The following is a 144,179-nucleotide window of genomic DNA, read 5'->3' as shown; positions in this document are numbered from 1 at the left end:
TAGGACGCGATAAACAAGGGACCACTGTACTCCTATATTTATTTTTATATTTTTGTATTCAATGCACTTATCTCTCTGTCACAAGAGCTAGACCTCCAATGTGTCAAAAAAGGTGATCCTTCAACCTGATCTTTTATTTTCAGGTAGAGGATGAAGTTACAGGATGGGACATCTTACAAACAAATAAATAAATAAATATAAAAAAATAAATGATGAACATGCCTCTGGTTTGGCTTCATCTTTGCCCTTGGACATTCATCATTATTTAATTGGAACCAGTTGGTTGCAGCTTAGTTTTCAAAAGCCTGAGACAGTCAGTTTTACACTCTGTGCAAGTTTAGCATCTGTGGTGAAATCGCATGCATGCTAAAGGATGGGATTTCTACAGATGACCTAAAAAGAGCAGAAGTGCTCCCTGTGGTCCGCTGGTTCACGAGAAATCGATTTTAAATGAGAAATAAGTCAGGCATGACTGTAACTTTGAAATTCACGTTTAATGATTCTTATCATACATTAGGTCACCGTGTTTCGAGTAACAACCTTTCTTTGAAACAAACAGTCTTCCAATTGGCTAGAGCCCCACATTGTGGCCAACATTTTATAAAACAGAGGCAAGTAAAGGTTTATAGATCTAGTTTTCTGTCAGACTACTAGGACTACAATATACTGAAAGGTTATTAGGAATTTCTACTGATCTACTGTTAGAGTTCAGTGGTCTGCAGGGAGTACAGTATTGATTTTTCAAAAAGAAATCTGACATCTAAGTCGTACACATCAAACATTCTTTCTGAAGATTTAATTTTTATGCTTGATCTTTCAAGCATCCTGCATTCCTGCAACAACAATCAATGTGTCCTGCCATTTTTTACTCTGTCGCTTTGAGTCAGCCTCTCAAGGTAATGCGGTTAGAGTAAGCATAAAAAAAAAATCAAATCCTGAGATGGAAGATGGATGACTCTCAATGGTAAACCTGCATGTGTGCTTGATTTTATTTCCATGTACATGTCTGAATTTTATTGTATTGCACTGACGTGAAGTACTGTCTGCATTTAAGGTTTAGAAAATACCATGGTATGTTGTAAGGATGTGTCTTTTATTATTTGTCTGTGTTTCTACGTGTGTGTGTGTTTGCCAGCTGGCTCTGCATGTCTGGGCTCGTATCAGTGTCCTAATCCCCAACTCAGCATTAGATGCTAACTGGAAAACTCCCTGCTCATTAGTCACACCAGGATAAGCTGATTGAAACAACGTGCACGCACGCTGTTCTTACACAGCACCTTCTTCCTGTATTTACTGTTGTTGCTCCCGCCACACACACACACACACACACACACACACACACACCTGGCCAATGAGCGAACAGTCTCACATGGTTTTTTGAGTGATGCATTTTGGTTCGCTTGGCGTTTACTTGAATGTTTCTCTGTCTGAAAACAAACCAAATAATGGGGAAAGCTACAAGTTTACAAACTCATCAACTGATTTCAACCACAGTAAACAAACTATAGGTGCGAAATCACAGTAAGACTTGGCCTTTACACTCAGCGCAGCTCAGAGTAATGTGCAATGAAATGATGTGTGTTTTTTAACCCACCTCCGACAGTGCTGAGGAGAAGTGGTTGCAGTTCTTGTGCATGAGGTGGTAGGCGTTGCCTTTGTACTCCTTCCCCATCTCTTCCACGATCCGCTCCACATCCTCTTCTGTGAAGTCTGTGCTTCCTAGGACAATAGCTTCTCTGCAGAGACAAACAGGCAGAAGGTACTGATGTTACTGAAAGAGCATCTTCTGGGAAAGAAATGTTTCTAATCCAATTCTACTTTTTACCATTTTCATTTACTGATATATTCTTTACTGTTTCTGTCAGTGAGTCTGGCTGAGGGCGACTATTTCACTTCGTGTTGGAAAAAGCTGTCTGACAGCAGATAAAATAGTGAAAAATGTTCAACACTGTGTGCATTTAAAACACACTGATTTTTTAAACATTCTATCCGGTACAACCATGTTGCACATTTTTTGAAGAAAACGTTGACATATTTTGGGATTTGCCTTCAGCCAAAAAATAAGTAGTTAACTTTGAGAACATTTTAAAGGTGATCTGAGTTTTTGGCTTTAACATCAAATGAAATTAAAATGAAATTATTATGATTTTAGTATGAGAGAGTGCTTTATTCACTGGGATAGGCCTCAGCTTTGTGGATAATAAGCAGGCATTTGTCACAGATGATCCATATTTGGTTTAGTGGCCTGCTTGGAGACAGTTACTGTGTGTGCATGTGTGTGACAGGCGGAGTCTGTCTAAAGCCACAGGGCAAATCAACTAGAGCAGAAGTAATACTCAGCAGAGTAGGTCTGAGTAGACAAGCACACAAACATACTGAACTGATTTGCTGAAATCAGTTGTCGTGTTTTGTACATTTGGATTCCACATTCCTAAAGTGCATCATGTTGATCTTTTGCAGGATGGAAAAAAAACAAAAACAAATCAGAAACACTACACATTTTGCTGCAGTCCACTACAAAAACAGCTTTTAAAAGACAGCTGGTAATATGGTAAAAAGCTGCACTGGTTTGCAGTGTATTTGCAAAACTCAAATTATTAGACTATACTTGAAAAGTACATCAACAATTATGAATTTTATTTAATTTTATTACAGCCAAACACTGTGTTCAAGCCTAAACGCAATTTAGCCTGGTGAGTTAAATAAAATATTATTGCCCCCCCCCCCTCAGATGTCATTAAAGTATAAATGATCCATAAAGAAAAATGTCCAACTTTCCAGCAGTAATATTTATTTTTTTCTTGAGTGACCATAAAAGGAACTGCAGCCTGCAGTTTGTTAGTGTTACTTTTTCAGCTTCAGCTCGTTCCTCAAAATAAAGTAAAGGAGAAAACTTGCAGTTTCAGTTCAAGATAAATTGAGCTTTTTTCAAATCTCAATCTTCTGTTTTATTCAGTCTTTGACCAAGACCATAGGCCATGAACTGTTACAAAAAGGAATTAAAATGTTTGACACATCATGTACAGGAGCTCGCTTTACTGTAGGAGAAATACCAAAATTCATTAAACAGCTCAACTAACAGCTGACCAACTGATCAAATGGGTATAAAGAACATGCACATGAAGCTCTAACTTATCTAGGGAACAAATCAGTGCTTTCTAACTTGGCCGATGGCTGATTGACCAAAACAGTCACTATACACGCGTACTGTATGCGCTACCCAGAACCTACCAGCATCTCCACCTAAACCAAACTACTATCAGTAGTCAAAAGACATTTGACACATTGTCTGACTTTCCAAACTGATCACTCTGCTCTACACATAATCTTATTGGGGAAGAATGACCTGAACAATCGGGCATCTAATGAGCAGAATGGACTGAACTGATATTGTCCTTGCACAGCAAACAACCTAAAAGGCTGTTAACGGTTATTAAAACCTACACCAAGTAAGTAATGTTAAGTGACTTCTAATAGCTGTTTAGATAGGTGCCTGCATCATGCCTTTGGGGCAGAACCTGGCACTCTTAACTAGAAAATGTTCTAGCATAAACTTCAAAGTGGTCTCAGTTGTGCCTTGAAGTTCAGCCCCATAGGAACAAAGGATGGCTGTGTTTGTCTTTGTTGTTGTGGGTTGCTGGAACATCTTGCAGCACAGATTTTCTATTTTTCCATGTTTAGAACCATTTCTACAGATTCCCAATAACTTCCCCTCCCTTGTGTGCCAGCTGGCAACCCTTGCAGTTACTCATTTTTCCAAAGATCCTGTGTTGCTTCAACCTACTGAGGTAACTGCGCAGATAAGGGTGGACCCAGATAGATTTATGATACATTCCTCATTGCCATTATTTTACTACCCAGCCCTTGGCGCGTGAACGACTGTCCTCTCGTCACTACTGAGTTTAATAGCTAATAGACTAACAAACTTTTGAGCGGTAACCTGACTGACTCGCCATTTGATTAACATTCTACATTAAACAGGCCAACTCTTTCACCGTAAAAACTCCATCAAGCATGTTGCGAGCTGCCTAGGCTGTTGCGAAAGATATTTAGCAAAACAGAACACATGCATATCTGTACTTGTATGTCTCATATAAACACCAATTATCCCACACTTACTTGAACTTAAAGGTCTCGCCAAGCTCAGTTGCATCACCTGGTGTAATCTCAAAGATCCCTGAGAATGGGTACGGGTGTCCGCCATAGGCAAACTCTAAACACACAAGAACAAATTTGAGCTGCTGATGTAACAAAAGCCATTAGCAGATAACATACAGTTTTATATATACACTATATATAAGTATGTTTAGACATGCCCGGAATGGAAAACAGTGGTGTGTGTATATATCCTGAGCTATAAAAAAAGCATCCTCTCTGTAACACTATCCTTAGGCAAATGACTTGATGTAGGCGGAGTCTTATTTCTGGGCAACCTTACCTCTTCCATAGATCTCAATCCCTGAGTGAAAGACTCCGATGCCCAGAGAGCTGGTGAACTCATTGATCCAGTACTGAAGGCAGAAGGAGAAACACAGAATAACACGTTTGTTAAATTACAGTAAAATAATAATGCATGTTTTCTACACCTATTGATTTAATATATTTAAATTTTTAGTCTACAAAATGTCAACAAAAACAATCCATCACAACTTCCCAACATGAAAGCTTTTCTTGTTAAACTGTTCAAAATGTAAACATATCATAGTAAAGTGAAAGAAAAAGCAACAAGAATCAAATTAAAATATGTGATAAAACAATGTAATATCAAATTTATATGGATATTCTTCAGGAAGAAGACAAAACCTCCCCCTCACTGAGGTAGAAAGAAGGAATGAGGAGTATGCACAGACAGCTCCAGGGCATCTCTAAATCCTTGCTGTTACAGACAGACAGTGAATCATTGCATAACTACAAGTGATAGTTCAATTTTTTTGACCTCTGAAAGACGGGAAATTCCTTCAAAATGTAGCCCCCACTGCAATAAACCCACAAACGGCAGCTGAAAAGGCAATATGTTTGACATCCTGCAGCTATGCAAACCTTATTACTGAATTGTCATTGTCCTATTGTACCTTGGCATTTATCCAGTCTTCATATCAGAATAATCAAATTCAGCTACAGAACACATTTACAGACTTTTCTGTGGGAATTTATGACCACAGTGCAGATGTTATCCCTGATGCTTACACAAGATTTCTTTGCATGCAGACAATGACAGTCAAGCTGCACAGAAATAAATCAATAACTGCTGCACTAATCTTTGAAACTGCTATCCATCTTTTCTGTAGTATGTCTGCTAAACATTGTGTCTACAAGGTGATTGGGCAGACTGTTGCTAGGCAGAATTTTCACTCAAAAACATTATTTTATCACAAAAGATGGAGCAGAGAAGAGTGTTGGTGAAGCATCTCAGGAAGCTGAATAATAATCTCTAAATCTAATATTTGTTCATACCTCAAACATCTTCCTACTGCTTCACTGTGCCACGTCATCAGTTAATTGATTATTGTCTTGGACCTGATCAATTTTAAAGTTTGATGCTGTTGACGTTTCTTCAAACCAAATCAAGTGCTGATCAGCATGATTAAAACATGCCAAATTTACCAAGAGCAGTTCCTTTCTGCCAGTGCACTGTAACAAAGGTGACAGATTTCTTACCATGCAAATCTGAGACAATTTTTTTTGTAGACAAAGTCTACAAAAAATATACACCTACATAGTCCTGTGAAAAACTAATTCTGATTCTTTTTTTCAGCCATTATGTTGCAGATTTGCTGTTGTGTTTGGGATCGTTGTCCTGTTGTAGGGCCGCCACAAACGATTATTTTGATAGTCGACTAGTCACAGATTATTTTTGCGACTAGTCGACTAATCAGATCATGCATCAATTGGACGTACAACGTACAGCTTATTGCACCAGCATGCATCTGCTCTTGTATAACTATCATTAGCTTACAGCCTTAAGTGTTTAAGGTATGTGCTAACTAAAAAAAAAAAGACAAGATGATAGTTTATTAAATTTTAATGAAATTTGCAGATTGTTTCGGTGAAGTTTAAGAAACTCAGCCATCTGCTCCTTGCTATCTAAAATATAACAGCACACCGGAGTATATTCTCCAGCAAAATAATTTCCCCTAGGGATCAATAAAGTATTCTGATTCTGATCTCACACTTCTGATGATCAGTTGTCTGCTTGACGTTTATTCAGCTGTGTAAAAACTATAACTTTAATCTCAGCCAAACCGATTTACTCAGGAACAAATAAAATACTGAAAAAAGCCAAACAATAATATTTTAAGTTATTTAAGTGACTTATATATCATGTTTAACCTGAGTAGCGAAAGACGGCGGTGGGTTTGCCGGGAGTCCGGTGTTCTCACCGGCTCTAGTGAGCCTTGAACCCGGGCTAGATATTGAGCTGGTGCGTAACAGACATATCCGAAAACGTCGGAGCGCTTTTGAAAATATGTGGTGTCTTGATAAACTGAGCAGATATTTGAGGTTTACACAGCTACATTCTCGCCTGAAAATATGTTAAACGTTTATTTTGTGACCCAGAAAGAATAATAAGAGTAATATTAAAACTAACTAGCTGCCGCCATTGTTGGAAACTTAGCTGGGCCGCGCTATGAATTCTGGGACACAGCTTCTTCTTCTTCGGGGTTTAAGGGCAGCTGGCATCCTTGTACATGCAGTGCTGTCATCTACTGTTTCAGTCCGTTATTACACGCTTAAATCCTGCTACTTATTCCTGCGTGTTTTGGATGTTACAAAGCTTCAAACGACGCATCGACTATTAAATTGGTAGTCGACGATTTTGATAGTCGACGTAATCGTGACTAGTCAACTAATCGTGGCAGCCCTATCCTGTTGCATGACTTAGTTTTGGCTGAGCTTTAGCTGCTGGACAAATGGGCTCACATTTGATTCTAGAATACTTTGGTATACAGAGGAATTTGTGGTCAACTCGCTGATTCCCAGATCTTACAGCTGCCAAATAAGCCCAAATAATCACCCCTGTGACACCATGCTTGGCAGCTTGCTCCTGGTAACACTTCCAAAAAAGCCATACATGTCTTTTTTCTAACTGTACTGCCATGACCTTTAACAGTTAACTGAGGCCTGCAGAGTCTGAGATGTAGCACTTGGAGTTTTTACAGTTTCTTTGAGCTCTGTGTTATGCTGACCATTTAAAGACATTAATTCTGACATTAGGAATCTGTTTAAATTGATTTTAAGTATTATTTGGATTTGTATATTATATTAGAGCTTTCCATCTTACATATTTGAGGCATTAAATGTGTTTAACCAGAGTGACAATAAACAACTTAATTACTTGAAAATGAGCCCTTTCCCTGGCGGGGCCCCCTTTCCCTGGCGGGTCGCGGAGTATGGGGGTGCCTACTGGGGTCAGCGGGGGAGCTGGCCCCAGGGAGGGGTCACTTGCCCCTCCCTTCCTTCCCTCCCCATCTCCAGCTGCCTCCCTCTTCCCGCTCCACCACAACCACCCACACATGCAGGGCCTTGGAGTAGGGGTATGTCACCAGGGTGCAGAGGAGGCTACCCCCCCCTCTGTCCCCTTCTGTCTGCCTCTGCCTCAATTTTATCCCACAACTTAGACATTCACATTACTCACACTCTCATTACACATACATATAGGATCTTGGGGGTGGGCACGATACACGGAGTCCAAAGTACCATCAGGGTATACACCCCACCCCTGGCATCGTTGCCCACCTCTCAATTTTAAATACACGTAGACATTGAGGGCTAGCAGGAGGGACCATGCGCTTACCTGCTGCTCTCTGGCAGGTAGCTCCAAGCCCTCCTGGGTTTTAAATGCACCTTAGAACACACATGCATCAACACTACAATGAGCGGGTGGAGGGAGGTTTGGAGTCTTCTCTCACCCCCATTCTCTGCGACCTGCTGGAGCAGGGGGGCTAGGACTAGGAGGAGGAGTTGGCCGTCCGACTGCGGTCTGGAGTGTGGGGCCTTCCTCCTGCTGCGGAGTCGGGGCGGTCTGCCTCCCCCCACCGCAGGGAAAAGGGAAACCACCTGGGTCTGGGTGCAGTTCCCCCCTCCAGGGGCAAGGGCACCTAGACCCGGTTTGTAGAGTACGCTTGGGGAGTGTGATCGTGTGTACAACGTCTCTTTATGTCTGTCTCCACGTTGGTTGAGTGTGGAGTAAGTGCATATGAGAGCATGAGGGTGGGAATGGATGTTGTATCTGTGTGTGCCTGTATGTCTGTGTCTATATGTCAGGTTGGGTGTCAGGCGCCACCTCTCTGGGGACATCTCAGGCCCTCCAAGGTTTGGAGGCCTATCTCCCCCTACCACCACTTCCCCTGCCAGTGGCGGACTCCCTCAGACATCGGTGCGTTGGTGGTTCTTTGTGTCCGGGGATGGGCATCCAGGTACACACCGGCTCACTCCTTGGCGGCCGCTTATCGGGGCCTGGAGCCTGGGGCTCGCTCGGGCCACTTCGGAGGTCACTCAGGCGCAGCTGGCTGCCGGCGGAGCTCACGGGCGCGTCACTGCAACTCCCCCTGGCTTCTGCTCCGCGGCTGCTGAGTGAGCCCTCATCTGGGACTCTCCTCAGCTCTTTCCGGGACAGTGGCGCAGCTGCCCCTCTGGTGGTCTTCCTTGGTCTCTTGTGTTCTGGGGGCCTCTGGATGTCTGGAGTTTTGATCTCCTCCATACCTGCTTCATGCCCTGGAGGACGGGGCTGTGGCCCCCCCACACCCTCTAGCAGATTATTACATGAAGGAACCTTTTAAAAAACAAGCGCGTCCATGCTCACAGGTGTACACACGGGTGATCACACCCACAAACTACACCCTTTTTGGCTCCTACCTCAAAGCACACTGTGTTCTGTTGATCTTATGTGCTGCACAATAATGTTTAACATTTAGTATTTACTGTCATATTCCCATATATCATTGTGATGTTGTTTATTCTATTACTCTTGTTCTCTTCTGCTTGCTTTCTTTTTTCTTTCTCAGCAGGTGATCCAGGTGATCGATATGCATTTTTTTTTTTCTCTGCCCGTTCTGTTGGTTTTTGTCTTTTGCCCTTCTCCCCCGTCCCTCTTCTCAGCTGTTTCTCTTTCCCTCTTTCTTTCTCCCCTTCTTTCCCCCAGTCAAGTCTGTCCCGTATTCAGTAAGTGAAAATAAAATAAACAATAAAAGGTGAATCAAATGGACCATTACGGCAAGGCTGGGATGGTCAGTTTGGTAAAGTAAATCCGTTGGGCATCTTTCTTTGCCTTTAGACAACAATTCTGATGGCAAAAGAGCCAAACAGGACAGGCCAAAAAAAAAAAAAAGAAAAAAGAAAAAAAAGAATCTGTTTAAATTGATTTTAAGTATTATTTGGATTTGTATATTATATTAGAGCTTTCCATCTTACATATTTGAGGCATTAAATGTGTTTAACCAGAGTGACAATAAACAACTTAATTACTTGAAAATGACATATTTTATTAGTGTGTACACACAGAGGCTTTCCTTCTTGACATAAAAACAGCTTCCAATGCAAACTACAGTTATCAGGTATCACAGAAGACAGCTTGCTATTTAAAACAGTTATCACATTTCCCGTCTGTCATTATGCAAATACATTATGTAGCTGCTTAAAGTCACTTGTGGCAGAGCTGCTGGTCTCCGCCACATCTGCAATGCAAAATATAACCTCTGTGGAATGTAAGAGTTTAAACACCAACTGATCACAAAGGCTTTGCGGATGCTACCTGCTGGATGCCCTTCCAAATGCAATGCTCCCTGTTTTTCCAGTCTTGGGAATGGAAAAAAAGAACTAGGAGTAAACTGGATGTATTCTTCAACTCTACTAGAATATCTAAAACAGTTACAGTGCACCTTAAACGCTTTATCCACTATCTGATGTGCTTCTTTCAATTTTTCCTTATTTGAATTCAGATGGTTGGGGCTGCGTGTTCACAGCCAGAGCTCTGTGATTGAGATGACCATACTAGGATATCCTCTCACTGACATCATACCGAGCCAAGAGCATCCAAATGCATGAAACCAAGCTGAAACCTAAGCTTTAGGCTTATAGGATAACTTGCACAGAGCCAGCCATGTTAAATATGCACACCCACCATTGTAACAGTATATGCGGGAAAAAATATACAGTGGAACCCCGACTTATGAATACCCCATTTAACGAAAAATTCAAGTTACGAAGGCACTTAACGGCAATATTTCTGCTCGTGTTATGGCAAAATGCCCGCGTAACGAAATTCGCTGGCTCTGATTGGCTGAGCCCAGAATGCCTACAATGCCCATAATGCCTTCCGAATCCTGTGACAACCCCCTTGGCTTTCGTACTTGCGCTTCGCTGTTCCACTTGGACGTATTGTAGTTGTAGTTAGCCTATCATTCACTCAAAAGGCGCAATGGGTGCTTCGACTTACGAAAGACCCTTTGGAACGAATTAATTTTGTAAGTTGGGTTCCACTGTACACACACACACACACACACACACACACACACACACACACACAATTTTACACCCTTAAACTTTATTGAGGGAACTGACTTTAAAACAGAATCTGCATTCTGATCAAATACAACATTTACTGAGGCTTTGGCACAACTTTTGTTTTTTCAAACCCACATTTCAAACTTGTCATGCTGCTGGGTTTCTGTTTCCTGAACTATATATGGGGCAAATGTTGCACAAAGAAAGCCACAGCATGCGTGTCAGTAGTTTTGTTTGAAGAAGCAAAAATGCCACTGCATATCCCCATTTTATCAGAGTCCAGCTACAGCTTGTGCATTTAGAGCTTGTAGACGTATCTCTCACTATAGAGACCTTTTTGATTTTGTTAAAGGTCAGTAATAAAGGACCAACATTGAGTCCAAAAACTAACACAATAAAGCATCTCATTTTTCCATTTCCTAACATTACTTCTGGTAGGGTTTTTCCCACCAAAGAGTTTCTCACATCAGCTGATCTCCTACGGATATGAAATCATGTCTGTATCAGTTCTGAAGTGGTTTCTTTGAGCCCAGGAACAGCAGCCATCTGTGTGTGCACCAGCTGGTTCTCACTGACTAAGAAGCCTTGGCTGCTGGCTCCTTTTTAAAACATTATCTACATTTCTGTTACAGTAATGGTGACAGAAGCCAGTCTAGAAAACGTGAACACACATCAGCATTTGAGCTGCTAAAAATAAACAGACACCCCCCCAAAAAAACTTCCTTAACTGACTTTATATAAGGCGAAACATAAATAGCAGGTTGGTGAACTAACACCCAATGGCAGCGTAGTATGTGCCAATATGTCCTTGTAGAACGTGTGTAGGAGTTATGTTAAGAAAACTAATCTGCATCGAAATGCAAAATGACTGTCTCCCACTCCGTTAACAGGAGTAACAAAGACAAATAGTCTGTTACGCTGCTACTCCTCGCCCCTGTCGGTGGTGAAATAAGACTCTTATCTCAGACCTCATTACTTCAAAGCTTGTTAAAAGCTGTGTGCTGTAGAGAACAGGCTGAGCGTTTATGAATGAATTAAAAGATAATGAAAGGAACAGGAGACAGAGAGGTGGATGAATGCTTGCTGTAGTTTGCTCTGTAGTTTTCTTCTGTTTTTAAGTTAAGATGTACACCGCTGATTTGAAAGTGTAGCGGAAACAAGCTGACTGAAACTAAGCTCAAAACAGAAATCGATGGAAGGAAGCTACTACCAGCCACAAGATGGGTTCTGGTGAATTTTACCTTCATCTGCAACAATAGTTTGCTCTAGTTTTACCCACAAAGTTATCTTAAATCTCCCATGCAAAGTGTGTTACATTTTTATTTATTTTTTTAAACACTCAGCAAGTTTACACTGAACTAGGCAATTGAATAACAAAAAAATTATAATAATAAGATCACTGCTGATTCGAGTTACTGATTCCTGTGAGCTCTTTGTACTGCTGTCTGTTGATCTGATTAACACAAATGAGCAATTTTGACATTCCCATAACCTGTGGTGCAGCATTAAGACATTTGCCTTACACACAAAGGATTTCAGAGTTCAGATATTGTTTCCATTACTGATAGCTTTAGATTGCATTGTATTAGTTTTTATGTTTGTATATAATAAAGTGAATACTGAGTGAGTGAATCAAATGTGAGGAACTTGTATTAAGAGACTGTTTATTATGGAAATAAAATCTCCAGTTTTATATCAGCTGTTAGCTCTAATTAAAAAGACTGAGAAGTACAGTAAATTAGGTCTGGTTCCAAACTCGGATTGTCTACAATTACATAATAAAACAGAGGTGAAAGCTGCCATCATTGCAATGTTTAATGAATGATAACCTTGACCACACACCCAAGCTATAGTACTATTTTAATTGTTTTAGATTTCTTCCATTAGAAATGCTGCACTATATTCCACTAGCAGAGATTTATGTGGCTGTAGCAACACAGTACACTCCCAACTTCTTTTGTTTTGGGCCACGTTACCTTGTAAACTAGGTGGCAAAAAAGAAAAGGAGGAATCATGACTGCTGCATGTCCTTAATTGATCCACACAAAGACACTGCAGCCAACACATAGCCTGCTCGGCTGAGTATCAGGCTCCATTACACAGTTAAACCTAATATCCTAACATGTCCTCTTACACGCTCTGAGACAAAGAAACCCGTGGTGCTGGCTGGCAGGCAGACAGGTGGTGTGCAGATAATGCTGTCTCATTAGAGCAGTGCACTAAACCACTCAGAGCTGTCCAGGAAATCCACTTAGCTGAGATGTGAGCAGGACTGTGGGGAGGACCTGACAGAATGGGAATTGGGAAAAAGCAGTGGTTTGGGGCTGAGGGGGCGCCTGTAATCATGTCTGTACATACACTCTTGACAGTCACGTGACATTATCGATCCTCAATGGGGACTTGTTATCAATCTTTTTGAGTAGATGCTCAGTTGTGCTCCAAGAAGAACAACAGAGCAGGCAGACTCACACACACTGCATAAATGGTGATGCTCTTGAGATTGAGGTAAGGATCCTGAGTTGTTACCCAACTGTCTTGACCTCGGCAATCATCTGATCTTTGCTGTTTTCTCACCTTCTTTTACATTAAATGTTAGCCCTAAGCTTACACCTCCCAATAAAACAGGCCCCATTGAGACCATCAAATAAACTGCATGACAAAACAGCCTCCTTATTCACTTCTATGAGAACATAATCGCAGGAAATTAGAGCTGTTTGCTCAAGTGGATGACTAAGAAGAAACAACCTATAAATTAGGAAACTGGTTTAAAGTGACAAATTAATCAAAGTCATCTAAATATTTCCTGATTTACAACTGCTGTTCAGACTTTTTTTTTTAATCTGATACCACTTTGGGGGTTTAAAAACTTTAAAAAAATGAAACTGTTTTGTTGTCCCACTGACATTTTAATGTTGTTAAGGTTTAATGAATGCAGACATTATTCCCGAGGTGACGTATAACATTTTCTGAGAAGCCTTTAGAATTTCTACAGTTGTAAAGTGGCCTCACAAGTAGGGATGGGTACCGGTATCCAGTGCCATGATGGCACCGGGTCTGACATAAACGGTAGTAACCAGACCGAAAAGCAGCGCAGATTTCAGTGCTTTATTTCGGTGCTTTTTTTCCCTGAGATGTCATACACTTTGGATTCCAGCCAATCATTTTAACTTTGCAAGCGTAGTAGGCGGGCCCAGGTACGTACGTTCTTTTAGAGCAGAGCTACAGATTAAAAACGCCCAAGGCGAAGCGGTCAAAGTCTGGCTGTATTTCACAGCAAAAGATGCAAACTCAGCAGCCTGCAACAAGTGCTTTAAGCTGATACTGTGCAAAGGAGGTAACACCTCAAATCTGATGAAACACCTGGCGACGCATAGCGTTTTTTTAAAAGCCGAGAAATTCACCGTATTTGATAGCTTGCTGCAAGACCTCACATCGAGCACATCTACTGCGGGTGTGGTGCCTGTTATCGGTCTTGGAGTTAGCAACATCCCCCCCAAAACCCGAAGAGTAGAGTCCTGGCCCCTAGCCCTGCCAGTGTAGCAGAAATGATGACGGATGATGATGGCAGCAACAGCCGTTCTTCTCTGGGTCAGTAGCTTAATGTTGTTCGTGTGTAATTTACGCTGAATAGGCTAACCACATTATTAAATTAACGCATGTAAGGTGAACTAGCAAACACCATCGTAGTTACATGCAGCTGTCTTCTTGTTTGATGGCAGATACTCCCTTCACCCTGGCCAAAAAGGCTAAAATGACCAGAGAAAAAGTGGGAAACAGCTAAACATGAGAGGTTTTTGGACAAAGTTGGTGTTTTTTTCCCCCTCATTGATAAAGCACTGCTTCCAGCCAAGAGTGATACCATAAATTCCCCTATAGCTGCAGAAAAGGCTAACATTGTTATCTTTTTAGAAAAAAAAAAAAAAAAAAAAAAAAAAAAAAACAGCTAAACATGAGAGGTTTTTGGACAAAGTTGGTGTTTTTTTCCCCCTCATTGATAAAGCACTGCTTCCAGCCAAGAGTGATACCATAAATTCCCCTATAGCTGCAGAAAAGGCTAACATTGTTATCTTCTTAGAAAAGAAAGGAAAAAAAAAAAAAAAAAAAAAACAGCTAAACATGAGAGGTTTTTGGACAAAGGTTGTGTTTTCCATTCTTTAAGCACCGTTTAAGCACTGGCACCATTTCTGGTATCGAATAAAACCTAAACGATACCCATCCCTACTCACAAGAGCAAAACAACAGAGCCATCTCTTCTGTCTTTAAAGTGTTTTGACTTTTTTTTTGGTCCTTAAAGAATATTTTGGATGGTAAAATATTCCAACTGGAATTTGGGAACATCAGAAAAAAAAAAAAAAAAAAAAAAAAAAAAAAACAGTACAACATGAGTCCAAGTTAGTAAAAGAAGCATGTCCTCATCTATCAGTGCTCTGTTATTCTCCAGTTTCCTTAAATCCAAGATTATATTTTGTAAGCTAAAACGATAGCCTCATAGAAATCCAATTTTTATTTTTTTATTTAACTAAAATATTAACATTTTATTCCAGCTCAAAGAGAGTTATTGTGGAAATACAATGGACTGGTATGTGATGAGTCAATCCGCTGTCCGATCCACTCACTTCAGTTCATGTTGTTCTCTTTTTACTTAATGCAACATCAGTGGCAGACAAGCTAGCATATAATGGAGGGGAAAAAGCTCCACAGATAACTTCTACTTGTATCTTTCCAATGTGGACTGGTACTTGGTACTGGTAAAGATTCATGGCTAAAATATGCATAGAACACAAGTAAAAGAAAACCCTGTTACTGGTGCCCCAGTAACAGTGACTCAATCTATAAACTGATGGTCCCCCACCAAGTGACTCAACCAGCCTCCAAGCAAATCAGTCAAACAACACTCACTGGAATTGATCTACGGTGCAGTAGAGCAAAATTGATGTTTTTTCCTTGAATGCAAAACACATTTACACAGAACTTCCATACAAGTGAAGTATTATGCACAGTTTTAGGCAGGTGTGAAAAAATGGTGGTAGACAAAGAATGGTTCCAGAAATATAATAATATATTTTTTTAAATCAATATTTGGTGTTACTACCAGCATCGATTCCTATAGGTACACTTGCACAAAGTCAGGGATTTTGTAGGATCATAGTCAGAGGTATGATCAACCAATTATACCAAACAGGTGCTAATTATCATCAATGTCGCACGTAGGTTGAAACAGTCATTAACTGAAACAGAAGCAGCTGTGTCGGAGGCTTAAAACTGGGTGAGGAACAGCCTCTGCTACAAAGGTGAGGTGAAAGAGTTTCTTTCATTTCATGGCAAGATTGAGCACATCAACAAGCACAAGGTAGTTTACTGCATCAGTAAGGTCTCTCCCAGACAAAGATTTCAAAGCAGACTGGGGTTTCAAGATGTTCTGTTCAAGCTCTTTTGAAGAAGCACAAAGAAACTGGCAACGCTGAGGATCATAGACGCAGTGGTTGGTGCAGCAGATGAAAGAACATCAAGCTTGTTACCTTTCAAAATTAGATGTCGTCCAGTAGTGCCATCAGCTCAGAGCTGGCAGAAACCAGTGGGACCCAAGTACACTTAGCTATTGTCCGGAGAAGACTAGCCAGAAGTGGTCTTCATGGAAGAGCTACAACCAAAAAGCGATACCTCCGACGTGGAAACGAGGCCAAGCGACTCAAGTATGCACAAAAACATAGAAATTGGAGTACAGAAAAATGGCAGCAGGTGCTCTGGACTGATGAGTCAAAATTTGAAATATTTGGCAGTAGCACAAGGCAGTTTGTTCATCGAAGGGCTGGAAAGCGGTACCATAATGGTTGTGTGCAGGCAACAGTGAAGCATGGTGGAGGTTCCTTGAATGTTTGGGGCTGCATTCCTGCAAATGGAGTTGGAGATTCAGTCAGGATTAATGGTGTTCTCAATGCTGAGAAATATAGAAAGATACTCATCCATTACGCAATACCATCAGAGAGGCATACGATTGGGCCCAAATTTATTATATTATATACAGCCAAAGTCATTAAGAACTAGCTTCCACGTAAAGAAGAACAAGTAGTACTGGAAGTCGAGTGTGTCTGAGATTACATGAAGAGACAAAAGGATGTGAGGAAGCCTACGTCCACAGAAGATCTGTGGTTAGTTCTCCAAGATGTTTGGAACAACCTACCAGACGAGTTCCTTCAAAAACTGTGTGCAAGTGTGCCTAGAAGAATTGATGCCGTTTTGAAGGCAAAGGGTGGTCACACTAAATATTGATTTGATTCAGATTTCTCTTTTGTTTATTCACTCCATTTTGTTGCTTGATGAAAATAAATGATTAGCACTTCTGTTTTTGAAAGCATTCTTTGTTTACAGCATTTTTTCACACCTGCCAAAAACTTTTGCACAGTACTGTATACTTACACTCAAACCGAGGTGCAAAACCATTAGTTCTGCTGTACTGTTATTATCATCGTGGGGGTCAATGCATGTACAAAGCAAAACTGATTTTTAGTTAGGTCAACTGTCAAAAGTGAAGGAAAGGAAGCCAATTAACAACCAGCAGACAGCAAAATGTACCCACCAGTTAGTGATCATGCCACTAGCAGGTCACCCCTCCTACAGTACTTAGGTCTGAACTGGCTGATTAAAAGAAAGAGGAAGCCTTTAAAAAGTGCTGGAATGAAGGACTGGACTCCTGCCACAGTGAATGTTTGCCGCGGCACCAGTTTCCACACAAACATCGCAAATATGCATGGTTCAGAGCGGATCGTTAGGCAGAAGCAAAAAACACACAGTTTCTTCTGTATGGAAAATATGTCCTTCCGTCTCTACTGTCGATTCTCAAATATACTCTAAAGATCTTACACATGTGTCTTTTAGATGTGTATGAGTAGCTTCTTAAAGCAACGGCCCCTGCAGCTATTCACATGAATGGAAGCAAGACAGAAATAAAAGCTCTTCAGACTTTACAGAGAATGCAAGTCATGTGGAAAGCAAGAGAAAGTGAAAGAAAGTAATGAAGAGAACAGGAAGAGAGAAAAAGGGGAATAAAGAATAAGAAACTAAGGAAGAAAGGAATGAATACATACCAATTAGAGCTGGGCGATAGAACGATAACGATATGTATCGCGATATAACTTTTACTCGATAGAGAAATTAAGCTATCGCGATAGACTTCGCCGCTCTTGTCCTCTTTTAAAAAAAAAAAAAAAAAAAAAAAAAAAAAAGGTCAGCCAATCCAAATTAAGTAGCGCAGAGCCGAACCAATCACAGCCGCAGCGTCACGTCGCGTGACTTGTTACGTACAGCACAAGTGCCAAGCCACACGTGTTTGTGTTTGGGAAGCAGCCAGCGGGTAATGGAGCCAGCGCGTAATGGAGGAAATGAGTGTGCCGACTAGAAAAATCAACCGAGCGTGACCGAAGAGAAAACAGATGATGGTTCCAATGCCGGAGAGATTGTCGAACGGAAGAGCCATAGAAGTTCCGTAGTGTGAAGGTATTTCGGCTATTTCAAGTCTGACAAAAAACAGAGTAGCGTGCACTGTAAATGTGCCGAAAGCAAGTCTGGAAATACAATAAACTGGTGCATGCGTCACACTGTGCGCCACGTTATTGTTTCGGTGAAATGAATTTCTACAATACTGTTACTGTTAATTCTACTCTCTGCAGTGTTTAAATGCTTACATATACACACAGTTACTGTCCCTCCACACATACGACTCGGTTCTGCTTCTGTGCCCCAGCTTTGTTTACTTTTTCCCACCGAGGCTTCTAGACTTCTGATTGGCCAACATTTCTGCACGGTTAGGAATCTAGCGCCACCTGCTGCTTTGGCATGTTCATAGCAGCGTTTTCCTTCATTTCTGCCTTTATGTGTGGACGGGATTATTTTTAAAACGAAAAATCTCCGTTTTCAAAAATACCCGTGTACGTGTGGACGTAGCCTCAGTCTCTGACTGGAAGCGCTAATTCGTCATTCGGCTTTTGTCAGACGAAAGTAACTGTTAAAACTGTTTGAAAAGCTAAGCTATACAACAAGGAGAGATTGAGAATTTCCTTTTAGTTCTCAGTTTATTTGATATTGACAAAAGTTAGTCAGTTTTGTCTGTTCTTCTGTAAAACAAACTAAGATTTATTTTTAGAATTAATATTTTGTTTCTAAGTGGAATTGACAATTTAGTCTGTTTCGTTTGTTCTATTTTGAAACTTAAACGCTTTAGCGGCTGCCTTTTGTGTAGTTTGCAATATTTGCCTTTATCTATCTGAAAAAGTCTCATGTTCCTTAAGTACATCTACCCTGTTGAACTTATTATGGGAAATAAATATTTAAATAAAAACAAGCTGCTGATTATTTCACATTTTACTTGTGAGCAACGGCACATTTAAATCTTACAAATATAGTTATTTGGCTTATATCGTGATAGATATCGTTATCGCCTGAAATGAAAAAAACATATCGTGATATGAAAAAATCTCATATCGCCCAGCTCTAATACCAATGTATATAATTTGTAATCGTGCAACACACTACTCTTTCTACTGACTCTCAAAGGTCTGTTTAATGACTCTCTGGCTTTCAGTGTTAATCCATTTCAACCCATGTGACCCCAAACCTCTGCAGATATATTGACCAGCAGCTGCAGAGGGACGTCAATAAATAGAACAAAAGCAGGACCAAGAAGAAAAGAATCGAGTCCTAAAAAAGGCCATTTATATTTTACCAGGGAGTAACATGTTCAAGTAAGGAAGACCGTCATGATTTACGATGCACAGGTCACAAAGCCAAGTGTACACACAAAGGATGTTGTGGTTTTCCAGCCAGGAGTTCATGCACACTGTCCCAGAGCACTACCCCGATCTGTTTTATAACCTCAAGCAAGACCCACTTTAAATGTAATCTTCAGCCATATTAATCAATGATTCATCAATACATCAATTTCCAGAACCCATCCCCACTGACTCATCCCAGCATGGTGACAACATAGTGACTCAAATTACTGAACCTCAGACTAATGCTATAACAAAGAGTCGATAGCACGTTCTATGCAGTAGAAATTACCATGCGACTTTCACATCTGCTTTTGGTTTGGTGTTTAGAGTGAACTGAAATCCTTAAGATGCAAAACTAGGCTTAGTTAAATAGTGACTTCCTGTAAAGCCTAAACTTTTACTAGTTTTTTTTGCTTTGTTTTTTGTCTGTAGTCCACAGTGGACCAGTTTTCTGGCAGTCCTATCATGGAAGATACATAAAAGATAGCCAGAACAAACGGAGATTTAATATATGGACTAGCAAATCAGCTGTGGGTTCCAAGTTGCTTAATTTTCGTTCTTGATTCTTTTCACACTGCTTTTCCTGTCGCCATTTGCAAACCGGCTTATTTTGTTTGCACTGAACAGACACCAAAACAATGTTGGATCTAATACAAATAGACAAAAACCTTTCGAAAAGGATCATACGACAATAAAGCGTACATGAATTGGTTCAACCGCTTGCAACCCTGACTCACTGTGTTTTGCAAGAAAACAACTGAGGGGGAATAAGCAAACTAATTACTAAAGATGGAACTGCATTAAACGGCAATTGCTTTGGTGTTGTGTGAGTATGCCGAATTGAAGAGTGGTTCGTAATTAGGCGAAAATGCTTTTGAGTGTTTTTCTTCCATTATTGTACAAGTGCTGATAACCAACGAGGAATTAAAATCGCATTTTTATAACGCGCTTCAGCGTTGTGTCCTGGATAAATAATACTCCTCTCAAACATACTTCTTAGATCAAGTGATAACAAATAAGCAAGAAAACGTTCACGTTTCCGCTTCTACTTACCATATCATAGACATTTAGGATAATCGGCTCGTTTGCCATCACTGGGCATCAGGATTTTCTTCCCCTAGCGTCCCTTCTTCTCTCCGGGTTCTCTTCCTTCGGTGCGAGATCCAAACTCTCGCTCTCCTCCTCTTATTATTATTATTGCTGGCTCTTTCTCGAAAGATGTTCACCTTGGTAATTCAACTTCGCAACTCGGTGTAAAAATGTTAGAGTTCCGATGATGTTTTCACCGTCCAACATCTGACTGATTTTGTCCCCCGACAGAGCAGCAGCAGAGGCGGACAGATGAATCTATCGGTTACCAAAACTGACTTGCTAAACCCGGTCGGCTACCGAGGTCGCCGCGAAAAAACACTGACTTTACAGGGAGAATTTTCTCTTCCAGAAGACGCCGCGCCGCGGAAAAAAGTCAAATTCATTTTCCCAAACAAACTGCTTAGTTAAATAACATAATGTAGGTACATGAAAATGAAATTCCCTGTGTAAAAAACGACTTGCTACTCCCTTATTAGCCCCGGCTAACGGTAGCAATGGAGCTGCAGGCAGGATGCGACTGCTGGGAGAAATTGGACGATGTTGAGGAGTAGACCGATGAGCCCATCACTCTATTAAGCTCCCTTAGCGCACTGAGCATTATGGGTGATGTAGTTCATAAGGAAAACGAGCGCCCAACCAAACTACACTGCTAATAAATAAATAAATAAGTAAAGGGAACACTTAAACAACACAATGTAACTCCAAGTCATGCGCACTTCTGTGAAATCAAACTATCCACTTAGGAAGCAACACTGACTGACAATCAATTTCACTTGCTGTTGTGAAAATGAAATAGACAACTGGTGGAAATTATGGGCAATTAGCAAGACATCCCCAATAAAGGAAGGGTTTTTCATTTGGTGACCACAGATCTCAATACCTATGCTTTCTGGATGATTTTTTGGTCACTTTTGAATGCTGGCAGTGATTTAGAATAGAATAGAATAGAATAGAATAATCCTTTAATTGTCACACAAGGGGAAATTTGGTTGTAACAGCAGCCAAAAAGACACATATACAAACAAACAGGACACAGGACACAGAACAGAAACATACACAAGTTTTCTTACATATTTAGATTAAGGACCGTGGTTACTATATACAGAGAGTACTGTACAGTTATTAAATTAAATAAAAATAACTACAGATAAGAGGCAAACCAGCTTGTAGTGCGAATCGGTTAATTAACTTATTGCAGTTACAGCGCAGATGTAAACGTCTATGTTTGTTGGGAGCAGTTCTGATTGTACAGTCTGACAGCTGCAGGGAGGAAGGACCTGCGGAAACGCTCCTTCATGCATCTAGGATGGAGCAGTCTGTCACTGAAGGAGCTCTGCAGTTCAGCAACATTTACATGCATGGGGTGGGAGACTCTGTCCATCAGAGATGTTATTTTGGCCAGAGTCCTTCTGTCTCCCACCACCTGCACTGGGTCCAGGGTGCATCCCAGAACAGAGCTGGCCTTCCTGATGAGCTTATCCAACCTCTTCCTCTCAGCTGCCGATAAACCGCTGCTCCAACATACAACACTGTAAAAAATGACAGATGCCACCACAGAGTCATAGAAGGTCTTTAAAAGCGCTCCCTGTACTCCAAATGACCTCAGCCGCCTCAGCAGGTAGAGTCTGCTCTGACCCTTCCTGTAAAGAGCATCAGTGTTGTGGCTCCAGTCCAGTTTATTATTCAGGTGAACACCCAGGTAGCTATAAGAGTCCACTATCTCAATGTCCACTCCCTGGATGTTCACCGGTGTCAGTGTGGTGGGTCTGCGTCTCCGGAAGTCCACCACCAACTCCTTGGTTTTCCCAGCGTTGATCAACAGGTGGTTCTGCTGACACCAGTCAACAAAGTCCAGAGTCCACTGTCTGTACTCTGAGTTGTCCTCACCTGTGATGAGGCCGACTATGGCAGAGTCATCAGAGAACTTCTGTAGGTGGCAGCGTGGGGAGTTGATGGAGAAAATTTCACTCTAGTGGTAGCATGAGACGGAGTCTACAACCCACACAATTTGCTCATGTAGTGCAGCTCATCCAGGATGGCACATCAATGCAAGTTGTGGCAAGAAGATTTTTTTTGTGTCTGTCAGCGTAGTGTCCAGAGCATGGGGGAGACAGGTCAGTACATCAGGAGACGTGGAGGAGGCCATAGGAGGGCAACAACCAAGCAGCAGGACCGCTACCTCCGCCTTTGTGCAAGGAGGAACAGGAGGAGCACTGCCAGAGCCCTGCAAAATGACCTCCAGCAGGCCATAAATGTGCATGTGTCTGCTCAAACGGTCAGAAACAGACTCCATGAGGGTGGCACGAGAGCCCGACATCTACAGGTGGGGGTTGTGCTTACAGCCCAACATCGTGCAGGACGTTTGGCATTTGCCAGATAACACCAAGATTGGCAACTTCGCCACTGGTGCCCTGTGCTCTTCACAGATGAAAGCAGGTTGACACTGAGCACATGTGACAGACGTGACAGAGTCTGGAGATGCCGTGGAGACTGCTGCCTGCAACATCCTCCAGCATGACCGGTTTGGCAGTGGGTCAGTAATGGTGTGGGGTGGCATTTCTTTCGGGGCTGCACAGCCACATGTGCTTGCCAGAGGTAGCCTGACTGCCATTAGGTACCGAGATGAGATCCTCAGACCCCTTGTGAGACCATATGCTGATGCGGTTGGCCCTGGATTCCTCCTAATGCAAGACAGTGCTAGACCTCATATTGCTGGAGTTTATCAGCAGTTCCTGCAAGATTCCCCCGACCTGAAATCCAATTGAGCACATCTGGAACATCTTGTCTCGCTCAATCAGCCTGTAGTGTGTTTTTCCACTTTAATTTTGAGTGTGACTCCAAATCCAGATCTTCATGGTTGCTAAATTTGATTTCTATTAATAATTTTTGTGTAATGTTATTTTCAGTACATTCATCTATGTAAAAAACAAAGTATTTAATAAGAATATTTCATTCATTCAGATCTGGGATGTCTTATTTTTGTGTTCCCTGTATTTTCTTTTTGAGCAGTGTATCTTCTAAATAAACAAAGTAGAGTTTACACTATTTAATACAGAAAGTGCAAATGTGGTTTAGGGTGGTTCTTTTAATGTATTTTCCATCCATATAAAAATAAAGCACAATACCCCATATCTTAAAAACAAAGAGAGACAGAGAGAGAACAGTAATTAGGTCATTTTGGTTGAATTAGAGCAAGATCCCACAAGAAACAGGGTGACTCAAAGACTTAAAAATAAATAAATAAAATTAGGTTGCTAAGGGGGTCCACTGGAAATTTAAATTCAGAATATCTGATCAGATTCAGTTCAACAAGAATGGTATATACCGGTACAGTTCTTAACAAATGTATTATACTACCATTCAATCTAAAGTTTATGCCACAGCTGCCTTAAATTACCAGTATTGGTAGTTACCAAAATAATTTTATGTGCTTCTGTAATGGTTAATTCACCAGTATGTGCAAGCTCTTTAATCAAAATTGTATTTTTAATGCTAAAATCTAATTATTGTTCTGGTCCACGAATCTACTATTTTTTCTGTTTTTTTGTAAAACAGTAAAGCATGTTATTTTTTTATTAAGATGCCAAATTAAAGTAATCCACTTGCATTCCTGAGCAGAAAAATTAGTTATGCTTGATTCATTTGTAACCAGTGAGTGACCTCAAATTGAGGTATACAAACGTGAATTCAGTTTGCTATTTAAATAATAAATAAAAATATAACTTTTAAACAAGTTTTTAAAAGATTTCTAAAATATTCGTGTTTCCTTGGTTTTAGGACAGATGGTCTGATAAATTTATTAAGCACTGTAAATCACTGGGCTTGATTTTCAGACTTTTTTTTCCCCACCCCCATGCTCCAATATAGATGACAGTATATGATTAATAGCACTGTGCAAGAGATTAAATAGCATGTTGTACTGAATAACTGTTTTGCATTTTGGTGGAACAAGTTTTTAAAGTTTTTACTGAAGTGTTTCCATAGTCTAGTGGTTAACATGTTTGCCTAAAAACATCCCTAGTTTGAGACCAGAGGTTATAACCCTGAATAAACAGGAGGGTTGTAGAAAGGCATCTGGTGTCACATCTGTGCCAAATCAAATATATAGATCCATCTGCTGTGATGACCTCTTGGGTAGTAAGGAAGCAGAGAAAATTTATAATCCTGCTTAAGCAGTATGAACATTTAACATAAAAAAATCACCTAAAGTTTTTTTCAGCTCCTCCCTTGGTCACAGTGAGTCACCACAGTGAGTGGGTAGCTTCACATGTGTGATTCGGTGATTTGGCTTATTGGGGTTGGGTAATAGATCAGGAGAGGCTAGGGCCACTTTGCCCTCCATCTCAACACACCCCCTGCAGAAAAGCTCAGACTTTCCTGGCAGCAGATTCCTGCCTTGTCCTGTCCAGTTAATACTTGTTACACATCTGGCAGCATTTTTTGAAGGCTGCCCACCATGAGACAATCACTGGAGAATCCATCTGCTATTATAATGAAAACAGATGAAGAATCTGCTGTGTTCATTTTCATTTCTGTTGCATGAAACGTGTTAGAATCAAATTTTTGAATTTCTCTTTCTTCAACTCACGAGTTACCAAAACATACGACTTTGTGATCACTGTGCAGCTCATACATTTTATTTACCACTTTTTTTTGTTTGTTGTGACGCTGCTTATCACCTTCAGATACGCATCTCGTATCAGGCACTGCTGAGATTTGTGCCCACTTTCAATGCATCATCTTCTTCTTCCCCACACAGTTTTTACAGTCTAGGAATGACCAGCATTACATTACTATTTGAAATAAATGCACATTCTGTAAGAGACAAAGTCATGAGCTGTCCTGACTGTTTTCTCCCAGCAGTTCCATGAGAATCTCCTGGTTGGAAAACTCCTTAAGTGAAGAGTTCATTTCATCCAGAAGATCCTCTCCCAGCAGGAAGCTTTTTAAATCGTGCAGAGTCAAGCTGATCCGGTGGTCTGTTATGCGATCTTGGGAAAAGTTGTAGGTCCGAATCTTCTCTGATCGTCCTTTAGTGCCGATCTGGAGGACAAGGAAGAGGAGAAGCACTGAATTTAGCAATGTTTGTTACTTCTAGCAACAAAACCACTAATATCTTACCTGTGTTTTCATTATATTTTCACACCAGTCAAATTCAACATCATGTCAGAGTTTTAGAGACAAAGCATCACATCTGTATTTTATGTTGTATTTTATGGTTTCCACCTGTGGTTTACCTTTAACTGTCCTTTGTATCTCACTGTGTCCCACCTGTATTTTCCGCTGGTTGTAGCGTTTGCTGGTCTCCTCTTCCAGCTTCATGCTGTACAGTTTTGCTCTCAGGGACTTCATGGCTTTCTCCCTGTTCTTCAGTTGGGATCGCTCCTGCTGGCATTCCGCGACCACACCTGCCCAACAAACACACAATAAAGATCTACTTTACTGCATTTATCCATCCTTACATTTTCTTCCCCTTATCTAATTCAGGGTCGTGGGGGATCTGGAGGCTATCTACTGGATAAGATACAGGGTACAGCCTGGATAGGTTGCCAGTCTGTCGCAGTGCTAATACATATGCACAAACAACCATTCACGCTCACTATCACACCTACAGTCAGCTTACAATCACCAATTAACCTAGCTCTTTTCAACCACTTTAAACAGCACTGTCATCTCCTTTCATTAATAATCTATGAAAAACAGTCCATTTTCCCCATTAGTGGAAAGAATAAAAGATGCCCGAAACTTGTTTGCCATGTATTGCATTCAGTTTGTACAGTTTTTACCTGTAGGAAGATGAACTATCCTGACAGCGCTGTCTGTGGTGTTGACATGTTGACCTCCAGCTCCACTCGCCCTCTTAGTGTCTATCCTGAGATCCTTTGGGTTTATTGTGAAAGAGATCTGACAAGAACACACACAAACACTACAAATTACACATACTACATATATTTAGATAAGCAGCAGCTAAACAGAACAAAACACTCTGGAAACTTTGTAAGTTTATTGAGGATTCATTTAAGCAAACTGAGCTGTTTTAACAGCATCCTTGTTATTTGGATACATCCATCTATCGTGTGCAGCTGTACCTCAGTGGGCTGGGGCAGCACAGCCACAGTCATGGTGCTGGTGTGCATCCGGCCCTGTTTTTCAGTCTTGGGAACCCTCTGAACGCGATGAACTCCTGCCTCAAACTTCATCCTTTTGTAGCTCTGAGGGCCGCTGATACTAGCTGAGGCGTGACGTAGTCCACCTGTTCATATGTGAGCAGTGAAAAAAATGTGAATTCAGTTTTTTATTTGGCAAATAATTAACATAGATTAACATAAATAAATTTAATATTTGTGTATTCTTATTTTTGTTTTGTTTTTGTTTTTTTACAATAGGTGGTCTAAGGAATTTGTTAAGCACTGTAGCATAAAAAAGCTGATTTCCCTGATGTTGTTTTATTATAACAACCGCTAAAATGTCACTACTCTAATACAAAAACAGATGGAAAAAATTAGGTATGAATTGAGTCTTTTAATGTGACCATGAATAAAGTATTTGTTTTGGTGCATGTTTTTAGATTACAAGTTTAAAAATGAACCTTTGCCCACTGTTTACTGGCACTATTTGAATCCATGCTGCCAAACATTCAGCATTTCTGTGACACAAGGGCTCCCTCTTGTGCTTGATATAAGTTATTACAATTTTACCAAATCAAAGCTTCAGGCCTTTGCTGTTTTTTGTAAACACATATTTTACGAATCTACTTTTTCTTCTTTTTTTAATTAGACATCACCTCAAAACCTAAATTTCAGTCACTAGCTCAAAAATTGCCAAACACTGTCTTTTCCATGTGGAAAGGACACATAAAATTGAGTTCACTCTGATTCTGATACTAAACGAGAAAATCCGTAAAAGCGTAAGAGTGACCACGTGACTGAGACCACCGAAAACTAATCAAGAATAATTCTTGATTAGTTTTGATTCTTCTCTCAAATTTGTTAAACAAGCATTTCTGTTTTCTGTGAAGTTTTCTTAGTGCATGGCATTATTTTTGTTTGTGCTTTCTTTTGTCTTTTAGGATTATTACTTTGCTATGAGTAAATATAGTAATTCGAAATTTGGCTTCTGTAAACTACATGATTTCATATATATGATGCTGAGCTTGTGTCTTTAACTGAACAGATCTATTTTAATTTCTTTCCTTCATTTGGAAATCCAATAAATAAATTAAGGGAATCTATTTTTTAAAAACAACAACTGTAATGATAGTTTTCTTAAAAGGTGTAACAATGATATGATGGCAAAAATACATTTGTGGAAGATTTTGTAATAGAAATGTATGTGTCGACTGACCTAGCTCACTGGTTGTGTGCTCCAGGATGTCAAAGGACCAGCTGTGGTGATGAGCAAAACTCTGGTACATGTCAAACACCTTAAGGGGAGAGGAAGTTGGCATGTAAATACAGAAAAAAAACCTTTCGCTTAATTCTTTATTTTTTTTTTATTCTTTCTTTATTCTTTATTGCAGATGGCAATTGTGTCTGTGAGCATCCCGTTTTTGGCCTGCTGCAATGGCAATATTCAATTTAAAATAACTAATACACATATGTACTTCCTGACCTCAGCAGTGAACAGCATGGCTTCTTGACCACCAACGCCAGCGGTGACCTCCAGGACGAGGTCACTCAGATCAGTCTCCTCCTCTGGAATCAATAGATCCAGAATCTGATTTGATGATGCATGTTGATTAACAAGAGAAATGTGATAATGTGTCAGCTGTGCGACAAGTATAACAACACTGAAAATGCCAAGAGAAACGCTGTCAGCGCGCTCAATAAGATTTACCAACAGCTCGGTTGAGACCTTGATATCACAAAGTGAAAAAATCAAGTTTCTACCTTTTGTCTAAGAGTTTGAATATCTTCCAAACAGCCTGCTCTCTCCACCTCTGCCAGTTCCCGCAAAGATGGGTCTTCATCTTTGAGGAAAAACAGACACAAATACAATTTTTACCATAATCTGAGAGTGATTCTACTCTCACAAAGTGAGAGCCAAATGTGGCTTATTAATTAGAGATCTTTCTCCACAAACCTTTCAGAAGCGTCTCAGTCTCTGTAATCTCTTTTTGCTTGGTGTCCAGCTCTCTGATGGTCTGGATAAGAGGAGCCAGAAGGGACACTTTGGTCCTCTTGGCCTTCAGTTCATCCTCACTGCACTGCTCCTCTCCCAAATTACCACTGATGGCTTGTAAACATTCGCTGTACTGTGCCTCAGTCTTCCTCAGGTGCTCCTGCAGAGACTTCCTGGCAAAAATCTCATCCACTGACAGCAACTTCACCATCAGTGGTGTGCTGGTGTAAAGAGTTCTTTTAGCTCGATTTTCAACACTTTGGTTTAAGACATATGGTGGTTTTTGAAAGTAAGGTATCCATAGGTTATAGGCAGACTCTTTTACTCTGGGCAGAAGGTTTACAAGTCTTCTGTAAGCCATTTTACATGTAGATGTGGCTGAAATATTCACTGCGTAGTAAACAGACTTGATTTTTGCCGGTCTCTAGTCCATTTAGCCAAATCTCATTCAAAAATACAAAAGTTGGTATTTATTTATGTTTTAACACAAATAAATTACTCCCAGATACTAGGGACCATTTTTGACCCGAGCACAACACAAGGGTTACGATACAGCCTATATAGTGAAGAAAAATTCTTCAACTTGGCGTAAATATAACACGGTAGTGATAATTTTACTTTTTTAAAATTTTGTAACAGGTTCAAGTCAGTGGTGAGCAGCTATAATGCGGAATACTACAACCAACAACAGATTATTCTTTTGGATTTAGAAAATCTTTGACAAAACATGGCTGATGGGCGGGGGTTTTACTATTAAGCCTGAACTAATCTACAAAAACATGATATGAATATCTGAGGAGGTAAACAACTCACTGAAGGTTCCCTGCTAGCTCAACGTGATCATGAAATCAAATGTCAAGCTGCCGAATGCTTTACTCCATTTTTCCAGTTAGCGGTGTCTATATCGGAACAGGCTCCAGTCATTAATTCTTTAAACATTGTCTAGAAACGTCCTATTAACATCATTTACAAACAGCTTGCGTCGTTACCACCTTGCTAAAGGGCGCAGACATATTGAACATTTTCTTCTTTTTTTCATATTTCTTGCGGTTGGGAAACAGCTTTACAGTTCACTGCTGCCACCTCCTGGATGGTGCTGTGTACTGCACCTGGCCACAATGAGAAACTAAAGAATGGGTTACCACACATGGGTCCGTTCTTCGTACCTCGCTTACTACATCCAAGATCAAATCATCGCTATTCCGGTTCTCCGAACACACCTGTTGTTGACGATTAGTATAGCTGGATGAAGTAATGTGAGATCACTGGGTGGCTTAACAGGGGCTACGCATCGATAGTAGAAACATTGATCGGCAACCCTTTGATTGGTCGGCGAAAATGTCGAAGGAGCGCGCTCGGTATTTTTCGGCAGCAGAGCAAGAACTCTTGATTGAGGGATTTCAGGAGTTTCAGAGTTTAATTAAAACGCAAGGGAACACTGCAAAGGCTGCAAAAGCAAGGAGAGAGGGCTGGCAGAAAGTTGCTGACAAATTAAACTCGTAAGTAATTTAATAATAATAATAATAATGGATTGGATTTATATAGCGCTTTTCAAGGCACCCAAAGCGCTTTACAATACCACTATTCATTCACTCTCACATTCACACACTGGTGGAGGCAAGCTACAGTTGTAGCCACAGCTGCCCTTGGGCAGACTGACAGAGGCGAGGCTGCCATATCGCGCCATCGGCCCCTCTGGCCAACACCAGTAGGCGGTAGGGTAAATTTATTATATTATATTACATTATATCATATTATATTATATTACATTATATCCTCTTTCACATTAGAGCCACAACAGGACCCACTAGAACATGGGAACAAGTAAAAGTGAAATATAAGAATATCCTACAGAATGGTAATATTTATCACTTATATTGCTTTTATTCTCTAAGAAAGAGACCCTGAAATAATCTGTTTGTTTGTTTATAACAGCAACCAAGAAAAGGGCAGAGCAAAAAAAGACAGGTGGTGGTCCTGCACCCCCTCGTCAACAAGTTGGTTAAGTAAATAATACCCTCACGGGAAAATCGATATCTCTCTATGAGCACACTGTCGCGCTGAGCTAAAGGATCCTGTCTATCCCGCAATATACGCTGAGTTCTAAAAATACTCCTTATCAATCTTGCACCTTCCGCAATGGGTGGCTCGCGTATACGGACAGGACATGGCTGCGACAGACTTCCCAAATCCACCTTCGCTTTTATAGCCGTGGTCTCTCATCTTGATTACACGAAGTAATTTACTATTACTACTCTACAATATGAATTACATCGGAAATAATCAAATACATGAAATAGAATGATTAATAGTACATTTCCCTTTTTTTAGGAAATGACCTGTATGTATCTGTATGGAATCAATAAAAGGATCAAGTACTGCATTAACTTTAGTTACATTGATAATATTTATTTATGGTAAAACAGTGGTAAAATATCGCTGTTGCTTTCGGACATACCTGAGTGGCCGCGATCTAATCTTGTTTACATAAAGTAAGCCTGCTCCCGAGCAGGTTTACGCTTACGGATCTGTTGCTATGACAGCAAGTCCCGGATGAGCTTCGGAGAACCGAACGATCCAAGATCACGCGAAATCGTCAACAATCAAATCCAGCTAACTTACTTAGCGAGGTACGAAGAACGGAGGCTTCCAGCTTCAGTTTGACTGTAATTTCATATTTACTTCTAATTTCTGACTACCAATTTGTTAACTTGGAAGAGATAGTCTAATTGAAATTAGACTACATACTGATGTTTTTGTTTTTTATGGTATAATTTATCATATATTCTCAAACCGGCATGAAAGTTGAATAAAAATGGCATTTTCTTCATATTTGTGACTAAGAATTTCATGTCATTCAACATGTTTATTACCCATTTCTGAAGGATATAACTATTTACCCTTCAGAAACTGTCACAACTGAAGAAGCCTCTCAGATGAGAGGTGAACCGTCTTCATATAACTTATAGAAGTCCAATTTGTTTCTTTCCAATCTCCCTAGACTTCTAAAAAAAGAATTTAAGATGGAATGACCCCCATGTTATTCTTTGACCAAACTTATTGAAACTAACCTTAGATATGAGCACACCTTCTTCTTTGAGCTAATGATATAAATGAATACTAAATTCAGTAAGCTTCCCATCCTTGATGAACTTGTCAACAAAATCCACACTGTAAATGCTACTTGAACAGACAAGGAAAAGACAAATATCAGATATACTGTCATAAATTATATTTTAGAAATACATTTGAATGAATTTAGCCTATTGGATGTGCAAATGTGTAATGTTAATAAATCCCTGACCCCCAAGATAAACATATCCTTCCATATATAATTATACTAATCAGTCTTGCACAATCTTGCTGCTACTAATTAACAAGGCTGCTTTGTTTTTAATTAACTGTGGGGTGGGGGGTTTCGAGTGGCCTCTCATGGCATTTGGAGTCAATGATATTGCATGTGAATTGTAGACCCCCCACTGCTTGGGCATGGTGTGAATCATTAGGATTAATTAACAGGCCACTTGAATATATCGCTGAAACCCATATTATACTGGAAGTAATTGGCAATCAAGAGGATGAGCAGGGACCATATGTGGTCTGGGGTGCAGGTATTTCACTGTGTTCTGTCTTAAATCTGGAAACAATAATTCATTGGCACACATGCATGAACAAAACTCTCTAATATCAGCATCAACACATCAATACAAACACATAATTTTGCTTGGTACATACTTTGCATACTTTACTGCTTGCTCTGGCCCACAGTAGATTGTTCAGCGCTCAAAATAGACACCAGGAAAAATAGCACACAGTTTCCCCACTTTAAACTGTTAAAGTTTAAAGTCGTATACAACAGACTGTTAAATAACATTATTGCATATACACCTTTAGCTTGCAGAAACTGTAAGCTAAATAGCAAAGAATGGCCTTTGTGGCTTTTACAAAAACGATTTGGTCACCTGAGCATTTTATTGACTTTAAGCTGCTTTGAAATGTATCTGGGACAGCTTTCAACCAGAACGACTAAACTTGTAAATTAGAGTTTGACAACAGGATCAAGAGACTAAACTTATCAGGGTGGACTCCAGTATGCAAAATGAGCCGTCACATACATCTTCAGTGACCCTCTCTCATGTTTTCTCCCAGTTGATCAACAATTCCCATTTCACTGTCCTGTAAATATTAAATTATACAGAGATCCTGATTATGTTTTTTATGACTTAAATAACAGAAAAGTGTTAGAGAAAAAAGCTGAGACAGTGTCTGGAAATAAACCTACATTACATCCCCCAGCTTCCCCCACTGGTTTCAGTGAAAGAGCTACTTAACACATTCCAGGCAGGGTGTGAACTTAACCATCCTGTACATTATCTGCATTGTAGAGCTTTTGTTTGTCAAGCAGTGGGAATCATGGCAGGAAAGAGTCTCTTATTCATGTTTTCCATGTAAGAACAGGCTCAATAAAACCCAGTGATGAAAATTGTTGTTTAAATGTTTAAATGTTTGAAGCATCCTGAAACGGGAGTGTTAGTTACAGTCATAAATATTAATCAGGTACACTGATTAAACATCCGTGGGCCTTTCAAACTTTTCAGAAACCCTGCAAATAATTAATTGGTAATTGAATTTACCAGTATTTACCAAGCAATGGCTGATGTTTATCGTATGCCTAATTGGTTAAAGGTTGTGTGCTAAAGATTTTTAATAATAAATTCTATTTAAACAGTAGTATCGATTTTCACCCAAAATATCCCAATTAGTGCATGCATAATTTTATTTTTTCTAGTGTTAACAACACCGAATTATTCAATAGTAACTCTAATTTCAAGCTGCATTAAAGATTCCGAACATACCAACTTTAAAAAAAGACTTTAACCTCCTCTAAGACCCAAACTCTTTCACGGCATGCATTTTTAATTTCTCTTTGATATTTGGTCACATTGGGGCCCGATGAATGTAAAAACAAATAAGTACCAGATTTTTTTTAAACCTTATTTTTGTTTTTAAGAAAAATAAGAGCCACATACGAGGATATTCGTTTAAAACTTTGATAAAACTGTAGCAGTATAATGTCCTCGTAAGTGGATATCAGGCCCTTGTATAGCAAAATTGAGTATTTTGGTCTAAATAACCCAAAATGTGATGTCCACATATGTGGACGCCAGGTCCTAGGAGGTTAAAAGGCTTATTTCGCCTATGAAGTGCCATATTCAAAATATAGGATTTGGAAATATTATTTTGTTTTTTGCATATTTGCGGTCTGCAAAATATGCTAAGTTCCGGAGGATGCCACGATTTTCAAATCGGCTAACGTTTAGAAACTTCTTACGTTTAAGTGCGTGAGATATATCTGTTTACATTAGCTTCAAACGCTGAATGGCGCTCAGAAAGGCCATGTTTTTTTCACGACAGTTTTGCAGTGGGAACACGTTCACTGCGCGGTGACGTCACCGAAACTGAAGCCAGCTTTCATTTGTTGACGTTTTAAAGAGACAACCTCCCCTTGTACTGTGATTGGTTTGCGCCATTTGCGCACCGATTTCAAAAGAGTGGCTGCAACTGGCGGATTTTCAGTTGAGGAGTATTTAATCTGGGAAGAGCGGGCGACAGTCGAGAAGATACTTGACCAGCTACTAGGACTCTTCTGTGGATAACGATATAACAACAGTAAGGTAAGAGGAGTTACGTACCTTTTCTAAACTTTTAAGAGTTCTCTTTAGCGGAATGTTATTCTGTTCGCGGTATGAGGAGTTTGTCATAAGTCGCTTCTTAGTTGCAAACTACTTACCATATTATCATCTAAGACCACGCAAATGTAGCTCGGTATTATAACAGGATTTTATTTAACGCCCATCACTCTCATTAATGTCCAGTTCATGTTATTTGACATACGTTTGACCAAAGACAGCATAAATGGGCGAAAACCGAGTAGCTTCACGTCATCGCTACATTTCCGCCAAATTTGCATCGCGCCAAAATCAAGACTTTGGAAAACTATCTTATTGAAAAGTTTCCAACCTTATTTCCCCTTTTAAACAACAGTGTTTATATTATAGCTTTATTCCCTGTCTAGCCACTCATAGCTTACATTTGATGTTTAATGTGGCCTGGTTAGCTTGCATTTGGGAAGCTGTGTTGCGTTCAGTCCCGTACACTCCGTAAAACCTAACCTAACACAATCTTGTTATTTCTCTCCTGTACTTAGAAATCTGCAAAGTGAATGTCTCATTCTAACGGAATCATCATGAAGTTTGCCGCGTGCGAATCTCCAAGAGCCTCTGCCGTGGAGGCCAAAGCTTCCCAAGTAAAAGAGCCCATCCCCATCAAACCTCAGTGTTCCCCTGTAAAGGTGACCACGGTGTTGTTCTCTTCCAAAAACAACACCAGTGCAATCCACGACAAGGAAAACAGCACTGGCATGGCGCATGACAGGACTCTGGAGTTTGAGGATAGTGGTTATCTCTCTCTGCAAAACAGTCAGATTGAATATCACCATGAGAACGAAGAGGATGTCCACATCCTGGGAAAGTCCACAGTAGTGTCGTCTACTGCTACAAATCAAGGAATGCCACATAATTCTCCTTCCAAATGTCAAGTAAGGAGCACCCCTATTCAACTGGAGGCAGTCTGCACTCCTGTGGTTCGTCCCCAGAGGAGAACTGCGGCATACTCGTCGTCCACCCCATCCGGCCATCACAGCGACAGCCACCTGCCTATACTGAACTTCCAGCGGGTTGTGTGTGAAGAACTTGCTAAGAGCTATGAGAAGAATAAGAGGTAAGATTTTGACATCTTGTTTGACTGGGTGTTCATCTAGATTGGTTTACGCTTGGGCAGCTATAAAATGTTGTCTTTCTATGTGTGTTAGGTACGACTGGAGCATTGTCACAAAAGTCGCAGAGAATTTTCTTTTGGATCGGGTGATTGGACGTCAGATGGGCTTGGAGTACAGCGATATCTTTCAGTCTCTGCTGGCCAGAAACATGAGATGTATCCTGACAAAGATCCTGGCCTTTCTGGAAGACTTGGACCTCATTAGGTAAGCTACAAACCTTCACTTTGTCCTATCTGGATAAATGTATTTGGCAGTAAGGAAATTTGAATTTGGGTGATATCAGAATTAATTTTTGAATCTTTGTAACTGTTAATTTTGTGCTCTTATTAATCGCATGTTACATTTCCTTTTTCAACTTCACAGTTGTAAGAAAGTGAGCAGGACTTGGAGGAAAATCATCTGTGAAGATGCAGCAGCTCTGAGGCGGTGTCAGCGAGCTGAGCAGGAACTCAGGGTGAGGAAACTCGCACAACATGACACTGATTCAGACAATGCTTTTGTGCTTCAGGCCATCAGTGTGATTCTTATCAAGTAGTTACATAGTAAGAAAGACCACAACTTACCGTACAGGTCTTCTTACAAGTTATTTAAAAGAACAGTTGCACATGTAAGGAAAACATGCAACGGGTGGTTGTTAGAGCTATAAGAAAGGATGACGCATTCACAATTCATGTCATTCTTTCTATAAGGCAACCTGAATAAGAATATTTAGTTTTGAGTCTTTATTTTGTTTTTTCTTGCAACAATATGAATAACAGTATACTGCTAAAGCTGCAAATGTTCTAATCATTTGATTAATTCATTTTTAGGAGTCAAGAAACTCTCTGAGACAGAGGGGTATTGGTTTGACAAGAGATGTGGCCGTCTCCAGGATGGTGCTGTCCTGCATGCAGACCACGGCTTCCTCAAAGACTCCATCTTCATCATCCTCCTCGTCCACCCCCAGCTGCATGACCACCAGACGGGCTGCTTCCTCTCAGAGAGGCAGCACACCCACCTCCCGATGCTCACGCTTCAACGAGTACATCCAGGTGAGCATCGTTTTCAACAATTCACTCTGATGCAACAGAACTGAAAAACAACCTCATGGCCAAGATTAATTTTCCAAATGATGTTTTCACTGTAGGAAATGCATAAATGTTCCTTATAGCCTTGTTTTTAACAAACCTCCATGTTTCATTCTTTCTATCTCCAGGCTGCCAGCACTCTGAAGCAACACGAGTCTCTTCGTGCCTGCAAACGCTGCGGCTCACCAGCGACACATCTGAATGAGGTTCAGAAAGCTACGTGCACTCGCCTTAGTTGTCTCTTCACCTTCTGCACTCGCTGTCAGGAGTCTTTCCACGGCTCGACCCCCTGCAGAACCGTGACTCCCCGAGCCAACTTCTCTAAGACGTCACCGGGGAGCGCTCGCAGCAAGAAGAACATCAGGCGACTGTGATGGAAGCTTTGTGGAATTTTATTCAGATTTTTTTTTTATTTTTAAAGCAGCTAACCTCTGAGCCAGCAGTGTTTCCACTAGCACTGTCCAAACCTCGGACAAGAGTGGAAGTTTTTATATAAGCTCGACCTGAAAATGCAAGGCTTCACTGCACGTACTTTTCCCAAAACCTGTATACGGAAGTCAACACTGAGTGAAACACTCAAAGAAAACTGACACAATCGAACAAAAAATATATCCTGATTGTGAGAAGACGATGCCAAAAAACCCAAAATAAAGGCTTTTATTTTATTTTAAATGAAATGTATGTAAATATATTGTAATGTAACTTTTAGATAATGTAAATTGTTTAGTTGTTTTAAATAAATTTTTGATACTCAAGAAATATGAATAAGTATTAAAGTTTATTGTATTGTACTGTACTGTATGGTATGGTATTTCCTGTAAATACATTGTTTCTTTAAAACCTTACCTTGTGTTATTCTACTTATTTTTAAAAACACAACATTTATCTCAGGGAAGCTGAGTAAAGCTTCTGCGCTCATCAGTTTAGTTTGCAATAAGAAGTGATGTGCCTTTGCCATCAGTTTAACACTGCTTTGAAGTTTGAATTCTGTATATTTAAACTGCTAAATCACAAACAATTTAAATTTTCGCAGTTTAGTTTAAATGATACTTAAGTCGGTTTTATTTATATGGTACCAATTCAGCTAAGCCTGGTTCATTACCTATAGAAGACCGTAGTGGCATTTAAATTAATGGCAAGCATGAAAGGAAAAGCTCTGCTTCATGGGAAATCCTACGGCAACATAACTAAAGGATTTAAGGTCTCCTGATCCTGCTTTTATCAAAAAGGAAAGTGAAGCGTTCACTTAAAAGTGCAGATGGTCTGTTCCCTGATCAAAACTGGGAGCTGGTTCTACGCAAGTGGTTTGATAGCTGAAGGCTCTTTCTCCTTTTCTGCTTTCTCAAACTCTGAAATGACAAACATGCAGCCTGTAAACAAAGCACCTTATTGGGTTAATACTATACAAGATTTTTTTTTAAATATGTAATACTAAATAATATGACTATTAAACTTTAATGCTTGATGACTACTTTCAGGCTGGACTGCAGAAACCTCAGAAAAACTTTGAGTATAACACCAACTACTGCATTTAAAGCTCCAAAGTATTTCTTTTTAATAATTTCCCACAGAGCCGCTGTAGTCAACATGCAGCCCCAGTGGCATCATTGGCATCAGATGTGAACAATTTCTTTTCAATTCTATCTGCCAGCTTTTATTACAGCAGAGGGCAGTGTTGCTTGCTGCCTCTCCATCTCCTGTCCACTGAAGTAATCTATAACTGCGACTATGACTTAAATGAAAAAAACCTCTCAGTGCCAAAGCTCTCTTGTGAAATATTTAAATTCTTTTAATACGACGAATTAAAGCCTGATTGTAAAAGCATTTCAAGCTGTATAAACAGCAACAAACTATGAGGAAAGGTCCGGGAAATCACATAAACAGGCAATTTTACCTAAAAGATAAAAATCCCATATACAGACACACAGACTAATTCACAAGGACAATTCAGCTTTTCTGTATTTTTTTGACCATTTGTCAACTTATGAAATTTGACTGTTATTTTGCTCTTCACATGGAAAATACAGGACATTTAAATGAACTGAAGTGATCTTGCAGTGATCTTTCTGCAAGATACTGTGGATTATAGGATAACTGGTCATGTATGCTTGTACAGATTTATGTTAACACTTTAAATAAAACAGATGAATTATGGAGAGCCCATTTTTACAGAGTATTAAAAGAAAAAAACACATTTAAGCCCAGAAAATGTATAATCCGGTCTCATGTTTTATGAGGTGTACCTGCAGTGTATATACCTACCATGTACATCTTCTTACACAGGGGTCAGTTTTGGGGAAAAAAACTAAAAAAATAGTTCACAATTCATTGTGGCAGGCTAGCATGGTGACTCATGCTTAGGACAAACATGAAAAAGTATAGTTTTCACTTCCTCTTTTGCCTTTATACTCATGAGTACAGCACTGGGCCCAGTCTTGCAAATTCAGGCCAGAGGGGAGTGTTGACATTAATCACATATTTACATAATTTTCCTCAAAATTTCATGGTCCAACATCCTTTTATTACAGTGAAGATTCAAAATAAATTATTTTTGTTCGCCAGTCTTAATCTTCTTTATCTTGCTGTACGATCATCATGTAGCCACAGTCCTGTGAAACTCAAGGCCCCACCTGGCTCCTTGATCACCTCATAAAGGAGCTGCCTTGGAGGCGCATTTCCTCCAAGCTTCAGCAAAGATGCGACTGTCATGCGACTCTCGTGTGCACATTAATCTTCAGTGGTGAATCACCACTGAAGATTAATGTGCACCTTTCTTTGCTGAAGGGATTAACATGTAGTTAGTGAGGGAGGTGGTGCTTTCAAGCATCCATACATTTTCTGCTACATGTTGTTACGCTGGGGAAGATCCTTGACTACATTTTCCTCAGCGGTGTTCCACTATAATAATTTGGGGTTGCGTGCTCATGTTGGAGTGTTACATGATGTTCAATGAGGTCTTAATAACACCACAGTGAACCTGAAGAAGCCCTTGCTGTAGCATTCTTGGGTATCTCGTGAACACCCCAGTTTTTAATGTTTTACAAAAAGATTGGAGATTCTGGACAGAAGTTTTAGAAGTGTGTTACATTTATCAAAGTTATTATATTAATAATTTTCCAATACCCATCATAAACTCAGTTCTGCTTTTTGATAAAGTGCCTGCAAAACCTGAAGTGCCTTTTTAACGTTAGCATTTAAATGCATTTTATTTTTTATCCCTGTGAGTCTGACCTTGTGCTCTTGGAAAATCCGCTTTTAAAATAAACCCTCACAAGCATTTGAAAAGTTCCTCCTGGAATGAAAATATCTGTCTTCAGTTTCCTCTTAAAAATCTTTGCTTGCATCAGTCATCGTTTGTTTAGAAGAGTTATGAAGCCGCAAATAGCATCACTGACATTACATGATTGCCTCTGACATTTGGAGAACAGCCCATTTGTCTCTCACCTCTTTCTCTCTCTCCCTCTCTTTATCTATACCTCGCTCGCTTTTCACTGACTTGCTGTGTGTGTGTGTGTGTGTGTGTGTGTGTGTGTGTGGTTTGTTGGGATGACGCATAAAAACACAAGCCAGCATTCATTTAGCTCTTGCATGGAAATGATTTCTGTTTAGCAAGATGGAGCTGTGACGTGGTTCTCAGAAAAGCCTCGGTGCACCACAGGTGTGCACTTGTCAGAGGTCACTGTGAAATAGCTGGTGTACATTTGAGGTTTACAGTTAAGTTTCTTTGATTTTGGCCTCGTAAAAAAACACATCTTATTAGAAATGGTTTCCTCTATCCAGGTGGACATGTTATGTGAGAAACCTAAGAGAAAATAAAAAAACAACATAACAGTAATCTTAACAATAGCCTCCTGAGAACCAGGAGACTTATTTGAGCTATCCTACTAAGTCCTGATGTATTAAATAGAGGACATCCGGGGTTTTCCATTGATATCGCATGTGTTTGGGTAGCCTCTTTTAGCTCCAAAGAGGAACGAAATCACAAAAAACGTTCAATGCGAAGATTCTTTTTCCCTCGGTTCTTGGGAGGATAGGCCAACGAGAGTACCTAGAAGTTTTGCATTTGCTGTCTTTCCAGTGTTTAGGACTCAACAAAATCATCCTTATTGATTTTATTAGTTACGCCTGAAGCCTGTTATTGTGTCCAAATTTAAGATGAGCCACCAGGCCCGAACGCTGTCAGTGGAGACAAAAACATTGGCGCTTTTAAATCAAAAGCAAAGGCGATTGTTGCATTTTATGACTATATTTTTCTGGGTTCTTTTGGGATGTATGACTATTAATGTCAGCCAGTGATAAATGAAGTTTACAATGAACCAATAAGTGTCCATCTTATATAATGAAACAGTTTTATACTGAAAACAAACAGGTTGCTTATCTTGGCATGAAAACTGAAAACACTGGACTGACCTAATTCTTGTTTTTTGTTTAGGAACCTCACAGTTTTAATCACAGCCTGACTGATGTGTTTTATATTTGTGTAAGCATACAGAGAAAAATATAAGAAATATACTTGAGGTATTTTAAAAAATATTATCTCACCACAACTTGATCTCTAATCATTTGAGTTATGGAAGGTGCCACTCTGCAAATCGCAGACCCTAATTAAATATGTTTGCTTAACGAATGAATGAGCCAGTAATATTTATTTTTACATATTAAAATAAAACGTGTCTTCTTTTTCCAACACAGTGTGAGCCAAATGACCACAAATGACCAAATGCAAAGACAGTGATTTGGCTTGAAAGTAATTGAGGAGCCAGAGATGCGCTGATAGAGAGAAGAGCAGCAGCTGTACACCTGACATGTAAGAAAATGTCATGATGATGGAACTAAATGGACGATTTTGTAAAACGTGAGAGCTGCTGATGGAGCTGTTGCAGCGGCTGCTGATTAATCTGTGCTGTGGCCTTTTGCTCCCCCTGCAACCAAGGCTCATTTATCCCGCGGGTTTATTGATCGCCTGCCGCAGCGAGACACATCTCCAACACAATCAGACCTGATGCTGCTTATTGTAAAAGTCATTAGGCTTGGCTTCCACCTCTGTGTGTGTGTGTGCGTGCTTTACTATGTGTGTTAATAAACAGGTGTTTAGCAGACTCCATGGTTACTTAATCACAGCGTGCAGGTTTGGACCTGAAAGCTCCTGATGACATAAAGCGTCACCGCATGGTGAAATCCATGTCTTTGTTTCTGCCGTCATCCCTCTTGCGTTTCTCCTGTCACTATTTTTGGTGTTTTATCTGCCTCTTTTGAAGTTCACTCTTTTTCTGCTTTTTTGCATAAATAGCTCATTTTAGCCCAAGGACAGAGGGTGCGGGGGTTGGTGTATGTCAAGGCAACATCCGGACCATGTGAGCTGTGTGTTTTTCAGGTTGATGATCCTGATGTGCAGTGACTTCCACAGGTCAATTGGCCATGTGTCACCAAAGTTGAACTGTAAAAGCCCTGAAATTAAGCTGTCATTCGAGCGCCTCCAGCACAGCAAGAATGAAACAGGAAGTGAATCAAGAATGGAGCACAACAAACAAACCAAGTTCACTGCTGTGCTGCAAGCAGGCTCAAATATTTTGTAACCTTAATCCATGAGAGAAAGTTTGCTATCTCCCTTTGAGAAACATCCAGCTTCATATGTTTTATACGTTTTGGTGGGAAATATTTGTCCTGTACCCTTTAAGCAGCTGTAGCTGATGTATTGAGACAATACTTTATTGTATATCTGTACTTACCAAGTCTCATGATAAACAAATTTATTTCAATGGTCAGCCAAATCACACCCAAATCATCCTTTGGGAAACAAGTGATGTACCAGATTGACCCACTGGGCACCACAGAGGCAAAATGAGCTATGGTGGCCTTTTCTAGTTTGCTTACCTACCACCCGTGATGTGGCTTGTGATTTTTTTTTAATGTTCAAATTTATTTATCATTGTGCATGTACAAAGTATAATGTGTACAGAAATAATATTGATATTATAGATAAACACACGGACCCTCCACATCAGGCAAACAGATCCCTAATAATTCAAGTCACGATTGTGCATTAGTTGTACATATTTTGGGGCTTTGAAGGTCTTGGCCACATGGGGGGCTGGTAATCCAGCCTTGAATAATAAACACAATTGTGGAACCAGTTGCTATTAGAATACATGGTGGCTTTCATATTTACACCTAAATTAAGGGATTTAGATAATCTGGCTTCAGCTGTTGTTCAGGGGTCTTGTGTGTGTGTGTGTGTGTGTGTGTGTGTGTGTGTGTGTGTGTGCACGCCTTTTTAAAAATTTGCGACTGCCTGGCTGCTTGTGCTCTTGTCAGTTCTGATTTAATCTGGTGATGTACAGTTCAGCAATGATCTCATCCATTCCAAGTAATTGTAAATCTTCTAAAAATAGGAGACAGGTTTTAATGAAAGTTCTAGTGTGAAAGAATCAGATCTAATCAGATTTCAGTTGTTTAAAAGAAGAATTTCTGTGTGTATATATCATCGTTTGCAGCTGCCTTTGTGTGTTCCCTGGACTCGCTGGATTCTGTTGCTTTTCCTTTAATTGGCTTTATTTTCTGAAAATATATTTAAAATTTATGCTTGCCTACCTCTAATCATCCATCCATCCTCTGCCGCTTATTCACACTCACACCTATGGGCAATTTAGAGTTTCCAATTAACTTATCTGCACTAACTGCATGTCTTTGGACTGCGGGAGGAAGGTGGAGTACCCAGGGCGAACCCACTCAAACATGAGGAGACCATGCAAAGTCCACACAGAAAGACCCTGAAATCCAACTCAGGATCTTCTTGCTGTGAGGCAACAGTGCTAACTGCCGCCCTTAGATTCCTATTCCTTAACATGATAGAAAACAGTAGGGCAACAGGATTGATAGGCATAGAGTAAAATGCTGACAAAATCTTTCTGCACTCTTTCCCAGATTTGTGCCTCGATAAAATCCTGGACTTCATGGCTTGGTTTGTGCTCTTTCATGGAAGCGTTTAACCTATAGTCTTCAACCCACTAATCCCACTGGTGTTAGTGGGTTAATAACAGTCCTCATATTTAAAGTGATCTTAGTCTGTCCAATTATTAAAGCTAAAAGCCTGCACTTCAGCATGTCATTGACTTTTAATACTTAACTGAACCTTAAACCTTGACCTTAAATAATGCAAACAACTTATGAATATGAAAGGACTTGTTATTTAAAGAATCCTCCTCTCACAGTTGTGCATATTCCAACAGTGTCACACCTCTTTTATACACTGAAGGAATATTCTCACAAAGGATACACCTGTGCATCAATTATATTTCCTCTGGTAAACCTCTTCTCTCCTGTCTCTGACCCTAAAATCCTTCTCAGTATGCCATGCTGAAGGTTGTCTCATTTCCTAAAATGCAACTGATGAAAGATGACAGAGGAGACAAGATAAGATATCTTATCTTAAGAGGCACACATTAGAGAATTGAGAAAATACTAAACACAAGCGGGTGAAAGGAATAAGAGCACATGAGAAAAAGTAAAACTGTTGCATGAAGACTAACACTAAACATGATGACGGAGAATTAACGCTGGAAACATTAGAAATTGGATACCACAGGGAATTTACTTCATCTACATTTGTTTTGGGGTTTTCTGATTTTGTTTGTTTCATTTTTGATATCCTTGCAAATGTGTCTGTGCACGCAAACAGTTTGTGAAACCCACTGTTGCAAAAATTGCTGTGAGACTAGACTGCAAAATCAATTTCAAAAGCTCCAGGGCAGCTGATAAATGGACCTGTACAAATATCAAAAGGGCTTTCATTTCTGTTTGACCCAGGTTTTGTGTGCAAAGCTGCCTTTTCGCCTAACGAGCTGATATTAAATAATTTCTGCTGTTTGTTGTATGAGCTAAGTGGAGACAACATGAACTTACTAAAGGTTTGCAACCAAGTCTTGTGTTATCAGTCAACAGTGCTGAGAGAAAAAAAACAACAACAAGGTGCGAAGTTGAGCAGCATGCTGGATTTATGACTCTGTGGATGCACGAGTGTCCTCAGCAGAATCGTAGAAGGAGCAGTTGAGCTTTAGCAAGCGCACACGTTCACAAGGACGCAAACACCCACCCACAGTGCTCGGTGTTAAAAGGCTGCAGCCCTATCTCTCCGTCTATTTTTACTCTGTTTTGGTCCATTAAGATCAGCAGTGATGATAGTTAATGAGTGAAGCCCCTCGACAAAGCAGGCAGTAATCACAGACACACACACACAATCACATATCCTCACAATATTGATGTGTAAGCTATTGCATGTGTTTAAAACCATGCACACTTTAAAAACTTTATGTATATATTTGTATAAAGTATATAAGGTATACACTACTGCCATGCTTAAAAGAGGACATAGTTACTTGTGTATCTTTTGAGTGGACTTTTCTATTTACAGTGGCATTATTTTTTCTAAAGAAATTAAAAAGCAAGAGGTTTGAATTTATTTTGGATTTACTTTAAATCACACGTAGTTTAAAGTATACCAGTAGGCCGAACTATACACCACTCTACTAATATTTGGTTAAATGTCCCTGAGCAAGCAACATCTCAACCAGACACTTTTATAGCAACTTCTGGCATAATTCTATCTGTCTACCAGTCATCTGCGCATAACTGGTAGACTTCCTTTAAACTAGTTGGTTTCCTGGCACATTCCATAAACCTAGTGTGCTTTATCCATTCCAAAACCAATTTTGCTGGGTATTTGGGACTGTTCATTCATTGAAGGTTCATGCCCATGATGACTGTATGTAAACTGACCACACTGATAGTTGTAATGGAGGATAGCAGGTATGAGTAGTAGTCTTTTTTCAAGACTGCACTGGACAATGAGTGAATTCATTATCCCTGATGTTTTTTGCTTTACTTCCTGTCATGTGTTCCTAAAGGAAAAACTAATTCTATGATCTCTGCAGGCAGTTCTGGTTGGCAACGTGGCAGAAGATGACAGATTAATTAACAAATGTTAGCAAGGCTAACTCACTGAGCTACGATAGTGAAAATGGTAAGGAGTGCTAAGCATCAGCATGTCAACATCGTCACTGTGAGCATTTAGCTCAAAGTGTTACAGTACAAGCACAGTTTGACATTGGTGATTGGTTTTACTGAATCAGCGAAGTAATTTAAGTTTTTCACCCACAACAAGTAACACCTGCTAATTATAAGATCGTTGCATGTGGGTCGACCCTGCAGAACGTTGCTTATGACATTTATGAGTCAAATATCTGCTGCCATTTTGACACCTGTAAACAAAGTGAGTCACAACTGAAAGCAAGCAATTACATTTTTACCTAACACCAGAATTCAGTCGTTTGGGGGCAAGAATGGTTTACCTTTTGGATTATTTAAGGACTTTATAGTAAAAATGGCAAAGGACAGTAAAAATTAATCATAACATAATTATCAGTTAAAAGAGAAATCCAAAATATAGATTAGCATTGAGCTATGAAGAAGAGTTGTTTAACATGTTCACTGTTAACCTTCGATTTAACCAGAGTATTTCGAGTTATCTGTTACACATGAACAAAGACAGCTTGTTCTTCTCCACTAAGGTCATGTTGATTCGTCAGCTTGATTTAGAGAAATTCTAACATCACAGACAATCTCAACAGTCGACAGTTATCACAAAAGAAAATTGCTAGAAAACCAGTAGCTTTTTCCTTTCCTTGTCAGCAGATGGTGACAACAAAACTTACATATCAAAGTGTAAAATGTTGTTACTTCAGGTAGACGTGACAGGTTTGTGCATGCAAAGGAGAGACTGTACATAAATGATGGACATAGCCACTTAGGGATACAATCTGGGGGTAGTTATCACAAGTGCCTAAACACTGGTGAAACTATTTATATTTAGAAGCAAACTTGAGCTTCAGCTTGGGCTTGGTTTTTTACCCTCATAGGTTGACACTATGATTGGAACTTGTCCGAATTATCAAGAAGTATGCTTTTGGGAAAACTGGAGCCTGTGAAACTCCATGGATGAGCCTTTCAAGAGCCAAAAGTTTAGCAAGAGGAAAGAGGAAAACGGAGAGTTTGTTAAAAACAAAACAAAACACATTATAGTAAAAAAACAAAGAAATCTTTATGTGATGATCCTTTACTTGATTCCCGAGTTGATGCTTTGCTGATCAGTGAGAAAGCTACCAATGAGAAAGCTTCGCGAACTTCATCTCAGGGAACCTTTCTCTCCCACAGTGGGAGTCATTACACAGCAAAGCTGTGGAAACTCACAGTGGGATAACTGAGACGTCTCCTAAATGGCATGAAGAATGACGACATGGATAAAAGCACAGCTACATTTAGACCTTTAGTCATGATACAATCATTTAGACATGACACAACAGACCTGCAGTCCATTATCTAGTGCGACACACTTACATTAAAACTGTGAAGACCAACTAAATAGGAATCAAAGGTGTAACATACTTATTTACTTACTTCTAAAAGCTGAATTGTGATTATATCAGAAATTGTGTTAATAAACTATAATAGGCAAACTATACAACTGAACAAGATGCATTCATTTGTGGTTGTGGAGTGACGTTACGAGTCTGTGAGCCATTAGCACTGCTATTTTGACTTTTTCTTGTAAAAAAAAGAAGAAAAAGAAAAAAAAATCATATCATCTTAGGTTTTTCCACTAATCAGCTCTTTATGTAGCACCCAGTCCAAATCTTATTGATTCCTTCTGAAAACATACATTCATGGTAAAAAACAAAGCTAAACAAAACCAAAGTACACCACACACATCTGTCAATGCCAAGGTTTTATGTATCTGAACATAATAAAAAATCATCTTGAACTTGCCAGTTTCTAAAACTATTTACACGCAACCCCTGATAAGCAACAGCACATCACATTTTGCATTGTAACATTGGTTATTTAACAAAAGCTAAACCAAACTGCAGAATTACGGAGCCCCAACCTGTACCTCATACTGCAGCAATAACCTGAAGTAACTGTCATCTTGTTGTTTATGAATCTCTTGCGTTGTTGTGGAAAAATTTTGGGCCACTCTTCTTGACAATAGTGCTCATGAACATTGAGGTTTCCAAGTATTCATTCATAACTGAGAACCCAGAGTGACGCCTTAATTACTTCTTCATCTGCTAATGAAGGTGGTGACGAGCAGTACAGCTTGCAGCATTGTAGCCTTCATTTTTAACTGTATGTTCCTAGAATGGCTTTAAAGGCTCTTTGAACGGGTTTTAAAATGTTCTTTTTGTTATCGGGTTTGTGTAGGTAAACACTAAAACAAAGATCTTGTATGTTCTCATTAGGATTTGTGTCAGTGGGCGGGACTATAACCTCAGCTTTATTTTGTTAACTGGAAATTATGTGAGAATGTATTTCAGGCTGTGTTACAGAGTAATGTAAAACTAATGCAACGAGTAGAGTAATAAATTATTTTCTCAGGCAGTTAATGAAGTAACATGCTAGATTGCATTTAAGAATAATAACAAGGAATCTGTAGTAAATTACTTTTTTGGAGTAAAAATTCAACACTACTTTTGTGTTTTCATTTCATTTGCATTTACCACGTGGTGAGACCTGTTAAAGACAAGATTTATTACTTTATGCCCTAATTTTGCAAAACCTTAGAGCTGAAAGAAGATGTTTTTTGTTTGTTTGTTTGTTTGTTTGTTTGTTTGTTTACACAAGTGTAACTGAAAACCCTGATTTAGCTTTACAGCATGATAAGAAACATACCAATCAGGTTTATTGTCAAGAAAGATTTGAGATCAAGTTGACATTGTTTAATATTATTTTTGTTTCCAAACTAACTTTAGTTTCGAGCAATTATTTTATACTATTACTAAACCAAATTTTTCTTTATTTTCTTTCTAAAAACAAAAAAGTATCATCCACTAAGATAAAGGGAGACAAACACATCTGACAATCACGTGTTCTTCTGTTACAGCTTCTCGAATGCAAATTCTTTTGAAAGGGCAGCATTTAGTATTGCAATCTTGTTGCAAACACCTTCCTCTCCTCTCTACAGGTGGTTTTAGCTTTTCTTTTCAAGCCTGTGTCATCTTCAGTGTTGCCTCAAGTGAGTGGAAAGACACATCATCACCCTTTTTTGCTATGACTAGACTGCTTTAAGCTGATAGGATGGCAGCAGTAACTCAAATAACCCCTCATCACAACCTTGTTACAGCCAACCTTGAACCTTGAAGTAGATACAGAAACAGAACACAACACTGGGTAAAGTAATTAAGTAAAGTATGTAAAGTATGTAAATGACAATCTGACAAAGAACAAAGGGAGACAGTGACTATAAACGCACAGAGGGGTGATAGGGGCAGAATGGAGACACCTGGGAGACAATGCAGAACTAAATCCGAAAATATGACATGGGGAATTATAAACTAAGACATGGGAACAGAGACAGATGACTATCAAAATAAAGAAAATGGCAAGACAGAAAAAGCTAAGAGAAGACCGAAAAAGCTGAGAATATTAACATAAAGAAACCAACCACAAATAACTGCTGAAAGTAAAATTCAATTCAATTTTATTTATATAGCGCCAAATCACAACAAAAGTCACCTCAAGGCGCTTCATAGATACAGAGAAAAGCCCAACAATCATATGACCCCCTATGAGCAAGCACTTTGGCGACAGTGGGAAGGAAAAACTCCCTTTTAACAGGAAGAAACCTCCGGCAGAACCAGGCTCAGGGAGGGGCGGGGCCAGGGGAGACAGGATAGAAGACCTGCTGTGGAAGAGAGACAGAGGTTAATAACAGATATGATTCAATGCAGAGAGGTCTATTAACACATAGTGAGTGAGAAAGGTGACTGGAAAGGAAAAACTCAATGCATCATGGGAATCCCCCGGCAACCTACGTCTATTGCAGCATAACTAAGGGAGGATTCAGGGTCACCTGATCCAGCCCTAACTATATGCTTTAGCAAAAAGGAAAGTTTTAAGCCTAATCTTAAAAGTAGAGATAGTGTCTGTCTCCCGAATCCAAACTGGAAACTGGTTCCACAGAAGAGGGGCCTGAAAACTGAAAGCTCTCCCTCCCATTCTACAAGAATACAAAACTCCAAATGCCGCAAATGCAATAATACAAAATATCAATAGACATAACAAAAGACAAAAAAACAAGGATCCAGCCCCTTCCCAGTGCAAACATTTGGAAAAACCACATCAGAAAATAAAATAAAAACAAAAAGATGTAAAACTCATAATATCCCAGTGTCACTGTCCATGGTGCTGAAATTCCTCCTTATTGTTTTCTAGGGTCTCCAAGGGTCTTTAAGCAATAAATTGAGTTACTTATTGCCAAATCTTCTTCTCCCCTAGAAAATGTACAAGTTCAAGACTCTATGTGATAAGTAGTCCGACAGTAATTTAGAAACAACAACTGAGGAATCACAGGTTATAATGCGCCACATTCATTTTAACTTGTGACTGAACTTCTTTAATGTGGTGTGGTCAACATATTTTTCACAGGGGGCATGCTCATTTTGTTTTCTTTATGATCATCTCAACATGGTCTGTATTTTTTACTGACTGACTGATTTATTAAAAAAATTTTTTAAGCTATAGATGTTTTCCGGTTGACCGACCGTGACTCTAAATAAATGGCATAATTGTCCTGAAAGAGACATGATGTGTGGATCGCCATTGGCAACATATTGCCTTTTGTTAAAAACAGATCCTGATAGGATCCCCACACAGAAACACCTGCTTCTCTGGGCACCGAAAATGGTTGAGGCAAAAGAAATGCACTCAGGGTATATCCAGTTTGTTTATGTCACTGTCACAAATCTTTATGTCAATCAGATGAAACCCACAGGGATAAAGTAAAGGCCGCTTGGTGCTTCATGCTCATATGTGTCGACATGTTATCATCTACATGTTATGTTCATGGTGTTTTGAGAAATTCAGATTGGTTGTCCCAGAGTAGCAATAATATTTTAAAACAGTTAAAATCTGATGGGGAAAAAAGGATTGTGTAAGAGAGATAGCATTCTGTTTTAATGTTCAGCTTTCAGGAAAAACAACTCACATGCTGATTTTGACCCCAAAACATTTGCCTCCTTGTCTGAAACACATTTAAGAATGAAAAAAAAACAAACAAAAAAACAAACAAACAAACAAACAAACAAACAAACAAACAAACAAACAAACAAACAAACAAACAAACAAACCCAACCTTTTGCCAACTTTTCTTTAGATTCCCACTAAACAAACTTTTGTCTTCAAACTTACAATCAGCTGGGTGTAGAAGGCAATGAGCTCTCTACTCATCAAACAATCAGGCAGACAAAACACATCAGCTTTGAAAAATAAACCAAAATCTTTTATTTGGTGACTGGTTTACATCACTAAATACACTAAAGGCAGGTCTATGCACAGTTATAACTTCTTTGCTCTACATACTGAATAATGTAAAGTGATTATATGCATCTGTGTCCATTCAATGTGTGTCCTCCTCGCCTGTGAATCCCCCATGAAAAGAACATTTATGAATTCTCTGACAACTTGGTGTGCGCACAGATCATGACCGCAATACTGAAAATGATTGGGACAACACTTTAATTTAACACAACTGTACATTAAAGAGCAATAAATTTATCTATCCTGTTGAAAGGAAATCAATCAAATCTTCCACTGTCAATCTTATGACTATTGTTCTGTTGACATTAAATGGGTCAACTGAACATTTCTAAATAAACAAATTTACAAATGGTACCTCTGGCTGGAAACCAAATAAATCACATTTCATTTATAGTTTGAGTGGACAAATGCTTTACTTAAATTTGAGAGGATTACAGATACCCTGAAATGAAAAATGAAGACATTAAAAACAATGGAGTTTTTATTAACATTCAACATGTCAATTATTTGATTAAATTTAATGGAAAAGTTATACCATTAGGAATAATCAGGGGAAATTATCCATTGAAAATTAATTTTAAAAAAAAGTAATCACAAAATCAAAATGTGACAAGTAGCCTGATGAAATTTGCATAAAGCTGTAATTTCACTAAAAGTTAACACTGTTTATGTTCCACTGAAGATCAGCTGTACCAATGCTCCACTGACAGTTAATGAAATGAGTCTGAATTTAATTACATAGATTTGAATGCTCCATTTAAAGTTAATTTGACAAGTGCTGGCTAGTTAAAACCAAAGTTAATATGTCATGAATATGAAATTTACTGGGAATGTTCTCTGTGCAAATGAAATTGGATTGAGTGTTATTATTTTAGTTTAACTTGACTGGGTCATTTAAAATCCCAAAAGCGGATAGGGCCAAAGATCCTTAGATAAAATTTTGGATTGTTTTTTTTCCACTGGAAGTTAAACCTTTGTCTGACAAATTAAGGTTTGTGACAGATTAATCATGTTTATCTTCCAATGAATGTTTGATATTGGCCAGTAAAGCCAGTATATCCACTGTAAATCAACCGGTATGCTATTAAAAAAAACACACTTTTCTATCAATAGTCAATGGCTCAAATTTTCAACTGAAAGTTCATGGGACACAATTCTCTTAAATTTAACACTGCTGTTGTTCCCCAGAAATGGTTAATAGAACAAGAGCGACCTCCTTTTTATCCACTGCTGCCATTTGTTGACACATGCATGTTGCTCAGTGCGGCCCGAAAATTCTTTTGCGATTAGCATTGTGCATATATATGTGGTATATATACAGTGAAAATGTGTACTGTGTAGATGAACAGATAGCTAGATAACCACACTGGAGAACACATCATTGTTGGTTGACTTTTGAATGTCCTTTGGATTAATACGGTGTTGTTTTTTCTGAATGAATGGTTTCATGAGGATGACTTGAGGTATTCACTCGAGCATGGACTTCTCCTCAAAGTGCCTGCAAAAAGAACAGCAAAGAACAGGCAGAGAGGAAGGTTAAAAGCTGCAATACATAACACAGCATTGACTAATAGTCAGGTACTAATTGTGTGAAAAGTTACTTCAGAAATTTAGCTTCATACTTGTCATAAAACTGGACCTTTTAACATTGTTTGTGCTTTTGGTGGCTTTTAGCACTTTTTAATTAATTAGCACTGACTCTCAGGTAATATGTCTGTGCATTGCAGCTGTACAGTTTATGAATGTAGGCTGTTAACTACGCTTGCTGGCATTAGCATGCCTCACGTTTTAAGGCTCCAAAATTCTGAGTCAAAAGAAACCAATAGGTGTCATTGATGTTGATGCTCTCTCTCCCCTGCAAGTAACTGTGTATTAGTGTGCATATGTGTCTGTACTTACCAGCTGATAGTTGTTTAGGAGATGGTCTACGTTTATGTCGTCGTAGCTCTCCTGGAAGGTTTTGGGTTCATCCCTGGACTCCTCGCTGGTTACAGGATCTTCTAGGCTGTGTGGTGTAAGGACATCGGGGAGGAAAGAGGGTTTCAAGATCCACACTTTTTTTTTTTTAAATAAACACCTGACAGGTCTAAATAATCTGAAAGACTTGTCATTATCCCTTTCCATATTTCTTCACAAACCATAACAATTGTTCAGTGTATTTTCTTCTAGTTAGATGAGTGTACTATTTTTATTTGTGTATTAAGTGATTGAAGTGACAAAGTTTTGAAGATGCACAAACATATATATTAACCAAAGTTGATTTTATTCCGTTTGAGGTTCTAAAGGTCTTTTTCTTCACATAATCAAATGTACAAATTATCACCCTTATGAATCCGACGGACTCTGTATTTATTGTTTTTGTAGAAAAGTAGCTTTACAAATACATGTCCAGGTAATTCAAACAGTCTAGTCAATGAACCTTAAAATGAGGATTTCTTAAAGCAAATGCTGCATGTTTTGCACAATATTCAGCAAATTTGCTTTACTCAATACCCAAATAAAAAATGTATAAATACATTTGAGCAGAGCCACTTTATCAATTTACCAACTGGTTATTGTGATTTGCAACCATCAAGCTCATTTATACATCAAATAAAACCAGCATCCATCAAAATGGAGTGAAGTAATCAAAGTAAATGTGCTTTTAGCTCCATTATTTTCTTAATGTATTCTTCTGTTCATCCATAAGCAGCTTCAGAAACTAAGAAAGCTATCTGTGTATACAGTGAGATAAAAAGTGAACACAAGAACTGATTCCTACCTTCTCTTTCCTGATAAGACAGAGTTCAGGTACTTCTTGACAGCCATCTGTTTGCGGAAGCGGCTGTAGTTGTCTGTAAAGATAGCGTCTGTGTGACGCTTTGCTGGCTCGTCCATCAGCTCATCACTGAACAGAAGAGATGACAGCAGAGTGATACCATAGCTCAGAGGGCAGCAGGTCTTAATGCAAACTCAGTGCAGCTCATGGTCTGTGACTCATGTTGTCATGTGTGTGTGCATGGGTGTGTGTTCCTCTAGAATATATAAAAACATGATGTGATGTCACTGATTAACCTTTAAAATATATGTGCAATTACAAAAAGCATGAACTCTTTCAATTGTAAATATAAGTAAATATAACATTTCTATGAAGTCTTCTTGGACTCATTTCTTTTATTTGTATCTAATTTGATTATATGACTAAATGTTTTCGATGAAATAAAATATGAACTTTGGGGGTTTGGAGAAAAATCAACTTTCAACCTAATTTATAGCTTTAAGGTAAAAAACAAACAAACTGTACTTTACTTTCCTTAGCACCCATATTTTGATGGTTTATGGTCAACAACTGGTCCTTGACTGTGGTTTTGGTCAATGAACAAAGAAATTTTCTACAGATAATAAGCTTTGTTTATGTATTCATTTATTTAGAATTTTCTGAAAACTTAACATTTCTATATAATCCGAAAATATTTTAAACGCCTCTAAATACTTCTCATGTCTGGATTGACAGAGTTACACACGAGTTTATTAAGCCTAAACACGAATCATTATATACATTTAATAAAAAGAACAGGGTTGGGCATAAGAAAGAACCACTGCTTTCTCAAAAGCGAAATTTAGCATGCTTTTTGGGGGATTATTTCACCTACCTGACCCGCTTTCCAATCAGAGACTCCAGGTACCTCCGTGCTGATAGCTGTCCCAGGAGTTTGCTATATCCGCTGGTAAACAGACCGTCTGCGTGTCTCGTCGCTCTGCACAGATTCACAAGGCATTCACATTAAAAACCCGGATACTTTTAATCCAAACTAAACCGGAGACATACCCATTGTGCTTATGATTGTAACAGAATCTTTTATTGCTTTTGCCGTATGACAAATCATGTAAGTTTCTCAGTAATATGATAGTGTAATGATAAATAATGATCAAATATCTCAGATTTTACCCCCAACAAGTTTCTTAAATAGTTCCAAAGTGGTCGCTATTGTAGAAGTCCGATGCTTACATTTAATGAACGGTTCATTCAGCTAATGCAGTTAATCGCATACCTCATTGTATTTATTACCGAGGAAACTTTCCCCACTCTTTCAGTTTCATATCCATGTCATCTGCGCTCAGCAAAACCAATAAGTTAAACAATTTACTCAAGAACATAAAAGTTTCGGCTCCAGAGTCGAAAGACAAAGCTGTTCGTCCTACCATACAGTGTTGGGTACATTTCCTTCTCTATACATTTTTTTTTTTTTTTGTAAATAACACGTGTTTGCCCTTACCTTATGGTTGTGTGCGGTAGACTTAGGGTCCGGGAGTACAACACACTGCACAGGGCTATTAGGAGAAGCAGGTGGGGGCCGGTTCGTTGTACCATCGCTTTATACCTGAAGATGGAAATGGTGAAGGGTTATGCTCATTCTGGAACACAGAAAGTATATCTGATCGTGCCAACAGGGGAAGGATATCCTTTATCCGGAATTACGCGCAACAGTCCAGTTCAGTTTCTCGAGGCAAATGCAGAGAAGAGAGGACTATTTGTGGAACGAACTCTAACTAATTTCCCCTTTGGTGCCGATCTTGACATAGAGAAGACAAGAAGCCATCGGAATCCAATGCGCAATTGCGCGCGTCGCCGTCACAGGGTAGGACTAAAGATATAATTCCACATACCACATACTTTGACTGTGTTGGCACAATCTGACGTGGTATTGAAATGTATAATTCAAAAGAGTTATTGAGAAAACGCTTGCGATCTCCATCAAAATACCACGAGTAAATTTATCACCGGAAGTCTAAATATCTTTATCAGTAACTTTCTGCTTCAAAATTTCTTTTTAACTACTCAGTTCCGTGACTCTCAGTGCAGTGAGAGTTCGATGTTGACTGAAGAAACGAAATAAAAGCGTTTATCTTCGAAAGGCTGTCAGGGATATAACCGTTACGAAACACTGTTACTTTTGTCAGGAAAGAAAAACATCTGGCGCGGTCCCATGCGTAATTGTGCACAGCGCGGATATGTCGAGGAGTTTTATTACCCTTCGTCAAGAAGTGTAATGCCTCTAATTGCTGTTTAAACCAAAACAAGTAGTTTATTCAATGTAAAACTCAACTTTCAGTTATTAGTAAAGCGTTTCCAAAAGCCGATGGAAGCGGGCATAACACCAAAACTAAAACCCCACCAAATACGAAAACAAACACGAATTCTCAAAGGAACCCCAGAATTACTATGATACAAATGAAAATCTTACATGTGCGGTAGAGAAAGTTGTCTGGTTTGGTTCTCTCTGCTGTGCTGCCCAGACTCCTGATCTTGAGTCGCTTCTTTATGTCCACACTGCTGCTCCGATGTTTCCTCACTCTCGTTCTCCTTTGTCTTTCTGTTTACCTTCAGCTCTGCTGCCGTTTTATACACCTGGATATTCCTCAAGAAGCATCAGACTCATCAGGGGCCTGAGACGTCAGTGGGTCGCTGCTTTCGTCATTGGTGTTGCTCACGGAACCAAAGAGGCCTATGGTGGAATTAGTGGGGAGTGTTATTCTGTTTCTTCTGATTAAACGCAGGAATAACTAACTTATATGCCAGGGTTGATGTTGACTCATCTGATCATTTCCCCATGAGCTCCTCATCGTGCAAAACTATAGTGCAGGTCAGGGAAAACTGGAAATTGGACTGGAAATGAAACCGAAAGCTCTGAGACCTGGATGGAAACTAGAATAAGAATAAAACAGCTGTGAATTTCAAATGTTAGCATGATTTTATAAATGTTATTGTATAGTAGCCCTTCGTTGTCATCCTGAAAATGGACATTTGAACAGTGCATTAGCAATGGAGTTTAAAAAGACTTGATTATTTTAGCTGTGGATGAATATAAATCATGAACTTCTGGAGCATAAAAACGTTCATGCGAAAGGTCAATATAGAACAAAAATTAAGCCACACCTTAAAAAAAATCAAGAACTCTTTTGTTTAATACCTTTTTTCTTTTAATGAGCTGCTTTTTAAAGGCTTCCTGGTTTCAGAAACAATGTCACCAAAGTAGATTTAACAGTAAAAATGCAACATGGAGCCACTGCAGCAACTAAAATATTTAATTAAAAATAATTAAAAACATTCATCATGTTCTTCATATTTATTTTAATGCCTACACATCTCTCAAACATTTCAGTGTGCATTTCATTGTCTGATGAAAATTTCTGATAACTAGTGGAGTGTGACATGGGATGTTTTACACAATTTCCATTGGCCTTTGAATGTTGAGACACTCTGATAATAAATCATTTTAATTAGTGTATACATGTGCATGTGATAGCCAAATGTTTTCTTCACTTTTATTCAGCATATCCGAGGTTTTACCGTTCCATCTCTGTCAACCAGAGTTTAAAAGTGTTCAAAAGTTATAAATGTATGCAAAGTGTAGAAGAAGAAGACGTGTTCTTGCTTATTTTTATTTCCATTTATTTAATCATTGACACAAACAGTAATTCCACAACAATGCTACCAAAAAAATCCTCTATCGCTGCTATTTATACCTTCTTGTTTAAATCTAAAGTGAGTGCTGAGCATCATTGATAGTGCTGAAAAGAAAATACCGTGGATATTGCAGATTACACCTCCAATAAACTAAAAAAAGTTACAGGATGTTTGCAAAGTAGTGATGCTGCTTTCTATTTCAGGTTGTATTGGGCTTTAAACAAAAGAATAGCATACAGGACTGAAGTGTTCCTGAGTCCACCCACAGTGTCCCTGATGAGTCTGATTTGTTCTGCTGGAATGGCACAGTGAAATAGCTGTGACGTCAGCTGGCACCTCATCCATCCATCTTTCCGTCCATCCAAATGAGTGTGAACCATTTAGCCAATATCACCGGAGAGGGGAAAGATGATTGGCTCAGACATGGGAAACAGAGAGAGAAAGCGTGACTGTGTGCTGCCTTTAGGTGAGAGTGTAGAGCTGAAAAAATAAGCACGGAAACAATACACAGGATTGTTGTAGAATTAAACAGATAAACACAATCCTGTTACAATTGTGTGTCAACTTTCACAAATTTTATAGATGTTTTGAAGATATGAAATATTCGATCTGTGTCATGGCTCCTGGTTTTGGCTCTAGGGTTTTGTCATTTTGTGGATTCATATTTAATATTCTGTGCATTCTGTTTGATTTCGCTGTCTAGCTTTTAAGTTTTTGATTATATTTAGACTGAGGTTTTTTTTGTTTTGTTTTCATTTTAGGGATCTTGAGCATTAATTCTTGTTGTCATGAAGCATAGAATTAGGATCCAAATGCAGGCTGTAGAAACAGGGACAAGCTGTTTAGTCTATGGACATAGTTTTGAATACTTGGTGTTTATTTAGCTTCTGTTTTGATGAATTCCTCATGCATTTGCTTCCCTCTGTGTTTCCGTCCTCTCTTTCCTCTTTCTTGTTTTCCTGTGTTTATACGTTTATCCTCCAGTATTCCCTTGTCTCTGTCTTTATGTTTGGTATGAGTCTTTTTGTCTCTGTGTTCAGTAATGGGTCTTCTGGGTTGCTTTCTATTTCACTTTGATAGATGGCTCTTTCTAGGCTCTTATTTAAAGGTCTTCTGATCATCTTGATCACTTTCAGTTGTGTTTTGTTCCATGTCTGTTCCTTATCAGCCCTAACTCTATAAATAGTCTCTGTTAGTCTCCATAGTTCTGGCCGGTGTGTTACTTTGTCCCTGGTCTTTGTTCCTCGCTCCTAGTCCAACTTTGAACTGACTCTTCATAGTTAATGTGTTTGACTAATTACTTTTAAAAAAAAAAAACTTTAATAATGTTAAAAACAAATCTTTTTAATATTTAAGTATTCACCTTTTTTGTTTTACCCTTTTTGCCCTCAGAAATTTTATTCAGAATTTACCTGCAGTTGAATATTTACCTGTGCCTGAAATCGCTCAATGTCTTCTTGCTTATAACTTTCAAAAGTTTAACATATTTCCCAGTTTTTAGCATTTGATTTAAATTGCCAATAAATTGTAATTTATGCTGATATTTATGTATATATAATTGTATATTTTTGTATATGTTCCCATCCTGTGTTGTTATAAAGGGTCCAGGGATAATCCAGGGATTTTTCTATTTTACTTGCATTATTAATATTATTATTATTGATTTATATTTCCTAAGTAGACACATCTAAAAATGCAATGAGCTCTGCTTCATTGTTTCAGCACTTATTCAGAAGCAGGTCTCTGGTGTTCTCAAGAGACACAAGTTTATGAAAGAGAGGGGTGAAAAAGCCCAGTCATCAAAACAAGTTGGTTAGGGTCCATCAAACATTTGTGCCCAGGAGTCTGTAACTTGATCTGGGCACAGCCACAATACAAATAAACAGTTATTGATAATGAAGATGACAGAAGAATGAAAAGAAACAACTTAGGCCTGAGGCTGATCTTTGGAGAAGGCTAAATATTGGTGGCTGCTCCAGATTTGGCAGGAGGCAAGGGCAGGTCACAGAACAGTAGACTGGATGATGTCCTACTGTACATATTCCATGATCTGTGTTTAACTTTGAGACTTAAAGTTATCAACTCTCTGAGGAATGAATCAAAAACAGTGCAGTTCTTGTTTTATTAATCAGTATGCCATAAGAGTGTTTTCAGTTTACAATCTGTTGCACAAAACAGGTACTGTGCATTCAATTTCACAAAAAATATATAAAAGATTTGAGGGCCAACTGTTAAGTGGAGTGAAAATCCTGCAACCTATTACATTAAATACATGCAGAACAGAAGCAAAACAGAATTTAATCGGGGAAATGCCAAAAATAAACATGTGTTTCTTATTGGGGGTTCAGATTTGGCTCACTAATGGCCACTGTGCATCTCTCCCTTGCACCATTCTGGATCTTGTCTTTTGCGCCATGTCTCCATGCCAAGTTTCACGTTTCGGGTTTTTCATGTTTATTTTTAGTTTCCCCAATTTAGGGTATTGTTTATTCTTATCTTTGTTTGCCTTATGCTTTGTATTTCTCCATCAGTCATGTTAAACGGCTCGCTTTTTGTTAATTTAAGTTTTGTTTCACATTCCTTTGTGTCTGCATTTGGGTCCAGTATTCACAATACATACAGTCTGCTTCTGCATATTGTGACACTCCCAGCATTAGATCTTTTCTTATATATTTATCTTATCGTATTAAAAAAATAAAACTTCCATCACTTATATTAGCAGTGAGTGACATTGAATGTTTAATACATGGTTTTGCATTTACTTCACTGTTTACTTCACCACATGTTCTACATCATCATATCCTCCTAAATGGACTGTATTTATATAGTGCTTTTCTGAGATTATCTAAATTTGACTGCTCAAAATTTCAGTCAGTGATATTGTGGATCAGCATCAGAATAATCATAAGTACACTGCCAATGCAGTAAAAACACACATGGATAGAGAAACACATAAAGAGACAATGTCAGTATAAAGGCACCCAGCATTCAAAGAAGATCTTTCTATGCCCTCCTGGAAGCCCGAAGAGCTATTCCTGAAGACTATTCGAAGAATTCACTATCATGAAGAATAAAAGGCAATTATACCAAATGTTGACTTTCAAGCTTGTTAGAATTCTAAAACCTCTGTTTTTGTGACTTGTGGTGTATTTTTATGTGTGTTTACATGTTTTCCCAGCAAGATATAAAAAAATAAGGAGTGGTTCATGATTTTTGCTGAGTGTGTCTGAATGGAAAATGTGAAAAATATGATTCATTTTTGCTTGCATTTACGGTTGTTCACCTGATGATCACTGCAAATTTTATTTACCTCTTTGTGACAAGAAAGTCTCTGGCCCCTATCTGGTCCTTGATATCGCCTCATAGTCAGCAGATGAACCCCCCTTTACCTCCTTGCCCTCCCTCTTCTCAGTCATGATGGCACTATGTGAAACCTTAATGTGATCAGTCCAGAAAGAAAGTAGATTATGTAGAAGTCCATGGAGAAAGAACTGGTCTAATTGACAGCAGTGATTGGAGGCAGGTCTGTGCAGGAAGAGGAAGCTGATGGAGGAAAAACATCAGCATTAATATGTGGGTCTTGATGGAATGTACGGAGGAAAACGTTCCTATAGACATGTAATGGGTCACCTCTGCACACAAGCTGGCACAGAGCACTGAGGTCAACAGGAATCTGATGCCTTTTTCTTTTTTAAGATTTTATTTGGCACTTTAAATACCGCTACTAGAGTAGTACTGAGTTCACGTCTACTAAAGCAACTAACTTTGTTGTTATTTCTTAGCTCAAACCTTCTTTTGCTTTTGTGTCCTTACAGTCACTATTACGCAACAATCCATAAGTAACTCACCAAGCTGGATCATGGCTCATTAGGGGAAGAAATAAGCCCTGGTTCTGCGCCAGTCAAGCACCATTCATTGAGGTCTGTGTGCCTTGTGTATAGCAGATATACATAACAATATAACAGATAATAATATACTTGATAGAAATTAAATTAATCTGTGTTAATTCTGTGTTTAAGAAAATATGTAAGCTCCATATAAGCATAATAGTGTGCTGAGAACTAAATAATGAATAGTGAAATAATCTTAGCCTTTCTTGAGAACTCATAATGCAAGTGATGTCACCTGAATAACTGACGACTGTGTAAAGCATTTGATGAAACCAGCAAAGATCAGCTGAAACCAGCATGACATTTCTGTGAATTTTTGCAGTGTAGTTGTGTATTGAATATTATCTGTTTGCGCTTAGTATGGCCACAATAAATGGGTGCACACTGAACCAAGCATTAGCTGTGTAGGTTTCTCTGAAACAGTCAAATGCAGGACACAGTTTTAATGAAATCATCACATGTAGGGTTGACAGCTGGAACTTTGATTAGGTAAGTGTTTTCAAGTGATCTAACAGCAGTTGGGGCTCCCCTTCTCTTTTACCAGGGCAGTACTTAGAGCGCTGGAGCACATGAGATGGCTGGTTAAGTGAGAGTTTGACAGACAAGTTTGAAAGTAGGCATTTAGCAAGGTTTCCAACAGAATTCCTACAAGGAAGAAGAAGACAGACAGGTTAGTACATAACTTATTATACTTGAGTAAGCAGGTAAGTTAGCCTAAACTATAACATCAAATATGAAATGAGCCTTTGTGTTCTTTTTGGTCAGCAGTGGTTTTCACTTAGGGACTCCCCCATCGATGAAGTTTTTGCCCAGTCGCTTTCTTATTGTTGAATCACAACATAATTCAAGTGGCCTGCAGTTCATTAGATGTTGCTCCGGCCACTCCTGGAAATATTCATCTCTGTTCCAAGTTTTCTCCATTTGTGAAGAATAGCTTGCATTGTGGTTCACTGGAAATAGTTTTGTAACCCTTTCCAGTCTGACAGATGTCAATAACTATATTTAGAGTTTATTAAGCTTGTCGGATGATATGTTATTTTTTAGTGGGATAATGCAATTACCTTTTCACAAAGGGCGAGGCAAGTTTGATTAGGATCATTTAGAAACTTTTACTTAGGCTGCCGTTGTCTAGTATTAAAATTTGTTTGAACTCTTTTAAGTAGCAGGGCAATAATCTAGCAAGGAGTGGTGATGGTGGAATCCAAGTTTAAGTACAGCACTGATTGAAGATGGAGATCAGGTGTCCCTGCTGAGACTTTGGCTACCTTTGCAAAAGACTGGTTATTGACGTTTATGCTTACATTCACAAAGAGGAGCGAGATGGAGAGTGAAGGCAGGCCTACACCTGGATGACATAGAGGGCTGCTGGCATTAAAATCTCTGTCAGTGCGCCCCAGGGTGGCTGTGGCTACAATGTGGCTTGCCATCACCAGTGTGTGAATGTGTGTGTGAATGGGTGGATGACTGGATGTGTAAAGCGCTTTGGGGTCCTTAGGGACTAGCAAAGCGCTATACAAATACAGGCCATTTACCATTTACCATCAAGTCTGTCAGACTGATTCTGCAAAATGAGTCAAGTCAACTACAAAGAGATATCAAATAACCACAAGACAAGCTGATTTAAAATGACTGCAAAGTAACAGAAAAAAAGAACAGGGGGCAGAACATATACAATCTGATGTAAAAAACAAACAAACAAACAAAACAAAACAACTTCGAGATCCAATAATTATAAGGAATAAACACACTAATAATAAACTCAACTGTGGAAAAGAGATGTAAAGGGACAAAAAAAAAGGTGGGGGTGGAGGGGTGCAATCCATCTGCATTCATTAAAGGTTACAAATGTGGGAAAAATTATGAGTGAAATCCAATTTTAGGTCCAAATGGTGTCTGTGTGAGAGTCGGCAGCGTGACTCTCCCACCTGACGGTGTGAAGAGGGGAATCCCCTGGCTTGCTGAGTGCCTTCTCTGCACCACATTATCCAATTAGCAAGCCACATGGAGCGACAACTCTGATGGCAGATTGCTGCCTGCAGCCTGATGGGACTCACTGGGGTCTCTCTGCCACCTTAGTTAATCTCTCTCGTGAGTTTATGTGGCAGGTAGGGAGAGACAAAGTAAAGATACTGAGATAAAAGTGTAAAGGAAAGATAGATGATGATAGAAAGTGTGAGAGAGATAGAAACCAAGGCAGAGGCAAGCGACTGAAATAAAGATGGAGAGAGATGAAAGGAAAACAGGATCGAGGGATTCAAATGAATTTAGAAAAAAAAAATTCAGGCCAAGCTTAAAATAAAGTGAAAAGGACGCTTGAGTGTGAAATATGTGAAAAGGCCAGGGAAAGTTCAAATTTTCTGTTAACAGTAGTGTTCAAAACATTTGATGCATGCCTATTTGATGCTATAAATTAATGTTAATGACAGGAAAATGTTATGAAATGTTTACGCCGAATTAAGATGTTTGTCATATCTCACAATGACAGACAGACGACTCATGTCTGTGGTGTGACCCAAAACACAAAGGTTCCTCACTATAACCATGAAACCCTGAAATGCATTACCTCATCTTATCTGTGTATATTTTGCTATATGTATATAATTATGTTAACTGTAAAAATATAGTAAAAAAAAAAGAAGAGTATGAATGACTTCTCTTCCCACTGGTGATTGTGTAGCGAAGATGATATCAAGACATCCCTCTACAGACAAATGGCAAGCCTTTGCACTCGTCTGAAATGTCGTCATAGGTGATGTTTCAAACTGGTTTTCGTCTCCCGGGTGAAAAGATTCTTCTCTTCCAGGCTCAGCATGAACCCAGTTGGGTTAGGTGATGGATTGCCATTGACAACCAGAGGAGATTAGTCTGATACATTACAGCTAAACTCCCCTGATGGTTTAAACCTAGTTTACTGCAGCAGGATACAGGCTGCATTCAGAATTGAAAATGAAGACTGGGCCAACACTGCCGGATGAAATTTGGGAAATGAACATCATTAATGCTGTAATGCAAATGACAGGTTTATGACACCTAACTTCCTCCCTAATGAACTCAATAATAGCATTAACTGCTATGTGTCATTTTAGAACATCTATAGGTTGGAAAAAAGTAAAACAATTAAGACTTTTTGTATTCCTTAGCTTGCAAACAGTTAAACTGTCTTGGGAAAATGTGGCGAGAATCTGACTGATATCATTTTTAAGTCATGTGAAACACCGAGCTGCAGTCAGACTGTGATTAGCCTGTCACATCGTAACAAGTCAACTTGAATAATCATATAGGTTATTCAAGCTGAGTGACCATAAAGGTAATATGTCACTACCCACTGAATTCAACTTATAGTTATGTAATGCAGTGTAGCACAATGATTTTACTATTCAAATTTAAGCACTAAAATAATTTGGAAAGGTTTAGGGAATAGTAAGGTTGTCATATTTAGGTACTAGTGAGACTCACCAAGCAGACTCAGCTTAGAGCTGAAGGAGGTTCAGTACAACACTGAATGGTTAAGGGGGAGCTAGCTAAGTATTAGCAGGCTATCCAGGAGGCAAGTATTGTGAGTCAGTGAGCTAATGGAATCAGAGTCAGCTTTACTCGGGAAAGCACAGTGACAGAGCGTGTGATGAATCCTGACTCGACATCTGTGTTTCCAAAGAAGAGTGGGTTGAGTACAGGTAAATCTGTGTCTCTGGAGTCAAGAGGATGATGAGGGGTGACAGAATAGCAGGAGCAGTCGCCAACCAGTTGGTAAGTTGATCTTTGAGCTAACAGATCACAAAACCTGACTCATAATACACGATTGGATTTAAGGTTGATTCCATCCTCACAGAAATGGTGATAGCCTTGGCATTTGAAAAAGACTGTACACTGAGCAGTAATACACTTCACTAAGTTTCTTTTTGTTTGTTTTAATTGCTTTGGTGCTGCTGAGTAGGCTATACACACTGGATAATCAGGAAAGTGGAGACAAGACTAGACAAGAGACGATAGGAGTAGACAATCAGGACAAACATGGGGGAAGAAAAAATACTCAAGCCACATGCACGTAAAATAAAAAAAGAACATAAGAAAATGTATACAATAGACACTGGCATTACAGGAAAACAAAACACAAAACCCAGATCGATGACGGATCCCAGGGATCATAACACAAGCACAAGGGCACAATGACACAAACTCAGACAGCTGCAGAGACCACTAATAAAACGTGCTCTCGTTATACTCTTTTCTTGAATGCCCTGCCTTGCCCTTGATTTTTTCATGTACAAATCCGTAAGGTTACATCATGTTGGGGGGAGTGGGATAAACCAAGATTGTCATGGAGCCTTGTATTCACTTGGATTTGAGCAGACTCTTACGTGCAGTAATACTGGCGTAACACTATATGTGACTTCCTCCTTTGATAAAGTCATAAACACAAAGGCTCTTGGACGTGACTATAACATGAAATCTACATTTTGTTAAACATTTTGTATTCCATTGTACTATTTTACTGATCTAAGCTAAATTGGTTCCAAGTTCTAGGCTCTGCTTGGCATGACAAGAGACTAGTATTACTGTTAAAGATAATCTAAGTGCAGGAATAACACACAGCCCTGTAGGCATATGAGACATACGGTATATTATTGTCGTAAAAGAACCTGCATTATAATTCACACACCAACAGAGAGATTCATCTTGTTGTGTAACTTCCTCTTTCACTCAGGCACACTTACACACTCATCGGAGCTCAAGTCCCTGGAGGCTGCTTTAATAAAGGTCTTGTTCTTGTTCAGATCAATTAGATGACCAGAGCTCTTCATTGCATCCTCAGTTAACTAAATACATAAATACATTTGGCCTGGTTTGAGCCCCATGGCAGACATTACGCGCAGCAATGCCATCTTGAGACTTTAATTGGTGAAACACACACTAGTGCAAACATGCACACGAACATTCCCATCATTAGTCCTGATTAACCAGAAAAGGCCTGCCAATGATGTACCTATCTGGCTCTCATGAGGACCAATCATATTAGTTTGGTTTTCCTGTTCGGGAAATTATATGGCACATGACCATGGCCTTCCTTTCATCTCTCCATCAAAAAAAAAAAAAATCTTTATATAATACATTTTGCTTTGAGAATGTGTGATGTATCACCTGAAGCTCTCGGCAGGGAGAGAAAGTGTAATAGCATCTAACCAGAGTAAAATATTCTTTTTCATTTTTTTTTCACAGCAGACATTTTAACCTGTCAGAAAAGTGCAACTAATAAGTAATATCATAATGGCTGCATACTGTAGGTGAGGGTTTTCTTTTGTGCAGACTGGGTCACCAGCAGGCTGAATATCACAGAGTCATCATTAAAGTCATTCTTTACAGCTGAGCTTTTCTGCAATGACATGTCAAAGTGTGCTGAGATCATTTCAACATCTCTATTAAGGATATTTGATGTTATGTGGCCACAAACTATAAATTTCATGTACAATTTGCTGTTAGTACACAAATAAAAATGTTCTGCCTGTTTGAAATAACTACTGATGATGCTAATCACAACCTTATACTGGTGTTTTTCTTGTTTGTTACACACTTTCAAAAACTGGGTTTTTTTGTCATTAGAATTGTATTATATTTTTATTGTTATCTTTACAAATTTCTCCCATTTCAAGAAAATAACTCAATTGACTTATCTTTTCTATCCAGGTTACAAATCTTACTAAAAGAAAATAAAACCCAATGTGTCTGAGAATTTAGATTGTGTTGGATTTATTTAACTATTTGTTTGTTTAAACTTTTAGACAAGAGTTTTTAGTGATGCTAAAGACAATTTTTGTATTTTTTCTTTGTTTGTAATTGCAGACAATGTGCCTATTTCATTTAAAACAAGTGAACTGAAATGAAGATAGTTTTTAACAATACTTGTGTATATGGAGTTATTTTTGTATTTTTACCCACATGTTCAGTAATATTTGTAGCTGTAGCTGTTTTATTAAATACATAACAATTCCCAAACATGGAAAACTTTTGCAATGGCAACTAAAATAACTTCAAATCCTGAGTTTAATAACTTTATGTAGTCATTCATGTGTTCATTGTTCTCACACTGCAGAAACATCATAAAGACATACGGGCCTTGGATGAACTACAATTTCCTGCTTCTAAATTGATAAATTGAAATCTTAGCAATGTTTTTGACAAAGCTCATGGTCAGAACTACAGGGTGGGCCATTTACACTCAACAAAAATATAAACGCAACACCTTTGTTACTGCTCCCATTCCCCATGGGATGGACGTAGAGACCTAAAATTCATTCCAGATACACAATATAACCATCCCTTCCAAACAGTGGTCACAAATCAGTCCAAATGTGTGGTAGTGGGCACATCTGCCATATTGAGATAATCCATCCCACCTCACAGGTGTGCCACATCAGGATGCTGATCTGACATCATGAGTAGTGCACAGGTGTACCTCAGACTGCCCACAACAAAAGGCCACCCTGGAATGTGCAGTTTTTTGCGCTATTGGGGGTCTGGGGACCCAGAACCGGTCAGTATCTGGTGTGACCACCATTTGCCTCATGCAGTGCAACACATCGTCGCATGGAGTCTATCAGATTGTCAATTGTGGCCTGTGGAATGTTGGTCCACTCCACTTCAATGGCTGTGCGAGGTTGTTGGATATTCGTGGGAACTGGTACACGCTGTCGTATACGCCGGTCAAGCACATCCCGAACATGCTCAATGGGTGACATGTCCGGTGAGTATGCTGGCCATGCAAGAACTGGGACATTCTCAGCTGCCATCTGCCCTGAACAATGTGAACCATGATTCATCCGTGAAGCGCACACCTCTCCAACGTGCCAGACGCCATCGAATGTGAGCATTTGCCCACACAAGTCTGTTACGGCAACGAGCTGGAGTCAGGTCAAGACCCCGATGAGGACGACGGGCATGCAGTTGAGCGTCCCTGAGACGGTTTCTGACAGTTTGTGCAGAAATTGTTTGGTTGTGCAAACCAATTGTTCCAGCAGCTGTCTGGGTGGCTGGTCTCAGACGATCTTGGAGGTGAACCTGCTGGATGTGGAGGTCCTGGGCTGGTGTGGTTACACGAGGTCTGCGGTTGTGAGGCCGGTTGGATGTGCTGCCATATTCTCTGAAACACCTGTGGAGACGGCTTATGGTTGAGAAATGAACATTCAATGCACGGGCGACAGATCTGGTTGACATTCCTGCTGTCAGCATGCCAATTGCACGCTCCCTCATTGCTTGTGGCATCTGTGGCATTTTGCTGTGAGACAAAACTGCACATTCCAGGGTGGCCTTTTGGTTGTGGGCAGTCTGAGGTACCAACACCTGTGCACTACTCATGATGTCAGATCAGCATCCTGATGTGGCACACCTGTGAGGTGGGATGGATTATCTCAATATAGCAGATGTGCCCACTACCACACATTTGGACTGATTTGTGACCACTGTTTGGGAGGGATGGTTATATTGTGTATCTGGAATGAATTTTAGGTCTCTACGTCCATCCCATGGGGAATGGGAGCAAAAACAAAAGTGTTGCGTTTATATTTTTGTTCAGTATATATGGATACACCGTAATAAAATGGGAATGGTTGGTGATATTAAAGTCCTGTTTGTGGCACATTAGTATATGTGAGGGGCAAACTCCTCGAGATGGGTGGTGACCATGGTGGCCATTTAGAAATCGGCCATCTTGGATACAACTGTTGTTTTTTCAATAGGAAGAGGGCCATGTGACACATCAAACTTACTGGTAATGTCACAAGAAAACAATGGTGTGCTTGGTTTCAACATAACTTTATTCTTTCATGAGTTATTTACACGTTTCTGATCACTTATAAAATGTGTTCAATGTGCTACCCATTGTGTTGGATTGTCAACGCAACCTTCTTCTCCCACTCTTCACACACTGATGGCAACACCGCAGGAGAAATGCCAGCACAGGCATCCAGTATCCATAGTTTCAGGTGCTGCACATCTCGTATCTTCACACCATAGACAATTGCCTTCAGATGAACCCAAAGATAAAAGTCTAAGGGGGTCAGATCGGGAGACCTTGGGGGCCGTTCAACTGGCCCACGACAACCAATCCACTTTCCAGGAAACTGTTCATCTAGGAATGCTCGGACCTGGCACCCATAATGTGGTGGTGCACCATCTTGCTGGAAAAACTCAGGGAACGTGCCAGCTTCAGTGCATAAAGAGGGAAACACATCATCATGTAGCAATTTCAAATATCCAGTGGCCTTGAGGTTTCCATTGATGAAGAATGGGCCCACTATCGTTGTACCCCATATACCACACCAAACCATCACTTTTGTTGGTCCAACAGTCCTGGAGGGATCCATCCAATGTGGGTTAGTGTCAGACCAATAGCGGTGGTTTTGTTTGTTAACTTTACCATTCACATAAAGGTTTGCCTCATCACTGAACAAAATCTTCTGCATGAACTGAGGGTCCTGTTCCAATTTTTGTTTTGCCCATTCTGCAAATTCTGTGCGCCGATCTGTGTCATCCTCGTTGAGATGCTGCAGTAGCTGGAGTTTGTAAGGGTGCCATTTGTGAGTAGCTAATATCCGCCGAAGGGATGTTCGACTAATGCCACTCTCCAGTGACATGCGGCGAGTGCTACGCTGTGGGCTCTTGCTGAAAGAAGCTAGGACAGCCACTGATGTTCCTTCATTAGTGACAGTTTTCTTGCCTCCATATTTTGGCAAATCCAACACTGAACCAGTTTCACGAAACTTAGCAAGCATTTTGCTAACTGTAGCATTGGAGATGGATGGTGTCATAGGGTGTCTTGCATTGAAATCTGCTGCGTTCACCAGATATCAACACAATTTCGATTCGCACCTCACGTGTTAACCTCTTCGACATGTCAATGGTTGCGAACAAAGAGAAACTTGTAAATAACTCATGAAAGAATAAAGTTACGTTGAAACCAAGCACACCATTGTTTTCTTGTGACATTACCAGTAAGTCTGATGTGTCACATGGCCCTCTTCCTATTGAAAAAACAAAAGTTGTATCCAAGATGGCCGACTTCTAAATGGCCACCATGGTCACCACCCATCTTGAGGAGTTTGCCCCCTCACATATACTAATGTGCTACAAACAGGACTTTAATATCACCAACCATTCCCATGTTATTACGGTGTATCCATAAATGGCCCACCCTGTAGATCTGGTGACCCTGAACCCACACTTGTGCTGCTTCATGCTTCTTATGATTAATGATTCATGTTTATTGAGGGCGAAAAATCATGTTTTTGAATGTTTGTGTTATCACTTATCACTGTTGTCACTGTTATCACTGAAGTAGTTGTTGATCAGCGGTTACTGATCAATGGTTGATCAATGGTCATGAGAATATGCAGGTGTGCCAAGAGGAGGGCGGAGATCCAGGAAGAACTGAAACTGAAAACTGTTATGAATACAAATGGTTCCTTGGAATAACTTTATTTGCCAGTGCATAAGCTCATCCCTGTGTCATATCATTAGGAGAAGGGCCTGCTGCTTCACTCTCTCTGGCTGTTAATTAAGTTGTGCTGGATCCCTTTTGTAGGTACAGTGTCACACGTGACATTGGCTCACAACTTCTAATTATCTTCTGAAAGAAACAGCTGACTTCCCTCAGTTTGCTTACTCTCTCCCAGCTCTCTCTTTTTTGAGACCACAAAGTTGCTTTCTTGGGGACTCATTAGGAGTTAAATGCATAGAATAAATTATGTTTGTGTTTCATAAAGAAACGCCGAAATCTGCATCCACACTGGAAAGGATTTGCACCAATATGGTAATCATGGAACATAGAGAGGGAATGATATTCAACAGTTTCAAAGTTGTAGCAAAATGATGCAGAGGTTGGTTAAGATTATCCATGATGGGTAACAGTTTATCAATGGACCTGTTCTATTTTATATCTTTAAAAGTGTCTAATTTTCTGCCAATCACAGAGCCAGCCTTCCTAATCAGTTGAGTCTGTTGGAGTCACCAGGTCTGATGCTGCTCCCTACACACTGTGCTCACCACATCTGTGAATCTCAATCATTGTGTTGCACACACTGAAGGATCTCAGCTTCCTTGGGAAACAGAACCTGCTCGCTCCCCTTTTGTACACAGCTTCTGTGTTAGACTTTCAGTTCATTCTGCTGTTAGTGAGGTACTTGTACACCTCTGCCACATGAACATCCTGTCCCTGGACATGTTGTTAGCCTTTTCTCTCTGAAGTTGGTCACTATTTCTCCAGTCTTATGTTCAGAAGCAAATGATTACTTCCAGATCACTCCTCAAAATAATACTCTCAAAACTAGCAGCTTCCCAAATTAAACATGAATCATGATATGAATTAACTATTTATAAAACTTTTAACACACTCACAAACAAGTAGGTCATATCTTAATCATAAAAGTTTTAGGTAGGTGAGAAAAAATGCTGTAAACAAAGAATGCTTTCAAAAATGGAAGTGTTAATCACTTATTTTAATCAATGAACAAAATGCAGTGAATGAACAAAAGAGAAATCTAAATCAAAACAACATTTGGTGTGACCACCCTTTGCCTTCAAAACAGCATCAATTCTTCTAGGTACACTTGCACAGTTTTAAGAGGGAACTCAGCTGGTAGGTTGCTCCAAACATCTTGGAGAACTAACCACAGATCTTCTGTGGATATAGGCTTCCTCACATCCTTCCTCACTTCCAGTACTTCTTTCTCTTCTTTATGCTAAAGATAGTTCTTAATGACTTTGGCTGTATGTTTGGGGTCATTATCCTGCAAAACAAATACATTTGGGACCAATAAACAATTATTTATATTTCTGAAAGCATTCTTTGTTTAAAGCAATTTACACCTGTCTAAAACATTCGCACAGTACATAGTATATGTATATATACATTTATATATTAATCTTAATGGTTTATTAATCTACTGAGACTTCGTATTTAATCTTACTCTAACTTTTTAAATGACACCATGAACACATTATGCATGAGCTTTTTTTATCAAGAAAAACATGTATGTCTCTATTTCTAAATCACATACTAAGGGGAGTAACACATTATAAAAGTGCTCTGACCTTCCCCTCCTGCCTGTCACCAACATTTCCCACTACTTAAGATTCGTCAGAGTATTTCTGTAAGTGGCATGACACAGAGCTGTACTGAAAGTCTGAGGTGTACAGCCCGTGTAACATACCAGTTTACACTCTCACAAACACCTCCACGTATTTATAAATCATCCAGTTCTATTAGACTGTCATAAACAAGTTTAACTTTTAAACACGAAAGAAATACTAATGAAAAAAAAAAAGAAAAAGAAAACTAAACACTCAAAATTAACACATTTATATTACTCATCCCTCTGAAATTGACATTAATTATTCTTCAGGGGAATTAAATTTGCATTGTTTTTAAGTGTCAAACCTAACCTTACAATGGAAGTGGTAAGCCTGCATTTTATAATTTTATAATTTATAATAACCTTGCATGAGAAGTGACTGAGGATACTGAATGTAAAACTTAAAAGTACAGAGCTTTAGACACCCTTCAATATAACATGTCCACTACTGAGAGGCTTGAAAATGACCATAAAGTGGAACCAAAGCCTCTCACATAATGTAAACAAAAACTGAAATTTTTACGTTTAGGACAGGTTGCTGAAATACATTCGATTATGTGGGTGCTTCTGATGTATTTGTCAAACTGCTTTTTAAGCAGTAACTGAGCAACAGCTGTGATGGAGTGAAATGTTACAAAGAGCCATCAGTCTACTCAGATACTTTCTTCGCTGCTCACTTGGAACATTTAAGCAATTTCTCTCAACTGCTAGAGTGCGACTTTATCAGTGTCCCTGCCCAGCTGGCTTCAGTGGGTCACCACAACCACTCAGTAATGAAGTCCGAGCATCTATGGCAAGATGACCTCACCAAAAAGAGCTAATCTGCCACAGCTAAAAGAGTGTAATGAGGTATCTGTCATGGTTATATGAGCGTTATATGTTGAGATATAGTGTTGTAAAGTCTTCATTTTCATGGAAAGGCAGCACAAAAAAAATCCAATTTTATCCAATATAATAACAACTTGTGCAATAATTCTTTCTTGGATTTGTTCTTTTGTACTCAAAAACACCTTAGAAGGTTGCTCTGCAGTAGAATTTACATAAATCAACTCTGTTACTACAACTTTTACTGTTTATATAGTTTTTCTTAGGGCCAAATAAGTCAAGCTGATATATGAAAAACACATTCTTATTTATAATGCCATGGAATTTAATGATCCTTGTCTTTTTCTAAATGAGGAAACTTTGTTTATGACAACAAAATCATCAGTTGAAGTTGAAATTTTGTGTGTTGATCGATTAATAGATGACCCTTGAGAGTTAAAAACGTTTTCCTCCCTAAAAAATATTGTATTAGTTAGAAATTAGGAATTAGTAATTACTACATTTTTGCTAATTAATTATTGTCCAGTTACTTTTGAGAGTCTGAAAATGGGAGACTGTACAAAAACCAATGCAATTCCTAAACATTTCATATGACAATATACGATTTATTAAACCCACTGCAATGAATTAAAGCTGAATCTTCACTTTCTTTACATCTTGATTGCCCGATTTAAAATCAGTGTGTTGGTATACAAATGCAAAATTACAAAAATTGCATTTTTGTCCATGTATTTAAGGATCTACCTGTAAACATTTTACAAGGGCAACAACCTGCCATGGAAGAAGAAGAGGAGAAATGATGTGGACTGCACATTCTTTTAGTATTAGAAACATGCTTATAAGTCCAAGCTTGTTTAGCAAGTGGGTGCCATGGTCCTCAGTGTTTGACCCAGTGTTTTGAGTTTGTTATTCTTTGTTCTTAGTTAAGAGTTTCTTCTCATTTATGATTTCCTGTGTTCTTGGAATGAAGGCGTTTTTTTGGTTCTTGGTTATAATTTAGTCATCAAGTTTCAGTTAATGTCTATTTTCAGCAAGCATTCTACTTAGGGTTATTTGATTTAGTCTCTTGCTATTTTCTTAGCTTCCCTGTTTGTGTCAATTTTGCATGTTATTCATTGTCTCAGTGTTTTTATCTTTTATTTTGCTGGTCACTTGTCATGTTAGTTAGATTCTGTGGCTGTTTCTTTGCTCCCTAACTACCTCATATGTGTATTTATGCCCTGAGTTTTCCTTAGTTCTTTGTCATGTCCTCCCTCACTTGTTGTGTGTCTCCCTGCATTGTGTTCTAGTGTTTTCTGCCCCTGTTTAGGTTTGTTCTGTGAGCTACCAGCAACATAACTGTATTTCTTTATTTCGGTCAAAATCCTGCCTGTTACATAACTGGACAGGACAGAGAACTGTAGAAAATATGAAGATGCCGAGAAGTGCAAAAGATTTTTGGCAGTATTTGTTTTTATTTCAGTATAATTAATGTTTTCTTTTTGCAATCAGCATCTGGAGAGTATTCACTGATACAGATCAGTCAATTATACTCAGAATGAGGCAATAGTTTGGGGCAGAAGTCATTTAGTGTTAGTGAAAGCATGCAGGAGAGGATGATGAGAATTCAATTTAGAGCCAAAAATTGGTGTTATTTTCAGGCAATTATGTGAAATACACAATAGACCGGGAAAAGACAACAGCTGTTAGTCAGAGATGGAATAACATTCTCTCACTTTATTTATCTGCCTTCCCTTCCCTGACAGACACATACTCCCCAGTGAGCTGCAGTGATATCATTTGGAAGAGTTAACTCATTCAGATCATACCTTGTTGCAGTGCGACATCCATCACATCCATGAGCACCGAGCCACTCCCAGCTTCCTACATCAGTGTATTTTCTCATGACTACGTTGTGCAGACTTTGATTTCTTTGAGGCAGAAGGATGAAATTCATGACATAACTGCTCTTAATAATATTGGAGTAGGCCTAAATGTTTTTTTTCTTACAAATACCTACAGTAATGATGTAAACTATAGCTTTTCAAACATAGCAAAATGTGTTGTTCAAAATGTGATTAGAAAATTAATAAAAGAAGTTAAACATTTAAACAGATGTGATATTCTTTTAAATGTAACATAAAAATGACAGTTTCCTTTGAATATTGAGTCTAAATATCTGTGTGACTTTGAAGACATGCTGTTAATCACCCACTACTTCCCCCATTAAATATCAGCATATTTACTCCTAATTGAGGTGACAGTTATTTTCTCTGCTCTGTTTATTAATATCCTCCAAGTTTAACATCGTCATCAAGTCTGAAAGTCTGAAAGTCAAACATCACTATTTGAGATGTGGACGGTTTTTGCATCCAAACCTCATTTTGGTTATCAACTAATTTAAATAATTTTCAATGTTTTTTTCAATTTTGTTTCATGTATTTTATTTAGCATACAAATAAAAAGTTAATTAATTAATTAAGTAATTATTAATTAAGTACTGAAAAATACATCTGATCTGTTCAATAAACCGAAATAGCTGTCAGCCAGGTCAGAACAGTTACTGTTGATGGTTATTTTTAAGCGTATTATAAACATACAAGAAATTAAATATAAATATTTCATTATTTTAAGTGCAAAGGATTTCATCCTCAAAAATCATGGTTGTTGTCAAACCACTGTAGTCACTCTGGAACACTTACAGTGGAACTATTATGGTCACAGTATATTTAAACAGAGGGACTTTGCATTATTCACAGTTCTATCATATATTAGACCTTGGTGAAATGTATTCGCTGTCTAAAAATATTTTAGATTATCTTTCTTTAAAGCCATCCTTCTTTTAAACCCAATTTGTTCTTATAGACTGGCCCTCACATATAGAAGGATTGAACAGCAGAAATATGGGGATAATGCATAATCAAATTGCAGCTTTAAATAACTTTAATAGATATTCAAAAACATTTTATTGCTACAAGACATAATATTTGTAGTATTATGCAGTATTATTTATATCCTCGACATCTCTGAGCCTCTTGCTTTCCTTTCCGACAGCTTTCACCTTACTGGAAGCCTCAAGTGCAAATTTTCCAATGGTCTCTAATAGTAAATGTCCCTAAAGAAAGACATAAACAACTGAGTTTCATTTTATTTATTTATTTTTCATCTTCATATATCTATATATACCTAGATTTTCTAGAAATACTATTATTTTATTTTTTAAATTCTATTTTATATTAATTATATTATATTTTTAATTTATGGCTGAATTACTTACATAAGACATCCTGATCATCAGTCTTTCACAGCAGTGTCCATAGCTCTGACGGAGGCAGCCTATCAGATGTCAACATATCGCCTCCTCGCTGCTGATTGGCTGACTCGTGGAGGAATGGGATGTCGGGACAGCAAAGATGTCCGCGCTCATTTGAAAACCTGCTATAGGCGAATACGGAATTTGCCACTTGTTTTTATGTTTGTAGGGTGACAACGTTGTGCTCAAGCGAGACGCATTGAAAGGAAAGATAAGGACTCCGCGACAAGGGCCAGACTATTCCTTAATATCAGGTTAGCGGCTAAATGTCTCCTTGTAAGCTGAAAGCTAGCTGCAGCTAACGATAGCTAGCATGCTAGTCGGGCCGTTTCAATGGTGTTTAGTGTCAGCATGCAGACTCATAGCTGACTGTCAAGTTGTATATTTATGTAATTTACAGCGTCTTAGTTTCTGTAGAGTACCGAACTTTGTTTGGGGGAGTTTTTGAGGTAAGAACTTCCAGCTAACTTCTAGCATGTCGCGTCTATTAAAGTCAACAGAAACTTGCTACCGTGGAAGTCCTGTGGAAATTGTTAATGAGATTTCTATCTCCTACTATGTTGACCCCTCTAACGGGATAGTTTTAGTAATAGTAAAGGTCCAGTGAGCCTGCTTCAGCCAGCTAAGTTGTCGATGTGTTAATAGAGAACATTTTTTAGCCACCAGTAATGCAATCTGTCCTTCAGTCAAGTAAATTAAAGTTATTTACGCAGAGGAAGTGTATTTACACCTCATCTTATACTCACTGGTATTCACAGTACTTTACAGATAAGCTACTGATAAAAGTGATGTCATCATTAATGTCATAAAGAGAAAATGACAGAAGAGAACAGTTTATGTGAAACTCTTTGTTCTTAAGTACTACAGTAAACTTGTCTCGAGGATCTATACTTTCTTTTTTATCGTATTAAATAATGAATATGAATACTACAGCTAAACGGACTGGTATGGCGCAAATTGGTGATGCTCTTCAGTTGTGTCTGAAAAAAGGTCTTGCTTGCTTTTAAATACTGTTATTTATACCTCAAACTCTGTTCTTCCCAGAAATAATGCTGATATCTGAAACTCATGTCGGAAGTCGTGTATGAAGAGACAGCCACGATGATTGCCGCAGGGGAATTGCAGTCATTTGTCCCGTTTGGCCGCGAGCACTGCAGGAACCATCCAAACGCCTTCAACCTGCAGCTCAGGGAGCTCCAGCCTGCCTCCGAGCTGTGGGCATCAGATGGTGCTGCTGGCCTGGTGGGGTCCCTGCAGGAAGTCAGTCTGCAGGAGAGAGAGAGGGTGAGAGTGTCTAGTATTATGATCTATAATTTTTCATAATAGGAGTGGGCCATCTAACAGTCTTATTTAATGGATAGCCTGAATTGTTCTCCTGACCTGCTCTTCAGAGGAACTGGTGTGTATTAAACAGTAAAAATATAAGAAGGAAAATGGTAAATAGAATACACCTAAAGCGTTTAAATTTGTTTTTTCATTAACATATCTTTAATTACTTTAAATCTTTAATTATTTTTTTACACTAATATAGTCAGTGCAATTGTTACAACACTGCTGCACTGCAGTACTTAATGTGTTGTTAAGCTCAAATGTGGTTTTGATTTGGTTTTTGTGTTGATGTGTTTTGAATGACAGGAATTTTGGCAGCTTAGGAAGGGCTGCAAGGGAGTCAAAGAGGAAGATGTGGAATTTGAAGAAGAACTCTATGCAGCAGGAAACGTGGTTGTCTGGAGCCAGGGTAGTAGGGCTCAAGCTTCCAGTGTATATAAGGCCTTCACTGTTGACAGCCCAGTGCAGCAGGTCTGTTTCTAATTGTTTTGTGTACTACATGGTCTCTCATAATTGTGCTTGTCCATTCTCATTTCTAAGGGCAAATGAGGGACCATCTTGTTTTCTGTCAGGAATCAGTATGGCTTTTGCTTTACTATATAGATTGTATATCACCCACGATGATTGTCAGGATTCTGTGCTCTAAGACTTGAAACAGTTTTTTGTTTTTTTTTTTGTATTATTTCCAGGCCTTGTGGTGCAACTTTGCTGCTCCTCACAAGAAGAATGATGGTACTGTGTCTTTTTGTGCAGTTTTTTGCTTATTCATATTGCAGTCCTGATGAACAAAACACAGAATGTTTTTAATGTTTTGCAGATGAAGAAGTGGAGCTCACAGTGTGTATTGTCCAGAGTAGCTGTGTTAATGTTCACACCATGACTGGAAAAGACTTCATCTCACCACTGCCCTTCCAGGTGAGGTATAAAGCAATATTAATGGGGAATGTTTATATCCAGCGAAAGAGATGGGTCTACACATGAGCCACAAAATTCTTTTAAATCTGTGTGACTCAGTTGGACCTCCACTACCTAAACTTTCACCTCAACACAGATGCAAGCTGACATGCAGCAGTAACTGCAGGCTTCTTTGTGTGTCTCCCATGTTCCAGAACACTGCTGAATAAAAGGATAATTTGATTAGTGGATGCATAAGTCTCTGAAACATTACCCCACCTCGCTGCTGAACTAAAACCACACAACCCACCACGTTTGGATTAGGGATATTTCTCAGAGACCATTATTGGTTAACCATTTTCTGGTTAACCAGTAATGATAGAAAATTTGCATCACTGATAGTGGGAAGTAAGTGTGTGTGAGTTTATGTGTGTGCATAGCTTTGTGTATTTACGAGTGTCTTTCACTCAGTAGTCTGTTGCACACCAACAAAATATAATTTGATTTCAGGATGTGTTTTCAACGTTTGAGTTTTGTTTTTTTTAAACTTGAGGCATTCGTGATAAAGCATTTGATATTTTCTTACGGGAAAGGTTGGACATACACTCTTACTAAATAACTGAATTAAATAAAGGGGCAAGCAAACCGTGGGTTGGTGTTGTGAGAAAGGCAAGAAACACCTTGTGAGAGCCTGTGTGACAGGAAGAATCCCCACTGCTGTGGTGTCCCTGACACTGAAGCTCTCAGGGTGTTGCACTTTTCTTAACCTTTCAGTGCTGTTTTTAAGTGGCAGAGAATATCATTAGTATTAGTTTCAATAGAAAGTTATTCAAGATAATTTAAAAATAGTACAAGTAACCATTTTTTTAAATAAGAATTTTAATAGCTGGGATGTAAAATGCAAAGTTTTGTGAATATTGTCAGTTTTTCAATATTCATTTATATAAGGCTGTATTAAACTACTCTAGGAAAGCAAAGAAAACAAGTGGGCACCTCTAGCCTTAAAATAAATATCTGACAGAGACTTTATTCATGATTGTTGGACAAAATTTAACCTAACTATGAATTTTATTATTTACTGGTCAGGATGGGTCTGTGTAAACAGAATGCAGTTTTTTGTATTGTTTTAAATGCAGGTCAAAATATTGAATGGTTTAGCATTTAAGGGGGCTATATGGACACCCAAGTTTGTGAATGCAATAACTTAAGAATGAAGTCACATAGGATTTTGAAAATTATACCATCGGTGTATCTACTAAAAATCTTGTACTAGTTTGAATCTCAGAAACCTTGACCTCATGAGAACAAGGCGATGTAAAATTTGGAAATTCATACTTCTACTAGGAGGCTGGGGAGTACCATCGGCTGCCATCAGTGTTTTTAAAAATTGTTGATACCAGAGATCTGTTAAAAATGTTTCATGAGTCTGTACTGTCTTTTCTTTTCAAGGTGTCAAATGTGTGGGCAACAAAGTTTGGACTTCTTATGGAACGTAAAAACACAGCAAATGATGCACATTTCAGCCCCCCTGGGTATGTGCTCACACTCTGCACTTGCAATCACATGCCTTCACAAGTACATCTGTATCTCTGTATCTCATTGTATCTCATTGTACAACTGTATAGTGACAATAAAGGCATTCTATTCTACATGACACATGTTTCGATTAATCAGTGCATCCATGTGAAATAATGTAGTGACAGACATTTCTACACTGACCTACATACACAAACATAAAGTATATAAACGAGGGATTGAGCTCTTATTCCACCCCATACAGGGAACCTCTGCCCACAGTTTTCAGCATGCTGCATCCTCTAGATGAGATCGCACCAGTTGTGTGTAAACCTGCAGGTATGAGACACTGATCTTCTCAGAATGAGATCTTGTGAACGTATTTCATATTTTTCCTGAATTTGTGCGTATTCTTTTTTCCAGGCCTGTTTGAAGGCTCCCGTGTGCAGTATGTGTCTGACTCGGCCATGAAGATAGTGTTCACCTGCTGTCAGCCGTCTATAGTTGTATCATATGACACAGTTCAAGGAATACACTCTGTCTGGACTCTGCGCAAAGTCACACATGATGTGAGTGATCATAAATACACACAAAGACACTAAAACCAACTAAGTTCTTCCTAAACTAAAGCCTTTTAACCCTGTCAGGAGCGCTCTACAGTCCTGCGGTGTCCGGCAGAACCGGTTGGGACACCGTTGGGTCTGATGGCTTCAGGCTTTCTCACTTCTCATTTGCGGAATGTCTCCCGTCATGACTCCCCTGGTGGCACTGGTCCAAGTGGGCATGGTCTTGGGACTGGAACAAGGTACTGAAAGTGGAGCAGCCTAATCAAGTGATTAGCAGACGGGCAGGAATTAGTTAGCGTCTTGTTACATTTCTGAGTAAAGCAAAAGTCCCACTGTCTAAAGACAGCTCCTCAGTTATTGGGGTTGCTGCTGTGTCATACAGACTGAACAATAAAGTGATACTTAATGGATTATATTGCCTTAAAAATAATTACAAGTTATAAACTTAGAGACCAAAACGTCAGCATCTGACCTGGTTACTGTTTTTCTTCCTGCAGTGCTGTTGGTTCCAGCTCTCCCCTCCACTACAGTGCTTTGCACAGCCACCAGAGCAGGATTGTCACATCCTCACCAGGAACTCACTCTCGAGTTCATTCTCCGAGTATATCCAACATGGCCGCCCTCAGGTGAGGTTAACCTAGCCAATGAGGACCATACCCATAATAGGTAAAAACTGAAAAATGCTTATCCCCTGTCCTCCTGTCTCAGCCGTGCCCACTCTCCAGGCATGGCAGCTCCATCCTTTTCAGGTGTGGCTCGTTTCAACACGTCTTTGCACAGCTCATCCCCCAGGGGGCACCATGGCTTGTTAGCATCTCCCAACAGTACTATCAATGAGACAGTGTTGGTCCCAGAGATGGAACCTATCATACCTGACCTCTGCATGGAGCAGCTATGGAGTGAGGCGGTAACTGCTGGCTCCAACAGGTAATTGGCAGCATTGAAATCTAACTTCAAAGCTTTTGACTACTTTTAGCTCAAAGGCCGCTCTTAAAAATGTAAAAATTGCTTTTAAGCCTGTAACTCTTTTGTCGTATTGTAAATGTGAGGCTATTTTAATCAGTAAAGGAAAAAACAATAAGCAATGAAAGCTTGAATGGTCTTGCAAAGTTGTTCATTAGCCTTTAGATCAAAGTTTGTGAGCAACTTGTTCTTTGTGTTTGCATAATACACAACTTTTTTTTTAAAGACATCATTTGTATTCTATGTAATACAGTTCTTTCTGTTGCTTTAGGCTGTTCCAATTTAGCAAATTCTGCTGTTTGACATCAGTTAGCATCTCTTTTTACCATTTACAGGGAAATGAGCAGCCAGGCATCTAAAGTATTCCTGACCTCTGATCTCTGTGAGAATCATTACTTGTGTTTCCTGGTGGAATCTCACCAACAGCTCAGGTAAACAAACATACACACATCTTTGTCCACCTTAATTTGTTGTGAAATGTGAGTTCACAAGTTAACTTTTTTTTTTTTCATGATCATTTTATTTTCTGCAGATGTGTGAAGTTTATTGAGAGCAATGATACGTCACAGCTCATCTTCCCCTCTGTCACAACCATCCCTGCTAAAGATGCGGAGCCTCTGCAGGTGCATTATAAAATTCTATCATGGAGAGTTGAAAGGGAAAGCGCAAAAGTTAAAACGGGGGAAAACGGTATTCATTAGAGTCAAGAGTCTGTATGAAGTTTATGGTGCTGTACTGTGCTGAAAATAGCCCTTAGCAGGCTGTAAACATTGTGTAGGAGGCCTTCCTGTATTTTTATTTTTTATTTTTATTTTTTTTTTAATCTTATCCGGATGATTACAAGTTTTGCAAGATATAATTAAGGTTTTCCTTGCTACCTACAGGAACTAATGTGTGTATATACATGAGATAAATCTGTTTCGCAAAGGATTTTGTGAAAAACTGTAATTAAAACTTTAAAAATAAAACTGTAATTATTTATCATAGTGGTGGTTATGTCCAGTCCATGCCTATCAAAAAAGTCTAATAGCAAAATGTTTTTTCTAGTTTAGATCAGGTTGGTCATTCTTTCCTGAAACGTTTAGTTTTCTCCATCGTCTGGATGGTAAAACTACCAGGAAAACTATGGAGTTGGATGCTTGAATTTTGGAGCAGAAACCAGTGATTTATGTTTATTCATTATCATTTCAACTTTTAAGTTATTTTTTTTAAGTATGCACATTTACAGGTTCTAGCATCTTGTGTGAATATTTGATAATTTTCTTTGTATTAAGTTGTTGACAGTTGGGGAAATTACAGCAGGTTTTTTTTGTTTGTTTGTTTGGTTTTTTTGGAGTAACATTCAACGTGTTTCTGACAATGAAACTTTGCTCCTCAGAGTATAGATGCCATGCTAGTTCTGGAGGCCTGTGGTAGTTTGGTTCTCTATACAGGAATCACCAGGGTAAGCACAGCTGCCTTTGCTTCCTGTAGATGACAATTGAGTTCTCAGATTTTTTGATTGATTGATTGATTTATTTAACGGTGTAATGAATCATGGGATTGCTTTCTTGGCTGTCACCTAGGTCAGCAAGGTGTTTGTGCCTGGACTGTTGTCACCCTCCTTCAGCCTGACCAATCACCTCCCTCACCGCAGCACTCCAGTGGAAACTGTTAGCACACCTGCTAACGCTGGCAGTAGGCATCTCCAAAGACTTGATGAGGTATTAACATGCATTGTAAATGCACTTTTCTTTGCTTTTTAAGTGTGTACTGTATATCTGGTACATTTGACTCCTTTGGTTCACCTCTCTATTTTAACACCTCTCTTCAGGATGCCATGCCTTCACCAGTGACAGGGCTAAGGGGTCCAAACATTAAACACCATGATGCTTCCTTTTTGGAGGATTACACATTTCAGCCAGCCACACCCTACATCAATGCCTTACGTGATCCTGTCTGCAACCGGGTGACTCTGGTAGGTTTTCTGTGTTTAACATAGATGGCATTGATCCCTTTTTTTCCCTCAACAATAGGTAAAACGTGTGTTTTGTAATCATGGGGAATTAACTCAGATGATCGGTCATCCACACACTCACAGTCAGTACAAGAAACAGATGATGTAATCAAATCAAAGCCAAAACAAAACACAAGTTCAAATTAATGTTTGGTGTCCTAATTTTTTAACTCATCTGAGTTTAATGACATATACAGAGCTGATTATTAGAAGGGGACTTTTCGGATACAAACTGCCAAAAGATGGTTGTCAGCTGTCAGTGCAGTGGAGGGTAAAAACGCATCAAGTGAAATTTGGACTGACTGCTACTGCACCACGACAACATAGTGAGACTCTCCCTTAAGGTGTTGTTTCTTGTTTCTCATGTCTATCTGTGTCTGCACAAGTGATTCAGGCACATTCATATTTGTGAATGACGGTTACAAAAGCAACGTTGTTCGTGTTTCTGCCTCTTGGGTTAATCCTGTCAGACTTGGTCTAGACACTCTCTTCAGCTCCAGGACTTTACATTATTCTCTAAGTTACACACCAGCCAAACATCACTGTTTCTTTCTCTTATACATCATCAGAAAGCTTTCTGTCTGCAGGCTGCTGCTCTTTTGACTTTGCTCATTGAATTTCTGTTTGAGACCTCAATATGTCAATCCAGAGACTAATTGTTCCTAATGCGGCGCACTGGACTTTTCAAACCTCCTGCTCCTGTTGAGTTTCACATCAGGGTTTCTTTCATGAAAAAATGACAAGAACAGGACAAAACCTGCTGGAGAAAATGTGATGAGAGGTTTTGGTCTGTTTTTCCATCTAGAGCACAGCTATTCAAAATAATTGGAAATATACAGTTATAATCCTGGTGAAAATGTGAAAGTTGCATGCTCTCAGTGACTGATTTGGTTATTTTTCTTTTCAGCTGATGATATTAGCTGTGATGCAGCTGGTAGAATAATTGGATATAACTTGCTGCAACAGAAAAATGCTGCTGTATACATAATTGCAGGACAGGAAATGCTCGGAATTACCGCAACTTGTGAACTGATTACTCGTAAAGTATAGCAATAATAATATAGTAATAATAATTCAAGACACCCAAGGACACTTTACAATTGGATAAAACACATAATGGAAAAATGAAGAAAAGTAAAACGAGTGCAAGCAATCATGAAATATTAAGTGAACCCTATAATTTATATCTTGTTGAGTTTTCTTTAGCATCAAGAAGCTGCTTCTTAGACTTGCACATCAACAGGAAGAATTGTTGGAGTGTTCATGTAACTGTTTCAGTTCATCAGTATTTCTGGGATGTCTTGATTAAACCCAGCAGAGAGAGGAAGTCATTTGGTTGAAGACGGGACTCTTTTGACTTGACCATTTCAACGCACGTTTTAAAAAATTCTGTTATTCTGTTGTTGACTTACTGGTGTGCTTTAGGTCATTGTCTTGTTGCATCACCAACACCACCAACTCTCCCAAGTTTCAGGTCACAAAGGCCCTGAAATCCACCTGAGGTACACCCTAGGAAGGTCGCCAGTCCATCACAAGGCTAATAGAGAGAGACAGTCCTCATTCACATTCACAGTCACACCAGAATTGGACACCAGAAATGCCTTGACCCGGCATAAAGAATACAATTTAGAATTCATCGTTCTTTTAACAAAGACTCAAGGCATCCCTAACACAACTAAACCATTCTTCAGAGTTGCGTAGACGTTTAGGTGTTGTTGTGCAGTGCTTTTTTTTTTTTTAATTTATTTATTTTTTTCTTCACTTCTAAACTCAACATTGTTAATTTTCACCGAAGGTCCAGGTTTAGCTTGCCTAACAACAAAGCAAAGAAGTTTTGTTAAACCTCCATTTTGTCTTTTGCAAACATGGGATGTTTTGTAATTATGTTTTTAATGGTTACTTTCTATTCTGTCCTTCAAAACTTTCCTTTTTCAATCTTTTTCTTATAATGAACACATGAACAAAGGTGTTAGCAAGTTTTACTTATGGTGTGATCTTTACAGGATGTACAGGCAGAGATTAATTATAGATGAAGATCAGACTACTTATTTTATGACAAATCAATACAGGAATCTTTATTTGAAATATTTCGAAGCATTTTGTTTCAAGTTATGGGTTGAAAATTTCATGTGTGTTGCACTTTTGACAAAATGCTGTAAGAACGCCTGATGTGACATCAGTGATTGGAGTAGTGCTTGAAAGTTTAATCAGCTTAAGTTGCAGCCAGGAAGTTTCTGACTGCATGTAATTAAATGTTATTTGCTGTTGTTTAGTGTTTCTGTCTAGTATACCCAAAGACAATGAGTTATTGCACACACCAGTTTCTTTTTTCTGAGATTTGCAATCAGGCTTTCTCTGTTGAGGTCTTTTATCAGTTTTGTGCTCACAAACAGCTGTTTTGCACTGATATAAAATTGATGTGAAATTGAACTTAAAGAGTATAATTTAAATGTATGCACAATCTGTCTCCACAATTTCTCCAGGAACTAAGCATTGGCACAATGCTGAGGATTTCTATCCCAGAGATTGCTACTTCAGACCTGGGTGAGTCACACATATATACATTTAAAAAAAATAAATCAAAGAAACGCTCTCACACATTTAAGAGTTGACATTGCAGCCGACAATGTTGGCGTGTACATTTTAAGTGAGACCACACACAGATCGCTTAGTCAGTGCGGTGAGGTCCTTTAATTAGGTTTGAGAGCCTCTCTGCATCGTGTCCACAGTGACATATAATCTTGATGTCTTGAGGACCATTATGAGGCAGACACACATGGGCAGCAAGCACAAAACATTACACTGATAAACACTTTCACAACACCAGAATTGTTAATTTTTTTTTTTAATCTATTAAAGAGGATAGTTAAATCTATTGTAAATAATAGATGTAGCTCAAATCTTTATATATGGCTTAACAGAATGATGTTGTGCATCATAACTACTTCAGGAAATGGAAAGGAAAGGTCATACATGTATGAACTGAAAGCGAAATGTAATGTGTGTCTGAACCTCTGGTAATAAAATATCTGGAAACAGATGGCCTGCTATGCTGAGGTGAATTGGAAAGATGACACAGTTGTTTTTAGATGTGCAGAAGCACAGATATCCACATCTGCTCTTATTGTGTAATCTCTTACACAGGCTTGATGTAAAAATTAGTCAACAAATCTATTTGGTGTTTTCACTGTTTTTAAAAAGCCTGTTCTTTTGCTAAACCATTAACATCAGTTCACAGTGGGAATAAAAATGGAGGGATCTTCTTCTTTTCAGGTAGTACTAAAAGCTTTTAGCAGCTTTTATCTAAACAAATGTGGGGCAGCATCTTTGCCACTGCTGATAAAACCACTGTTGCCACTTATTTTTTTTCTTTTTTTTGGGTTAAGGTTTTCACCTTTTGGCTTTACTGAAATGTCATTATCCTTTCAGTTGTTTAAAAGTACCTGCCGGGGGGGTTAATAACATTTTTAAGATCCAACAAACAGATTTGCATAATATATATTTTCTTGCTATGTTGTACCACAGCCTTTGATTATCTAATCAGCATTTTTAGATAATCATCCAAAGGTATTAACTTAAAAAAATAAATGCCTTTTTTAACTTTAAACCTTCCAAACTTTTCCAAAGATTCTGACTGTCTGCTCTGTCTGCTTCGTTTTCTTATGTAAGATTTTCCACATGAAATGGAAAATTACTGTTTGTTTTTCTGGAAAGACCACTCAGCTGGTAAAACAAACTCTATGGTATAACAGCAGACAGACCTATTCATTTCCCCGATGATTTCATTTCCCAATAGCACATAGTAGCTGATGACCATGTACTTTGTAATAATTAAACTAAATTACAGATATTTTTTTTCTAACCAATTAACTTTGAGGTCAGCTGGATGATTTCATCTGTTGTCTACCACTAGTGGATCTACTGTGACCATGAACCTTCTCTTCTAGCTTTTGTTCATTTTTATTTTTAAAGCCTTCATTGTCACTAAGCAGTGTGTATCACTCTTGCTGCCTTGTGTACCTGCCTTTGTGTCTTGTTCATATGTTGCTCTCCATTATTTTGTAATCGATCCTGTAGACAAGGCTTTCTTCCTCTAATGAAATGGCATTTAGCTACCTCTTTCTTGACCTTTCCAACTCTGGGTGTCCAATTAAGATTCCCAGTGATGTTGATTAAGCATCTGATTGGCCAGAGTTGTTAGGAGACATGGTAGCGCTAATTACTGTTGTTGTGGTAGTTAGTTTGTAATTTCCATTTTTCTTTTTGGGGGGTAGAGGATGATAGGTGGAAATTGTCAGATCAGGATGAGATTCATTAAAAAAAATCTGTTAAAAATAATTGTATTGCACTTTTTTTGTGTTTGTTTCTAAACTTCCATTTGTCTGTGGTTGGTAGCACAAGTATTAGAAAGTTTTAGCTCTAGTTTTAAGCCTAGAATTCAGGCAGTGGTTTTACTGAATTTAACACTTTTACAATAACATTTCCACCATTTTCTACAGCTGAGAGAATCCAACCAGCAACCTTTTATGTATTTCATCTTTTCCTGTTTTGAAATTATTGCATCTTAGAAAAACTAATGTTTTGTTTTCTCACATTCTTAATGATTATTATTCTTAAACGTAATATAACTAATAAAACTGTACAATGGTTATCTAATTCCATCCATTATATAGAAAAAATGTTAGTAAATGTGTGTTTTCTGAATTGCCTCATATGATTGTGAATTTCACACCTAACTACCATGAACTGTGACACTTTTGCTATTTCCCTTGTTCCCCTTCGTGTATTTCAGTGAGAAAGTGCCTTGAGGCAATTCGTTTTATCCTGCCTAAGGAAGCTGCTATGAAGGTTGGTGGAAGTGAACATGTGGAATTTCAGTTACAAATTATGTATTAGTTAAAAACTTGACATTGTGCGCAGACAAGCAAAGATTCAGAATAACAACTTAACCAGTCTGCCAATAATTTTAATTCAGTGCATTATTAACTCTACCAAGGAGGTGTGTGCGCGCGTGCGTGCGTACGTGTTCGTTCAGATGATTACTCAAAAAACTATTGATGGGTTTGCATGAAAATTCTACCTGTGATTGGTCAGTCTGGATCTGGATCTTTACCCATGATTTAATTTTTTGGGAAAGGTTTCACATAATTGAATTTGGCCATCGTATGTTCACAAATGCATTTCAAACTGAAATGAAGGGCAAAAAATTGGGAAAACTTGTGTTGATGGTCTTAAGTAAATGCATTTGCAATTTAATCCAAATCCAGACATCAAGAAGGATGGTCTGAATCTGGGACTTGTGTATGATATTGTGTAGGAAATTTTATACTCAGGAAAGGTAACCTCAAGCTGTGCTATTTATAAGCACTGAAACCTTTAGAGCGTAAGCTCTCCATCATGTTTATTTAAATGTTACTCAGTCGTGGTTAGTGTACAGAGTATGACATCAGAGTTGACCAACTAACTGTCTCCAACTAATCAAGAAGGAAAAACAAAGAAGGAAATGTATACAATAACAGCCTCATTAGGCTTTGGCAGAAATTGTATAGGATCTCATTAGGTAGAGTAAGAGGCTGAATGACAAAATTATGTTTTTCAGGGCTTTATTTTCACACAAACATGCAGATATACTCTTTATTTTCATTTAGTTTTGCTAAATTCTTTAAATGCAACAGGTTTTGGTGAAATGGTATAACATCTACAATGCACCTGGAGGTCCCAGTGCCCACACAGAGTGGAGCCTGTTTGTCACCTGCTTCATGACACTGATGGGCTACAACACCGAGCGCCTGACCTGGACACGAAATGTGAGTCAGCATTTGTATTTTGTTTTTTAAACTGTAATTGTAATTTCCAGTTAATGTATTGTAGAAATGGCTTTCCAATTTGTTTCATAATTAATGACATTTGCAGTCATACTGAGTAGATTTAAAAATGAAACTTTCAGTAAAAATCTTGTACATTAATACAAAATGATTCTTGGCAGCCAAAAGCCTGGTCTGCTTTGAACTATTTTTTTTTTTTTTTTTAATTCTTGACTAGAAAAATCCTATTGTGGCTTTAAACTGTAATTTGCATGTCTTGACCTTGCTCCCTGTCCTCCTTCCTACTTTCACAGCTGCATTTTGAAATGCCTCTCTCTCCAGTGATTGCAGCCAAGAAGGCTCGTCCCTCCGATGGAGGTTCTGATGAGGTGTGTTACTTAAGTGTGAGCTGTTGTGATGTTTTAGAGCACAATTATCAAGCTTGATTACAGCTTGTAGACTTATAATCCCTTAACAATCAATTATGCATGCAAGGGTTGTCTCACATAGTGAGACAGTGAAACAAGTGTTATAAAAGAAAACACAGCAAAAAGAAAGTGCTTCAATACTCTTGAATATACTTATATTATACTTATATACTTTTGAATCCCCCAAATTGCAGATTTTAGAAAGTAATATATATCACTAATGATTTCTAGTCTCATGAAACATCCCTTGACTTCTTTCCATGTCTTAATTTTCTCAGTTACTAAAGTTACATTTGTTCTATATACTGCTTGTGGTGGCCCCTTGGCCAGAATTTCCTGGAAAAATAATTTCTTGTTTCTCTGTAAGAGTTCCCTGGTTAAATTAATGATCTAAAATAGTGTAAAATTTTTTCTTTTTCTTTCTTATATTAAACAGTAATTTTAAAGGTCAAATTCATGTTTTAGAAACTGTTGTTTTGAAACAGTTTCAGCTATTTTCATTTTAGCTTGTTTGCTGTTTACTTTTGCTATTGTGTTTATAAGTTTTAAGGACATAATAAAGCCTTTAACCTAAAGATTTTAAAAATACATTTTAGTAAAAAAAAGAAAAAAAAGAAGCAACCAGAAGTAAACCAGTACAGTCATGGAGAACTTTGTGTGATGGGAAATCCCAGTTTACTCTTAGGAGGGAGGGCAGTAGGGGGGGGACTGTAATCTGTCCTACAATCCTAAACATAGTTACACATATTTGTGCTTTTGTCATTGAGGAGATTCACATTGGCACAATGTGTTCCCTTTCCCCTTGCTGTAACCCTAAATCTGAAACCCAAGTCTTAACCCTTGAAATGGCCCCTCCACAGTCTTCTTTAAATATTCCTAATTATTGGTTGGCTTCTTAAGTAATGTGTTCTCATTAGAGCAAAATATGGTTGGAAAATGTCAGTTAGCTGGAGGCTTAGGCTGTAGTGTGTGTGTGTGTGTGACCTGAAGAAATGTGTGAGTCACATTAGACTGGACGACAGTGTCAGCTTCTTACCTCTGTTGTCTTCATGCTGCATCAAAGATGTAAAGATGAGGGCAGAATTGTTAGAATTATTTCATTTCTGAAGGTTTTCCCAAGTCAGAGCAAGGTATGTTCAGCATAGCTTTTTCCAAACATCCCAATTTTTAATTTGGATACCTAAATTATTTTAGTTTGCCCACAGAAACACAATTATTTCACGAAAAACAAAATCAAACTGAAAAGTATAAGCCCCCCGATGATAGAATCGACCTTTGTCTTCAGTTCACCTCACACATTTTCAGTAGGATCAGGGCTTTGTGCTGTAACATCATTTTGGTCTTTAAAATCTAGTGCTTCATATTTTGGGTCATCGTTGTGTTGGCAGACGAACTGACAATCCAGACCCAGTTTGCTGCTGCTTGAAGTTTTCTTTCAAAACTAAATTGATGAAATTCCCAGTTCAATTCAATTCAATTCAATTCAATTTTATTTATATAGCGCCAAATCACAACAAAAGTCGCCTCAAGGCGCTTCATAGATACAGAGAAAAACCCAACAATCATATGACCCCCTATGAGCAAGCACTTTGGCGACAGTGGGAAGGAAAAACTCCCTTTTAACAGGAAGAAACCTCCGGCAGAACCAGGCTCAGGGAGGGGCGGCCATCTGCTGCGACCGGTTGGGGTGAGAGAAGGAAGACAGGATAAAGACATGCTGTGGAAGAGAGACAGAGGTTAATAACAGATATGATTCAATGCAGAGAGGTCTATTAATACATAGTGAGTGAGAAAGGTGACTGGAAAGGAAAAACTCAATGCATCATGGGAATCCCCCGGCAGCCTACATCTATTGCAGCATAACAAAGGGAGGATTCAGGGTCACCTGGTCCAGCCCTAACTATATGCTTTAGAAAAAAGGAAAGTTTTAAGCCTAATCTTAAAAGTAGAGATAGTGTCTGTCTCCCGAATCCAAACTGGAAGCTGGTTCCACAGAAGAGGGGCCTGAAAACTGAAGGCTCTCCCTCCCATTCTACTTTTAAATACTCTAGGAACAACAAGTAGGCCTGCAGAGCGAGAGCGGAGCGCTCTAATAGGGTGATATGGTACTACAAGGTCATTAAGATAAGATGGGGCCTGATTATTTAAGACCTTGTATGTGAGGAGCAGGATTTTGAATTCAATTCTGGATTTAACAGGAAGCCAATGAAGGGAAGCCAAAACAGGAGAAATATGCTCTCTCTTTCTAGTCCCTGTCAGGACTCTTGCTGCAGCATTTTGGATTAGCTGAAGGCTTTTCAGTGAGTTTTTTGGACATCCTGATAATAATGAATTACAGTAGTCCAGCCTGGAAGTAATAAATGCATGAACTAGTTTTTCAGCGTCACTCTGAGACAGGATATTTCTAATTTTAGAGATGTTGCGCAAATGGAAGAAAGCAGTCTTACATATTTGTTTAATATGTGCGTTGAAGGACATGTCCTGGTCAAAAATGACTCCAAGGTTCCTCACCGCGTTACTGGAGGCCAAGGTAATGCCATCCAGAGTAAGAATCTGATTAGATATCATATTTCTAAGATTTTCAGGGCCGAGTACAATAACCTCAGTTTTATCTGAATTAAGAAGCAGAAAGTTAGCGGCCATCCAGGTCTTTATGTCTTTAAGACATTCCTGCAGTTTAACTAATTGGTGTGTGTTATCTGGCTTCATGGACAGATAGAGCTGGGTGTCATCTGCATAGCAGTGAAAATGTATGCTATGTCTTCTAATGATACTGCCTAAGGGAAGCATGTATAATGTAAACAGAATTGGTCCTAGCACTGAACCCTGTGGAACTCCATAATTAACCTCAGTGTGTGAAGAGGACTCTCCATTTACATGCACGAATTGGAGTCTATTAGATAGATATGATACAAACCACTGCAGCGCAGTACTTGTAATACCTACAGCATGTTCTAATCGCTCTAATAGGATATTATGATCAACAGTATCGAACGCTGCACTGAGGTCTAGCAGGACAAGCACAGAGATGAGTCCACTGTCAGAGGCCATAAGAAGATCATTTGTAACCTTCACTAAAGCTGTTTCTGTGCTGTGCTGAGCTCTGAAACCTGACTGAAACTCTTCAAATAAACCATTCCTCTGCAGATGATCTGTTAGCTGTTTGACAACTACTCTTTCAAGGATTTTTGATATGAAAGGAAGGTTGGAGATTGGCCTATAATTAGCTAAGACTGCTGGGTCTAGAGATGGCTTTTTGAGTAAAGGTTTAACTACAGCCAGCTTGAAGGCCTGTGGTACATAGCCGATTATTAGAGATAGGTTGATCATATTTAAGATCGAAGAATTAATTAATGGCAGGACTTCTTTGAGCAGTTTTGTAGGAATGGGGTCTAAAAGACACGTTGATGGTTTGGAGGAAGTAATTATTGAAGTTAACTCAGAAAGATCAATTGGAGAAAAAGAGTCTAACTTAATATCAATGGTACTAAGAGTAGCTGTAGATAATATTACATCTGTGGGATGATTATTGGTAATTTTTTCTCTAATGATAAAAATTTTATTTGTGAAGAAGTTCATGAAGTCATTACTAGTTAACGTTAAAGGGATGGTTGGCTCAAAAGAGCTCTGACTTTTTGTCAGCCTGGCTACAGTGCTGAAGAGAAACCTAGGGTTGTTCTTATTTTCTTCAATCAGTGATGAATAGTAAGATGTTCTGGCTTTGCGGAGGGCTTTCTTATAAAGCAGCAAACTATTTCTCCAGGCTAAATGATGATCCTCTAGATTTGTGACACGCCATTTCCTCTCCAGATTACGAGTCATCTGCTTTAGGGTACGTGTTTCAGAATTATACCACGGAGTCAGGTACTTCTGATTTGAGGCCTTAGTTTTCACAGGAGCTACAGTATCCAGAGTCGTACGTAGTGAGGAGGTGAAATTATTAACAAGATAATCGACCTCTGTTGGGGTAGCGTTCAGATAGCTGCTTTGCTCTGTGTTGGTACAGGGCATTGGAGATGATAACAGTGGGTGGATTATATTCTTAAACTTAGTTACAGTGCTTTCAGAAAGACATCTACTTTGATAAAGTCTACTCTTCACCGCTGTGTAATCAATTATTGTAAAAGTAAATGTTATCAGGAAATGATCAGACAGGAGAGGGTTTTCAGGAAACACTGTTAAATGTTCAGGTTCGATGCCATATGTTAAAACAAGATCTAGAGTGTGATTAAAGTGGTGGGTGGGTTCTTTTACATTTTGAGAGAAACCAATTGAGTCTAATAACAGATTAAATGCCATGTTGAGGCTGTCATTTTTAGCATCTACATGGATGTTAAAATCACCCACAATAATTATTTTATCTGAGCTCAGAACTAAATCAGATAAAAACTCTGAGAAATCAGACAGAAACTCTGTGTAAGGCCCAGGTGGACGATAGATGATAACAAGTAAGACTGGTTTCTGAGTTTCACAGCTGGGGTGGACAATGTTAAGCATCAGGCTTTCAAATGAATTAAAAGTCTGTCTTGGTCTTTCATTAATTAATAGGCTGGTGTGAAAAATTGCTGCCACACCGCCCCCTCGGCCTGTGCTTCGAGATTTCTGGTAGTTAGAATGGCTCGGGGGTGTTGATTCATTTAAACTAACATAATCATCCTGCTGCAACCAGGTTTCTGTAAGGCAGAGTAAATCAATTTGTTGATCAATTATTAAGTCATGTACTAACAGAGACTTGGAGGAGAGAGACCTAATATTTAATAATCCACATTTCACTGTTTTACTCTTTGGTTCAGATGTGGATACTGTATTGTTCTTTCTTTGTGATTGTTTATGTTTAAGTTGTTTGTTGCTGGTTTTTGGTTTGTTTTTTGTCTTTTTGGAAGCTGACACAGTCTCTATGGAGATGGGTTTTTGGGGGGGTAGCAGGAGGAGAGAAGCTGCAGAGAAGCGTGTAAGACTGCAACTCTGCTTCCTGGTCCCAACTCTGGATAGTCATATTTTGGGGGGTTTAATAAATTTGTCCATATTTCTAGAAATGAGAGCTGCTCCATCCAAAGTGGGATGGATGCCGTCTCTCCTAACAAGACCAGGTTTCCTCCAGAAGGTTTGCCAATTATCTATGAAGCCCACATCGTTTCTGGGACACCACTCAGACAGCCAGCAATTTAAGGAGAACATGCGGCTAAACATGTCACTCCTGGTCTGATTGGGGAGGGTTCCATAATACTCCCACCACTGTGTTTCACTATAGGGATGATGTTCTTTGAATTGCATGCCTCTCCCTTTTTTCTCCAAACTCATTCATCATTCATATTATTGTTTCTATTTTGCTAACGATCTGCATCCCCTTACCAATCAAATTATAAACAATGGAGAGCCATGAGTTGGACCAAAATGCGGTCTGTCTTGTCAAGTGACCAAATGCACAGAAATGTCTCAAAGATCATTTTGCAGTTCACATAACATTTTACTGACTGTATTTGATGTTTTGGTCTCTGGTTTTAAAAGCTATCTTTTTGACTGGTGTTTATCTTTGTTTCCTCTCCCTGTAGGACTGGGACTACTTGATGGGGTCCCATTACCACCGTCAGATGAATTTCTTGCCCGTTGCCACTTCACTGGATGCCAGTGGCAATAGTACAGTCACTTCAGAAACTGAAGGCCTGTGCACTGTATGTACCAAACACTGGGTGAATCCATATACTGCATGTTCTTTGATTCTGTTTGTTTGTTGGTGTATTTGGGCTTAGACATTATGGGTATGATTTGTTGGAATAAGAGTTAATGCTCACAAATAGAGGTGTAATCAACCATACTTCTTCTTCTTCCATCACCACCTTATTTTTTTTCCTCATTCAAATTTCCTGATAAAACAATGAGAGATTCCCAGCACACTGATTGTAGGTATATTCAGTATGCCTGCAGACTTTTGTGAACTAGCAAACTGTAGTCATGTTGATTTGACTGACCTTCTTTTGAGTCTCCTTGATTCTGTTTTCATAGCACTGCTGATTTGTATTGCTTTATACACAGAGGTGCTTTCTGTTATTTAGCCTATATTCCTTTTTTGTGATTATTGTTGTGGACAAAATAGTTGAAACATGAAATATTATTAGAAAAGGGAGCTCAACACTGCAACTATGCCACCTTTAATTTGGTTAAAGGAAAACCACAGTAAGTAAAAAATTGTGCAAAGAACATAACACCGAATTTCACTTGGTGTTATTGAAGGGCTGCTGGAGCTCACCTTAACTGTGGGGACAATTCTGGCAAAGAAGAGCAAAAGACATTGGCATGCATTTACTTGTAGTCTTCCTGATTGTTTTTGCACGATGTCATGTCAGTATAAGTTTGCTGTTATATCTCCAGGCAATTACAAAATCTCCTGTTACATCCTGTTTAACCTGTTCCCCCTTTAATTTAATGTTTCTGCTCTTTCTTTTTGCCACTGAATGTCCTAGGCTTCTTCTCCCCCCAGTCCATCTCTGAAGTTGGACAGTTCAGCTCCTCTGTTCCCTCACATCCCTGCACTCTTCTATGTCCTCCATCTGCTCTATCAGGAACTGCAGCTGGATGAGCTGCAGCGAGCGAGAGCTTCATCACTAGTCTGCCTGCTGCAACAGCTGGCTAGGTAACCATTCTTCTAGCTGTCTGTGTGTGTGTTTGAGGTTTTTATGTTTCTTTTTTCTTGTATAAGGAAAGTAAGTTACATTCAGTTGGCTTTGGCTGTCCAGATGACCGAATCTTTCTATAAGATACTTGTCCAACATTTTTACAAGATCCTGTTTATTTTTGTGAGGCGTAAAGAAATGCTAGCCTTGAGCTGGGCGACATTTATCAAAACAAACAGAACCTTGTTTAATTTTCCACTGGTGAACTCAAACCACGAGAAGAAAAGAAAAACACACATTGTTTTCTGTGAAAGCTTGTGTTGTGTGCCATCCATGCTCTTTACTGAGAAATATACTTCAGCAGGTTGTTAAGTGACCTCTGTTATTGGTGACAATGACAGTAACAGAATAGGGAGAGTGGGAGAATGAAGTACTCTTAGAGTAATTGGCCTGTATTGTCAGTATGTGGGTTGTTATGCAAATATGGTTCTAATTTTTGCATTCTCTGTACTTTATTAACTGGTTAAGCTGGTTAAATGATGATTCTGATGGTTTCATTAGGCATTTAACTGGCACGATAACAGTTTTAAATAAGTAATCTCAATGCCTTAAATGAGCAGTTGCTTTAATTTTCTTTGCAGAATTTACAGTGGAGTTTTAGGATGACCTGTTTTTATGTTAAATCTAAAACAACCTGTTAACATAATGTCAAGACATGACCAGTCTGTTTCCTCTGTGCCTGTGAACTGCAGAGACCAGTTTCTTTAGTTTTGAAAGCAAAAATGAATTTCAACTGTTTCAGCTTCAAGGCTAACTCCTAAACTTTTATCATAGAGCCATGCTATTGCATTGCATAATCATTGTGGTTTGTCATTATCTTCCTTAGTCTTGGTTGAAAAGGACACTGGATAAGAGCATATGTTGCTCTAGCAGATCCATACAGATATATTCAACATTAATGGTGCTTTAACAGAATGAACTAGTCACAAATCAACTTTGCAATGTGCTCTAATCCTCACTCATACCATCATGGATGTGCAGTAATAACAAACCTGATGGTGCTTCTTTAGCCCAGATGATACAACACTTATAGTTCAAAATATATGATAGAAGTACCTTCTTTTCCAATTTGATAGTGATGATAAATATTATTCCGAGTTTAACTGTTAACTGCTTTAAAGTGGTGAACCCGTGATTGTCAGTTTTGAAAAACTCAGTCTCTCCGTGTTGTTCTTTTTCATTTTTTTTCTCTGGATTAGGTCATTTTTGGTGCAATCCCAAATACATGTAAGCCAGAAAAATCCTCCCTACATTTCCTATAGTGTTATAAATATTTTTAAGTAGCTTGGTTATATGAGGCTTCGCTTTACTTGTAATCTAACTAAACACTTTCTTGAAGAGTTTTTTGTCTTAATTGGTCATGTCAAGTATTAATGAATACAGTGTGATATTTATATTCTACTGACTTTTGATATTTGCTTATATATCCATTTGTTAAGTAAATTATGGTCCCTTTTTTAATACTACAGTCTAACTAGGGAAAACTGTGGTTGGAGACTATGGCACAAGTAGAGATCAAAACTGTAACCGTTTTTTTTTTGTTTTTTTTTTTAATTCAAAACGACTTCAGTGTTTCAGAGCAGTGATAAAACAGCAATAAGATGGAGTCCATCTGCTATCTGTTTGCTGTTGAATGGGGTCAAGTTGGCAATTATATGCAATCTGTGTTGTGTTGTTGGTGATGTTTACATACACAAAAATTGCACAGTATAAAGTATTGGAAGAATCTTAGAGTTTTGAAACAGTAATTCATAAAATCCACCTCAAAAAGTGACATAGTTATTTCAGGACTGTGATTTAACTGTCAAATGACACAGGTGCTCAGTAACCTGGATTTTATATAGGAATAGAACCTGAATACAGTTGGCAACCAGTTGAGTCAAGAACACTACTGCAAAGAGACACATCACAGATGAGTTGCACTCATTGGCACAGACTGATTCATATTGATTTTTGCAATCTGTTTGCATTTATAAATTAGAAGGCAGTTATTTGCACTTACCTTCGCCTGTGTGTTTGAGAGTGGTTGGAGTTAGTCAACAATGGACCGCAGTTGGTTGGAGACAGGTTTCCTCCCTCAAGGTGACCTTTAGAATTGCTTTGCAATCCAAAATGGTCAGAGTTTTAGGGTCACCGCAACTAATTTGGCTGTTTGCAATCACAGGATAATCACCGATTTTTTCTTTTTCCTAGTCCCTACAGTGGTTGTTTTTACTCTAGTGTGACTGAACCATTAGAGTGAACAGTGGCGGATACAGCAATGAATAGTCACATTTTGGTCATTGATATATCATTACTTTGACCATACATTGCTCCCCGATTCCTCATAGAACCACATCTTGTGCATCTCCAGTTTCAAAACATGAAGAATGCAATGGGGGGTATTCTCATCTCGAGGCTTTATGGCAGCCACAGTCAACTTCCAGTTACAGTTTATCATTATCATTAATTAATATAGACGCTTAAAAAAAGAACCAACTTAGAGAAGGAGCACAAGACATGGCTAGAAGTAGAAGAAATAAAGAATTCAGATGAAAAAGATTACAAACCTGGATAACTGTACGCTCCTTACTGCCCTGTGCAAAGTGCACACACAGCTAGAATCTGTAGGAATCAGGGGTTTGTACCAAGATTAAAAAATATTGATTATCTGATGCTAAGCTGAAAGATAATGATTCATTGCTGTTAATTACTTTCACTGTGTATTTAATTACAACCTGAAACACGTTAAATGTCACAGAGGCTATTTGAGCCATTTTTAGACTTTTCTTAATTACTTGCAGCAATTTAGTCCAAAGCTGTGCAGTGAAATATGCATGTGTGAGTCCTAGTACATGGTAGACTTAATAACCCATTGATAGAAGGTTATAAACCTTATGTTCTTCTAAGTAGAAAAAAAAATACTGTTAAAGAATGCTAATGTATGTTTGTTTCTGTTTGCAGAGATCTTCAGCTTGAAGAGTATGTGGATCTGTACTGGAGAGACTACCCTTCAATAATTAGTGGCTTCACTGAGAGCTGCTTGATAGACCAGGGTAAGGCTTATTTAATTGTCTGTAACATTATCAAGTCAGGAAACGGACAAGACATGTTAAACAGGAGGATGGATGGTCTGCTGCTGGTAAAAGCTGTTTTAGCAGCCTTCCTTTGTATTTCTTGGACTCCTAAAGGTGCTGCAAATGTAAACAAATGCAAAATAAATTTGCATGACGAGGCACTGTAACGTGTAATCTTCCCTCAGTCCAGCTGTGGTTTTCAAAAACTGAGCTAGCTTGTCAATTGTTGGATTGTGTGTTGGTGTGTTGTTGTTGTTGGGGTTTTTTTTTTTTTTTTTTTTTTTTTTTTTTTTTTTTTCTTCTTTCTAAATATGAGATGAGTGTAATGTTACCTTATGTAGGCTAAGCAGTGATTGGTTCACAATATTCCAATCATTTGCATTGCTGTTATGAGATAGAGCACCATTGAACAGAGGAATAGTTTTTTACACGCTTTTGAGGCCATTGCACGGTTTCTTTCCACAGGGGTGGACTTTCCTGCTTCCTGGTAATTTCCTGCTTGTGATTGACCCGATTGGTTTTGAGTGTGAAATTCTACCGATGGGCATTCCCAACACATAGCACTTAAAATTAGTCTGAATATAAACAAGGTTTAGTTAAAAATAAAGACTCAGTGCGGGGGAAGTTTTCTTGTTGTCACTAAGTTTTCGTGACAGATGTCCTAAAAATTATGTGAACACCTGTCAGGTGGTTATTTGCTTTGTGACACGGATACTTGCAGGGTTGAATATAAAGTGTTGCTGTTATTTTGTGCACGTGGTTTTCTGAGAAAGGATGAAGTGACATAACCATCCAGCTCCCTTTTATCTCTTGTTCTTTTACCTCACCCACCACCTTTCTCCCTCCTCTTCCTCACCTGGCTTTTCTTAGCACTGATTTGCCAAATGCAGCGGCCGTCTTTCCTGAGACCAGAGCCTCCCTGTGTGTTCAGCTGGCTCAGTAGCTGCTTGAGAGGAGAGGAGAGCCCACCTTTCCCCTACCTGCCGGGTATCTGCCAGAGGACCAGACTGCTGGTTGTGGTACGATTAAAGCACATCTGTCATTTTATAAAATAACTTTCTTCAAGTATAGTGAGTGTAGCTTACTATCTATCTATATATCTCCAAGAAGTTAATGCCGTCCGTCTTTCCTTTTTCTTAACTTGCTTTATAGAATTGTTAGAAAGCTGCAATTCATGAACCATATTTCCTTACCTTTTTTTCTTATTTCAAAAATAAAATATTAAGCACCACATGTGCAGGTGACACTCAGGCATTTGTACTTTCGCAGTGTAAAAATGATGTTGCTCTTCCTTTTTTTTGCATAGAAATGGATATGCAGTGCTAAATAAGAAGGGCCTAAGTTTTGGTGCTTCATATCACTCTTAAAAAGACAGTACTCAACAGAGAGACATGGATACAACATTGGTCATATTATCATGTTTGTTCAAATATTTGTTCACAAATTTATGTGCTTTGATTATGACTGTGGCACAATTTTTCGTTACCGTGTACTGGCTCATATTTCGATGCGCACAGTATCTCCTGAATCGGCAATAGGAAGAGTAAAGTAAAGTGTGAGAGCACTCTAAGTCCCCTCCTTGTAAGCCTAAATGCCTCTTGATTAAAGGTTTTCCCCTTCACCACTTAGAACAGGATGGAGTGAAGAACTGAGGTTCATATTCATCCATCAAAAAGCTTTGATCACATCAGTTCATTGCAGTTCACAGAACAGTTTTATTTAAATTATCCCTTTCTTTTTTCTTTAGAAAATATAACTGCTCTTCACTGGAAATGTCAATATTTATTTTTTTATGCAGTAAAAATCTATACTGTGCAAGTGTTTTTGTATCATATTTACATCTCTTCTCTTAACCTTTTTTCCAGAGTTATGCTCTCTATGTCATTGGAGATGAAAATGCTACTTCAACAGATGTATCCAAGTACCTAGCCAAGCTTTCTGCAGGTTTGTTAGTGACTAACCTTTAAGATCATTTTCTTGCATGCTGCACTGTGTGTTTCTCTGTGGGTATGCATGTTTGGGTTCATTTATTGACAACCACCCCCTATTACCTGCCAGTCCCCTGCCTTCATGCTTCAGGGCCCAGTAGCACAGAAAGAAAGATGAGTGACGCAGGTTTGTGTGTCACCTGATTTCCTTTGTGTTTATTTCAACAAAAAACAATACAGCGCTAAGGTAACAGCTGTTGCTGCAGGTGTTGGATGAACTTTTGCCTTGACTTGGACACTGGCTTTGTGTGAGAGATGCTTGAGAATCCAGAGTGACTTTTTGAGCACTATGTTGCTATTTTTAATAAACAGATGCCATCCCACTCAAACACAATCCCACATTCATCAGGAACAAAATGTCGCCTTTATTTTAAGTGTCTGTGAAGGTTCTCAGTCATCCAGGTCATCGTAGTCAAAGGAGCTTGCAATGAAAAGCGTCTGGACTTCTTTAAGTTGCTTGAAGACGTTTCACCTCTCATCCGAGAAGCTTCTTCAGTTCAAAGGTCAAATGGTGGAGAGTCCCAGATATAAACCTACTATGAACACACCCGAAACTCTGGCTGATTGGGACCCACACCCAGTTTCACACCTTGGCTCAGGCGATTAGAGGATCATCAGGGGGTCCTTTTGTCCCTCTGTGGGGGGATACTCCTACTAGGTTTATATCTGGGACTCTCCACCATTTGACCTTTGAACTGAAGAAGCTTCTCGGATGAGAGGTGAAACGTCTTCAAGCAACTTAAAGAAGTCCAGACGCTTTTCTTTGCAAGCCTTTATTTTAACCACTCATTTTAATGTTCTTTTTTTTGTTCTTTTTTTGGTTACAGTTTTTACTACAGATTTGAAAATGCTTTAATATATTTACCGTATTTTTTGGACCATAAGGCATACTGTTGATGAACGTGTCTGTTTTCATACATAAGGTGCACTGGATTATAAGGCACAATAACCGAAACAAAACAGTCAGATACGTCAAACTTTACTCATTCTTGCTTCCTGGCAGCACGGTGACATGGTACTGATAGCACTGTTGTCTCACAGCAAGAAGGTCCTGAGTTCAATTCCACCATCAGGCCGGGGTCTTTCTGCATGGAGTTTGCATGTTTTCCCTGTGTTTGCATGTGTTCTCCCGGTACTTCGGCTTCCTCCCACCATCCAAAGACATGCAGTTTGTGTCTCTGTGTGTTAGCCCTGCGACAGACTGGCGACCTATTCAGGGCATACCCTGCCTCTCGCCCTATGACAGCTAGGATAGGCTCCAGTGCCCCCCGCGACCCTGAAAAGGGTCGCGGGGGGCACAGCGAATGAATGGATGGATTCTTGCTTCCTCCACTTCCGTACCATTGATTCATCAATGCTGAATTCTCTCGAAGCTGCTCTATTCCCATGTTGTTGCAGTATATTAATGACTAACCTCGTATTGTGGATGGGTTATCTCAGTTGTTCTCCTGACTGAAGTTTAGTCCGTTTACAGCATACCGGCCATGCGATTGCATTTTCCCCTAACCATCGAGAACCCGCACGTTAATTCTTTTGGAATGGCAAAAAGTTAGCGTTCATCCTTCAGCTTCAATTATGCTAACATAGCTGTCTCGCTAGCGATCACGTAGCACATCATTATATACCAGCTAGTCCAACTTCAGTAACCATACAAATGTCACTGCTGTTTAGTTTTCTGTCTTTGTTTATGTTGGAAGTGATAGCAGAGCTGTACATTTTAATTTTTTCAGAAATCTCTCAGTTATAACATGCTATATCATGTTTAGGTGGAAACTAGCAAGGTAACTTCCTGCTAACCTCCAGCCCTGTTAAATTTAATACATTGTTTTCATGGATGCCTGGATGTTAAACTTAATTGTTACACCTGGTAAAGCAGCAACGCTGATCATCTTATTAAAGCTGAAAGAATTTATGGTTTTTAACTCTCACTGATGCTGCAGTGTTCATTTGACTTTGGGTCCAAAACTCCGTACTATTAAGGTCCCAGTCTGCGAGGCCCCTGACTACGGTAGCCATAATGCTCCAACAATCCATCTAGCGGTGTGGCTTCGTAGCGTACCAAAGTTGTACTAAAACATTTTGACAGATTTTTCAGCGCCGTATGCCACATAAAATTGGTTCGAGGTCAGTAAGCACAACCAGAATTCATACATAAGGCACACCGGATTATAAGGCGCTCTTTCAATTTTTGATAAAATTAAAGGACTTTAAGTATGCCTTACAGTGCAGAAAATACGGTAAGAGCTGCAAAAAGAGTGCCAAGCCTGATTTGTAAATTCATTGACCTGTTTTCCTTGCTGCTGATCTTCCTCACCCCCCTTTCTCATTTTCATCAGGCCAGAAATCCTCTGCCACTGAACCCCAAATAAGAAGGTAATTCATCTGACAGAAACATGAGCAAGAGCTTTTAAATTTCTTCTTTTTTTTTCTTTTAAGGCATTGAAACAGCTAAAATGAATTCTGACATACAGGATACCAGCACATTCTTTTGTATTATTTTTCTGTTTGTTAATATACCCCTAAAGGTCAACTTGTAAAAATCTTATACCTAATAACAGTTAAAGTTTTCCGTTAATTTCTCTTGTATGTATGTTTTCTAGACAGAGCAGTGTTAAAGTGATGTCCTCCAGTGAAAATCTGGCTGAGCAGCTGGTGGTCTGGCTCACCTCACAGGGTAAGAGAAGTATGTCTCTTAAAAAAAAAGAATCTATATTCAGAAAGGAATGTTGAAGCTATATCCTCTTTTTCGCCACCACAGTGGTTTACATGCATATTTACACATTCACAACTGTCCACTGAAACCAGTCTGTGAACCTGAATGTGCTTTCTCACTGCTGGGTGACATGTTTGCTGTGTGAATAAAGGTTTTAATATTGGTTTTTAATATAAGTGTGCTTCTTAAATCTTTTTATTTTAAAATGGGTAATGTACCCTATGATATTTTAGTTGTTCAGCTGTGAGCTGACAATAGTATAAAGCATGTACATACAACAGTTGTAGCAGCTTTTGAGTTTCACCCACCTGTTTGTGTGTATTTATGTTAGCGCTCAAAGGACACTGCCTCTAAAGCAGAATATTCCTTGTTTCTAAAAAACTGTGCATTTTTCACTGGTTTAGGTTTCACCCTGAAAGATTTGGAGTCGGTCCCCTTTGGTGTGGCTTTGCCTATTAGAGAGGCAATCTATCGGTGCCGTGAGCAGCCGTGTTCTGATTGGTCAGAGGAGGTCTGTCTTCTGATTGGAAGACAAGATCTTACCAAACAAGCCCACAAAATGACCCTTGCCAAGAGCAAAGCTGTGAGTGTAAAAAAACTTAAAACCTAAATTATTTAGATAAAGATGGAGTTCAGTGTCTGCAGATTCTAAAATAGGAAAGTAAGTTTTCAAAGTTTTGGTTCTTTTTTGGCCTTATAATTTGTGTGTTTCTCCAGTCTGTAAGTTCAGGCCTGTCCTTGGAACCTCCTGCAACCACAGAACCAGATGAGGAGGAGGATGGGATGTCAGACATTGTTCAAGAGGTAAACAAATTCATAAACATGTTTATATATTTTTTGTTAGTAGTGTGTTCTGTAGAAAAAATTCAGATATTTATGTCTTCTTCTCACTAGGTCACAGGACTGATTTGGAGTCAGGATCTGAGGGTCCAAGAGGTCAGGAGGCTTCTGCAGAGCTCCAGACCTGTCCGGGTTAGTGTTGTCCAGCTCCCAGAGGTGTCTGACCATGAGTACATAGAGGAGAAAGAGAACAAGTGAGTATAATGCATGCATTTGTCATGAACATCTTTGGTCTTGAAACAGAGACAGCAAAACACCAGTTCTAAAAAGGCATATGCAGTATATATTTCTGTACTGTTCTGTGTTTCCTTTCTTCTCCCCTAATCTGTGTGGTAAACTTATTGGCCAGTTGGCATTTTTTTAGAATCTGTGATGTTTTTATAGTTTTTATCACCTGCCCTGTCCATGTCCTTGCCTTCTATAGACTCCTGCAGCTGTGTCAAAGGACCATGGCCCTGCCAGTTGGCAGGGGCCTCTTCACTCTCTTCTCTTATCACCCAGTACCGACTGAACCTTTACCTGTCCCAAAACTCAACCTCACAGGTATTTTAAGTTTTCAGTTAAAAAATAAAATCTACTGGAACAAGTTGACGAGAATGTGGAAATTTGTAAATGGTTCATTTAACAGGAAGATAAAATTAGTTTGTGCAATAATAAAAGCTGTTGCAGTACAATTTATCACTGCCCTAGAGGAAACATAACTTTCCAAAAAAAGAAAAAACATTGTAATTATCTTTGCTAAATCAGGAACAAAATATTCCAAAGTTTAAGAGGATTAACGTTTTAATAACTACATGCATTTGCAGATTATTTCTCATTTTTATTTTTCTTCCTCAGGCCGTGCCCTTCCGAGGAATACTGTGGTAGATCTGAACAGCGGAAACATTGATGTTCCTCCCAATATGACTAGCTGGCCCAGTTTTCATAACGGAGTAGCTGCTGGGCTTAAAATAGCCCCTGCCTCACAGGTGAGACTGAAATCATTGCATGTTTAATCAATCAGTCTGTTACTTAGTAAATACCCCAAAATGTTAATGTTGACAGGCCTATAAATGTTTTTAAAAATTAAATTTTTATTTTTTATTATTTTATTAGTATTTTTCTATTAGCTCTACCTGTAATTCTGTAGAATAATTTTAATTAAAACCCGCTAGCTTGTTCCACAGCTTCAGTTTTATCCAACCTTAAATGTAAAACATTTTACATTGCTTATTCAACATCGTGTTTATTTACTACTTACCTATTTCTAATGTCATTGTTATGTTAAACTGGAGAGTATTGAAAAAAAATATGATATTGATGCTAACAGATTTAAGCATTTGATGAATATTTATTTATACTGTTCAGCTTGTTTTAGCTTTTAGCTTATAACTCTGGCTAAAGCTACTGTCATTGTGTTCCTTCATAATTAACAAGAATGGAGACTTCCAGGGTTTTGGTCCGATTTCAGCGAATCTTGCACACAATGATCTTAATGGGCATTAGAGTAGTTGTACGGGTAATAACTGTGAATGGAACGTGAGCCATATTAGTTACAATGTCACTGTTGTTCTAGTTTGAGTGTCTTTTATTCTTTGGGCAGTGTAATGCTAAATGGATATTAAAACTGAGCACAAATAAAATATTCTAATAATTGTAAATACTCAAAAAACCTCATTCTCTTGCAACAAAGACATTTATTAGTGTTATACCAATAAATATAGTTTAATTTTGTTTTTTGTTTTTAAGGTGGACTCAGCCTGGATTGCCTACAACAAGCCAAAGAGCCCTGAGCTGGCTAATGAGTATGCAGGCTTCCTTATGGCCTTGGGGCTCAATGGACACCTCACCAAGTTGGCCACGCTGAACATACATGACTACCTCACAAAGGTGCACACCTGTCTACACACAGGCTTACATGTGCTGGAACAATTTCAGTATTTCTTTGCTATGTTGAGTTTTACAGCAGAAAGTAAGAAGTGTGCGTAAGTACATGTATAACACTCTACACTCAAAGAATACTTTGTACTTTAAATGCTCAGTTTAGAGCCGGTTGTGCTTTAAATTTTGTTTTCTTGCAATAATTTAGAGCTCCCGCTTCTGTCACACGCCCAACTTACAAAGAACGATAAGATGAAAACAAATTTGAAGTTAAATACAGTTTATACATAAACATGCGTCATAGCTTGGCAGCTAGTCAAAGTGAAACTTTCCCTTGTGAGAACTTAGACATGAGACAACTCCTTCCAACTTTCGGGTGAGAAAAACAACAGGATGTCGCAAGCCAAATCTTTTTTTTTTTTTTTTCTAAATTCAAATGTCTATGTGAAAGGGTATTTGAAGATTGATTGCTAAGCCTTTGAACCTCATCCATACTGAGTATCCACGCTATGTTTAAGACTGATTCATTTTCATTTCCCGTTTTGAATTTTGATTTTTGTGTAAATTTAAGCTGTGGTTGATGATAATCACAGTTATTTCCCTGTATTAGTCATTGTATGAATGCAATATAAGTCTGCTCAGTCCTAATTGTGTTCTACACCATGTCCTCCTATTTTGAGTTCTTTTTTCCCCCTCTGCATTTACATGGTAATGTTTTTCACTGCAAATTTTGATTGTATGCGTTTAACGTTTAATTATATTGTTGGTATAAAAACCATAATGGTGAATCTTGGAACTCAACTGCCCTAATATCGAGATTTCACCAGTATATATTTCTTTTATTTTAAATTATATTCTTTATAATAGCTTTATAGTATCTCATTCATAGTCTCCTAACTAATTGATCTTTTAAAATAAAGGCTCAGAAATAAATATCCACAGCTCGACACACAAGAATGAACTAATCAGATGCAGAGAGTTGATGGTAAAATATGTCACAGCTTCCAGTGTGAATGAAAGCAATGAACGTGGTTGAAGCGTGTTTGTTGCTAGTGGTTTTTTGACAGTTTCTATTCTTGCTGTGATAGAGAATTGCATACTGAGGATCAGAATTCATTAGAATTGTTTATGACTGTGGTTTTAAAAAGAATTTGGGGTGATGCCATTCACCTTTTAAACATTCCAGTTTGCGTCAGCGTTTTACAAGCAAAAACTGTGTCATTGTATCTAGTTTTTCAGTTTGTATTTTAACTCGTATTTGACCCATGATTTTTGACATCCCTGGAAGAGAGCAACTCATATTTTACAATTTCATACAAGGTCCCAGCGGTTATCTTCACAAACTAGTAAATGGTTAATCATCATTTTCTGAGCTTTTTGTCTACATTGTCATTCAATACAAGAATATTTTCATTTACTTTTAGTCAAATGATAATATGATGTCTAAATTATGAAGGCTAAGGAAGGCTGTCCAACAGATGGCCTCTTACTTCATGGCATGTGTTCACTATGCACGGCAATCACCTATTTCATGCTGTTTGTGTTAAAACATGTTGTGGTCGGTCAAACAAATGTGCACACAGGGGTCTAATGAAAACTGTCTGTCATGATCTCAGATACGAGAGTCACAGATCAAGCCAGTTAGACTGCATTTTTTTTTTAGTGCAAAAGAGCATGCATTACACTGCATTTTCAATAAGTAATAGTCTAAATTTTATTAAAAGTGACTACTATTTGAAGAGAAGCTGTTTGATAATATTTCTCTACTGTTAGCTTTTGCTTTGTGTATGAAATATTAGAAAGTTGTTGTTTATCACTGATAATTGCAGATGCAGTTTTTATTGTGATTTAATGTCTGGGTGCCTCTGTCTCTCAGGGCCATGAAATGACCAGCATTGGGCTCCTCCTGGGTGTGTCTTCAGCCAAACTGGGCACCATGGACATGTCGATCACTCGCCTACTTGGCATACACATTCCTGCCCTTCTCCCGCCCACTTCCACTGAGCTGGACGTGCCACACAATGTTCAGGTAAGAGTGAGTACGTATAAAGAAGAAGATAAAGCTAATTTCGATTAATTCCGTCTTCACAGGGGGTGGCCCCAGCAGGTAGTGCTGCATGTTTGATTTGTCAGATTTTCACGCTAGATGCCCTTCCTGTCGCACCCCCGAAGAGATTTCTTTTTATCTTCCCTGGATGATCATTCAGTTCTTCATCTGTTTTTTTTTTCTTTGTTTTTTCTTTTTCTGTTACAGGTTGCAGCTGTAATTGGCATCGGGCTGGTGTACCAAGGAACGGGCCATAGACACAATGCTGAAGTCTTGCTGTCTGAGATAGGTGTGTAAGTGTGTGTGCGCAAAAGGGAGACAACACAATGGGAAAAAGTTCCATAAAATTACCTAAAAGTTTAAATCGGATACATTAAAAGCTGTTAATTAAAGAGCTGGATATGAATTTCACTGAAGTAAATAAACAGTATTTTATATATGTAACACCTTGAAAAAAAAGTGCACAATATAATTTGGGTTTTGGGCTATTATTTAATTGCCAAATGCATGTTTAATGGATAGGTATCTCTCAAACTGCAAGAAAAATACTGTTTTCTTGAATAGACATTGTAAACAGTCAGGTTAGAAGTTCTGCTTAAGCTCTGTTGCTCCATTTTAAACACTGCATCCAGTCTCACTGTTGAACTTTTATTTTTACTTTAATTAGATTTTTCTTGCCATGCATAGATGGTAACTTTTGGTCTGTCTGTTGTTCAGGTCGACCCCCTGGACCAGAGATGGAATATTGTACAGACAGAGAGTCCTATTCGTTAGCAGCTGGGCTCGCTCTTGGTATGGTCTGTCTGGGGGTAAGACAAACAAAAAAACATATATATGAATATACGTTGCCATTTTCCATTTGTTTGTTGCAATAGTAACTAATTAAAAAAAAAAAAGTAACAGCTTCTCACAAAACCCGATTGTTATGTTTATTTTTTTGTACACATACATTTTTTTCTGTTATTAAGCCACATAAGTTCTTTTAAAAGTCCCTTGGATACCTGCTCACTTCTGTAAGAGAAACCTCAGATCATAATATTGTCAGGTGTTAATGATGCTTGAAGCCCAGTAATAAAGGGACAAAACCCAAGTTCAAATATTGGTTTTCTTTGACATCTGTCTCTGCATGTCTCTTGTTTCTTATCTCTACTCTCATCCTTTTCTGTCCTGCACTTACCTTGCTTGTTCTTCCTTCCCCTTTCTCCTCATAGCATGGCAGCAACCTGATTGGGATGACAGACCTGAATGTCCCTGAGCAGTTGTATCAGTACATGGTTGGGGGACATCGCAGAGCTCAGGCTGGGGCCAACCGGGAGAGGCACAAATCCCCCAGCTACCAAATCAAGGTACATGAAAGAAACCCCCCCTTTTTTTTTTCTTTTTTTTTGTCTACAGTGTAGCAGTGTTATTTCAATGCGATAAAATAATACTGAAGAATGTGACTGTATAACTACTAAAGAATTTTACCATACAATAAGAACTGCAGCTCAAAAACTATGTCATGGTTCTTCATATGTTCAGTCTGTGCTGATGTATTGTTTTTTCCCCACTAATAGGAAAGGATTTGGTAAACAAATCTTCATGAATTTTAGTTTCCATATTCGTATTAGTTGAGGTTTGTTCTCAGTTTATTGTTGTCACATGTGCCAATGTCAAATGTGTAAGAAAACTCTAAAGTAGCACGAGTAAACAATATTGCATTAAATAAACTATCCCAATTGCAAAAGCTAATTGTCATATTTAATTATGTAGGTGTGAAGGGGTTTTGCAGTTGGGACACACCTCTCTTTAGATGAAGTTTGACCAAATGATTTGATGAAACAGTGGTCTGGCTTCTGTGATTAGCTAATTAACCTTACCATTGGTCATTTCAGGAGGGTGACACTATTAATGTAGATGTGACATGTCCAGGCGCTACGCTAGCCCTCGCCATGATCTACCTCAAAACCAACAACAGGTGAGAGAAAAAAGGTTTTTACATTTTTGTCTCCAAAATAAAATAAAAAAAGTTTTGATATGAAAATAGGTTTATTCCATGTCTTGGAAAGGCGACTTAAAGACTTCTGTTTTAGATTTATCTCCTTTCTACTGACCTCCTAAAATTTGTATACAAAGAGTGTAGGCATACTCTTCATGGTGTGACAAAACAATCTAAAAAGAGATACTCTGCTGACAAGTGTTTTATTTTATTAGGAGAAACAGAACTAGATAGAATAAACTGGGAAAAAAAACATAAAAATATTACATTAAATATTTACCCCCCAAAAAATGTAATACCGGTGTTATAGAATTAGAAGTAGCAAACTGTTCAAGGGGCACAGAATCTTTCCACCATAATTACTCTGTAATGCTGGTGGGGTGTTTCTTTAAAATGGCCAAAATGTCCTGTGCTGTGTTCGACTTTCTAACCACTTCTTGCCCACGTGAACCGTAACTGGAGCACCATAGCCTATTTGATGGAAAAAATAGTGACATTACACTACATCAGACTGAGACTCCTCCAGTTTCTAACAGTCTAATGGTCAAGAGGTTCTTTAAAACTCATCTGCTATCTGTTGTTTGAGAGGATGCTGAAAGAAGGTATTAACACTCCCTTTTCTCATCATGGTTTCGCCCACTAGGTCGATTGCTGATTGGCTGAAACCTCCAGATACTTTGTTCCTCCTGGACTTCATTAAGCCAGAGTTTCTGCTGCTGAGGGTTAGTGTGGATCTAGCTCTGTGTGTTTCTGTGTGTGATCTTTTTTCCCACCTTTCTATATTTTAATCTGATATACCTGTGTCTCTTCTTCTTTTCTCTCTACCCCTAAAGACTCTGGCCCGGTGTATTATCATGTGGGATGAAATCCTGCCTAATACTATCTGGGTCAAGAGTAACATCCCACAGGTGAGAATAAGCACACCACACACACACACACACACACACACACACACACACACACACACACACACACACACACACACACACACACACACACAAAGAGGAACAAGTGGACATGTTTGGAGCCATGATGCCACACACCCTGCAACAAATCAACAACTTGCAAAGAAAATCCCATTTGTGACGTGTGGTTTTGTGTGGATGGAGGCAGGTTTACCCTTTTTCAGTTAGCTAATTTAGCCAATTCTGGTGGCTTATTTTTTGGAAGATGCACTGATATTGGTTAGCTACATTCTGTTAATAAAAGCATTTCCCCTGGTCTGTAGTTGTACTTTACTGATGCACCCAAAGATGGATGGGTAGTTTACATGAGCAGAAATGGCGTCAGTGGATAAACAAGAAAAAGGCTATTTCTAAAAACAGAAAAGTTATCTGAGCAAAATACAACTTGGAAACATCTTAGAGATGTTTCAACAAACGACTGGGAGAGTAAACATTAAAAAATGTCCAACGTGTATATGTAAATATAGTTATAGAACAGCGAAAACCTGTGTGGCCGCTAAGCTTGAGAAATGGCAGGAAAATAAGCCGTGTCTGATAACACTGTGAATAATTACAGTGACTTTAAAACAAATAGTCTGCATATTAGCCTTTAACTTCCTATGTCCTTATAGGCTTACTGATAACATAAACTCAGATAAATTTGACCAAGGCCAAAATTTTATCTGTAAATCAGCCAAGCATTTACCTGTAGATGTGGATAGTTTATTGCAGTGTTTGTTGCTTGATATCTTCATGATGAAGAAAATTCAATGTATTGGTCAGCAAAACTGCCAGAAATATTTTCCCCTTGGGAAGAGTATCAAATAATTAATTCAGGCTTGTTCTGCCTTTTTATGACAAAAAGGAAAAAAATAATCCCATACTTTTAATCTTTAATAACATAAATGTATTCCATTTCATGTTTTTTTCCCCCTGTCAAATAGATAACTAAAAAGACTGTCAGCATGATAGCATTCAACTCAGTTTAGTTTCACTCCCATCTTTTATGTTTTTCTTCTGGTTGTCCACGCCCCCCTGCAATGACTTTATCCCCCAGTAGGGGGGCCCACCCCCACAGTTTAAGAAACACTGCTACAGTATAATTTACACCACTGGATATAAATATGTAAAACTACATTTTTGTGGTTTGTATTTTGAATGGCAATAAATACTAGTAACTAGAACCTTGGCACACTCAAAACAGGTTATTGCCCTTCTAATCAGGTATGAATAGCTGCATTATAGTCAGCACTATACAGAGATTTATGCTTTAATATCTTTTCATTCCTTCCATCCATTTTCTTAAGTTCACCCTGTGCAGTGTCATGTGCTAGCTGGAACCTATGCCAGCTGCAACAGGACCCAGGCAGGGTACATCCTGGACAGCTTGCTGCACAACCAGTAGAGAGAGAGAGAGACAGTCAGGCTAATTTAGAATCACCAGTTAACTTAACCTAGCCCCAGTAACTGCATGTCTTTGGATTATGGGATGAAGCTGGCCACACACAAACATGAGAGAGCAAGCTAACTCTAAACCACTGTCACCTTACTGCCTATGATTTTTCTTTTGCCCTTTCCTCCCTGATGTTTACTTTCTATTTCCATAGTTTTATCATGAGAATTTTGTGAGTTTTCAGTTAATTTAGCAAATAAATACTGTCAAAAGTATTATTTCTGAAACCTGACCACTCATGTCTATATTTTGTTTTCAACTTTCATTTTGTTTTCAGATCATGAGAGGGACTTTTGACCCTTCAGAGGACATTAACATGGAGACGATGGCGTAAGTATTGAAGCCAAAAACATCAACTCATGTTATACATTTGAATTCTGCTAATTGATTGTATTTGTTTCTCTTAGCCAAGCCCAAGACTACATTACAGCTGGGGCCTGTTTGGCACTTGGTTTACGGTTTGCTGGCTCTGCCAACTCTGATGCCTTTGACTGCCTTTATAGCTTGGCCAGGACCCACATGACAATCATGTCCTTTGCTGGTACAGCTGCTGTGGGTGCTGTGAGTGTTTTATATTTTTGACTTTGTTAACAGTAAGAAACAATGTTGTGCTACCTCATCTACTTACAGTTAAATTATTTTCTCTTTGATTTCTTTTTCTTCCCTAGCACACATTTTACAACCTCCAGACCTGCCTGTCAATGATTCTGCTGGCTATGTCCATGGTGATGTCTGGTACAGGAAACCTGAAGGTCCTGCAGCTTTGTCGTTTCTTCCACAAGCGGACTGGTGGTGAAATGAACTATGGCTTCCACATGGCTCATCACATGGCACTGGGTCTGCTCTTTCTGGGAGGAGGCAGGTGAGATGGGAACAACCAAAATATGGCCATTTTCCCAATCCCATTGAAATTTATTAAAATATATTCCTTATTGCAAGTGAAGAAAACTAGTATAAAACTATAATACATTTGAATTCATATCAATTGTCAATTATCTATTCATAGCTGAAGTGCATTTTCAGGCCAAAAATCAAAAGGCTTTTGTCAAGTTGCTTTGGGGAAAGGGTAGAGCGGCCGGTAAAGCAATTTCTGTAATCACTGAACTTGTGTTTTTACTTGAACATAAAGATCAGGCTGGTTTTCTTGTAGTTAGCCTAACTCTTGGCTAGCGATGGCTTACTCTGTCCTAAATAACTTTTTGATGAGGTGACAAATATTCTAGTCTCTAAATATTAAATATAGGTTTGGTTTTTTTTTATTGGCTTTTTTTAAATCATTTTTGTTTCCAAAAAGCATCAACTAGACCATTTGCTGCATTTTATTTTCAGCTGTAGATGAATACATATTTAGTGTTGTACTGATGATATCTTAACAACGGTGGCTCCAGTATTCAAGATACTGGAGAAACATCTCACACAATGAAACAATGTGGTTCTCTGATGTAGATTTTTCTGAAGAACTGTAAAGCTTGGAAGTACAGTAGTAATAAATATAACAGTAAGAAGAAAAAACTGTACAATATACTCATAGATAAACGCAAATGTTTACATACATAAAATCATTTCAAGACTATACAACAGGCAAGGTACCAACAAGGTGGGCATTGTTTTAAACTTCCACAACAACCTCTAAGGAATCATGCTTCAAAAAATAAATACACACACCAACACACACACACACACACACACACTTTGATGTTGCTCATGCTTCTTGAATGAAGGAAGACACTGAGGTTTGAGTTATATTCTGTATGTAGGCTGTCATATGACACCTGAATTGAACAATTGCATGCATTCATCCATCCATCTATACATGCAAACCCACACCCACCCTGCTTTTTTCTGGGAAAGACCATATGCAACACGTACACATGCACAGCGTGGGTTAGCCACACAAATACAAAAAAAGTCTGCTTTGAGTGCTGTGTTCCACATAATGAATGACATTCATGCGCACATGTGCACGCAAACACACACCCAAGCCAGGTTCCTCAAACCGCTGACCCTGGTCTGTGTATTTTGAAGAGAAACAACAGCTCCCACTCTTTCATCACATTCTGCAAAAACATCTCTCCACCTACAGCCATAATCAGATGGACCTTTTCATTTCATTCAGGTCACATTTTATTTTAGACCTGCCAGCTGAAAGCCCACACACTGTAAGGACTGCAGGTTTGAATGCTCTGCTCGATAGCATATATTTTCATAAGCAGTTTGTCTTGTGTCATTTCAGAGATTGTAGGTCATGCTGGGTAGCAGAGTCATGCTATTTCACTGTCACTTTTCCTGCAGTCTCGCTGTCTGCTCGTATGTCATTTAGTTTCTCTGTTTCCATTGAAAATGTCCTGGTCACATTTGCTTTCCACTTATTTAGCAGTTATCATTACATCATGGCCCTTCTTTTTTTCCTCATTCAATTTCTCACGTATGTTTTTCCCATTTACGTTTGGTCTCTTTATTTGGTGATCCTTTTTGTTCTTTATTTCCCCTTTCCTCAACCTCTCCTTCTTTATTTACTTACCGTATTTAATTTCCTCTTCCCATTGGATCTCAATTGAGATAGAGCTTGGTAATTGTCCCCCAGTAGGAAACTGAAGTGACGCAAACTGTGTCTGACACAGCTGGATTTCACATTGAATAATTTTTAAACTGTCACCTCCCTAGTACGAAGACTGTTTGATGTCTGATTGGTCCCATGTGATAACTGGACAGATATTGTGAGCCAGTGTTCATTTGCCCTACACAGTTCACCCTACAGCACCTTTATTCTGCCTCAGATGTTGTATTTCTAGTAGTAAGAACACTGTCTGCCCATTTTCACTGCTTATGTGAGAATGGGCAGCTCAATCCAGTTCTTCCAACAGTGTACACAGTTTGTGTGAAGAGGGCTTAGATCTGTATTTCAAAGGTGACTGTGGCTTTTCTATCACGAGTTCTTTCTGTTTGCATGAGTTTCAGTTTGTACTAGTTAAGCATGAGCACATAAGATATATTATACTTGTCCCACTGACACTGACTAAAATGCTAGACTCAGAACTAGAGTTAGATTCTGCTACTTGCCCCTATTTTGTTTGGATTTATTTCTTTTTTGTTTTGGCTCAGTCTCCTGGAAGTTCATTCATTTCAACAGAATTTGAAAATGTCAAGCGCACCACAAAAGGAAAGTGACTCAAAAGAACTGATTGTTAGCATTCATCCCTCTTTTAGTCTAAGCAGCAGCCAGGCGCCCAAATGGTAGGACTCTTCAGTCGTGTAATGTTGCTGTTAGTCAGTTTGACTGACTCAGTGCTACAAGCAGAAAAAAAATCTTTATTTGCTTAAAATAGAAAACTGATGATGCTTCACTAAAGCACCTCATTGGACTGAGGTGCTTTTAGTGTAGCGGTATAAAGTAAACAGTATTTTGGTAGAGAGCACTGCAGTGGCTCCCAATTGTTTTAGGATTTTAAGGACATCCTGTTTGTCCTTGTTTTCCCTTTGCCATATGCCATTGTCTGTTTTGAAACCAGCGTTTTGAGTGCAATTATTAGAAGGCTATAGGGGTACAATAAGGGTATTCTGTCTCAAGGAATGTATAAGCAAAAGTTAGACATTTAGTTTAACAGAAGTGTCGATTTTTCTTACTATGATTGTTTTGTCATTTTTGTGCCCCAAAGCCCAAACTATTTTCACTTTTATCAAGAACTGAGAAGCTGGAAATAGTTTGGTTGTTTTTTTTTGAAGCATGATGATTGTGTTATCTGTCTACTGTGTACTTGCTGCAGGACTTCTGTAACACCCTCTATGAAACTCTAGGGCATGCTGACCCTGACGTTTGGAACTACTAGAGTAGAGGAATTAAAAGTATTAAGGAGCCATTAAATGAAGAGCAACATCCTTTATCCCAGTTGAACCTCAGTAACCTTCCAGACACAAGAAGCCTTTATTGTATGACTAATGGGGTCATTTTAATAATGTTGAGTCAAAGTAGATGCTTAACTGCCAGCTATTACGTTTAAGTGGCTCTACTGCAGTCTGAAGGTTTTAACTGGATTACAGCACTCACCTGCTTTAACTAACAGAACACAAAGTTTATGTGGAAGAATGTGTTTTGCTTTTATACACAAGGTTCTTCAAATATATATTTAGATTAAAAACAGTGCAAAAGTCTTGAGGAATATCTTATTTCTGAATATTTTGCTATGGATCAGAATTCCATTAATTTTGACAATATCCCCAGAAAAGCTGGCTGAAATTCAGACCATGAAGGAGCCTACAGATAGCTGTAGACACTGTTGTAGCTCTTGCTTGACCTTCGTACAAAATGACAACAATTTGAACCAAACATTTCAAAATTGGATTCCTCACTCCATAAGACCTGCTGCCACTAAGTTGCAGTGTAAGATTACTTGGAAGTCTCTATCATTGGTGACTCAAGACTTATGTACAGTACTCTATTGTTTAAGTTTATTGTTGTCGTTTTTCTTTACAATGGCTTGTGTAATTAAATTCTCCTTACAAACCCATCAGTATGTACTGAACATGTTTTAATGTTTTGTGAAAAGAAAGAACGGTGTATTTGTATTTTTTTTTTTTAGTGATGTTGTTTGACGTCATCTTTCAGGTACACCCTCAGTACCTCCAATTCAGCCATCGCTGCTCTGCTGTGTGCCCTGTATCCACACTTCCCTGCTCACAGCACTGACAACCGGTGAGACTAATACATATGCGCACAATATTAAAATAAGAGTTTAGTTGATAACCTGTGTAAGTACCAAAAAGTAGCAATAGAAACTTATAAGAATATGATTTTTGTGATCATTTCATTAGTGATGGACAGATGATTGCTTGTGTGGCTCTCTCATGTGTTTTTGTACTAGTTGTTGTACAACTTCTATAAAATTTGCACAGTGCTTTACACTAATTTTAGATGTGTTTAGATGTTTCCCACCAAAATATTTTTGGTGTTTTATTCTGAAAAGAAATAAGAAGACGGTGCAAGAAATGCATTGAAGCATCTTTCTATCAGTTTAGCTTAAAATAAGTGCAGTGTGCTTAAAAATATTTGTGGTGCTTGCTTTTGCGCTGGTACTGCACATCCATTCATCTGTGCAAAAACCAGCACTCAAGTTAAATCTTCCCTGATATTGGTTTTCAATCAATTTTATTTCTTGGTGAAGTCTTTCCCATGCTCATTGGCCAGATTTGGTGTAAAAAAAAAAAAAAGATATTCTGGCACTCATTAGCTGATGTGCTTTCGGCATGGTATCCACAAGCTCAGAATCCGTCTCTGCTCTTTGATTGCCAAAAAAGTACTGGACAACCTGCACAAATCCTTCCCCGATGCTGCTGATTCAGGTGGCTTTAGTTTCCTTTTAAATTTATTTTCAACTATCATTTCAGAGACTTAAGACCCAACAAAAACCCCTTCCTTAATTCTGACTTCACTTTTCTTAAATGCTGAAATGCATTGCCGTTTTTGTTGAGTCAGCCTAGTTGTCCAATACTTAGAACATCATAGCTAAAATGGTAGGAAAACTTTTCAAGCACTACACCTCTGCTCCTTTAACCAGTAACGGAGTTGGGAGTGTTAGCCCCAATATGGTGTAGAGATTATGTAACCTTGAAGTGGCGTATGATCTGTAAAATTCAGAATGGCACACCTGCAGTAAAAAAACTAAGCTTGTCTCAATTTTGGAGAATAACAACACAATTCTCTGTCATTCTTTATATTAAAAAAAACAATATGTTTGTTATGAATGTCTATCCGTTCATATTAGTAATTAAAAAAACAAAAACAAATGCATATTTGTATTTCTGTGTTTGCTGTAGCTACCACCTGCAGGCCCTTCGGCACCTGGCTGTGCTGGCTGCAGAGCCTCGACTGCTCGTCCCTGTGGATGTGGACTCCCTGAAGCCTTGCTATGCCCTTTTAGAGGTCACTTACAAGGTCAGGTTACAAGAAACATGTACCAACCTAATACCTGTGAATGACCATTAGGTTCATGTTTCAAAATTGAACATAGTTTTTCCTGTCCCAAAGCCACCTTTGAAACCACCTCTCATTCTTTGTCACAGCTCATTGTCACAAACGGCACCGCTGTGCTCTGTGCTCCACTTTTACATTAACACAAAAGCAAATGTACGTTCTGACTCAGATTGTAGAGTGTAGTGCACAATGGTTTCTGTTCGTTTTGAGGTGTTAGAAAAACTTGCCTGTCCACTATACCACTGTGTTCTGCTTTTTTATCAGTGTTAACTGCTCTTAGCTAGTCAACTTCCTCTACAGTTGATTTCATACACTTTCAAACTAAATCGTCTTCATGTCAGTGTAAAATCAGCTACCGTGGTCTCATCTCATTCATATTGGTGCTATTTTAAATTTTTAAGAGCAGCAGTTTTATGCCAGCTTATGAGTAGCTAATATATATATATATATATATATATATATATATATATATATATATATATATATATATATATATATATATATATATATATATTTATATATATATATATTTGCTACTAATTTTGCATTTAACTGATTAGCAATAATTCAGCTGTTCATACAGTTTTCCTTTTTCTGCACATCTGGTTGTTGTACATAAATATATAGTCTTTTCCTATGTTAACTTTAGTTTCCTTTCTGGTATGTAGACATGTATAGTTTTATATGCCACTCATTGTTTTCCTCGTTGTTAGTTTTGATCAAGTATCCTTGATTTTGAAAGACAAAAGATGTGCTTTCAAATTAATCTGTGACAATTTCATTAAATAAAAGCTGGCCTCACTGCCTATGTGCTCTTAGTTAAACATGTTACATGTAAATGGAGGAAAGTCATTGCACTGCACCTTAGTTTTCTCCAAAACTGGTATCCAGCACTGTGTAGGTTTCAGTTTTATATAAGAGAAAGTGAAAATAGCATAACTGCTTAGCAAAACCTCTCTCTAAAGTCTTGAAGGGAAAAAAAGTTTCTAGTATTAAGGGCAACACACACATCCCTAGTGTTAAAACACAGCAGGAATTGTTTTCTGTTTCAGCAAGTACATTGTTAGAATTTTATGTACGTCACTGTGGCATCATTAGGATGCCACAGTGACGCACATTGGTGCCGTTTCCCAGTATCAATGGTTGTCAACCATTCATGTGTGAAGGTAAATACTTTCCATAGAAATTGCTGGCTTTTTTTATATCTGTAAAAGCAAATATTTGACACTCTTGGGAACAAAGCCAATAGGTAATGGGAATTTACTCAAATAAATGACAGACGACACTGGCATTGTGTAGTTATTGTCATACTTTAAGCAAAACTAGCTATAACATATGATCAAAAATACATCGTCAAAATTGATCGGCAACATAAAAAAAATAGTAATCGTAAGAAGAAGAACATTTTCTTTTCTTTTTTTTCTTTTTCTTTTTTACACAAATGTGTAAAATACACACAAAGTATAATCTGGGATTAATTGGGGAGCATTTTTCTCTGCTTTTGGCAATTGCTCATTCCTTCAGAACTTAACTCTCTGCAAATTTAGTCCACAAGCAGACCTTTCTTGGAACAGTTGGTCTCAACATGCTTGTGTCTAAAATGAGAGGAAATCAGTTGAGAGGTGTGTCAGGAAAAAGTCTTTACTCATTTTAAAAAAAATATATATATTTATTTTTAAAGAAAAGGGCTACAGAGCAAAACCAGTGACTTTTGAAATGATGCGCTCTGAGCAAGAAAATTGTTTTGTCATAGTAGTACTGTTGTAGAGTGATGAAATGAGGAAGGGAGAAATGACGCAAGATCCTTCTTTGTAACCTCCATGGTGCCTCTAGCATTAGTGAATTTTAGCATGCCCAGCAAATAGTGTCTGCTCCAAAACCTTTTTCAGTTACTTCATATAGTCGTAGTCATTTTCATTAATATTTTATTGAGTCACTTATAATCTTTTCTTTGCTGGTTTCGTAGTTTGACAAACGCTGAGGAAGCCCAAAGAGATGGGAATTTACACATTTCAAAAAAACAACCGCCATATAGAAGCTTCCATTCATCCATTTTTCTTCTTCTAATCCAGTTAAGAGTCATGGAGGGCTGGAGCGTATCCCAGCTGTAACAGGGCAAAAGGTTGCCAGTTTGTTGTAGGGCTAGATAAATTGAATCTAATTTTTATTTGTGTACAGAATCATTACTTCAATCCCTTTGTGTGTCTTTTGCTTTTCATCTTCAACTGTTGCTAAAACTAATTAAACTGTTATTTGTGTTTTAAACTGCAAGAGCTATAAATTCTGCTGCTGGGAGAGATCTGTGTGTGTGTGTGTGTGTGCTTTTTAAGATCTGTCAAAGCTTACTCAGACTTGGAGATGGTTTGTTTCAAAAGGAATTTAAGTGAATGAATTTAGGGGTGCTGTCCCTCATGTTGTTATACTGTTACATTCACATACAATCTGCTATTCTATACTGCTGTTGCAGTTTTTTTGGTGACACTGTGTATAAATATAGATCAAATGTGTATCGTTTTGTATGTTTCAGTTCTATAAAATATTATGTGTATTAATACCCTGTACGGATAAAAGGGTGATAGTGCACTTTGGTGAAATTGTAAGGTGCTTAGAGATCTTACAGGCGAACTTTGTGAGTGACACTATTTCCTCTTCTTTTCAGGAGACTAAGTGGTATGACGAGACAACAGTAGAACTGATGGCTCCTACCTTGCTTCCTGAGCTGCAACTTCTCAAACGGGTAAAGCCAGAGAATAGTTGTTCTTCTTCTTTGCCTTTATTTGGCTGCTCCCTGTAGGGGTTGCCGCATCCATCCATCCATCCATCCATCCATCCATCCATCCATCCATCCATCCATCCATCCATCCATCCATCCATCCATCCATCCATCCATCCATCCATCCATCCATCCATCCATCCATCCATCCATCCATCCATCCATCCATCCATCCATCCATCCATCCATCCATCCATCCATCCATCCATCACACCTCACCCTGGCAGCATCCTTGTCAGATGCCTGAACCACCTCAACTGGCTCCTCTTGAAGTGCAGGAGTAGTGGCTCTACTCTGACCCTCTCCCGGATGGCTGAACTTCTCAGCCTATCTCCAAGGGAAAGGACAGCTACTCTTCAGAAAAAGCTCATTTCCACTGCTTGTATCCACATTTTTATTTTGGGTCAATATCAAAAGATTGTGATCATAAGGTAAGGTGATACAGATCAACCTGTAAATTAAGCGCTTGACTTCTACGCTGGGCTTTCTCTTCACCACGACAGACTGGTACAGCATCCATATCACTACAGTCGCTGCACAATTCCGTCTGTCAGTCTCCCATTCCCTTGTGAACAAGACCCCGAGGTACTTAAAATCCTCCACTTGGGGCAGTAACTGGTCCCTGACCCAGAGTGGGCACACCACCCTTTTCTGGCTGAGTTCCATGGACTCAGACTTGGAGGTGCTGATTCTCATTCACTCTGCTGTGAACCACTCTGGTGCGAGCTGGAGGCCACCACCTGATGAAGCCAACAGAATCACATAATCTCCAAAAAGCAGAGACAAGATTCTGAGACCCCCCCAAGTGGAAGGCTTCCACCACCTGGCTACACCTAGAAATTCTGTCCATAAAAAAATTATGAATAGAATAGTTGAGAATAGGGCAGACCTAGATGAGTTCAATAACCACATGTCTGACTTATTGCAGGCTATACAGACAACACCCCTGCAATGGTTGTATAAGGATCGAATTGCTTATAGCAACGGGCCAGACACCCCCTACTCCCGAAGCACCTCCCTTCGGAACACTTCGAGGGACACGGTCGAATTCCAAATCCACAAAACACATGTAGACTGATTGGGCAAACTCCCATAAAGGGGGTAAAGAGCTGGTCTAGTGTTCCGCAACGAGGCAGAAAACCGCATTGTTCCACCTGCATCCAAGGTTCAACTAATGGACAAGACTCTCCTTTCCAACATCCTGGCATAGACTTTCCTGGGAAGGCTGAGGAGTGTGATCCACCTTTAGCTGGAGCACACACTTTGGTCCCCCTTGTCAAAGATGGGAATCTCACCCCATTCCTACCATCATCTGCTGTTCTCTAGAATAGAAGTTTGCAATCTCCTTATTAACAACACTGATTTCTTATGCCACCCAAAATCATTTTAACTGCAGTAAGCATTCCCTGGACCCTGGAAAAATCTCTTTTTTTGTAATTTTTGTCAATATATTTTTTTCAGGTAAAAGTGAAAGGACCACGTTACTGGGAACTGTCTGTAGACCTCAGCAAAGAAACACAGCATCTAAAGCAAGTATAGAGAGAACATGTATAACTTTGGTAGAGGTTTACAGTAATGATTTTGCTAAATGATAAGGACCATAATTCCTTCTTTTTATTGTAAATGTATAAGTGGAATTTAGACGGAAATGCGAATCTTACTTTTGTTATCTCTCTAAGGTCCATCTTGTCGAGAGATGGGGTGTTGTATGTAAAACTACGGGCTGGCCAGCTGCCCTACAAGGACGACCCTCAAGGTTGGAAGAGCCTGGTAGCCACCACAGTAAACCACCGCAGCTCTGGAGTCAAAGCCTTCAAGGTAAAACTGTCACACCAACCTGAAAAGCATAACGACATTATAGGGGAAGCTCAACATGAGCAGGCTTTCATTGTGTTAGGTAATGTGGCTAAACCTAAAACCCCAGTCAGAGAGAAGTTGTATTTGCAGTTACCTCCGGCTACAGTAATTTCCACTGCCATAACTTTACATTTGGGCTTCATTCATGATATTAGCAACGTAAGCAACTTCCTATGTATTAATCATATTCTCCCAGTAGAGGATTACACTTAAAATATGCTGTAAATAAAATGAATTGGAGAAAAATAGCTGATATTAAACTGAAAGTCTGAACATAATCTGTTTTTATTCATGTTATGTGTTCAGCTTATGTTACCATGGTGATTTAGCTGGTGAAAAAGCGAGCCATATTTGTGACACAAAAAACCCTGACTTAAAGCTCAGCATAGATGCTAACCGAAGCAACTGTGCTAAATGCAATAAATATCCACCTTTTTAAAAAATTAGATTAAGTTTGCTACTATCAGCCAGAGCATCTGCATTGTATTCTCTTTCTGTAGTGTACTTGTTAGTGGTGAGAGTTCATTAACATGTTGCAGGTTAATGAAGGCTTTAGTACATTTTTATGTAGATTTACAGGTTTTGTAAGCATTATCAAGCTTTTTTGTTTACGCTTTTCTCCTAATACACATAGACAAAAATCTACAGGTGGTGGAAAATTTTAGATGCGTTGTAGTTGAAGTGAGACAATTTCATATTACAAATTTGAAGAAGGAGTCCTATCGGGCTTGGTTAGCCTGTGGGACTCCGGAGGCAGCCGACAGGTATCGACAGGCCAAGCGGAATGCGGCTCGGGCAGTGGCTGAAGCAAAAACTCGGGTGTGGGAGGAGTTCGGAGAGGCCATGGAAAAAGACTTTCGGGCTGCCTCGAAGAGATTCTGGCAAAACCGTCAGACGTCTCAGGAGGGGAAAGTGGTGCTCTACCTGCACTGTGTATAGTGCTGGCGGAGCGCTGCTGACGTCGACTGAGAAAATTGTCAGGCGGTGGAAGGAATACTTCGAGGACCTCCTTAATCCCACTGACACGTCTTCCGAGGAGGAAGCAGAGTCTGGGGATGAGGGGAATGACCCGCCAATTTCCGGGGGCGAGGTCACTGAGGCAGTTAAACAACTCCTTGGTGGCAGAGCCCCTGGTGTTGATGAGGTCCGCCCCGAGTTCCTGAAGGCTCTGGACGTTGTAGGGCTGTCCTGGTTGACACGCCTCTGCAATGTTGCGTGGAGATCAGGGGCAGTACCTGTGGACTGGCAGACCGGGGTGGTGGTCCCCATCTTCAAGAAAGGGGACCGGAGGGTGTGTTCCAACTACAGGGGGATCACACTCCTCAGCCTCCCTGGGAAAGTCTATGCCAGGGTGCTGGAAAGGAGAGTTCGTCCGTTAGTCGAACCTCGGATACAGGAGGAACAATGCGGTTTTCGTCCTGGTCGCGGAACACTGGACCAGCTCTTTATCCTCTCCAGGATACTTGAGGGTGCATGGGAGTTTGCCCAACCAGTCTACATGTGTTTTGTGGACTTGGAGAAGGCATTCGACCGTGTCCCTCGGGGTGTCCTGTGGGAGGTGTTGCGGGAATATGGGGTGTCTGGCCCATTGCTACGGGCCATTCGATCCCTATACAACCGTTGCAAGAGCTTGGTTCGCATTGCCGGCAATAAGTCGGACTCGTTCCCGGTGGGTGATGGGCTCCGCCAGGGCTGCCCTTTGTCTCTGGTTCTGTTCATAATTTTTATGGACAGGATTTCTAGGCGCAGCCAAGTGGCGGAGGGCTTTCGCTTTGGTGGCCTCAGAATCTCATCTCTGATTTTTGCAGATGATGTGGTTCTGTTGGCTTCATCGGGTGAGGGCCTCCAGCTCGCACTGGAGCGGTTCGCAGCAGAGTGTGAAGCAGCGGGAATGAGGATCAGCACCTCCAAATCTGAGGCCATGGTTCTCAGCCGGAAAAGGGTGGAGTGCCCACTCCGGGTCGGGGATGAGTTCCTGCCCCAAGTGGAGGAGTTCAAGTATCTCGGGGTCTTGTTCGCGAGTGATGGGAGAAGGGAGCCGGAGATCGACAGACGGATTGGGGCTGCAGCTGCAGTAATGCGGACGCTGCACCGGTCCGTCGTGGTGAAGAGGGAGCTGAGTGTAAAAGCGAAACTCTCAATTTACCGGTCGATCTACGTCCCTACCCTCACCTATGGCCACGAGCTGTGGGTAGTGACCGAAAGAACGAGATCGCGGATACAAGCGGCAGAAATGAGCTTCCTCCGAAGGGTGGCTGGCCTCTCCCTTAGGGTGAGAAGTTCGGCCATCCGGGAGGGGCTCAGAGTAGAGCAGCTGCTGCTCCACATCGAAAGGAGCCAGCTGAGGTGGTTCGGGCATCTGACAAGGATGCCCCCTGGGCGCCTCCTGGGTGAGGTGTTCCAGGCATGTCCCACCGGGAGGAGGCCCCGGGGCAGACCCAGGACACGCTGGAGAGATTATATCTCTCGGCTGGCCTGGGAACGCCTTGGTATTCCCCCGGATAAACTGGAGGAGGTGGCTGGGGAGAGGGAGGTCTGGGCCTCTTTGCTTAGGCTGCTGCCCCCGCGACCCGGCCCCGGACAAAGCGGATGAAGATGGATGGATGGATGGAAATTTGAAAAAAACAGCCATTTTATTCTTAGTTTTCTATAGGTTATCTTATTTTTTTGTCTTGTGTCTCTCCCTCTTTAATAGACTTTTTTTTTTTCCACACAGTGCCAAATGCAAAGCTCACCTCAACTTGCACCGCACCCTTGTTAGTTTGAGTCAGTTTGCATCTTTCCAGCGAGTTCATCTGCAAACGAGCTCCTTCAACAATTTGCTTACAGTACTGCACACAGCTTTCAGAAGCCTGAGATAAGCAAGGGTTTTAGTAGGGAGTCGGGTACTACTAACCCACAGACGCTCATGGTTCCCTTTTTCTTTTAGATTTATAATGCGCATTAATAACTATAGTTCAATCAACTGAGGGGCCAGATACATCTTAAAGATCCTGTGTAAGATCTTTGGTGTATATTTTCCTATTTCTTAAGAACATGACTTTCAGATACTGTTGATTTGCAGTGAATAGTTTATGGTTTTTTTGGGGGCGGGGGTTCTATACCAATTTAAGTTTTCCATTGCATTTTGCTTCTTACAAACCCTTCTTTAAAAATTGATTTGAAAACAGACAAACACATTAATAGGAGTGACTGGAAATGAATTGACCTCCTCCCCAGTGAATGCTTCTGTCCAGTCTTGGCAGGTTGTCACTAAATGTTCAGTAGGCAGCTGTGTGGTTGACAGACTATTTACTGGTTTCCTGATGGTCTCAGTGTATGCTGTCAATATACTTAGAAGTCCAGAGGGGGGAAAACAAACACTGTTTATTCCACTTGTCCACACTCATCTCTCTCCCCCCCCCCAACACTCAATTTCTTCTTCTTCTTCTAGTTTCCTCTTTCTTTCTGATCTTCTATGTTGCAATTTTGACAGTCTCCTCTTTTTCCTCTGTTTTGTCTCGTGTTTATGTAACACTTTAAGATGAATTTGATTTGTTTGAAAAGTGTTAACTGCATAAGATTTCATTTATTTCTTCAGATCACATCTCTTGTGCCCCTTCCTTATATTAAATGTCTTCTTCTTTCAAATGCTTCTTTATCTGTCTTTTGTATCCTTCCTTTTCTCTCTTTCTCCTCCATATGTTAATTTATAGCAATATTACAATTGTTTTGTTTTTCTGCAGCCTGAAGCCATCTCTACGTTCACCTCTGAGCCAGCTCTTGTCTCCTTTGCCGAGCTCTTCTGTAAAACTTCTGAAGGAATGAAACATGTGAGTTTTACATCCAAAAATGGATACGGATACACTCTGAAGGCAGGTTTCCTCCATAATGGCTTATCCCTGCAGTCATGTTACTGTTGTGGGTGAGCAACAGAGAGCCTGTGGCTGGTTTGAACAAACACAAGGAGTATAATGGTATTGCAAAACACTCAGCCTTAAACAGATTTTTTTTTCTTAAGAGATGCCAGCTCAGTGGTGAGTTATAGTTTACTGTAAGATTTCTAAAGCAAATGTGTTGAATATAAATGCAAACAAAAGGTAACAAAATGTGTTTTCATTTATCCAGATGCATCCAGCATTTTCCCTACTTTCTTTCTTTTTTTTCTTTTTTTTTAAACAGAACCGACCGTTTTTACCCCTCAGTCATTAAAGGCTGATGGGTTATTATCGTCACCCCACCAGGCAGGGGGCTGGCTCCTGGCACCGGATATTAGTGAATGCGATAACCTGAGATCAAGGCGATGCAAGAGCTTCAAACTCTTGAAGGAGTTTGATTCTCAGTGACCTTGACCTCAAGGTCAAAATAGGTTTTCTGAAAATCTTTTAAATGCAATAACTGAAGAAGGAAATTCCAAATTAATAACATAGGTGCATCTACTAAAAATCTTGGATGAATTTGATTCTCGGTCACCTTGATCTTAAGGTCAGAGTAAGTTTTCTGAAATGCAATAACTTGAGAAAAAATGCAAAAATGCACCATAGCTGTGCCTACTAGGAGGCTGAGGGGTTGTACTTCGTAGTTGCCAGTATTTTTAGAGAGTTATTCCAGACAAGAGTTTGTCAATTTTCCCAGGAAGCCTGACCTTTCAAATATCTCACAGCTTTGTTGTTAACATAGTTGGCAATGAAATATAGTTACATTGTAAACAAAACTATTCTTCCCTTTAGAGTAAACAAGGAGCCATGATTGTGGAGGAGCTCTGACATAAGCAATGGAAAAATACAAAAAGCTAATAAAATGTCTTCCCAGATTCATGTTAGACAAAACCCAAATAGGTCAGTTTTGTGTTAGATAAACAACAATTTTCATGCAGGACAACCCATCCATGAGCATGATTTTATAATGTTACAAACATATTAAAAGGAATTGTTCTCTATATAAAGAATACAGACAATTTCAGGAAACTGCTATAGCAAACGATAAACATAAAGATGAAAAATCAGGGAAAACTAACTACAAACAGCCATATCAGCCTTTAGAAGAGATTAGCTTAAATTAAAAGCATATAGGAAGCATTTACCAGACTCTGTATCAGTGTTTTATATGTTACAAACAAAACAAGTTTCAAGTTTCAAGTACAGCTACAGTATAGATCTTGGTAGAAATGTGGGAAATATTCAAGACCTTGACTTTGACTCAACATGCCAACAGGAGTAACAGGCATTCAATGGCCCTCTGAGGCCAGTCTGCATAATGCACATATGCTGAAGTTTTCCAAGTAGCATTTTTCCTGTATTCATTACTTTTAAGTCGAGTATATTGGTAAATATTTGCTGCTAGTTTGCAAATATTTGGTCATAAAGGCAAAGTATTGAATAAATTCAAAACTCACACAGGTTATTACCCCTTAACATTCCTGCACATTTTTAACATCTGTACTATATTTTACCTCAATTTTGACCTCAAAGTCACACATTCTGTGCCTTTAATGAGCTTAACATTGCTTTTAGCAATACATTTGGCAAAAGTGAAATCACAGAACTCACAAAAAAGATTGGCTTTAAAATAAGAATAGTTTTTAGGATATTTCAGTCAAAACAGGTTTGCATACAAGCTTAATGAAAAAAATAAACTGTAATGACGCCCAAAAAATGCTTACCTACAGCTTGATCTTATTAATCACTTGACTCTTATTTTGAGTAAAGTGGCTGCTTCGTCACATCTGGGTAATCTGTTAGATTGCACAGAGGTCATTGGTTTCAACTTGCATGGTGAAATGGAAGAAAATTAATCATGTTGAAGCATAGTGTTCTGTAATTAAATTTAAGAACAGGAGGACATCTCTTTGCTGTTCGTCTAGTTTTATCTGTTCAATCTCAGCATTTCTGCCTCTATATTTTCTACTTTTACTTGTTTATTAAATGTGAATATAGCCTGTAAATTCAGGAAATTGTTTTCTGGCGTGTAATTGCAAGATTCGTTGCTGTCTGGTATTAATGTGGGGTGAAATAGCTCCATGCCTAGATTTTAAATATACAGATCCCAACAGGCTCCGTATTTCTCCTTGTCAGTAGAGTGTGCCTAACATGAACAGATGGCCTTAAAAGTAATGAATTTAGTTTTTAATCAGAGTTCAGCCTCTATATAAGGAACTGATTAAGATGTGTTCTGTACAAACTTCAGTTAAATTCATACGATTTTAGACAGCGACACAATTTTAATACACTAAACATGTGGCTGATTGCAGGCTTTCAGCTTGAATTCAAGGGTTTTAACAAAAGTGTTGCATTCATTGTTTAGGAGAGAGAGACATTTTTACCCCTCAGCTGTGAAAGGCTGATGGGCTATTGTCATCACCCACCGGGCAAGCAGGCGGTGTGGTCAACCAAGTTTGTAAATGTGATAACTTGACAACGAAGAGATGTACGATTTTGAAATTGATACCAGCGGGTGTATCTACTAAAAATCTTCGGATCTGGCGACCTCGAGATTGAGGTCAGAGGTCAAGTTTTCTGAAAGTCTTGTGAATACGAATGAAACTCGAGAACAAGGCGACATAGGATCTTGAACATCCGTAGGTGTATTTACTAGGAGGCTGAGGCTGTGAAGGGATAGCCGTGATTCCAAATGCTGAACTTGCATTTGGTACCTTTGCCCTGGAAAGCCCAATGCGATGTTAATGCAAGTGAAAGAGGCCATTAGGATTAAAAGTTAAAGTAAACCAATCACCTTTAAAAGAAGGAATCCATTGGTGAGCCAGTTAAGGAAAAACCCTTCACTAAATCTATCGAGAAGACTCCTTCATTGATGTAAATGCAGGGGGTTTACAACAAGGTGCAAGCCAGAAAACACTCAAAAGAGCCTGCACATTTCTGAGAAAAACATCCTTTGGACAGAAGAAAGATTAGCTTCCCAGAATGATGGAAAAGAAAAGTTTGGAGAAGGAGCTTATGATCTGAAGCATACTAATTCATCTGTAAAACATAGTAGGGACAATGTTATATGGTCATATAGGCATGTATAGCTGTCAAAGGAACTTGGTTACTAGTGGTTATAGATTATGTGACTGAAGAAGTAGTTTTAAAGTGCACAGGGCTATATTCTCTGCTCAGATCCAACAAAGTGCTTCAGAGTGGAAATAATGTTTGTGGAAATTTGTTAATAAAGCCTGCAGACACAATGAGTTGTAACAGCACCTTTATTTCAACTATCTCATGCATAAGGAGGGACGTCAGTCAGGGGGGCACTGAGAGTCGTCTCAAAGTTGATGGTCTCGGTGCTGGCTAAAACACACAGCTCTGTGAATCCTCCATTTTCTCCGCTTCAACAGCTGGTAGGACAAAGGTACCTTTTCCCTCAGGGATGATCAGCCCATCCATGGAACAGTTCAGCGACCATGTTTTTATTAAAGGATGTTATCTACCGCTCACCGCTTGTCTGCAGGCTTTAAATGGAAAACTTCCACAACATGGATAATGACACAAAACATACTCCAAATACAATGCAAAGGTTTGTCAAACGGGAGAATATGGACATTTTTCAGTGGCCAACAGTATAAGCGGTTAATGCACATACAGGGAGTGCAGAATTATTAGGCAAGTTGTATTTTTGAGGAATAATCTTATTATTGAACAACAACCATGTTCTCAATGAACCCAAAAAACTCATTAATATCAAAGCTGAATGTTTTAGGAAGTAGTTTTTAGTTTGTTTTTAGTTTTAGCTATTTTAGGGGGATATCTGTGTGTGCAGGTGACTATTACTGTGCATAATTATTAGGCAACTTAACAAAAAACAAATATATACTTATTTCAATTATTTATTTTTACCAGTGAAACCAATATAACATCTCCACATTCACAAATATACATTTCTGACATTCAAAAACAAAACAAAAGCAAATCAGCGACCAATATAGCCACCTTTCTTTGCAAGGACACTCAAAAGCCTGCCATCCATGGATTCTGTCAGTGTTTTGATCTGTTCACCATCAACATTGCGTGCAGCAGCAACCACAGCCTCCCAGACACTGTTCAGAGAGGTGTACTGTTTTCCCTCCTTGTAAATCTCACATTTGATGATGGACCACAGGTTCTCAATGGGGTTCAGATCAGGTGAACAAGGTGGCCATGTCATTAGTTTTTCTTCTTTTATACCCTTTCTTGCCAGCCACGCTGTGGAGTACTTGGACGCGTGCGATGTAGCATTGTCCTTTATGAACATCATGTTTTTCTTGAAGGATGCAGACTTCTTCCTCTACCACTGCTTGAAGAAGGTGTCTTCCAGAAACTGGCAGTAGGACTGGGAATTGAGCTTAACTCCATCCTCAACCCGAAAAGGCCCCACAAGCTCATCTTTGATGATACCAGCCCAAACCAGTACTCCACCTCCACCTTGCTGGCGTCTGAGTCGGACTGGAGCTCTCTGCCCTTTACCAATCCAGCCACGGGCCCATCCATCTGGCCCATCAAGACTCACTCTCATTTCATCAGTCCATAAAACCTTAGAAAAACCAGTCTTGAGATATTTCTTGGCCCAGTCTTGACGTTTCAGCTTGTGTGTCTTGTTCAGTGGTGGTAGTCTTTCAGCCTGTCTTACCTTGGCCATGTCTCTGAGTATTGCACACCTTGTGCTTTTGGGCACTCCAGTGATGTTGCAGCTCTGAAATATGGCCAAACTGGTGGCAAGTGGCATCTTGGCAGCTGCACGCTTGACTTTTCTCAGTTCATGGGCAGTTATTTTGCGCCTTGGTTTTTCCACACGCTTCTTGCGACCCTGTTGACTATTTTGAATGAAACGCTTGATTGTTCGATGATCACGCTTCAGAAGCTTTGCAATTTTGAGACTGCTGCATCCCTCTGCAAGATATCTCACTATTTTTGACTTTTCTGAGCCTGTCAAGTCCTTCTTTTGACCCATTTTGCCAAAGGAAAGGACGTTGCCTAATAATTATGCACACCTGATATAGGGTGTTGATGTCATTAGACCACACCCCTTCTCATTACAGACATGCACATCACCTAATATGCTTAATTGGTAGTAGGCTTTCGAGCCTATACAGCTTGGAGTAAGACAACATGCATGAAGAGGATGATGTGGACAAAATACTCATTTGCCTAATAATTTTGCACTCCCTGTATTTAGTGAACCTAAAATCTTTTGTAAAGCTTAGTAGTCTGAACTTAAATCACATCTATTTTTTGAGAGGGAGACATATTTTTCTGGATGTTGTGAGACCTTGAGCCTTGTCAAATTGCCACACGCTCACTCCATGTTTTGTCTTTGCAGAGAGAAGATACTCTAGTGTTGTTCTCAGCTATGCTGTACGAATGTGTGACGCAGGAGTGTCCAGAGATGCTGCCCACATATATTGCTATCGAGCAGGTAACGCAAACGCACAGATTATGTGAGAGAGAGATGACTCTTCCCTGTTAGTACATTTTAGCAATTGTAAAGCAATTAAACAACCAAGTAACAGTAACACAAACGTTCCAGAAAAGAAATTCCATGAAATGAAATACTAGTGTGTGTCAGGTTGGCTTAAGTTTTAAATGACTAAGTGAAATGAACTGAAAAAATATTTACCTTAAAGTTAGAAAATTCATTTACAAACACATAATATTCTTTGAATCATGGTTATCAAAAATCTAGACCAATAACAGGATATAACTACGTATATACATCATACAAATGTGTATATATATCAGATAAATTGGAAGGTGTATTAGAATGTTAAGTGGCCTTTCCTACTTTTTAGTTTTACCTGTTGTATTTAAAGTTCCTTTGTCTCATACCACAGAATCTTTATAGCCTGTTTTTCCCCTGGAGTACAGAGTTTTGCTTTGTTTTTTAAAATACAAATTCATACAGAAATAAAGCTGTGGCTAACAAACCACAAAAAAAATAAGCTAATGTCCTAATCAAATAATTTTGCAAGGTTTTTAAATGTCCACTGGTAGATACGCCTGACAGACCTTCAGTAAGTGCTCTACATCTGTTAAGACACATGAACACATTGCCTTTGCTGGTGTCTCTCAGGCAGTGTCAGCTCTGCGTCGGGGTGATTTGCTGCAGACCTTTCCCTTGTGGCAGTTGCGTCTGGTAGTGGAACTGTGGGACAGCAGGATGCAGCGAGGTCCTGCGAACCGCCGCGACACCCTGCTTACCTCTGAATTTCTGCCGGTCATGAAGAATGCGGTGGATGCCACACTCGACAGCTGGCTCAAAGGTGAAGAGAGATTACATGTTCAGAACTTTTCTTTAATTGGGTCCATAGTTTTATTTTGGGGTTTTTTGGACAAAGACACATTTTGCAGCTTTTCCTCCGTAAACCACAAGTGTTGAATTTGTATTTTTCATTGAGATAGAAGAAGAAATGAAGAGATACCAGTTCAAATGAAGGAGGCCATCTTTAGACTGAGAAACCAGAGTAAATCTATTAGAGAGGAACCACTTTAGGAGTGACCAGACAATCAATCCGGTGCATTCTTGAAACAGATGAATGCACTGGCCACCTCAGCAACACCCAAAGGCCTAAAAGAGCACAGAAGATAACTAAAGTACATAATGACGGAATTATTTCGGTGGTTAAGAAAAAAAACAACAACTTCACAACAGGGCTGTACTTGAAAGAATAACCTGAACCATAGGATATCATAACCCAAAGCACAGGATGACCTGACCCGAAGGATAAAGCAAGAGAAATCTAAGACTTTCTCAAGGCAATGGGATATTATTCAATGGTCAAGTTAGTCATCTGATCTTAACCTTGTAGAGCTTGCTTTTCAGTTATCAGTAAGGAAGCTGACTAAATATTAACTGATAATTTATGGCAAAGGGGTGGGATTAAATAAGTGTTTACTTCTTCCCACTCCCTTTCAACATGTAAATTAATCAAATAAAAAATTAATCAAAATTGAAGACAAAGCTGAACATAGAGACCCACAAACACACATTAGTTAAAGGCAGTTAGTAAACATGTAGCAGAGCATTTAAGGGGAAAGGGAATCCACTGTGACTGTGTGCAGAGGCATAACTACAAAAATGGTCTTCATTCAACAAATTGTGGGACTAACTGTAAGAGGGGTAATTCAAGGATTAATGAAGAGAGGTTAAATCTTACAAACCTTTAAACTAAAGAGTCTGTACTGAAACTAAAAATAGCCTAGTCAGGTCACAGAGGACTAATTGATAGTGTTTGATAAAAAATTTTAGCAGTTAAACCCAAGGTCACTAACTATATCTGCACTTAGTGTAGTTAATGATTAATCGAGATGTGTCAATCGTAAAAATTAATAATAAAAATGACTTATTTCATCCTGGATCAAACACTCAGGGTGCATTGCAGTCATGTATAAAAACTGTTTTATGTATAAGTATGCCCTACACCCCAAAAAAGCTGATGTTTTTTATGTGCGAAACAGGTCAGTTCCTGAGTTGAGGTTTTTGGTGTTTGCTTGCACAAACATCTGTCTTGCAAAGATCACATCTGTACCTAATTTCTTTTTACCCAAAGTGCTGCTGTTAAAATGTTAAGAAAGGAATGTGTCAACTCCAAATACATTCTTGACCAACAGAGATGGGACTTTCCTCTGTGCTGTGTAGCAAAGAATCTGTTTGCATTTCTTGCCTGGTTACACCACATTTAAACAGATGTAAAGCTGTGCTGAATGTGTTGGTAGAAGAAAGCACATGATGCGGGACAGATTGCTGTTTGCTGCTACAGATGTCTGATGTGGGTATCAATTGATGGTATCAACACGAGAACAACATGAAGAATGCTGAGCAAAGGCTCAGATGTCTTACCCTATTCAGTAACACATTTAGCAAACACAACTTCTGCTCACTGTGGGTCCTGCTCTGTCGAGTTGAAACGGTGTTAATAATTGTCTCTTATTCATTGAATAATAGATTTTTTTTCAAGTGTTTCTTACAATATATATCAACAACGTCAGGGGGAATTTTTCAGATCTCAGGTTTTAGACTGTCCTGAATGCTCCATTTATTTATTCATTCATTCATTTATCTATCTGTATCCCCCTCCCTTTCATTCTTGAATTTCTATAATCTCCTTTCAGCTGCTCCTTTTGGAGTCGCCACAGTGGATCATCTGCCTCCATCTCATCCAATCCCTAGCGCCCTCCTCTGTCATAACAGACAGGGGAGGAGACACTCCCCATCTTCCACTACATCCATAAATCTTCTCTGTGGTCTTCCTCTTTTTCTCATCCTTTTTCTAACATATCCACAGTCCCTCTTCTGCGCATGTCCAAACCATCTAAATCTTGCCTCTTTAACTTTGCCCAGAACTTTTATAATGAAAGAGGATTTTCTTAATATGGTCATCTCAGAGACAGCTCTAACTGTGAGTACAGCAGCCACATTCACCTCTTTATGAAGGGCAGCCAATCAGAAAAAATGGTTAAAAGGAAGAGGAACTGCAAGGGCTTGTTTCAGGCATTGGCTGAACTGAGGCCCTGCATCAAGGCCTAGTATACAAAATATTATTATTTAGATTATTTAGAATTGTGAATCATAGAAAACTAATCTAACAGCATTCTCTGTGCTTTGGATACCATCACCTTAGCCTCCAGTAAAACTGTGAAGAATCTTGGAGTCATTTTTGAGCAGGTTATGTCATTTAGTGTTCACATTAAGTAAAAATACAGAACTGCTTTCTTTCATCGACACAATCTCTCTAAAATTAGAAACATCCTTACTTAGGGTGAAAGCTACTTAATACATTTATTACTTCTACATGGGACTATTGTAATTCATTATTATCAGGTTGTTCTCAAAGTTCTCTGAAAAGCCTTAATCCAAAATAATGGAGCAAGAGTAGTGACACGGATTTTCTTCTATGGCTCCCTGTTAAATCTAAAATCTTTCTCAATTACAAGGTCTTCAATAATCCGCCAGCATGATATCGTAAAGATTTCCTCGTACTTCATTTTCCCGTCACTTTGCTCTCAGACTGCTGGCTTACTTGTGGCTCCTAGAATTTCTAAAAGTAAAATCATAGGCAGAGCCTCCAGCTATTATGGACCTCTCATGTGGAAGCAGCTGCCAGTCTCCCATAATTTGGGAGACAGGCATCATCATTAAAAGGGGGTTGTTTTTACTGTTGCCTACTGCTTGTGCATAGGGGATTATCTGATTGGTGCAGTTTTCTCTGTAATAATGTGGGTGACCTTTGTTTTTCATATTGTTCTGTTTGATTAAAATAGAGTTGAGTGGAGCAGGAATTGGCACAATAGTCCACTTTAAGGACAATGTGACAAGTTGTATGAGAGAGAATCAGAAGGCCACCATATGACAGGTGTCAGCTGAGGAAAGTCAGCTGTTAGCTAGACATTCTTCAAAAGCAATCAGTTTTTTTTTTCTACTGATAAACAAGCTTGACATTAGATGCATTAATATCAGCAAGTATAGACTCTGTGAACACATAACATGTATAGATAGATAATAGACATAGATCTAGTGAGCATTTATTTTTGCAGTGCCTGCATGTGACAAAGAGTTGGCTCTGCTGAGCAGCAGTGTCACATGCCGAGTATTTCACAGGCAGGATGTGTTTCAGCTTGTTTTCCTGTAACGGGTGTAGCACATTAATGTCATAGTTTAGAAGTTAACCAGCCTGTGTATATACTTAAACAAACACGCATTCCATCACAGAAATTGCACACACAAGTACACTAACACACCCACATGGTAATAAATGCACAATAAGCAGCGTGGGAAACAGGTGAAGTAGTTGGATGGGACTGCATTCAAGAAATAATTCAAACATGCCTTTACTTTTATGTTTTGTGACGCCTCTCGCCTCTGGCAGACAGCTGAAAGGAAATCCAAACTAGCTTGACCTCAAGCATCGGGAATGTGAAGTTCTCTGGAACTCAACCATGAATGAAATATGTATCAAGAGCTTGCTTGTTATTTTTATGATTCTTGTTTCAACCCTTGTATCTTTCTGAGAAGTGACTGCATGCAGCAGTGAATTCATTCATAAAAGATACTGAGGTACACAAGAAGTCACAGATATTTCCCAATGGGATTCTTTGAATTTCATGCAATACTAAAAGGGACCATTATCAATTAAAGATTAGTTTTGAATTGTGTTTTTAGAAAATGTAAGGAAATTCAGCAGCATAGGACTTATTTTTCTGAGACCTTTTCTCACACAACTGTTCTGAGAGAGATGGAGATTTCCACCCTTAAAATCACCAGGGGCATTTCCTGTTGAAATATATTTAAGGATGCGTGCATAGCCTGGGGACAGAAACACATTTCTACAGTCTTGTGACATGATTACACAGTTTTGAGGTAAATTGGCTTGCTTGAAAGTAAATCAAGGCGTGACTTTGCATGCCACATGCAGCAAATGTGCAGAACTGCATATTTGCCACATGGCTTGCTGACACGACGCACATTCCAGATAGCAACGAGTAAAGTTTTGTTTTTACATCAAGGCCACGGAGGGCAAACCATGAATCTGTTGTTCTATCTGCTGTCACCTTGGCTAAAGTGGAACTGTAAACAGAGTTTAAATACTGCCTGTTGAACAGCTGCTGCTTTGCCTTTAAGCAGCCTTTTATTACTCCAGTTTCAGTGCAGAACTGTCCTTCATAAAGTCCTTGGCTTTCGCCAGATCACTGGTGCTAAGCGTCAGTCGGACCTAATAGTTCCAGAGGGATAACAAGCAGATATCCTCTTTTGGGATAGTGAAAACTATGGGTCCTCTGGTTTTAGGCACAAAAATCACTTTTTTTTTCTGTTTTTAGTTTTCTTTTGTTCATTCATTCAGTGTCTGTAATCCACATTGGCTCACTCTACCATGTATGAGCAAAGAAGACAAAAACATGACAGGTATCAGGTTTCAAAAAAGAAAGAAATAAAGAATGGAAAAAGGCATTTTCTAGTAAGATAATTGATTACCGGTATAAGCTTAAAAAAAAAAAGTAAATAAAAAAAATATCTGTGTCTTCTCTCATCAAATATCTGTTTTCTTTCCTAGAAAACAGCTCTGTGTTGAGGACCTACATGAAGGGAGAGGCACTCTCAAAGGACACCCAATCGATCATGTTGGCCTGCTTCTTGGTGTACCGGTCAATCCCCTACCTCAAGAACGCACACACACAGCTGGAGGGTAAGACAAACATACGCTCACATGAAACTGCATTTGTACTTTTGCATATAAACATCCAGCATGCTGTTGACAGCATCAAGAATTTACCTCTATGACTTAGATCGCTACAATGTAACTAAGAGGGGGAAAGTAGCATTTCTACCATCATGATTGATTGATTGATTGATTGATTGAATCTTTATTTTGAACATGTTGAAAAAGTACAACAAAATAGAATTAAAAGAGACAAATGAACAAAGCAAAACAAAAGGAAAACGAGCAACCACAACTCCAAATAACGTTCTTGTTCAAAAAGGAGCAGGAAGAAGCATAAGCTTATTTAATCCCACCCCTTTTCCACTATCTAGTATCAATAGACTACAGAAATACCTCCTTGCAATTACATTATATGTCATGTGTATTTATTTATTTTTTTTAATATATATACATATATGTTTCTATCTATCCATACATCTATCATACAGAACTTGAAACCATTGTACAAAAAAAATTCATATGATGAAAACTGCACACTTGTTTAAGGCTTTATTCTTTCACATGCAGGCTGCAGCTCACTTGGGGACTTACTGTTACTTAGCAGCCAGTTGGGCATCCCTTTGAGAGATTTGCTGAGGCTCGTACCTGTCCTTCTGGGTTCTGCATCTGGACCACACACACTGCTGGGATTTCCACTGCAAGCATTTTGATTGTGATTCTCAGAACTCGTAAATGGGCTGGTATCCTCTCAGAGAAACACTTCAAAGCCTTGCACTGCTGGCACCCGTGGGACTGATTTTCTACCTGTAACAGCTGCAAACAGGTGCAGCACGTGGGACAAAATGTGAGCATTAGACATCTTTTGTCTAAATGCAGCATGGCTGCCTTGAATGGAGAAGAACTGACTTTTTCCCTCTGAGGCTCTAGGAAATGAAATAACTAAAGTAATTATCTTTGTAACATATTTGTATTTAGGTTGGGGTTTTTTTAATGGTATAAAAAAGGTTTAGGCTGCAGTAATCGTGCAGTTTAACCTTTTCAGATGGTTACTCAGAATTCCAGTGGCAGATAGAACAGAATGAACTGATCATTATAATTCAGCTGTTGTCATATACTAGTTTTCAAGCTGAGTTCAGTCCACTGGGTTGAGTGAACATGAAAAGACAGAAAAGGCAATAAAAAGCAGAAGTACCTGCACACTCCATGAATACTGTTTTTATTCTGTGGCTTAATGTGGGTGAATGAGACTCCTCAACATAATCAGGACATCATCTGCCTTATTGTTTCCTCTTTTTTAGATCTCATTATGTCCACCACTTTGAAGATACTCTTTTTGAAAATGCTGCTGCATTTCCTGTGTTTTTATGTTTCTGACAAAGACCAGTTGCTTACTGCTCATTAAACCCTCACAAGAACTGCATTCATCTTTTTTGATGTGTTGTTGCCAGTGTCCGTCATGCTTGTTTATTTAGCTCAGATCTTACTTTTGTGGTGCCAGCCTTGCATCAGTGTGGATAAGATAAAGGTCGCTTTTTAAGTGATGCGTGAAACAAAATGGTCTGTGTTGTTTCAGGTGTCCTGCCACATGAAAGAAATCCCCTGATCTTCCAGTGATAGTTTTGTAGTAAAGCAATGTCCTCCACAGGTGGGGCTCAGTTTGCTAGTTATTTGCACTGTTACTTGCTTTAGTTTGCTTTGTGAATCTTTACACCAACACAGAAACTGTGATATGGCCTGAGAACGTGAGGTCAGCATCTAATCCTCTAAATTTTTGCCTTTATTTAACCAAACCATAACTCATAAAACTGTGGAGGTAATCTGAACGGTCAGGTTAAAATGTTCTAGTAGTAACAAAAAAACACAATTTCTTATGAAGTAAGTTATGCTGGTGTTTTCTTGAAGACATTTACAGATTTTTGTGTTTCTGTTGGATATTTGATGCTGAGCTTAGCCAGAAAATCTGACACCCCAGACTGGGACTTTCCTTTGCAGTTCATGACTGTAGCATAAGTGCTTAAAAATGCAGAGTTAGTGAAAACTAACTGACCATTTCTTGACGCTTTTCTCTTCCAAAGTGCTCACGGAGTCAGATTTCTATAAAACAGTTTCACCAACAATGAGCAGAAATAAATTTTATATAAATGAAACGGGTAAAGACAGAAATTTGGAACAAAACTTAACTGATGTATATCTTAATGATGATAATACTAACTGTGTTGGATATATCGAAATAAAAATTTGGAGAAAAATAGTAAATAGATTTCATTAAAAGACTTTAAGGGACTGTAAGGTCACTAATCCTCACATTAATAAGCTGCAACAGTGGCTCAGTGTGGTTCCCAGATGCTTTTTCTGTAGTTGCTGGAGTGCCATCAGGTTTTACGTTTTATTATCAAACTAGCCTAGTTATGGTTGTCTATTCAAATGTGGATTCATTGCAAACAAGACCTTTTCAATACCCATTTTGTTCAAATTTAAATAAATATATCCAGCTGCAGCCCACATCCAAAGCAACATTACACTTCCTGTTTACAACTCCCAAAGAGATGTTATTAAATCAATACTAACCCCTTTGTTCATGTTTTTCTATCAATATCTGGATATGTTTCTCTTCCACAATGTGTGTGTGTCCCAGTATTATAGGTGGAAAAAACCCCACTTTAGCCTTTAAACTCTCAGAAAACTCTTGGATTTTGATTCCCAGCTGAGTATGGAAATCTTAATGTCATGTAGTTCCTGTGTGGGAGGGTTTGCAGTATGTGTTTAGCTCAGTCTTAGATAATTTCTAACCAACAGCTCTAAGAACATTCCAGAGCAAATGGAAAACATCCGAGCAAACAAGTGGCCCACACCCACCTCATAGAGCTGCAACACACAGAGCATGCTAGCATCAAACTCTTCAGATAATATAGTGAAGTTGTAGTTTTCTATTTTTCAGCAAATTCTTGCTTCCATTTGCAAAAGTTGTAGACGAGTCAAACTTTCCAGCTTCCAACAAATGCCAGTCATTTCACTTATATTTTGTTAATTGAGTCATTATCCACAGATAAGACAGGTTATAATAAAGGACCAACAAGTGTTCTATTTTTTTAATTTACTCTTCCTCATTCTGAGGCTACATGCTATGGTTTGGGTGGACAAAACACAGGATTTCAGGCATCTGTTAAGCACTCCTTTGGCTGGTCCACCCACATTTAAACACCATTGTGTTTCCTACTGTGCTAAACAAGTCTTTTCCGATGGTTTAAACCTTGAAAAGGCTCTAAAATAGCAACCAGACGTGACTTGCATAGCTTTGAAGGATGAAAAGACATTTTCAGGGCCACGACTGAAGATGTGGAGTTTTATTTTGCTCAAGAAGACAATTGTGGTCATTCTATTATGTCTTTCTAAAATATTTCCTGGCTTTTATCTGAATTTGTCTGAACTGTTTGGGTGGATATGGTGCTTGAGTCTCCTTAAACACTAGTTCCTTTTCCCATCACAATGAGGCCCTTTCTTTAAAGAGACATAATATTAAAAACCACCTTTGTTGGTTAGCTTCTGTGTGCATAGGAACCCATGAGGATTTGGACACTGACATGATTTTTGTAACTGTACCTCTTTACATCACCACAGTGGATTTCCAACAAGATTTGATGGAAATGCAGACTCTCCGCTTTAATTAAATGGTTTAACAAAAGTGTCTTAATAATGTTTGTATTCATTTGAGTCATTTTTATACATCGTCCCTCATTTTCAGAGGCTGAGACATGATTCCTCATGTCATGTATTGAGGCATCTTTAAGTCAGAGCTTTGACTAGGCTTCTCCAAAATCCTCATTTAGATTGTTTTTCTTTTGTTTGTTTGTTTGTTTTTTTTGAGTAACTGAAAAAAATGTAGACTTTCTGGTATGTTTCGGATCATTGTTCTGCTGCATAACCCACATGTGTTTGAGCTTCAGGGCACAAACTGACCGACCAATGGAAGTCTTCCTCAATTGATCTTCATTTCATTGCAGTTGCTAAATCAACATTGAAATTTATTATCCTTTAATGGGGCTTTCAAAAGCTCATTGTCCAAATACTTACCTACCCGAACATTGGCAAGGGACTTTTTTTTCTGCTTCCAGCTTTGAATGTTTTTCCACATGTGTTTGTGTTTTGTTTTGTTTTCCACCAGGCTTTTAAAGTGGGCTATGCTCATATGGGAAAGAGTATTTGGTTGTTTTTTTGTTGCCATGTCCCACAAATAAGACCTTACAAGTTTCCCAATCCCCCTAACATATGATGATATTGTTAACCAGTGGTAACTAATTTCTAAAGCTAACCCATGGAGAATTGTCTCTCAGGTCTACTGATTTAGTTACTTGTTGCTCACGGTTTTGGTTTAAAAATGACACAAAATGAAGCTCCCTAGTGATGGAGTATTTAGCAGCGGATGGACAGCTATTGATAATGCGTAATGGGTAATAGATAATGACATGGGTATTTCCCAGTGGGAAATGATAATGAAACAGAAAGTATCTTGCTAATAAATATTTGATCATGAGTAATGAGAGAAATTTCCCTCAGGAAACAATATTGGCTCACTAATAATGAATGCATCCTTGTCTGCTGAACATGTGAATTAGTTGCTTGTAACATGTTAACCATGGTGTGCTTTTAAGCTAATTATAATCAATGTTAGCTTGCTATGTTGACCCTAAGAGAGAAATTAAATGCAGCTTGCACCCTTCCTGCATGTTTATTTATTTAGTTTTCACATTCATACTTACTGTTTCAAATTATCAAACAAATTGTAATCGTAGACTAAGATGAACCTAGTAAATACAAAATGCAGTACCACTCTTGGCAACAAAAACTGCAATCAAGCATTGTGATAACTGCCAATGAGTATTGCTCATCACTGTGGAGGAATTTTGGTCCACCCTTCTTTTTAGAATTATTATTAATTCAGCCTCATTGGAAGGTTTTCCAGCATGAATGACCTAACCTCACATTGAGGCATCTTTAAGTTAGTGCTTTGACTAGGCCACTCCAAAATCCTCATTTAGATTGTTTGTTGAGCAACTCAGAGGTGGACTTTCTGGTATGTTTCGGATCATTGTTTGCTA

At 38.9% G+C, this 144,179-nt stretch overlaps 5 protein-coding genes across 5 annotated transcripts in view; 2 read left to right on the top strand and 3 right to left on the bottom strand.

The window, feature by feature from the left end:
- desi2 (desumoylating isopeptidase 2) overlaps positions 1–20,898 on the bottom strand; it is a 27,772-nt gene extending 6,874 nt beyond the window's left edge. The window contains exons 1-4 of the mRNA XM_085296321.1: positions 20,325–20,898; positions 4,439–4,511; positions 4,120–4,213; positions 1,595–1,736 (exon numbers count right to left, since the gene is read on the bottom strand). Of these exons, the coding sequence (XP_085152447.1) occupies positions 1,595–1,736; positions 4,120–4,213; positions 4,439–4,511; positions 20,325–20,363 (348 nt within the window). The 5' untranslated portion in view covers positions 20,364–20,898. The remainder of the gene's footprint in view (positions 1–1,594; positions 1,737–4,119; positions 4,214–4,438; positions 4,512–20,324) is intronic.
- Positions 20,899–24,972: 4,074 nt separating this feature from the next.
- On the bottom strand, positions 24,973–30,034 carry mtrf1l (mitochondrial translational release factor 1-like). The gene is made up of 8 exons (XM_085296318.1): positions 28,446–30,034; positions 28,253–28,332; positions 27,975–28,079; positions 27,708–27,786; positions 26,453–26,616; positions 26,150–26,267; positions 25,635–25,771; positions 24,973–25,406 (listed from the first exon to the last, which is right to left on the bottom strand). Exons 1-8 carry the CDS (start codon positions 28,843–28,845, stop codon positions 25,194–25,196), a joined length of 1,296 nt encoding a protein of 431 aa, XP_085152444.1. The 5' UTR covers positions 28,846–30,034; the 3' UTR covers positions 24,973–25,193.
- A 3,992-nt stretch (positions 30,035–34,026) lies between these two features.
- Positions 34,027–37,187, top strand: fbxo5 (F-box protein 5). Its single transcript, XM_085243149.1, has 6 exons — positions 34,027–34,159; positions 34,693–35,264; positions 35,356–35,526; positions 35,686–35,776; positions 36,132–36,353; positions 36,518–37,187. Exons 2-6 carry the CDS (start codon positions 34,708–34,710, stop codon positions 36,761–36,763), a joined length of 1,287 nt encoding a protein of 428 aa, XP_085099275.1. The 5' UTR covers positions 34,027–34,159; positions 34,693–34,707; the 3' UTR covers positions 36,764–37,187.
- Positions 37,188–50,694: 13,507 nt separating this feature from the next.
- Positions 50,695–56,109, bottom strand: vip (vasoactive intestinal peptide). The gene is made up of 6 exons (XM_085296317.1): positions 55,985–56,109; positions 55,016–55,120; positions 54,392–54,496; positions 53,521–53,646; positions 52,659–52,764; positions 50,695–52,257 (listed from the first exon to the last, which is right to left on the bottom strand). Coding segments are annotated over exons 1-6 (453 nt in total). The 5' UTR covers positions 55,987–56,109; the 3' UTR covers positions 50,695–52,248.
- A 20,314-nt stretch (positions 56,110–76,423) lies between these two features.
- On the top strand, positions 76,424–140,503 carry anapc1 (anaphase promoting complex subunit 1). The gene is made up of 53 exons (XM_085296316.1): positions 76,424–76,591; positions 77,382–77,621; positions 77,973–78,137; positions 78,356–78,398; positions 78,484–78,581; positions 80,010–80,092; positions 80,341–80,414; positions 80,499–80,644; positions 80,723–80,880; positions 81,139–81,267; positions 81,350–81,568; positions 81,940–82,035; positions 82,137–82,227; positions 82,983–83,048; positions 83,170–83,307; positions 83,418–83,561; positions 86,084–86,144; positions 88,393–88,448; positions 89,276–89,407; positions 89,719–89,793; positions 95,385–95,504; positions 96,294–96,463; positions 99,447–99,538; positions 100,430–100,578; positions 101,425–101,503; positions 103,884–103,920; positions 104,148–104,221; positions 104,665–104,843; positions 104,978–105,064; positions 105,155–105,294; positions 105,525–105,643; positions 105,938–106,068; positions 106,829–106,969; positions 108,837–108,989; positions 109,215–109,296; positions 109,725–109,816; positions 110,219–110,353; positions 110,882–110,964; positions 111,629–111,707; positions 111,819–111,893; positions 113,660–113,712; positions 113,790–113,943; positions 114,051–114,244; positions 117,986–118,072; positions 119,194–119,311; positions 122,010–122,087; positions 123,585–123,652; positions 123,803–123,941; positions 127,706–127,792; positions 133,251–133,346; positions 134,001–134,190; positions 138,976–139,107; positions 139,651–140,503. Exons 2-53 carry the CDS (start codon positions 77,406–77,408, stop codon positions 139,791–139,793), a joined length of 5,946 nt encoding a protein of 1,981 aa, XP_085152442.1. The 5' UTR covers positions 76,424–76,591; positions 77,382–77,405; the 3' UTR covers positions 139,794–140,503.
- Positions 140,504–144,179: the final 3,676 nt, after the last annotated feature.

The sequence above is a fragment of the Mchenga conophoros genome, linkage group LG13 (assembly GCF_057382185.1).
Source record: "Mchenga conophoros isolate Kocher_MC1m ecotype Shallow Benthic linkage group LG13, M_conophoros_male_GT1.1, whole genome shotgun sequence".
NCBI lineage: Eukaryota > Metazoa > Chordata > Actinopteri > Cichliformes > Cichlidae > Mchenga > Mchenga conophoros.
Note: the sequence above shows the minus strand (reverse complement) of the source record. Positions and strands in the feature narration are given on the sequence as shown.

Excerpts from the sequence above, each read along its gene's own strand:
- anapc1 (XM_085296316.1), top strand. The coding sequence starts at position 77,406 with ATGTCGGAAGTCGTGTATGAAGAGACAGCCACGATGATTGCCGCAGGG. Across the intron at positions 80,415-80,498 it reads AGTTGTGTGTAAACCTGCAG|GCCTGTTTGAAGGCTCCCGT; the intron begins GTATGAGACACT and ends TCTTTTTTCCAG. Across the intron at positions 118,073-119,193 it reads GCTCACAGCACTGACAACCG|CTACCACCTGCAGGCCCTTC; the intron begins GTGAGACTAATA and ends TGTTTGCTGTAG.
- mtrf1l (XM_085296318.1), bottom strand. The coding sequence starts at position 28,845 with ATGGCTTACAGAAGACTTGTAAACCTTCTGCCCAGAGTAAAAGAGTCT. Across the intron at positions 28,080-28,252 it reads TTCAAACTCTTAGACAAAAG|ATTCTGGATCTATTGATTCC; the intron begins GTAGAAACTTGA and ends TCATCAAATCAG. Across the intron at positions 27,787-27,974 it reads CCATGCTGTTCACTGCTGAG|GTGTTTGACATGTACCAGAG; the intron begins GTCAGGAAGTAC and ends TCTCCCCTTAAG.
- vip (XM_085296317.1), bottom strand. Across the intron at positions 53,647-54,391 it reads CTGATTGGAAAGCGGGTCAG|TGATGAGCTGATGGACGAGC; the intron begins GTAGGTGAAATA and ends TCTTCTGTTCAG. Across the intron at positions 52,765-53,520 it reads GTCTTATCAGGAAAGAGAAG|CCTAGAAGATCCTGTAACCA; the intron begins GTAGGAATCAGT and ends TACACCACACAG.
- fbxo5 (XM_085243149.1), top strand. The coding sequence starts at position 34,708 with ATGTCTCATTCTAACGGAATCATCATGAAGTTTGCCGCGTGCGAATCT. Across the intron at positions 35,777-36,131 it reads GAGCTGAGCAGGAACTCAGG|GAGTCAAGAAACTCTCTGAG; the intron begins GTGAGGAAACTC and ends ATTCATTTTTAG. Across the intron at positions 36,354-36,517 it reads GCTTCAACGAGTACATCCAG|GCTGCCAGCACTCTGAAGCA; the intron begins GTGAGCATCGTT and ends TTCTATCTCCAG.